We start from the raw sequence: 144,179 nt of genomic DNA, 5'->3' as shown, positions 1-144,179 counted from the left end.
CCTGCCATTGTAACAGCAGTAACCGATCTAACAACTGCGCCAGACACTTGTATATAAGCGTTGCCGACCGCAGCGCCGTAATATGCTTGTTTACATGTCTGTATTTCAACACGCATGCCTACGACATTTTCTTTGGCGATTCAGTGCCTATATATAACCTGGTACACACGTCTCTTACTGTTAGGCAACCATCACTGTTGGGGTAACAACCTACTAACTAACGTACTCGTAATTAAGGAGATATTACGTAATAAACAATGAGATGCGTGAAAAAATGCTGTGTCATGCACGAAGTTTTCGTACATTTCTGATTTCACTCCTACAGCGGAGGGTTTTTAGAAGAAAAATTTAGTAACAAAGTGGATTTTTGTACAGACCTTCCTTATAACTTTCTTAACAACATGCTAAAAGCCCACCTATCGGGCTGAAGCTGCGTCCGTCGTGAGAGAAAATGGTGGAAAAAATCACATTTTTCCCTTTTTATGGAAATGGGCTACATTTATGAACAAAATATATCAGTACAAAATTGAAGAACACAAAATGTACTGTTTTAATACTACTAACGGTTCAGCTTCAAAACGATTTTTCTGACCGTTGGGTTGCGGGAATTTCATTCTTGATTATGAGTCAGTGTAACTGTTATAGAAAGAGCATGAAATGACACATAATGGAGGGTTAATTAACATTTATTGATTAAGTGTTAATTGTTCCTATACTATATAACACAGTATGCATCAAGAGTTGTAACATTCAAACCGGCGTTATAGAATGCGTACAGTGTGAATGATCAGTTTTTGAAGAGCTGCCCTGAACTGTTCAAGGAAGAGGCTTTGAAAATTTGACCATCACTATAAGTAGCACACATTCCAAGAATTGCTGCCGTGTCTAAAAGACGTGTGGCATCATACTTAAATAGTGATAACCAAAGAGATACTGATAACCCAAGAAGAGATGTAAATGATCGCGATCTTGTGGCTGAATTGATTTGATGTCCTACAGTATATCGATACATTTTTTGTGTTGGGCTCTTCTTTTTTTTTTTTTTACTATGGCATTTTCTAAACACGTACTCAAAGACTGTGTAATCACAATTTGTGCATCTTTTTTCAAAAATTCGTCTACCTGGGGATATTCAGCTGTTTTGTAGAAGCTAGATCTAACATTCTCTAGTATGAATGCAACCACTGCATAACAGTCGGAAGTATTGCGTTTGTGTCACTTATCTTTCTTTCTGCAGACCAAGAATGTATTAAGATTTTACAGCCCCTGTTTCTAAAACAAGCAGTAGAGTGTTTTTTATGTGCATTTTTCTCTGTGATCTCTTCACCTTATTTCTACCTAAGTAGAGTTATCGCAATCTTCTCATTTCGAACATAACCACTAGCCTGCTCAGTCAAATTGACATTCATCGCTGTTTTCAATCATACTGAAGACTGCATCCATCAATTCACGTGTTTCAACATCAGCAGGGCGAGTTGGCTGTTTATTTCCACCCATGGATCGCTTAAAAAAATTCAGCAAAACGGTTCTTATAATACACTCCATCTGTAGCTACCAGTTCAGTGATGTTATCAAGACGATTCTTAACACTTTTACCCCACACATCATCATCATCATAGTCGTCCTCATCCTCTTCTTAGCTACTGTAATAATTGAATCTTTATAGTTTATAGTTACAACTTTTGTTAACTTCTGTCGTCGTATACTGGTTTCTTTTTCTCCTCTTGAAATGTTTCCTTGCTTATTTCTGCCAGGCAAAACAAACGATTGCCTCGAATAGCTAATTCTGCGGCAGATCTCAGTTTGCCTTTGGTTGGTTAAATTAACAGCTACGTGTTGGTCGTACCAATAGAAATTTGATGTCTCTTAACATTTCGTGATAGTACTTTCCCTAGTATAATCTTCCCGGTAAGCAACGTTGATTTTCAAACCCAGTGAAATACTAAAAGCTTCACATTTGTCGTAGCCACGTCTCGCAGTAGCACTTATCAATGTAGAAAGACCTTCATCCGAAACTGTACAGAAATTCGTTCAGTACGTAGTAGATCACAAATCAAACACTTCTCGTGATTTTCCATTATAAATATTAATATTAGTATTTTCCGTCGTCTCCGTTCGTTGAGTGGTGGCCGGCACGGTAGCTCAGTGAGATCGGTCTGAGAGCTGGTTGGTCTCTGTAATAAAAAAACTGAGTGGAGGGATCAACAACGAACTTCAACGGATATGATGTGACGTCCGCTATGACCAAATACAACGAACAATAACGCACAAAATGCAATTAAAGAAAAGAAACCTGGTCACCTCGTCTCACTGCCATGCACTGGGTTCGAGTTTTGGTCGGATCGGAGATTTTCTCCACCCGGACAGTGGGTGTTGGATTGTCATCATCATTTCATCATTACTTCGCCCAGTGTGACGTCAACTGAGAATATTTGCAACTCGGCGGCCGAACTTTCTCAGATACGAACTTCCTCAGATTCGAACTCCCAGCCATCAATGCCACAGGATCTTTTCGTTATTATTTTCCGTTTTCACCCATTTTGCGCAGTAAATGGAACAACTAGACAGTCCATTAACAGCTGTCACCATAGTGAAATTTCCACTCTGCAGCTGATATGAAACTTCCAGTCAGATTAAAACTGTATGCCGGACCGAGACTCGAAATCGGGACCTTTGCCTTTCGCGGGCAAGTGCTCTACGATCTGAGCTACCCAAGCACGACTCACGTCCCGTCCTCACAACTCTAATTCCTACCTTCCAAACTTCACATTAGCTCTTCTGCAAACTTTGCAGAACTAGCACTCCTGGAAGAAAGGAAAGTGGTAGAGCACTTGCCCGCGAAAGGCGAAGGTCCCGAGGTCGAGTCTCGGTCCGACACAAAGTTTTAATCTGCCAGGAAGTTTCAGCCGTTATGATGTCTTGGCTCATCACCACACTGCATTCAATCTGTGCAAAGCAGAGCTAGAGGAAAAATTAATAGCGCATGTCTCAACGAGACATTTTATAACAACTAACTTTAAACACACAACCATCGAAAACAAACAGACAACAATCAGTTTAGTTACTTGATGGAGACTATGAAGAGGTTTACAGGATGCAGGGAGGCGCTGTTTGGAAATAAGTTGTCAAATTCAAGGACTGTGTCGTCAAGCAGTTTATGCTACGAAAACAGTACATAGTGCCACTTTTGCAAATAATTTTGAGCTCTTTAATTTTTTATTGATACATTTTTCTCACAAATGCAACCGTTTTCCGTAAAAAATGCCGGAAGTTGATATTCTGCAGCCCTTTTCCAATATGAAAGCTCCAGCCCGATCAGTGGGAACTGTTAGTGTCTTATTTAGCATCGTATAAGGAAGGTCTGTGCAGAAATCCAACCTATCACTAATTTTTTCTCATAAACGTCAAAATCTGGCCTAATTTGGTTTGTCTACATTGCCATAAGGACATTTACAAAGTCGCACTTCAGACACGGGAACCAGATGCGCCCAGCGTATAGAAACTGTTCGGAATACCCTACATTATGCATATTTCTTTGTACGACTCTTTCATAATTTCAAAGATGTTTTCATGAATACATGGAAATGAAATGTTTTCGGGATTAGACTACAAACACAGTTCATTTTTTGTTTTCGTTTCTAACAGAAAAATGGCAAAATGAATACCCAGGCACTGCCAGAGTTGTCGACTAGCTGACAACTCTGGCAGTTATATTTGTATACTACCGCTCATTAATTTCTATACACCCAATAAATGACATCTAGTTCCCTGTAGATAAGATCTAACACCGTGGGTACGGTTGAGGAAGCAAAGGAATAGTACAACAGCCGCCCGGAGTAGCCGCGCGGTTTGAGGCTGCATGTCACGGACTGCACGTTCCCCCCCGCCGGAGGTTCGAGTCCTCATTCGGGCATGGGTGTGTGTGCTGCTTTTAGCATAAGTTAGTTTAAAGTAGTGTGTAAGTCTAGGGACCGATTACCTCAGCAGCCTGGTCCTTTAGAAATTCACTCACATTTGAACATTTTTTTAGTACAACAGTTGTACACATGTCATGATTTTTGTTTGTGGTCATCGAGTTACAATAACATCCAACAAACAATGTTGCGTACTTAAACGTTATGTACCTATCTGATATGTTTGTTTACCTATTTGCCAGAAGATAAAGGTAGCAGTAAGGACATACCTCGACCAGGACGAACTCGTAAAACAACTAATTATGATGATAAATATAACAGAATTACTAGTAAGAGAAATAGATTCAAAACAGCGCCCCAAATTCGTGCAGAATTGGTAGAAATGAACACGACAACAATATCTATTGCAACAGTAAAATGGAGATTGAGTGAAGCCGGCTTGAAAGGATAAGGCCTTGCCGCAGCGGTAATATCAGTTCCCGTCAGATCACCGAAGTTAAGCGCTGTCGGGCTGGGCTAGCACTTGGATGGGTGACCACCCGGTCTGCCCAGCGCTGTTGGCAAGCGGAGTGCACTCAGCCCTTGTGAGGCAAACTGAGGAGCTACTTGATTGAGAGGTAGCCGCTGCGGTCTCGGAAACTGACCTACGGCCGGGAGTACGGTGTGCTGACCACATGCCCCTCCATATTCGCACCCAGTGACGCCTATGGGCTGAGGATGACACGGCGGCCTGTCGGTACCTTTGGGCCTTCATGGCCTGTGCGGGAGGAGTTTAGTTTAGTTTTAGGCTTGAAAGGATGTGTCACAGCAAGAAAACTCCTTCTAAGGGCCATAAATAAACAGAAGAGAGTTGAATGGGCTAGAAAACATCGTAATTATACATCGACAGAGTGGACGATGGGTCTGGAACATCGCGACCGCTACGGAGCAGGTTCTAATCCTGCCTCGGGCGTGGATGTGTGTGATGTCCTTAGGTTTAAGTAGTTCTAAGTTCTAGGGAACTGATGACCTCATAAGTTAAGTCCCATAGTGCTCAGAGCCATTTGAACCTTAGTTTAGTTAGGTTTAAGTAGTTCTAAGTTCTAGGGGACTGATGACCTCAGATGTTAAGTCCCATAGTGCTCAGAGTCATTTGAACCATTTTTTTAGTGGACGAAGGTGTTATTCACCGATGAATCGCAGTTCGAGGTTTTTGGAACCAGAAGGAAAATACTTGTTCGCCGATTTGTAGGGGAAAGGGAGCCCAGCAGTGTGTTATACCTACAGTTAAACATAGTGGGGGTTCTATTATGGTTTGGGAATGTTTTGCAGGAGATAGAGTTGGCGACATTGTGCAAATAGAAGGATGTATGGATCAGAAGCAATACTACCGCATAATTCAGCGTCATGCAATACGAAATGGATTGTGCTTAATAGGGAAAGGGTTCACCTTACAACAGGATAAGGACCCAAAACATCGGTCGGCATACTATACAAACTACGAGGGCAGTTCAATAAGTAATGCAACACATTTTTTTTCTCGGCCAATTTTGGTTGAAAAAACCGGAAATTTCTTGTGGAATATTTTCAAACATTCCCGCTTCGTCTCGTATAGTTTCATTGACTTCCGACAGGTGGCAGCGCTGTATGGAGCTGTTAAAATGGCGTCTGTAACGGATGTGCGTTGCAAACAACGGGCAGTGATCGAGTTTCTTTTGGCGGAAAACCAGGGCATCTCAGATATTCATAGGCGCTTGCAGAATGTCTACGGTGATCTGGCAGTGGACAAAAGCACGGTGAGTCGTTGGGCAAAGCGTGTGTCATCATCGCCGCAAGGTCAAGCAAGACTGTCTGATCTCCCGCGTGCGGGCCGGCCGTGCACAGCTGTGACTCCTGCAATGGCGGAGCGTGCGAACACACTCGTTCGAGATGATCGACGGATCACCATCAAACAACTCAGTGCTCAACTTGACATCTCTGTTGGTAGTGCTGTCACAATTGTTCACCAGCTGGAATATTCAAAGGTTTGTTCCCGCTGGGTCCCTCGTTGTCTAACCGAACACCATAAAGAGCAAAGGAGAACCATCTGTGCGGAATTGCTTGCTCATCATGTGGCTGAGGGTGACAATTTCTTGTAAAAGATTGTTACAGGCGATGAAACATGGGTTCATCACTTCGAACCTGAAACAAAACGGCAATCAATGGAGTTGGCTCCGACATCGACCAGTGGAATGGTACCGTGCAGGCATACAGGCCCTCATTTCAAGGTGGCGTAAGGCCGTAGCATTGAATGGAGATTACGTTGAAAAATAGTGTTGTGTAGCTAAAAGATTGGGGAATAACCTGGTGTATTTCAATGCTGAATAAAACAACCCCTGTTTCAGAAAAAAATGTGTTGCATTACTTATTGAACTGCCCTCGTACATTGCATCAAAGGAAAAACAGAAAGTACTGCATGATATGGTATGGCCAGCCGAAAGCCCCGATTGTAATCCCACTAAAATGGTCTGAGATGAAGTGGACAGGCGTATCAGGAAAGTTAGTATATCCAGCAAGGAACAACTCTGGAACATTCTTAAGGATGTGTGGAATCCTATATATTCACGATATCTACAAAAACTCAATGACCGCATGCCTCGAGTTTGCGAGGCAGTCATTAAATCCAAAGGAGGATACTCTGCTGAAAGTAAAAAAAAATTGAATGCGATTGTATTATATACATGAAAGTTAATATAATTATGTCTTGTGAGAAATAACGTTAATTTGTGTTGTAAATCTGAACTTCCAGGGTGTGTTGCGGTAAGCCATTTTTCTAGTAGAAACGAAAACAAAAAATGAACTGCGTTTATACTGCAAACGAAGTTTTATATATATATATATATATATATATATATATATATATATATATATATATGTGTGTGTGTGTGTGTGTGTGTGGTGTTGTTTGCTCTTAAGGCCGTTTCTCGCCTCGCAACCTCGTATCCGAGCCTATCGAGCCTTGCATAAATCTTCTATCAAATTTCTTCGTTGTGTATCCTCCTCTGGATGGTTTTTTCATTCTGCACAGGGTCTTCTTCCTTTTCTTTTGTATGGAGGTTGACAGCAAAGTAGTTTTTCGCCCATAGTTCATCCCCCAATGTCATCCCGCGCCAATACCATTGTAAACACCGTTTTCCCACCTCTTCGGTGATGCATGTGGAAGTTCTCATTCGCTCCCTGATTTCATAACTCTGGATCTTCTCTCGCCTTGAAACTCTACATCTCTTTCTCAAAAAATCCATTTTCACCAGGGTTCATCACAAAAAAAAGCTTTGTATTATTGATTCATACAACCTTTTTTATTTCACCAAAGGATGGAATTGCGCTTGTTGGTTCCTTGTTAGCCTTCTGTTGTCCTTTGTCTTATTTCTTGTTTACTAGAACCCTGATATGTGATTACAACGTCTAGAAATTAGTATTTTTGACATGCCTCAACAGTATTTCCATTTATAATAACTTCATTATGTTTACTTTCTATAGTGACATATTTTGTTTTAAAAAAGTTTTTACTAGTCTGGCCTTACTGTATGTTTCTATGATTTTCTTCATCAAGTACTCTATATCATAGCCATCTGCAGTCAGCATAATTGCATCATCAGCGAATAGAAAAATCGGTAGATAATCTCCATTTGTGTCTATCCTCATTCCTCCGCACTTTTCTAACCATTTATAAGAATCTTATCGCCATCTTTCCTATACTCAGATATAGTATTCTCTTTACGTCTGTTTGTCGAGAGTCTGCTCGTGTCTGTGAAGCAGCGTGACCAAGCTACGACTTTGTTTGCCTTCTGTGACGTCTAAATTCTGACTCGCGAATCCAAGCAACAATATTAACTCTTTGAGCACTATGTTAAAGTATGACGCACCCCTTGAGTGACCTTGACTTCGTATTTACCCGCATGAATGTTAATTCCTGAAGCGTGTGGTAGACAGACAATTGGGTCGCTGTTTTTAACAACAAAGTATTCGCTGCACTGCTTTGCTTACTTGAATTGTCATTTCTATAATTTATGTTTTCCACTAAATATAGTGACTGCATTTATCTCTGTAACAGGAACGGTGACAAAACTCACACTGAGAAGTTCTACTTTTAGCCACTTATGGTCGCCACATTCTGAAGGAGCAAAATTTGAAAGTTAAACCTGTTCATTCAACTTGGAATTGTCATTTAAGTTCTGCTTTTAGCCACTTACGGTCGCCACGTTCTGAAGGAGCAAAATTTGAAAGTTAAACCTGTTCATTCAACTTGGAATTGTCATGTAAGTTATGTTTTAATGAAGTTAAAACTTGATGTTGCAGAACTGGACTGAAACTTGCCGTTCATTTTAAGAATTTTCAAAGAAAAAAAAAAACATTTAAAGTTAATATTGCAGGAACTGACTTTATGCAAATAAATTTTACTCAAGTGCTGCAATGGAGCGACCCAGCAAAAATACTCTGTCTCCATAAATTGAGCATGACATTGCAATGCATTACTGCAGTTACGCCCAGCATTGATAAAGTTTAATGTAGGATTTAAGTAATGAAATGGCTGCTTGAAATTAATCAGTCACAGCCATTAGATATGTAACTATTCTCTTCAAATACACACTTGATCACAGTACGTGTTGTATTAAGTCCGACTCTCTTTTTACAAGAACATCAAATAAACAGTCTGTAGATTGTTTGTTATGATCAGTGCAGTTGAGGATATGGTGCCAAAACCACTTATGCAAATTCTTCCCGCCTCTGGTTAAAATTATATAATAATGGCGTCGTAATGACAATCATTGGTATTACGCCTGCTCGAAGCAAAGTGGTGTAATGGTTGAAACAAAATAATTTAGCCTGCCACTAATTACCAGAGAGAACTTCTTAACCCGGAAGTATTAATAGACGTATTCTTCTGACAATTTGTTCGTACATTTGCACAAATAGTAATGTCTTTCAGAACACGCCAAAACACGAACCCTGACAATCGCTTCTGACTGGCTACTCCTCACTGCTCAGTCTACATCTACATCTACATCTACATCCATACTCCGCAAGCCACCTGACGGTGTGTGGCGGAGGGTACCTTGAATACCTCTATCGGTTCTCCTATTCCAGTCTCGTTTTGTTCGTGGAAAGAAAGATTGTCGGTATGCTTCTGAGTGGGCTCTAATCTCTCTGATTTTATCCTCATGGTCTCTTCGCGAGATATACGAAGGAGGGAGCAATATACTGCTTGACTCTTCGGTGAAGGTATGTTCTCGAAACTTTAACAAAAGCCCGTACCGAGCTACTGAGCGTCTCTCCTGCAGAGTCTTCCACTGGAGTTTATCTATCATCTCCGTAACGCTTTCGCGATTACTAAATGATCCTGTAACGAAGCGCGCTGCTCTCCGTTGGATCTTCTCTATCTCTTCTATCAACCCTATCTGTTACGGATCCCACACTGCTGAGCAGTATTCAAGCAGTGGGCCAACAAGCGTACTGTAACCTCCTTCCTTTGTTTTCGGATTGCATTTCCTTCGGATTCTTCCAATGAATGTCAGTCTGGCATCTGCTTTACCGACGATCAACTTTATATGATCATTCCATTTTAAATCACTCCTAATGCGTACTCCCAGATAATTTATGGAATTAACTGCTTCCAGTTGCTGACCTCCTATTTTGTAGCTAAATGATAAGGGATCTATCTTTCTATGTATTCGCAGCACATTACACTTGTCTACATTGAGATTCAATTGCCATTCCCTGCACCATGCGTCAATTCGCTGCAGATCCTTCTGCATTTCAGTACAATTTTCCATTGTTACAACCTCTCGAAACACCACAGCATCATCTACAAAAACCCTCAGTGAACTTCCGATGTCATCCACAAGGTCATTTATGTATATTGTGAATAGCAAAGGTCCTATGTCACTCCCCTGCGGCACACCTGAAATCACCCTTACTTCGGGAGACTTCTCGATAGAGAATAACATGCTGCGTTCTGTTATCTAGGAACTCTTCAATCCAATCACACAATTGGTCTGAAAGTCCATATGCTCTTACGTTGTTCGTTAAACGACTGTGTCCGGTAAACCTTTTCCCGTGTAAAAGTTCTCCAAAACGGAACACGACGAGGCCGCCTGTTACCACTATCTCAACATAGTGCGCTGGGCCTGCCTTCTGCGCCTTTCCTCTTGTAGAAAAGGCGCTCACCAAACGAAATCGACAAGGGCAAACGCTTGGCTTCCTCTGGCCTTTTTTCATGATAATATACCTTTCGTAAAAATAAATGACATCAAGTTAAGAAAGAGCTCAGACTGTAAATAAATGATTTGTTTAATATTCTTAGTTGTAGAAGAATGAAATAACTGTGACATCCCATTCTAATTAAATTTTCATAAAAATTACTAAGTAGGCATGTCAGAGCTCAACAACACACTATCTACATTGGTTGGACGTATTACTTGGGTGATGTCTTTTCCTTTTTTAATTCTTGTTTCTAATCCCTTGTACACTTTTTTAACTGCAGCAACATACATCTTATTTATTCTGCTCTTGTCAAGATCTCAATATAGATTTTTGTAACATCTCTTATGCTTTTTGTAAGTGTTATGACAATTTTATTTGTATGTCTTCCCTGGCTCTGCTTTTTGCAGTTGTCTCTTTTATAGTAGACATATTAGCTACTCAGTGTCGGCCTGCTGTAAAGCAAGCATATTATGATATCAATCTCCAGACATTCTTTTATAATTCAACCATACTGCCTTCTCACTCTTGAGGTACTGCTAATACCCATATAACTATTGCAATTTTGTTTTTATCCTTTCTTATGGAATGGTATCAGGTACACTTTCTTCCGTTCTTCTGGGAGGTCTTCTTGTTTAATCAAAAACTTGTTAAAGATAAGCTGAATTATTTTTAGGGTGTCTAATGCTGCATTTTTTATCAGCTCAATAACAGATTTTTCTGAACCTGTAGATTTTCCATTTTTCATTTATAGAATAAAAAACTGCTTCAGTTGCTAGCACTTCTCTTAATTTATTCCACGACCGGCTTCAAAGCTTTAGCTTCATCTTCAGGTGCCACCAAATAAATATGAAAACATAAATGTGTGTCGGGAGGGACAGTCAATCATTGGGATCACATTCACGTCAAACAAACGCGTGGGAGGTTCGTAGGACCAGTAACCATAGCGCCCACCTGGACAGCACGACACAGAACTTTATTTTTTATTGATTTTTTGTAATTATTTCACAAAACCATCTAGTACTATCTCCTCCTTAATCGTATATGATTGTATCTGTAGGAACTATCCTTGATCTTCTGTCATATTATTTTCATAGTATTTTACTCGTTCTTCCATCTTTGTCAACGGTGTATTTATGTTGTTCTTCTTCTCCTTTCTTATGTTCTTTACTGTTTGCCAGGCCATTTTTGATGTGGCTCCCCCTACATATGTCTCTACTTCATCACATTTATTTTCTCAGAATTCGTTTTCCACTTTTATTGTGCTTTTTTTAGTCTCTTCTGGCTCTGTAATAGCACTTGCTAGATGCTTCCAAAGAGATATACCTAAGATAAAAAAAAGAAGCGATGCGCTGCAGCACATACGCTGTTAGATGAGGGATATGTGACTGTCATTTATTTTATTTTATTTTATTTTATTTATTTATTTTTATTTTTATTTTATTTTTTTTATTTTTTTATTTTTTGAGGTCAGCAGAAAGAGAGGAGTCTGTGATGTGTTTCGAGGAAGAGAGGACGCAAACATTTTTATCGCTCTTCCTATTGTAACAGTTTTATTAATAAGATTGGATTTGGGGTTAACATAAAGAACGTGAAGTGAATTACAGTGCCTATCTATTTATTTGACCAATAGTTCATCTCACCGCATAGAAATATGAGTTTCTTTCATTAGGCGACATGGTCAACAATTACCAACTTCTACGGCGGCTGTATTCGAGACGACCATCGCAGCAGAAAGAAGAGGTAAAGTTTCCCACTGAGAAGAAAATACAACCAAGAACATTTACTATTACATTTCCTAGAAAGTTTATTTCAGATACGTTTGGTGGTGTCTGTTCGGCAGCCGGCCGTAAAAGAATTTTATTAGCTTCCATTTACGACTTCACAGTTAAAAGGCAGAAAACATTTCCAATTGAAAAACTCTTAATTTATTATCCAGCCAGTAGCAAAAAACAGAGTAGAGTAGAATGCAACTCTAACATACAATTTCCAATCAGCTCGATCTTTCGTAATTAACAATTTTTCATGTGCCCTATCTTTATTTTACTATTGTTTTTCCGTATTCTGATACCATCAGTTTTTGTGGTACCTGTATTTAAAGATCAGGCATAATGCTTCGTAGGCGGCAGCAGGTAATACATTTTCAGCTGTACGTAGATAACTCCTGCTGAACCTTCCTTTATCTTTCTTGTTTTCAATGTGACGCCGTTCGTCAGCAGTCCATGCTTCCCAGTCACGGCACAGCCCCAAATGCAGTCATTTGTGTTGTGGAGTTAGCAGCAGCTATGCATGGGAGGGTAATTCTCCAAACCAATGCTGATAGTCTCCGATCAATGATGCGGAACAACACAGTATGTTGCAGGGAGTCCATTACTCGTCCTTGGATGGCAGGTGCACATACGACATGGTAACGGTGTGCTTGGTGCACAGTACTGCGATCATCCCATGTGATGGTCAGTCGTGCTCGACCAGAACCTTGACGATCAGTATTCCTGTCCTCACTATCCCGTGCAGTCTAACAGCGGGCTATTGTACCATCCAAATGCCTCTTAAAACTGGATATTGCACAATTCGACCAGTCGGACAAATGGGGACCCACAATGAGGCAACTTTCAAACTATCTCATGTGCTGAAAACGCTGTCTCATACGAATACGTGTCATCTCTGTTTCCTTCAGAGTGATCATTCAACACCATAACCTTAAAACATGCTACAGGTCGCATACAAGAAAATTCTAAATAACTTATAACTAAAAAAGCAAAAAAAAAAAATATAGTGAGAAATTGTTCAAAAACCATTATTCTTTGACCACTAAAACAATTACTGCTGCATTATAGTTATAATGGCGGGAATTCCATTACCACACAAACCCTACGCAACATGCATCAAATACACCAATCACACCCAACAGATACACAGCTGGTCACACACAATACCTGCTGATAGCCCCTAGACCCATGTTTAACAATTACTGCAGATGTTTACTTTATCCAGTTGTGCTGTACTGCCTCGTGTGTGAGGAAGCTGTGGAGCAATGAGAATGTCTTTATTAACACAAACTGCAGTGACCAGCGAGTGCAGCTCTTGCGCCACCACCGTCACAAAGCGTTGTCACAGTCTCAAGTGCTAGCATGTTCTCCCATTGCCTCTGACAAGGCAACTGCTCCTAGTACACACCGAGCCACCCACCCCCATGCTGTCTCACTTGACACTGAGGCGTGCTGTACTTCATCACCCAGCCACAGATGTCACTGGTCACCACCCAGCCACATATCCAGCACAACCGGCACTGCGGTCGAATCACCACAGACAACTGCCAGTCCTGTCAAGACGTCTGAGACTATAAGAGATACAAAATTTTATTGGGAAGTGTGTACATGAATTTTATTAAAGTACAGATATGTCACGTCATCCCCCTCATTACTAATTCCGAGTACGTCCTCTGCATATAGCCTTTCTAAATGCACCTATAAAGCAATGCAATATTACTAGCCGACTGTGACATACGAGTGAAAACATCACGAAATAATACACGAGAAACGCACGTCAAGTGCTGGATTTCCCGGAATGCATCAAGCAGATGATAAATAATTCTAGTTTAGAACAGTCCAGACGGTTATTCCCAGGTATTTTACCGGCTTCTGGTGGATTATTGCCCACAGCATAGCAATGCTGCAACAGCTTTCTAAACATACTGTTATTTGTTTGTGTCTTTAGAACAGTAAGGGTTCTGCCACAGGAGTGTAGGTAGCACCTAGCACACATCGAAAACATCATGAACCAAATATCCATATCAGACCATTTTATCAATAGTGTCAATATGTGTTCCGAATTTAAGAGTCATAATCGGAAGTGACGTTATGATCATATGACCACGTATACCCACTACCTCGGGTCTTCAGAGTATATAACAAGTACTGAAAACTGCAACTGTCAATATTACTTGGTAGTGGAGATCTATGCACTTTAAGTGTTTCGAGCTAGTGTAGGGTAACATTCTCAGTGGTTCGTATCACTATGCAACGCCGCCATCCTGTTAAGTAAAAAGCTGCCTCGACCATCAATATGTCACAGGCTATGTAGACTGATATCACAACAAGAAAATTAAACCGCTAAAACTACACTGAGTCCTCGGGTAAGGACATGACTGATTTGCACCCCACCCCCAGCTGTTAGTTGTTCTATTCACATAAAAGCAAAGGAACCCTGTAGCTGGTGTAAAACAGATGGGACTATATGGTTGAAAATATTGATCCACAGCTTAACACTGCAATGAAGTGAAAAAATCTTGGGATAGCGATATGCACATATAGAGATAGTGATGGTATCACATACACAAGGTAAAAAAAAGACAATGCATTTTAGGAGCAGTCATTTGCACTCAGGTGATTCATGCGAAAAGATTTCCGACGTGAGTATGGCCGCACGACGGAAATTAAGACTTTGAATGTAGAATGGTAGATGGAGCTAGACACATTGGACCTTTTCGGAAGTCGTTAGGGAATTCAATATCCCGAGATTCACAGTGTCAAGACCAGATTTCAGGGATTACCTCTCACCATGGGCAACGCACTGTTCGATGGCCTTCACTTAACAACCGAAAGCAGTGGCGTTTCAGTAGAGTTGTCAGTGCTAACAGACAAGCAACACTGAGGGAATAACCGCAGAAATCAATGCAGGATGTACGACGAACGTATTCATTAGGATGGTGCTGCGAAATTTGACTGGAAAACTGTGGCCTGGTCAGATGACTCACGATTTCAGATAGTAAGAGCTGATGGAAGGGGTCAAGTGTGGCGCAAACACCACGAAGCCACGGACGCAAGTTGTCAACCAGACACTGTGGAAAATGGTGGTGGTTCCATAACGGTACAGGCTGTGTCTGTATGGTATGGACTGAGTCCTCCCGTCGAATTGAATCGATCGTTGGCAGGAAATGTGTATGTTGAGCTACTTGGATATCATTTATAGTCATTCATGTACTTCATGTTCCTAAACAATGATGCGCCATGTCTCTGGGCAACAATTGTTTGTGATTGATTTGAAGAACATTCTCCGAAATTAGAGCGAATGTTTGGGCCACCCACATTTGTGGGACATAATTAGGAGGTCATTTCGTGCACAAAAACCTGCACCGGCAGTTATGGTTCACTATAGAGGTAGCATGGCTCAGTATTTCTGCAGGGGTCTTGCAAAGATTTGTTAAGTCCATGCCACGTCGAGTTGCTGCACGATGCTAGGCAAAAGGAGGTCCGACTCGATCACGATGTTGGGGGATATCCGGTGACTTTTGTCACCTCAGCGTACAGCACACTGTAGAAAACTATCTCATCCAGCTATTACAAATGATTGAAGCGATGTCATAAATTTACTGTAGCTCCATTCCTTGACATATGGTCACGACACACTACAGATACGTAGAAAAACTCATAAAGTTTTGTTCGGCTGAAGCCGCACTTCAGGTTTCTACCGCCAGAGCGCTCGAGAGCGCAGTGAGACAAAATGGCGACAGGAGCCGAGAAAGCGTATGTCGTGCTTGAAATGCACTCTCATCAGTCAGTCATAACAGTGCAACGACACTTCAGGACGAAGTTCAACAAGATCCACCAACTGCTAACTCCATTCGGCGATGGTATGCACAGTTTAAAGCTTCCCCTGTAAGGGGAAATCAACGGGTCGGCCTGCAGTGAGCTAAGAAACGGTTGAACGCGTGCAGGCAAGTTTCACGCATAGCCCGCGGAAGTCGACTAAAAAGCAAGCAGGGAGCTAAACGTACCACAGCCAACGGTTTGGAAAATCTTACAGAAAAGGCTAAAGCAGAAGCCTTACCGTTTGCAATTGCTACAAGCCCTGTCACCCGATGACAAAGTCAAACGCTTTGAATTTTCGGCGCGGTTGCAACAGCTCATGGAAGAGGATGCTTTCAGTGCGAAACTTGTTTTCAGTGATGAAGCAACATTTTTTCTTAATGGTGAAGTGTTTAAACCTCCTCTACCAAGAAACGTGCCAGAACTGCGAGCTCGCATCAACAATGCTTTCGAACTCATTGATGGGGACATGCTGCGCCGAGTGTGGGAGGAACTTGATTATCGGCTTGATGTCTGCCGAATCACTAAAGGGGCACATATCGAACATTTGTGAATGCCTAAAAAAACTTTTTGAGTTTTTGTATGTGTGTGCAAAGCATTGTGAAAATACACTCCTGGAAATTGAAATAAGAACACAGTGAATTCATTGTCCCAGGAAGGGGAAACTTTATTGACACATTCCTGGGGTCAGATACATCACATGATCACACTGACAGAACCACAGGCACATAGACACAGGCAACAGAGCATGCACAATGTCGGCACTAGTACAGTGTATATCCACCTTTCGCAGCAATGCAGGCTGCTATTCTCCCATGGAGACGATCGTAGAGATGCTGGATGTAGTCCTGTGGAACGGCTTGCCATGCCATTTCCACCTGGCGCCTCAGTTGGACCAGCGTTCGTGCTGGACGTGCAGACCGCGTGAGACGACGCTTCATCCAGTCCCAAACATGCTCAATGGGGGACAGATCCGGAGATCTTGCTGGCCAGGGTAGTTGACTTACACATTCTAGAGCACGTTGGGTGGCACGGGATACATGCGGACGTGCATTGTCCTGTTGGAACAGCAAGTTCCCTTGCCGGTCTAGGAATGGTAGAACGATGGGTTCGATGACGGTTTGGATGTACCATGCACTATTCAGTGTCCCCTCGACGATCACCAGTGGTGTACGGCCAGTGTAGGAGATCGCTCCCCACACCATGATGCCGGGTGTTGGCCCTGTGTGCCTCGGTCGTATGCAGTCCTGATTGTGGCGCTCACCTGCACGGCGCCAAACACGCATACGACCATCATTGGCACCAAGGCAGAAGCGACTCTCATCGCTGAAGACGACACGTCTCTATTCGTCCCTCCATTCACGCCTGTCGCGACACCACTGGAGGCGGGCTGCACGATGTTGGGGCGTGAGCGGAAGACGGCCTAACGGTGTGCGGGACCGTAGCCCAGCTTCATGGAGACGGTTGCGAATGGTCCTCGCCGATACCCCAGGAGCAACAGTGTCCCTAATTTGCTGGGAAGTGGCGGTGCGGTCCCCTACGGCACTGCGTAGGATCCTACGGTCTTGGCGTGCATCCGTGCGTCGCTGCGGTCCGGTCCCAGGTCGACGGGCACGTGCACCTTCCGCCGACCATTGGCGACAACATCGATGTACTGTGGAGACCTCACGCCCCACGTGTTGAGCAATTCGGCGGTACGTCCACCCGGCCTCCCGCATGCCCACTATACGCCCTCGCTCGAAGTCCGTCAACTGCACATACGGTTCACGTCCACGCTGTCGCGGCATGCTACCAGTGTTAAAGACTGCGATGGAGCTCCGTATGCCACGGCAAACTGGCTGACACTGACGGCGGCGGTGCACAAATGCTGCGCAGCTAGCGCCATTCGGCGGCCAACACCGCGGTTCCTGGTGTGTCCGCTGTGCCGTGCGTGTGATCATTGCTTGTACAGCCCTCTCGCAGTGTCCGGAGCAAGTATGGTGGGTCTGACACACCGGTGTCAATGTGTTCTTTTTTCCATTTCCAGGAGTGTATCTCAAATAATAAAGTTATTGTAGAGCTGTGAAATCACTTCAATCATTTGTAATAACCCTGTATATCAAACAGTTGAATTTGACTCTCAGAACTGACGTTGCAATTCTGGCTGACACCGGTGTATGTGAGAATGTGTGTGTGTGTGTGTAGTAAAGTGACTTTGGAAGTAGTTGATAAATGTGAAGGTAGCCATAACAGTAGGACACCGCAGGGAATAAAGTGACATTTCTTAATCTAGTCATAATTACTGTTGGAGTTTCCACAATGTTTGCTGAAAATAATTAAAACGATAGACAACATCAGCGTCTGCGAGCTACCTATTCCAACATCTAAGCATATGGTCCAGAAACCAATCTACAGGGTGTAACATAGATTTCCCTGGGGGGGGGGGGAGGTAAAATAGATAGAAATATTTAATTTAATAAAAAATGTTCTTTGCATGAATATGGGTTTGTCTCTGGGAAGACGCATTGTAAATGCGAGGGCATGATGTGATTTAACACACATCATTATGTATATACCTATAATCTTTTTTAGGATACTCAGGCACTATTATTTCAGATTTCTATCAGGTGTATCAGGTCCTGGTGGTTATAGAGCGTCCTCATTCTCCGAAGGCTTTTTGACCATAAAATAGTATAGGAACTGGCAAGTAAAAGGTGATAAAGAATATTCGACTTCACTTCCTGAAAACAGGTCTGCACGTTCGACTTGTGAACAATAAAATAAGTAAATGACACGATGTGATGAGCAATCAGTCGCTTTGACTTCAAACAATGAGAGCACAATACTCTGAGACAACCATCTGTAAGAGACAAATTTATTAACCAATTCAGTATTGTGGTATTAAAGAATTATCTGCAATGACTGGTAGACACTTGATATTCAGGAATGAAAGCATTATTATTTCATAAAAGTACAAAACGTAGGATTCAGTAACATTACCTTTATTTACATAGACGACAAGAACAGAAGTAAGTCACAAGAAGAGGAAGTCTCCGCTTCCTTAAAAAATAATTTGTTTCTTTTAGAGTGCTGAATGTGGCTATTCCATAGACCGGTTCTAACTTTCGTATGCATAGTCACTGAATTTTATTTAACACATGTCAATTAAACTTTTACATTATACAGGAGGATTAGAAAAATTCTGAAGAACTTTTAAGGGCGTTGCATGGGACGTTGTGTTGAGAGATAATTGTTACGAAAACAATTCGATACGTTGCACCGTTTTCGAGTTATTTAGTATTGAAGTCAGGTCGCTTCGCACACAAATTCAGCCAGCCTACCAGGGACAGTGTTGCTGTTGTGTTCTACATTTGGTTTGCTAATCTAAATTTAACTTTTCTGAAAAATATACTCACGGATCCACAGATGTCTACACATTACCCCCGTTTTAACGCGTGCAAGTGCTTGGAATTGTGCGCGTGATGACAATTATTTCTCAGCACAAGCTGCCCTGCAAACGTCTTTAAAAGCTTTCCAGACTTCCTGATCACTTTGTATGCTACATGTAATACAATAGCAGAGCGGTTCTAGACGCTACAGTCTGGCACCGCGCGACCGCTACGGTCGCAGGTTCGAATCCTGCCTCGGCCATGGATGTGTGTGATGTCCTTAGGTTAGTTAGGTTTAAGTAGTTCTAAGTTCTATGGGACTGATGACCTCAGCAGTTAAGTCCCATAGTGTTCAGAGCCTTTTGAACCATTTGTAATACAATAGGTTTTAATAGAATTTAAGATCTTCAGTATTTCGGTACGTTCGTGGAGGATTCATTATAACACTACTAGTAATGTCCTCCCCTATTCCAGACAAGCAGAAATCGGGGACGAAATGATTGTCTATATGCATCTGTTCTTATCCTAAACTCTCTACATTTAGAAGAACCAATTTATTTTAGTGCAGGCTTTTCATCGTTAAGGTTGCATAATGGTATGACTGTGGTAGCAATCACAATTGTGTATATTACGACAAGCAAGCAACATGTGTTTTGAAAGTGTATACTTTTTGGTGCCTGAGCAATACTCGAGCTTGCTTGTTTAGCGAAAAGAAGAAATGTGTAACACCTGCATACCACCTTACAACGCGTGGCGGTGTAGAGTACTACCATCACCTAACCTCTCTCTCAGTTCCATTTTCGTTGAAAGTAACTTGTAAACATTGCTTGCGCATCTGCAATGGCACCATCATTTACCGCTAGCAGGTTTATATTCCTTAAGATAGTTACATATTTGATGACCAGTAAATGTACCATTAACAGTAATTACAGGTTTCTTTTCTTTTATTCTGAAACAAATGTAATCTACATGACTTCTGGATCACTTTGTTGACACATCCTGTCTCCATCCACCTGCCACGAGTGGTCCACACGAAGGTGGATGCAGTCACCAGTAGATATGGTCGAACCTATTAAACCAGCACTCCACTACCAGCCCCCATGTCGCTGCCAGAAGCAGTTTATAATATATTGTGATAGCGTTTAGGATTCTGTAAAAGAAGAATAAGGGCATATGGAGACATTATTTTTATATGTTCTCAAGTTCAAATTATAGCTAAATGCTATTTCATACTCTGGTCAGTGTGACTTTGCTCTATGGCTCCAGTGATAGACATGTAGATGGTGCATTAAAATCCATTCATCATTCTTATAAGTATAAAGCGATCTAATGCTTGCACCAGCATTAAGTTCTTAAGCTAAGCTTTAGCTAACTACATCGCTGGCCATTAGAACTGAAATACGAGGAAGGATAGCAATTGCGCGTGTACAGTAAATAGGAAGAATGCATGATTTTATTTGTAGGTGAGTCAAGAATCTGTTGCCGTTATGGCGATGTCAAGAGGCTTGGCAGATAGGAGACCGCCATCACAAAAACCAGCAATAAAGAAGATTCAACAACAGCGATGAAACCAAATGACTCAGTTTTTATCCAAAGTGCTTACAAGTACACCAGATGTGACAGAAATGCTGTACTTCACGTCCACGCTTGCATCTTCATTTGGTGGACTCTTAGCGTCAAAAGGGAATGCAAATTGCTTTTCAGTTTGTGCCAAAATCAGTGCTTTTTACATTGAACTAGGTTACCCAGTTGTTTGTACCTAACTAAAGCAGTCAGGATCTGCATAGTCGCTTTTCCAAGGCCTTAGTTTTTAGGACAGCAGAAGTAGCAGGTCTGTCTCGTACTTGGTGGGAAATTGAAAAATTCATGTGCTGTACAGTGGAGACCACGTAACACTTCGCATTATACTTTCACTTATTACTTCACAAATTGTAACAAAATCCCAATGAATTTGCAACAAGTTGCCCCCAAACTGTAAAAAATTGCAGCACACTTTAACAATTATCCTCATGGTTAAACAAAAATTGTAACAATTTGCCCCATATTTCAGCGAAAATTGTAGTGTCCAAAAGAACAGACACCACGTATATAATTAAGGCGAAGCTGGCAAATAACCACTAGAGTGCAGATACACACCATTCTCGAACAGTTATGGGAACTGGCGAAACGCCGTGAGTAATAAGGATAATGGACAGGGGCTCTACGCCAGTAATGTGTGGATATGTTGAAAATTTGGGTCTGGCTGGAGATGTGGTAGGGTCTACGCATTTGTGATAACCACTTTGTCCAGATAGCTTAGAGGTCAGAGTATATGTCTAGTGAGCATGAGACCCAGTTCCAGCCTGGCATAAATTTTCAACTTCCCTATTGGTGTAAATCAAGGCTCACTATCATCTAAACGTCATTAATTCCTTTGTGTTTTGAACTTTGTCTTCTATCCATTTCAGTTTACTGACTCCCTGCCTCCCCCCCCCCCCCCCCCGTACTTCTAGCTTTCCTACAATGTTCAAGCTTTGGACATCTGCACTTTGACTTGTAGAATGTTACCCTTTTTTGGTTATGCAATCTTTTTCTCATGGTCACCTCCATCTTGGCAGTCCCTCCTGGAGAACCGAATGGGAGACTAATCTTGAATCTTTTGACAATGGAGGGAACATCACGATTCTTTTTTCAATTACAGGCCACATATTCTGTGGGTACACATAGTGTGTCTTTAATGCAGGGGTTTCCATTGCTTCCTGCATCCTCATGCCGTTGATCACTGCTGTTTCTTCCGCCTTTTTGGGACAGTTTCCCACTCCAAGGGCAAGAGTGCCCTGAACACTGCGTCAATTCCTCCTCACTTTTTAGCAAAGCCATTAGCAGAACTAGGGTGACATCTTATGCCAGAAGTCTTCAGCTGCCATGGTTGTATTCAGTAATAACGATGTGCAATTATTGTAGTTCAGTGAATAAGGTAACTGAAAAAGTTTTACGAAAAGTCAGAGTAGCCTCATTACTGTCCACCCCAGGCTGGCTAAACTACAGTGACTGCGCATTTTTGTAAGGAGTTTTTTTTAAAGAATATGCATGTAATACATTGAGAAAAAAAATATTTTATTTGTTCCATTCTACAACCATCACAGCACGGATTTAAACAATTATATGAGAAACATTGCCAAGTGATGATAAGGACTGAAATGGAAAAAAGTAATTACATTGTTATATAACAATAATAACTTATTTTTCACAGTTAACAACTTCCAAAATGCATATTAACACAGAGTATAAAAATAGTATGGAAACAAACATGACGCCTTCCACCACACAAAATCAGTTTAAGTAGTATAGGAAATTGCTGTTATAAATTATGCAGTTCCCACTTCATTCATCTTCACAAGTATTACTGGCTATCGATGACAATAACAATATACTCAGGTATTTCATTTGTCAAAACTATTAGGCAATGCTGAATTTATTATGACAAAAATGGTCTTACTGAAACAGGTTTCCAACATGCATCACATGGAGAAAGAGGAGGGGCATATTTAATGCAACCAGCAACATATCTACATTGAAGGAATTGCGCTTACATCTCTTTCTGGGTGGAAATCTCACAGAGGTGAACACTGTCCATAGACCTCACAGTCATATGCTGTTTTGATGGTGCTTTCAGCATAACAAGCCAGATTTCAGAGTATTTGAGAGTTTAGTATTAGTTGCATCCTTTGTAGTAATTGTTGGGTCTTTGGTCTGACAAATATAATCAACAATACTTTCACACCCCCCCCAAGCAAACACTTGGAAACCACACAACATGCTCAACGCCTAGATTGTGCGTTTCTTCTCAAACCATGAACACTCCGCCATAGTAGAAACACAAAGTTTACTATCCATTACCGGTATAAAAGCATCTAGTTTCACTTAGTTTTTGTAGATATTCCTTAATAGCTAACAACCACGACTGAAGATGCTAGCCTAACCTCACATATTTACTTAAGGTAAGCTAATCTAATGCCTTGCACACCGTGTGTTGAACTGTATAACGACGCTGATTCAGGAGATGTATGCAGGTGTTTTTCCATTCTGTACAGGCTACAAGTAGCGTATAAAAGCAGTTCGATGTGTACCGTTCGACTTACCACAGTCCTATATTCACAGGTACTCCTCACCAACATGCCAGACATACACTATGGCAGAGACTTCCTTTCAAAGCTTCTTATATTAAGATCGAAGACGGCGACACTTCCAATCACAGGACCATGACACATCTTCTGGACATGCGTTCTACATCTATTTGCATATGCAAACTAATTGTAGACGCCTAACCAAATTGCGCTATTTTGTGTAAGCGTCGTTAATGCTGGTGGTCCAACTCTGAACAATATTCCAAAATTAATGTGGGTAGATCCATCTCTGAACCCTACCTGAAAATATCCCATGTCCTTTGGGTACCTACAACAACGTAACACATACACAAAATAGCGCAGTTGGATTAGGTGCCTACAATTGGATTGCATCTACAAGGAAATTTAGACAGCATGACCAGAAGTGACATCATTACTAGACCATAATGTAGCCATCTTCGATCTTTACAGTTTATAAGAAGCTTCAAAAGCTAATGAATGTCTTGGGTATTGGAGAAATACATATGTGAAAATGAGTCTGTGATGAGTCTAACATTATGCTTTGAACTGTGTTTTGTACGATACTTACACTCTGCAACATGTCTCCATTCATCTCCCAAATCAGTGTCATTATGCAGTTCAACATATAATGTGTGAGACATTGGGCTAGCTCATCCTAAATATTGAACATATGAGGGGAGGCTAGCATCCTTCAATGGCTGGTTGATAGCTGTTACACAATGTCCAGACAATTTAAGTGAAGTGGATTCTTTCATAATGGTAACGGAGAGAACACCATGTGTTTCCTTTACGGTGGAGGTTTCAAAGCTTGGGAAGAATAGCACAATACATGGGTTGAACATGTTGCGTGGATTTCGAAGTGTTTGTCTGTGATTCTTGCAATGTGCAAGGATTTTATAGCTGATATTTGTCAGAGAAAAGACGCCATAACTACTGCAAGAATGTAACTTATATTAAACTTCCAACAGATCTTCAGAAATCTCGAAAGCAGTGTGAGAAGACCATGTTACTGTGAGAGCTATGGACAATGTATGCCTGTGAAAAATTTGCTTACAAGCGGATATGGAAGTGCTGTTCCTTAAATGCAGACGTATTGCTGCTTGCGTTAAATGTGTGCCTCCTCTTCCTCTAGCACTGTGTGTTGGGAACCTGTTTCAGCTACAGTAAGACTGTCTTTGACGTAATAAACTTAGTATCGCCTATTAGTTTGACCTACAAAATATTTAATTCAATTATTATTGTCATTCATAGCGAGTAATATTTGTGTACATCAATAAAATGAGAACTACATGGCTTGTAACAGCAATTTGCAGTAATACTGAAATTTCTTGTGTGTGATGGAGGATGTCACGCCTGTTTCCATACTATTTTTTTTACTGTGTGTTAATATGCATTTTAGACTTTGTTAACTGCAAAAAATAAGTTATTATTGTTAAATAACAATGTATGTATTTTTATCGCATCAGTGCTTATCGTCACTTACGAGTTATTTTCAAATAACTGTTTCAGACCATGCTGTAATGGTTGTAGAATTGTACAAATAAAATACTTTTTTTCTCAATGTGTTATGTGTGTTTTTCTTTAGAAAACTCCTTACAAAAGTACAAAATCACTGTATCTTATCCAGTTTGGCTAGGATAGAAATGTGGTTACTCCATTTTCTTGTATAAACTTCTTCAGTTACCTTACTCGCTGAGCTACAATAAGTGCACATTGAGTACAACCATTCTCAATCTTTAAGACAAAACACTTTCATGAATCTTTCATGCTTAGTAATAATAACAATAATAATAGTAATGTTGAGTTATATCTCATATATAGAGGTACTGCACGGAAATACACATGTTATAAGTCAAAAAATTATTAACTTAATTACTCTGATTATAAGTGCATTATTAATACATCGTTTTAGTTGTTCCTTCACCACAACTGTTTGCCATATGGTAGTATTTGGCAAATGACTGTGTTTTTTACAGGTTAAATTCTGGGTGTATGTGATGACATTCAGTTGCAGCTATTCAGTAATTCATCTCAACACCCTTGCAAACTTTAGATCTTATTATACATTCCACTAAGTTATTGTATTATTGAATGCCTTTTTATGTTATCAGTTAATTGGCATATTTTCTCTATAGCTGAATCCACAGCATCATATACATATACTGTAAGTTGGACACACTTCTATTTTTTTAAAAATACACTATATGTAGCCTGACATCCCAGTTCTTTCAGTGCTGTATCACAGAACGTCACTACTATTGAAGCAGTAACGACTGTTGCTTGTGGTGCTGGTGTTGATGTCTCTGCTGGAGAACACATTCAAATCCACTTCATGTGAGTAATATTCTGTGGTGAGTTCACTTTCGATGGACGACAGGTTTGCACTCACGTGCCTCCACTCTGTTCAATCTTCCTGAACATTTATACATTGATTTACACTCTTTTATTCAGTTACTACTACAAACTTGTCATCTGGTGCTATTCCAGCATTAATGCTTCTCATATTATGCAAATTGAAGGGGGGGAGGGGAAGGAAAGGGAAGGAACTAATGAAATTAGCTGCATCGTGACTTTATGTGGAATCAGCAACGACGAACGAAAATGCATGCTTGACTGGGACTCGAACCATGGATCTCCTGCTTACTAGACAGCCACGTTAACCACTGCAAGACCCAAGCACAGTGTTTATCACGAAAGTGCGGAGTATGTCGCCATGCTGCCAAGCTGACCCACACTCCCACCCAGTGTTACCATCTGCAGTCCTCGACCATGTGCTCCAAGCTTGCTAATTTTAGATTTTCATTGGAGGTCAAACGTAAATGTTCATTTGTACTGAAGGCTGTGGACTCATTGCCTCAAGGAGAATCAGTAATACGAATGTGTGGTGCCTGTTCTTTCAGTCACATCCAAATGAACAGACAGCACGCATTCATACAATTAATTTGTTTTGAGCTGTCATCAGGCAAATACAGTGTACTTGTGAATAACAACATTGCTTTGATGGCTAGGTGAACCGGTGGGTTTAGATATACAAAGCCACTCCCTACTCCAATATCTGTCTACCAGTCATGATAGCCCACATCAGTCTGGAGTAGGTTCGGGGAGAGGGAGCTACTGAGTTGAAACTGCAGGAGGGTTAAGTTGGAGTGTGCTCAAGCCTGTCAGTCAAGGCAGATGTGATCGGGCGTGCAAGTTTCAACCCAGTCGGTCCAGGGTGGTCATAGGGGGTGGATTAGCGGTGGGGGGCCACTAATTTGAATCTCCTGCGTGCAAGCCCTGTTGAGGGAAAAAAGCAGGTCATATATGCTCATTGTTGCATATTTCTGATGTTCCTGTGCAGCCCTCCACACACATTCTGTGGTAATCTAGTGACACTGTCAATGTTGTAGTTACACATAGTGATAATACTCAGTTTTGAGGTGTGTCTTCATACAGCTATAAAACGTTTTTGTTTACTAAGATGAACTTTACAATAATTTCACTGTAACATATGGTACCCTGTACTAAAACTGAAACAGTGTGCGTGTTGTTTCACTTTCGGGGCGTTTTGTAGCATTTGAGCGGGTAATTTTTAACGTGCAGTTCATTGTCACAAGTTGTGCTGTAGTATGGGGAAAAGTTTTTTTCAGTTTGGGGGCAACTTGTTACAAATTCAATGGGATTTTGTTACAATGTGTTAAGTAATAAGTGAATGTATGAGGCGAAGTGTTACGTGGTCTCCACTGTGCTACACATGATTTTTTCAATTCCCACCAAGTATGAGACAGACCTGCTACTTCTGCTGTCCTACAAACTAAGGCCTTGGAAAAGCGACTATGCAGATCGTGACTGCTTTACTTAGGTACAAACAACTGGGTAACCTAGTTCAAGGTAAAAAGCACTGATTTTGGCACAAAAGTTTAGCTTAAGAATGTAATACTGGTCCAAGCATTAGATCGCTTTATAATTATAAGAATGATGAATGGAGTTTAATGCACCATCTACATATCACTGGAGCCATAGTGCAAAGTCACACTGACCAGAGTATGAAATAGCATTTAGCTACAATTTGAACTTGAGAACATATAAATATAATGTCTCCATATACCCTTATTCTTCCTTTACAGAATCCTAAACGCTATCACAATATATTATAAACTGCTTCTGGCAGCGACATGGGGGCTGACAGTGGAGTGCTGGTTTAAGAGGTTCGACCATATCTACTGGTGACTGCATCCACCTTCGCATGGACCACTCACAAAGTGATCCAGAAGTTATGTGGATTACGTTTATGGCAAAATTAAAGAAAAGAAACCTGTAATTACTGTTAAGAGTACATTTATCGGTTTTCAAATATGTAGCTATCTTAAGGAATATAAACTACTAGTGGAAAATGAGGGTGCCATTGCAGATGTGCAATCAAAGTTTACAAGTAACTTCCCACGGAAATGGAACTGAGAGAGAGGTTAAATGAAGGTAGTACTATACACTGCCACGCGTTGTAAGGTAGTATGCACGTGTTACACATTTCTTCTTTTCGCTAAACAAGCAAGCTCTAGTATTGCTTAAATGTCAGAAAGTATACAGTTTCAAAATACATGTTACCTGCTTGTCGTAATATACATAAGTATGATTATAAATCTCTGATTGCTACCATAGTCACATTGTTACAAACCTAAACGATGGAATGTCTGCACCACTATAAAGCGGTTTTGCTAAATGTAAAGTGTTTAGGGCAAGTACAGATGCACGTAGATAATCATTTCTTGCTCGGTCTTTATATGTGCGGGATACCTTCACCATGCAGTGTACAGTGGTTTGAGGAGCACGTGCTTAGTACACAGTTCACAGACGTTTGTTTTGTCTATAGTTTTAACTATTTTCGCGTAAACTATGTGTAAACTTATCTACATCTACATCTACATGGTCACTCTGCAATTCACACTAAAGTGCCTGGCAGAGGGTCCATCAAACCATTTTCATACTACTACTCTACCATTCCACTCTCGGATGGCGCATGGGAAAAAGGAACACCTAAATCTTTCCGTTCGAGCTCTGATTTCTCTTATTTTATTATGATGATAATTTCTCCCTACGTAGGTGGGTGACAACAAAATATTTACGCATTCGGAAGAGAAAGTTGGTGATTGAAATTTCGTAAATAGTTCTCGCTGCAAAGAAAACCGCCTTGGTTTCAGTGACTGCCACCCCAACTCGCGTATCATACCAGTGACACTCTCACCTCAATTGCGCGATAACACGAAACGAGCTGCCCTTCTTTGCACTTTTTCGATGTCCTCCGCCAATCCTACCTGGTAAGGATCCCATACCGCGCAGCAATATTCCAGCAGAGGACGGACAAGTGTAATGTAGGCTGTCTCTTTAGTAGGTTTGTCGCATCTTCTAAGTGTTCTGCCAACAAAGCGCAGTCTTTGTTTCGCCTTCCCCACAATATTATCTATGTGGTCTTTGCAATTTAAGTTGCTCGTAATTGTAATTCCTAGGTATTTAGTCGAATTGACAACCTTAGATTTGTGCGATTTACTTTATACCCAAAATTTATCGGATTTCTTTTAGGACCCATGTGTATGACCTCGCACTTTTCTTTGTTTAGTGCCAATTGCCACTTTTCGCACCATACAGAAATTCTCTCTACATCATTTTGTAATTAAAATTGATGGTCTGATGATTTTACTAGACGTTAAATTACAGTATCATCTGCAAACAATCTAAGGGGGCTGTTCAGATTATCACCTAGATCATTTATGTAAATCAGGAACAGCAGAGGGCCTATGACACTACCTTGCGGAACGCCAGATATCACTTCTGTTCTACTCGATGATTTACCGTCTATCACTACGAACTGTGACCTCTCTCAGAGGAAATCACGAATCCAGTCACACAACTGACACGATACTCCATAAGCACGCAATTTGATTAATACTCGCTTGTGGGGAACGGTATCAAAAGCCTTCTGGAAATCTAGGAATATGGAATCGATCTGAGATCCCATGTCGACAGCACTCATTACTTCATAGGAATAAAGGAATGTTGCACAAGAACGATATTTTCTGAATCCGTGTTGGTTATGTATCAATAAGTCATTTTCTTCAAGGTGATTCATATGTTTGAGTACAATGTATGCTCCAAAATCCTACTGCAAATTGAGGTCAGTGATATGGGTCTGTAGTTCAATGGGTTACTCCTATTTCCTTTTTTGAATATTGGTGTGACCTGTGCTACTTTCCAGTCTTTACGAACAGACCTTTCGTCAAGTGAGCGGTTGTATATGATTTCTAAGAAAGGCGCTATTGTGTCTGCATACTCTGTGAGGAACCTGACTGGTATACCATCTGGACCGGAAGACTTGCCTTTCTAAAGTGATTTGAGTTGTTTCGCAACACCTAAGATATCTGCTTTTATGTCACTCATGCTAACAGCTGATCTGGTTTCGAATTCTGGAATTTTTACTTCGTCTTCTTTCGTGAAGGAATTACGGAAAACTGTATTTAGTAACTCCGCTTTAGTGGCACCATCATCGGTAACATTTCCATCGCTATCGCGCAGTGACGGTATTTACTGTTTTTTTTTTTTTTGCCACTGGTGTACTTTACATACGATCAGAATCTCTTTAGGTTTTCTTCCATATCTTGAGACAATATTTCACTGTGGAAACTATTAAAAGCGTCTCACATTGACGTCCGCACTAAATTTCGAGCTTCCGTGAAACTTAGACAGTCTTGGGGATTTTGCGTTCTTCTGAATTTGGCATACTTTCTTCGTTGCTTCTGCAACAATGTTCTGACATGTTTTGTGTACCATGGTGGATCAGTCCCGTCTCTTATTAACGTATACGGTATGACTATATCTATTGCTGTCGATACTGTATCTTTGAATTTGAGCCATATCTGGTCTATACTTATATAATTAGCTTGGAAGGAATGGAGACTCTCTCTTAGGAAGGCATGCATCAAGCGAATTTTTATCTGCTGTTTTAAATAGATATATTTTGCGTTTATTTTCAGTGGTTTTGGTTGATATGGTTTTGGGCCTCGCTACAATGACCTTGTGTTCACTAATCCCTGTATCCGTCATGACGCTCTCTATTACATCAGGATTATTTGTGGCTAAGAGGTCAAGTGTGTTTTCGCAACCATTTACAATTCGTGTGGGCTCATGAACTAATTGTTCAAAGTAATTCTCAGAGAAAGCATTTAGTACAATTTCGGAAGATGTTTTCCATCTACCACTGGCTTTGAACATCTATTTCCGCCAACAAATCGAGGGTAGATTGAAGTTACCACCAATTATAACTGTATGAGTTGGGTACTTATTTGTAATGAGATTCAAGTTTTCTTTGAAGCGTTCAGCTTGTAACAACAACAACTGTACATATTATAAATTTTTTCTTTCTGAATTTCGAGAGATTAATGTAAGCAATGTTTTGAATTTCTTTTTCTTTTCGTGTTATGTTAAAGAAACTGTAAGCAACTTTTGAAATGAATATTATTATTTATGTTAGATTTCAAGTAATGTGGTAATCAAAGGGAAGTTTACTTAATGTTGAAACTCTTGTAAGATGTGAAAATTGTATTTTATACGCTTGGTCCATACGTAGGAAAGGTATTAATATATGTGTAGTAGAAAACCTGTGGTGAATTCCCTACCTGTAGGGGAGCGGGAAAAGGTGGAGGCAGGCGAGTGCGGGAAAACGCACACTGGCGCGGTTCGGCACAACGGGCTCAGTATTACAGTCGGAGTTGGGCATCGGTCAGAGGAACACGTACCGTATCGAGGAGGCTATCCAGGAAAAGTGGATTCCATTGAGCCTCGGATGTGCCGATTCCGACGACTACATGGCATGGCTATATTCTTAGGCACAAAATTGGAAAGATTACGACGCTAAGAAGAAGGAAAGTGCCGATGCAGTGAGAGCCTTAGCCGTGCTTGCATGTGTGCTGTGCTTCTCGCTATCTCGCTGCCCGCCATCCGCCGCACCGACGTGCACAGGTCAAACATTTATTTCATCTTTAGAATTGTATCTGTGTGGACCAGTGTCGAAACTGTTTCTAACTGTTCAATAATAACGTGACTTTTACCAGAATTGCCTCAGCCATTACTTATCCTGATCACTGACCTAGACAGGGCCCTTACCACATATTGTGCAACCCGAGTATCCCGAACTGAAAGTTTAAAGTTAGTGTTAACGAGAATTATCAGCAGACAAATCGATGCTATAAAGAAGTTTAAAGTTCTGTGTGTTATTGCAAATGTTGATAAAGAACAAAAGTATGACTAAATTGGAAGAGAGTTTTTTTGAATTGAGTTAGCGATGTTATTTAATTACTTTGAGACAGAAATAATGACAGTTAAATAATTCAGAAGTAAGACAAAAGAGTAGTTATCCATAGATTGATAATTTTGAGTGTTAATTTACCTTCAGGACTTAATAGTTTCAGTATAACGACCATTAAAGTTTCAGAGCCCCCCCCTTTTTTCTTGTCTGTTCTTTCAAATCTTGAAGGGTACTGATCAGATTTGAACAGCAAAGTTAAGTTCTATATTAAACCTAAGTGTATTAGTGTTTTTCCAATTTTAATAGTGACATTGTATGTGTGCTTTCAAAATTGCTAATTCTAGGGTAATCTATGCCCGATTTCAGTCTGATCAGTATACAAAATGCAGTTAGTAGTAATCATTGCTGTGTGGTGTTGTGTAATTTTAGCTCGTCCAAATTAGTACAAAAGAAGAAAACCTTAGTTCAGTAGATTCTTTCTGGTTCCAAACTTTGCCATAAAACGCAACATTACTACGTGTTATTATGCTTGTACATGCACCCACTTGTACAAGGAAAAACTCACTCAATGCCTAATTAGGCTGGCGACCGAATTATTAATCATTGGTAGTATCTACTGTGTGTACTTCTTGTCCATGCGAACGAGTAATTGTACTTTACATTTGCTTGACGCATCACTGTAGTTACTGACTGGATATAAGTCCGAATTGCTTCCAATTAGGTACACGCGGTCAACTTATGTACTAAAATCCTTGTTTATAAGGTGAAGCCCGTGAACTTATTACAGTACAGGCTTTAAAGAGCTAACGTACGCCCGAGCGGGCAGTAGCGTTACAAGTTATTGTATCATCTGAGTCGGGGGGGGGGTCAGTAGAAGGAGCCAATTATTATTTTGGTACGGCTGTTGAGTATAACCTCAACCCATTGTAACTCGCAGGGACTATCTGTTTCAACTTCACTACAAGATAAACCACTAGCAACAGACACACCACCTCATACTTTTTTTAATCTATCCTTTCTGAAGATCGTTTGCGCCTCTGTAAAAATTTCGGCAGAATTTATCTCCGGCTTTAGCCAGCTTTCTGTTCCTATAACGATTTCAGCTTCAGTGCTTTCTATCAGCGCTTGAAGCTCTGGCACTTTTCCAACACAGCTATGACAATTTACAACTACAATACCGATTGTTGCTTTGTCGATTCTCGTCGTTTCTTTGCCCTGTATCCTTTGAGACTGGAGCCCTTTTTGATCTTTCCCAAGACTGTCTAATCTAAAAAACCGCCCAGTCCACGCCACACAGCCCCTGCTACCCGTATCGCCACCTCCTGTGTGCAGTGGACACCTGACATATTTAGCGGAACCCAAAACCCCAACACCCTAGTCATTGATTTCTACTCCACAATTCCTTATCTTTTTTTTGAGATCATGTCTACTAGTTTTGTTTTCCTGCCACCTCAACGTGTTCTACTACTAGTGTGCCATCTTCAGAGGATACAATATTTATTCTGAAACTGATGTTAGTCTTAAGTAATGATACTGCACTATTTGTTTTTTCTTTCTTTATTTTTCACATGATCCATATTTGCATTAATATTTGGTATAGTAGGAAAATCTCGTAGTTATAATTTAAAAGACTATCATTCCTGCATACCGTTTAGAACCTAAAATGCTTCTTTTATCAAAGGTATTCTCAAATATTCCGATTCTCTTCACATAAACCAAGCTGTAAATCGTAACTGTCGTCTTTTCAGCAATGCCATGTGGCGAGGCGATGGTACTGTAACTTAAGTTTTCTGCTTTATGTCTGTCATTTAAGGATCATAAATCTGGAAAGATGCATAGCATCTCACATATACCAAAAATTGTACTGACGGTAGGCTAAAGAAAGATGTCTTATTCCTTTACTTTGTGCCTGAATATCTTGCGATTTTCTGTTTCTTGCTTGATATCTGTCAGTAGCCAGATAAAGGCTTTTGTACCATTTTTAGCCCTGGATAGGGACGCACATTCTATATAGAAATTAATTTTATTTCTACTGTTACCAGTTCCACAGTTCATCTTAAATTCATTCTTTTTGTTAATAACCACATTTTCCACTAGGGGCTATATGCACTGGCACTTAAGTTTAACAATCCCTTCGTCCCTAACAGATCTATCCAAGACGTTCATTTCTGTGCAATGACCACTTTGTGTCTCTGTGCTGAATTGCCCCAGAAAATTGTCCCATATAACATTAATGAATGCAAGTACGCAAAATAAGCCAACAGTCTGACGCTTTCATAACCAAAATCAGTAATTATACGTACACATAACATTGCTGATGTTAGGCGTTGAGTTGAATAACGTGCGATTTCCAATCCAGGTTCTATCCAATATAAATACTAAGGAATCTTGAACATAAGTTTTACATATTTCCGTTCTCTTATATTAAATTGTCCTTCTTGATGATATATCCAGATTTGTACAGGATTTAATTAATTGTTTTTGTCTAGACTACGTTTGCTTCGAACCAGTCAACAATCTCTCTGAGTACTTTATTCACTACACTTTTATTAGGGTTCATTACCCTCACCAAAGAGCACTATTTATGCTTAGTCGTAGTAACATGGAAGGGGTTTTATATCAAGAGCTACTGCATTCGTAGTATTGAACCCTGTAAATTGTCCCCCCTCGTAGCTAAATTTGGTTTTAGCTGTGACGTCTTTAGGATGAATTTTTGACATCAAATGTGATATATCACAAAATTATCAATTACAGTGGATGTGTTTATGCGATGAACTCTTAGATTTCTCAATGTAATGAAAGCAACAAAGCTTAAGAACTATCTGCGCGGCTCTTCACAGACCATATGAATCATCTCTAACGATACGTGCGTGTACTGTCCACATTGCAGAACTTCTGGTGGGTTACTTGCTCGGCCTCGCTGGTTGTCATGCTTTCGGTAGTACCTGCAGAGCACTGTTAGTACTTACCTCGCGTGCTAGCGGAGCATTAGGACACAAGACCTACAGGAGGTGACCCCCAACATGCTAAACACAGAAACCAACCGTCAAGGAATTAGTAAAAGACTGGTTCATAATAGTTTGCTACCTTCTCATGTCAAAGAATTCGTTACGTCCACTTGAATGGTTCATGTAAACATATAGCTATAATATTTGGCTCATATCCTGAAGTTGCACTTCCCATGCAACCAGTCGTAGTACAAAATTAAAGCTCGAGTTACAGATACCATCGATGAGATAGTCAACGTGATCTTAAGCCATTTAGAACAATAATAAACAAAAATCTGCTTTTGCATCGCCGCACTCGGATTTGAACTCTACTCTTACCGAATGTGAACTCAGTGAAATCGCAGAACATTCTTCTTGTATGCTGTTGAACGGATATGATATGGAGATGAATACCGGGCTCCTTTCCTAACTTCGATAACCACTGATGTTTGGAAATTGTAATTAATGGAAAAAGAGTCGAAATCACGACTCGTCCGACCACACTATACGCCTGCTGCCAGTTACTTTTCTGTTTCTGTGTTGTTTGTCCCCACTGAAAACGTGAAGTTGTACGTGTCGCTGTGATCAATAGTCTTTTGTGAAGCATATGACTCCAAATTACCATTGTATGCAATAACTGTACCATTAACTCCTTTCTGCGTAATTGTTGTGGTGTAGAATTAATTTAGTTATTTCGTATAAGTTAGTGCAGATTACTAAGCGTGGTTTGAAATACGAGCGCAGGCGTCGGTCGCAACCTACAGCAATAATAACGTAACGAAGCAGTTTAAACTTTGAATATTGTTTTTGGTACGCCACCTACATTTTGAGCGAGAGTAAATGCGCCTTAAATATATATAGAGTGACGTGATCTCAATACGCAGGCAAAAAGTTATTTATTATTAAAGGGAATGTTACGCTCACTTTCAACAAATGACAACGTAACGTAACCTGCAACTAACCCAGCGATAATATAAAGCATGAAATGATTTCTTTTCCCTACAAATTAATCTAATGTTAAACAGAAGGAAAGAATGGTACGAAACCTGCTTATTATCGAAATAATTGCAAAGAATTTCTTTCGCTTTATCTCTTTAAGAATTAAGTTAACTTTTAATCCTTTGAATTAACTGAAAATATTTTAAACCAGAGCTGAAGCCGCACCTAAGCCTTGCGGTGTTAAATCTCTGAATAAGTTTCGTAATAAAAAATATGAACTAACTTTAATACTGATAACTGACTGTAAAAGTTCATAAAAGCACTTAGGATTATTTTCCTTTGCGAGTGAAGCTCGCAAACATTGAAATATTCTTGAGTACACGCAATGGCTGATTCAGCGCCACCGAAACAACCGATGCCAGATTTGCAATCGATAATATTATTATCTTTAAATAAATTTCACGTGGGTGGAGAGGTATTTTTGAAAGGAAACATAAGATACTTTCAATTAACAATATATTGTAACTTTAAAGCTCATACAGCGAGTTATACATACATAGACCCGCCGGAGAGAAAGAACAAACAGGGGAGAGCAACATGGCTCTTGTGTATATATTACACTTGAGGTTCCATGCTTTCATGGAACGTATGGAAACATCGTATTCTTTATCTCTGAGACTAATGGAAAATATTTACAATATTTGTCACAAAATATTATCAGAGTCGACAAAATGACTTATATAATAAAGGCCTTATTTTCTCGGTTTACATAACATTCATATCAGTTGAATAAATCGGGTCACACATTAGATAGGCTTCCACGTGACGCCACATAACCTACGCAGTGGCCTCTTGGAAACTGTTTGAGATGGACTTGCAATAATTTCTGTCGAGTTTGAAAACGATTGTCATTGACAGTACGTTGTACTCGTCTCTGTCCCTGCCAACTAGAATCTTTTTACGACTACTGTGCATACGCCATGTTACACGGCTTGCGGTGGTACACTATTCCGTGTAGACACAGTCCACGTTGATAAACAAACAAATCGGACAACTTCATTCACTGTGCGGCCAAACACGACGTGTTAAAATGGACCGATTACAAATTGCGGAAAGCGTCGATATCGTGTTGATGTATGGCTATTGTGATGAAATTGCCGAATGAGCGTGTGCTTTGTATGCTGTTCGGTATCCTGGAAGACATCATCCAAGTGTCCGGACCGTTCGCCGGATGGTTACGTTATTTAAGGAAACAGGAAGTGTTCAGCCACATGTGAAACGTCAACCACGACCTGCAGCAAATGATGAGGCCCAAGCAGATGTTTTAGCTGCTGTCGCGGCTAATCAGCACATCAGTAGCAAACAAATTGCGCGAGAATCGGGAATCTCAAAAACGTCGGTGTTGAGAATGCTATATCAACATCGATTGCACCCGTACCATATTTCTATGCACCAGGAATTGCATGGCGACGACTTTGAACGTCGTGTACAGTTCTGCCACTGGGCACAAGAGAAAACACGGGACGATGACAGATTTTGTGCACGCGTTCTGTTTAGCGACGAAGCGTCATTCACCAACAGCGGTAACGTAAACCGGCATAATATACACTATTGGGCAACGGAAAATCCACGATGGCTGCGACAAGCGGAACATCAGCGACCTTGGCGGGTTAATGTATGGTGCGGCATTATGGGAGGAAGGATAATTGGCCCCCATTTTATCGATGGTAATCTAAATGGTGCAATGTATGCTGATTTCCTACGTAATGTTCTACCAATGTTACTACAAGATGTTTCACTGCATAACAGAATGGCGATGTACATCCAACATGATGGATGTCCGGCACATAGCTCGCGTGCGGTTGAAGCTATATTGAGTTGCACATTTCATGACAGGTGGATTGGTCATCGAAGCACCATACCATGGCCCGCACGTTCACCGGATCTGACGTCCACGGATTTCTTTCTGTGGGGAAAGTTGAAGGATATTTGCTATCGTGATCCACCGACAACGCCTGACAACATGCGTCAGCGCATTGTCAACGCATGTGCGAACATTACGGAGGGCGAACTACTCGCTGTTGAGAGGAATGTCGTTACACGTATTGCCAAATGCATTGAGGTTGATGGACATAATTTTGAGCATTTATTGCATTAATGTGGTATTTACAGGTAATCACTCTGTAACAGCATGCGTTCTCAGAAATGATAAGTTCACAAAGGTACATGTATCACATTGGAACAACCGAAATACAATGTTCAAACGTACCTACTTTCTGTATTCTAATTTTAAAAACCTACCTGTTACCAACTATTCGTCTAAAATTGTGAGCCATATGTTTGTGACTATTACAGCGCCATCTATCACAAAAAGAAAACAGTGGTCCAACTAAAACATTCATATTTCTTTACGTACTACACGAATATGTAATAAAAATGGGGGTTCCTATTTTAAAAAACGCAGTTGATATCCGTTTGACCTATGGTAGTGCCATCTAGCGGGCTAACCATAGCGCCATCTGGTTTCCCCCTTCAAGCTAGACAAGTTTCGTTCCTCGTAGTTTTTTCGTTTGACGCTTATTTCGTGAGATATTTGGCCTGGTCGCGATCAATGGACCACCCTATATATGTAGAGAGAGAGAGAGAGAGAGAGAATTTAATGTGTATATACACATTTCTTCTCTCTCTACATATATAAACTGATGTCTCCTGCTCGCTTCTTTTTGTACGCACGGGCTAGTCTGAGGAATATGATCTTGGAGTTTCTGGGACCAATATCTTGCCATATGGATAACGGACAAAAATCGTCCAGATTCTAAATTCTCAAGACGGATGAACTATACGTGTATATACATAATGAAGTTTGTATTGAGCCTCAGAGCTCAAGTTCTACTCGCACTTCCCCAATTTTTGTGGATGGCAGCGCACGACGGCATCGAAGTGCACAGGTGGAGGAACTCTGGGAACGAGATGATATTGGGCGAATTGAGTGACCTGCGCGTTCCACCGACTTAAATCCCATCGATCACGTGCGTGATACAATTGTGAGACGTAGTGCAGCACATCCACATGCACCAATGACCATTCGGGTCAGCTGCGCTGGTGGAGGAATTGAACGTATGCTGAAAGAACTCTTACCAGCCTTGTGGCCAGCATGGCAGCACGTTGCAGAGCACGCACTGCCCTCTGTGGTCATCACACATACTATTAAGAAGCAAGCCCCGCCGTTTGGAATGTCCAGGGGTCATCATAAACCACAATGACTGAAGTGTAACCTAACACCAAAGATAAGTATTATGTCCATATGCTAGAGTAAAAGATTGTATTCTAGAGCTATACGTCGAGTGCCGAAGATATGATTTTGGAGCACCTGAAATTTAGCCATGTTATACGGCCACAGAATAGTTCTGAAAGGTTCTCTATTCAGTTGCCCACCGAACGCAACTGAGATGATGGCCAGGGGACGCACAATCAGCCTTTCTATGTATTATAGAAATTATGAAGTAATATATTTTAAGGTTGAGAAATCATCTGGTTGTCAGTGGTCGTATGTTACAGGTGCACTACATTCTAGGGCCTGCTGCTCAGGTGTCTGATTGTGTGTGAAGTGTACACAAGTGTGTGTATTTTCTTTCTTTTAATCTTTGGCGACCTTTCATCTAAAACAGATATGTTGGCTATAGGAGACTCCGAAACATTAGTGAAAACCCCAAAGAAATGCCCAAATGCCCAATCCCCCCCCCCCCCCCCCCCGCCCCACGCACAAGCATATACAAAGGTCGTGGCTATAGCCCTAATCATCAGCTGCTGCAGCCTTCGCAACGAAGTTCCAGAGTTTGAAGCAGTTCTGAAAAGCAATGCACTCACATAATGCTAGGTACAGAAAGCTGACTAAAACCCGAAATCGACAGCAGCGAAATTTCGGTCTACAGATAAATGTATACCAAAAGGATAGATTGAGATTGGAACTGAAACTGCATGCAAGAATGTTTGACAAGACTTAGTATCATGCGTGGGCGTAAAATTGCAATTGTTCTGTCGACCACCAGACTCACTCCCAGATGTAAGCGAAAGCTTTGGAGGAAACAGTATGACTGTACATAGCTTACCAAACATACTGTCGTGATTGAAGCTAACTTCAGTCATCCAGTAATCAACTAGTATCATTACAGTTTTATGAGATTTGAGGGCGACGAGACATCCTGCGAAAAACAGTTAAATGTCTTCTCTGGAAAACTAACTAGTACGGATAGTTCGGAAGTCCACTAATGATGGAAATATATTAGACCTAGTGGCAACAAATAGATCTGACCTCTTTGAGGATGTCCATGTTAAAACTGCTATTAACGACCTGGAAACTCTGGCAGCAATGGCAAGTAAAAAAGGCAGTAAGACAGATTTCCCTCTGGATATGAAAATGGAGAAGAACTGCGGCTCCCATTTAGAACAATATAAAGTTGACCACCCACTGGTAGAATAGTTTGTAATGTGAGAGACCTTCCATGCTACACAGGTGCCGTTCTAAAGAAACAACGAACACAGCATAACGAGAGTAAAACAAAGTGTGGTAGTGTAAACAGAGAAATCAAGAATGAAACGCATTTGGCTTTCAAGACGGTAACGAGTGAAGCCAACAGTGACCGCCGCAGTAGAATCTTATTGAAATATCTCTTACTAAATCAGATAAATCCTGGTCATATGTAAAGGCTCTCAGTAGCACCAAAGTCAGTGTCCAGACACTCACGGAGAGGCAAGAACCGAAACTGAGAGTAGCAAAGCTTAAGCAGCAACGGTTAACACCGTTTTCAAGTGTTAGTTTACTACAGAACATACAGAAGTTTACTTCTCGCACCACTGCAGAGTTGAGTAATATAGATACTTGTGTCACTGGCGTTGGAAGCAGTTTAAACTCACTAAAATTAAACGAGTCTCCGCGCTCAAATTCATTCTTTGTCAGACTTGACACAGAACTTGCAGCTGAGTTACCTCCCATTTTAACCATAATTTGTCATACATCCATTGATCAAAAAAACTGTGCCCAGTGATAGGAAGAGAGCTCAAGTCAGACCCATCTACAAGAAGGGTAGCTGAAGTGATCCACCAAACTACCGCCCTAATTCATTGACGTCCATCTGGAATCTTGGAAAACAATATGAGCTCAATCATAATGAGGTATCTCGAACAGGACGACTACCTTGATTCTAAGCAGCATGTATTCCGAAAACTTTGATCATGCGAAACCAGACTAGCGCTATTCTCATGTGACTTCCATCATATGGATGCAGTATTTCTTGGTTTCCGAACAGCATTTGATTAGTCACGAAACGCCTGTATCATTATGCACAGTCCAGTCACATTAATGTTACCATCGACTATATTCGACGTTAATGTTCAACAATCACTCACAGAGGGCGGGTGGCAGCACTAGTAATGGACGGCATTTAAAGCGCGTCCGTGGGACGCGGAAAACAGTGCAGTCGTGGCCGTAGTGCGAAAACAGAGCGATTGATCTGACATCCAAAACGGCGTGGTCATTGGTTTTCGCACGGGATTAGCCGAACGGTCTGGGACGCTGCTGTCATGGACTGAGCGGCTGATCCGGCCGGAGGTTCGAGTCCTCCCTGGGGCATGGATGTGTGTGTTTGTCCTTAGGATAATTTAGATTAAGTAGTGTGTAAGCTTAGGGACTGATGACCTTAGCAGTTACGTCCCATAAGATTTCACACACATTTGAACATTTTGAACATTGGCTTTCGGGCTAAGCGTGGAAGCATTTCGGGCTAAGGGCAGAAGCATTTTCGAAACGGCTAAGCTTGGAGACTGTTCGCGTGCTGCTGTGGTTAAAGTATGCCGTAAATGGCAAAATGGTGCTATCCAAAATTCGTGCCAAGGCAACTGTGGTGTACCACAGTGCGTGGATGATACAGGTGCACAACAACTGCGAAGATGTGTATGGGCGAATAGACGTGTAACTGTTGAGCAACTAGTCGCCCAGATAGACCAAGGGGCTACCAACAGTATCTCCTTGATGCTTGTTCAGCGAACATCGCTGGACAGTCGTATGGACCTTGTGATGGTACTTGAATTACGTAACCATTACGGCACCTCACCTCAACCTCTCGATACCAGCAATATTCTACTGTGTTTCTGTAAAATAGTTAACATATTTCTGTGACAACATTCAGATTTGATTTCATTAATGTAGAGGTACTTTGATACATCGATATGTTTATATTGCAATGATATTATTCTTATGTGTATTCTTTCTTTTGTCACTATGATCTTTGACGTACTTGTAACTCTGATTTGTGGGCGCGTAAGCGCATATTAGAGAGTCAAGTCTTGGTCGTCATGTTGAAAAGACGCAAATTGTAGTCAGTTTATGAAATGTGAACTTTAACAGTGAGGAAAAAATATTTTCAAGTATGTTTTATATTGTGAAGTGATGGTGCAACAAACTAATAAAAAGGAAGTGTAACTTAAATTCGGAGTGCTGATTACTTTTTTACATCACCATTGTGCTAACTTGCAAAAGTTTAATCTTCAAGAATGGTTTATGAAACACATCTATAAAACTTTTGAATATCGCAGAATAACAACTAGGCCTCTTTCCATCTGAGCTTGGAATCATCACCACCTAGATTTTCGACGATTGAGCCATCAGTTAACAACGACACCAGCGTGGGAAACACGAAAAGATGAGTGCCTAGTTTATGCATTATTTCAAGAAATGACTTTATTAACTGTGCTCTAATGACACCTGCCACATAATATAACTTTGTTGTTGCCCGAAAATGCAATATTTAGCAGCGTGAGCAACACTACAATCATAATTAATTTTTGACCTTTGTTGTTGTAGGGTTGTTAGAACCTCCGCAGCAAGCCCCTGGTTCATTCACCCATGCTGACAGCTGTTTATCGCAGTGCACACGCCAATACCGGAAATGGACGTCTACTGAGTGACGACAGGTGGCCTTTTCAGATGAATCACGTTTTACGCCCATCGGCGCGAAACGTCTGAAAGCAAACAACCGTCGGAACGGTGCAGGCTGGAGAGTAAATGTTATGGTCTGGGGAATGTTTTCGTGGAACATCTTGGGTGATCAAGTCTTTCTGACAGGCACAAAGGATCAGCACAAGTACGCATATATCCTTGTGGGCCATGTCCACCCCATTTGAAGTGTGCTTTTCCGCGGCACGAAGGCATCTATAAGGAGAACAATGCAACGTATCACACAAATCGCACAGTACGCGCGTGCTTCGAAGAGTACCAGGACGCGTTTACCGTACTCCCCTGGCCACCAAACTCGCCGGATTAAAATCCAATGAGGAATCTGTGGGACCACCTCGATCAGACTGTTTGTGCCGTGGATTCTCAGCCGCGAAACCTAGTGCAACTGCAACGACATTGGAGTCGGCGTGGGTCTACATCCCTGTTGGTACCTCCCAGAACCTCATTGACTGTCTTCCTGCACGTCTTGTAGCGGCCCGTGCTGCAAAAGACGGTTATTCAGGCTTTTCATAGGTTGTAATATTAATGTGGCGGGATAGTGTATGAAGTACGAATCGAAATATGTGAGTCGGTTAATGAATTCTTGTTAGCAAAGATGCAGAATGTTATTTTGGATGGAGATTCAAAGAGAGTTGTAGAATTTAACTTCAGGACCGCTCCAGGGCAGTGTGTTGGGACGCCCTTTCTCGTGTTCTATTTTAAATCCTTGGCAGACAATATTAATAGTAAACTCAGACTTTTTGCAGATGATGCAGCTGTGCGTAATGAATTACTGTCTAAAGAATGCTCACAAATATCCATTGGGCTCTTGATAAGATTTTAAAGTGGTGTGAAGATAAGTACGTTGTTTCACATGTTCAAAAATATAAATTTTTGACTTGGTCATGTCTGCTCAAAACTTTGACTATTGCCTTCTCGCAATGTAACTTAACGGTTGTTAAAATTTCATGCTAATGAAGACATCCTTAGAGGTGTCGAATTCTAGATCAGTATATTAAAAATTGTTTGCAATCGGTTGGCTGTATCATTTCTCCATTGAAACTTTTATACGGTTGCTGAAAGACAGCCATGTCCAAAACTGTAACAATAGATGACCTGTATATATCCGTTCCAAGCCGAGTAGGAGCTGTTTTGAATGCCAACAGTTTTCCTACATCTGTGTTAAAGCATTCGTATACAATTGTGCCAACTGTTAATCTGGATGGTAAATTGGCTGGAAAGTTATTTATTGTACTGAGAGAAGTTGGAGATGCTTTGCCCCATAAGACTCTATCTCGTGTGCGTAATCTTGCGAGGCCCGTAGGAAATATTTATGTCACAAAATCAAGAGTGGAAAAATGGGTGTAGGAGAACTACAACTACGGTATGAGCACTGCTTTTGGCCAATAGGTGGACAAAATAACTTGCTTTTGCATGATTCCTGGTCTGCAAATAAAAATCATACTCATTTAGAACTAGTTATCCCTCCTGAAAAATGTGTGACATTGCAACTCATACCACCCTGAACCAATGGACACATTCACTCTCTGAATGTTTGTTTTTTTCCATGCTGTAGCTGTCACTGTCAAATGTAGATGTTATCGTGCAGTGGAGGAGTGTAGGACATGGATGGGAACTGTCAGGATGCGCCATATTAAAACTCGGCTGTGATCTTCAGGTGTTTTATTATTCCCAGCTACAGCGCTGCGTTCCTCTCTGTCTATGTCACAAGGTCCTGCAATGCCGAGGACGCCACTTTGCTGTCTGCAAAACAGCTTGGCATGGAACGGCTGTCTCAGCAACCCATTCAATGTAGTACAGTGTGCCAAGCATGTACAGCCATGGAGTTTTGATGACGTCAGGATGCACCGGCAGCCGACTCAGCAGCCTTCGCCCCTGTTGCCCCAGTGCCGCTCGCTGGGAGCCGCAGGCCAGCCTGCTGCGTGCTTCTTTGCTGTCATGGTTAAGATTGCAGGCGACACAAGCACCTGCGATCCGACAGCCAAATCTGCGGCCCTGCGGGATGCGTCCAGCATGTGTTGGGAGCCAACAAGGCTGCCTGCGGTAGCGAGCCATCGAGTGTGCCGCCGCTGGCTGGTTACAGACCCCCTTTGGCCTCAGAGGGTCGAACCAGCTAACTGCCGTGGACTGGAACGCTGGCGCCCCATCCGCTGCTGCGTGAAGCCGGTGGTGTGACATGCCCTGCCATCCAGGAGTGCTGCCACATTTGAATCCCCCTCGTTAGAAAACCGGCACCTCTTTATACGTGGCAGTGTACCTCTGTTTTGCTAATGCGCCGCACCTAGGTTGCGCCAGTGGGTCCCTTCTGCCTGTAACTTGAGCCATGCAAACTGCTGCGTTTACTCTTTTCAGTAGTTCGACGGCCCTGTGGCCTCCATACTACTTCGCAACCACTGGTCAGCTAACTTACTGTCAACAAGGCCGCGCCTGGCTGTAACTTGTGCGCTCAGAAATACTGCACCAAATTTAATTTTCCTATGTTAAACGGTGGTGCAGCTACATTATTCCCCCCTTTGGAAAGACCTGGCCCACGGGGCGACCTCTAACTACTCTTAAACTTGGTTGGTTTGCACGTACTTATGACATATTTACTACTACTATTAGAAAACTTATATGTTGTCTAGTCCTCTTAAAACACATGACATGAGACCAAATTGAAAAATCCCTTACTGGATGACCATTCCACTTAATGCTCAATCAACCCCTTACCGACCCGTCTTACGCCCTTGGTATCCAATCCACTAGGATATGGACTACCGTCGGTTTCCTCTTGGAGCTGGCTCTCCGCCTGATAAGAATGAAAACAACACATAAAAAACTTAAGGTTGCGATGGCACTTGGCACAGAGGTTCTCAAACCGATCGTTACTCCCCTATACTGAGCGCCATGCTGCACAAGCTGTTTGGCTGATATGCGCCCCTCTTGCTCCGAAATAAATTGGTTTACGGATCTCAGCAGACCTGACTCCAGAGTTTCATTTAACAAGGTCAGAATCTGCGTTGGTAAAAACTCTAAAGTTGCTTCTGGCAGTACAGCTGTGGCTGTGTAACATTCAATTGTGTGACTCCTGAAACTGATGCTGGCAGATGGAAGGTTGGTCCTATTATGTTAGACGCAGTTCCATTGATTAAAATTCCGTTCCCCTCGAGCTCTATACATTTCGCTTCTGCAAATACTTCCTGCTCAAAACGCTACTACTATCAAATTTTCGTAGGTGGAGAAAATCCAGTGCATCCTGACCCATTGCAATCTCAATTTTGGCTCCACGATGTGCCTTGGACAGTCTATTTCTTTCCTCCTGGCTAAAAATAACTGCACTGTGCTCATGTCTAGATTGGTGCTTGTCACCCTGGCTGGACATACCTTTACTTTCCATCTAAAACAGCTCTGTAATTCATCCCTTGTGATCTTGGCTTACTGGCTGTTAAGTGCTAAGATCAACAATACCTTCTCAGTTTTTACTTCTACAAACTTGCTCAACGCTTTCCTTTTCAGTGACCTGAGGACAGGGATCACCAAAACCCTTCTTCCCTCTTCAAAAAGACTGCTGCCCCAGCAAGCTAACAATACTCGAAAACACGTACAACATCTGAAATACAATGCCTAATTAATCTACGCACACCCTATGATACATAACAAGAAAACAAAAAACTACAAATACTCTACTACTTTCTGGATCGCAAAGCATACGGTACATCATGCTGTACTCTATCTTCCTGGTTTTCCCTGTACTTAACACCTCTCTCAACTCTTTCTTCCTCTTCCCTTCCTGTGACATGCGTGGAATCACATCCAGACAACACTTAAATGGCCGCAACCACACAATGACTACTATCAGTGTTGTAGTTGGCACCTGTAGCTTAACACTAACGGGGGATGTGGTTTCAACTACTTGTTATGGCCCTTGATATCTCGTGACGAACTTCTTCATTGTCCCTTTTGGCGTATAGAGGCTGGATAGCATTACCCATTGCCCTACTCTATACTGCGGTGAACTTCCTTTCCACTTCACTGCATCTTCCTGCCTTTCCAAAGCCTTGGTATTCGCCTTTTGTACCCATTTCCAAACATCCAGAATTGCGAATTGACATACCGATTCACAGGTCCTTCCTTTCTGTAGCTTCACTAAATCAAACGGTGACGGCATTTTTTTCCTGTTCACTACCTCAAAGACAAACCGGTATTGGTATGGATTTTTGCATTGTATGAGCGTTCAATATGCTTCAAATACTCGTCCCACTGACGGTGATGAGAATCCACATAAAAACTCAGCATCTTCCCGATTGTTCTGTGTACCTGTTCTGCCCTTCCATTCGGCTGTGGATGCAACGTGCTTGTTCTCAGCTTCTTTACATTCAACAATTTACACAGTTCCTTCATTAAATCCGACATGAAGTTGGTCCCGTGGTCAGTAATTATTGTCTCCGGTACACCAAACTTCAAAATCCAGTTGTTTATTAATGCTTGCGCGACCATTGCTGCCTGTTGATTTGATGTAGCCACCATTTCCACATACCTCTAAAAGCGGTCTATTATTGTCAGAACGAATCTGTTCCCCGATGGTGTTCGACTGAAAGGTCCTAAGAAATCAGTTCCCAACATAGAAAATGGACATGTCGCTTCCGGCAATCGTTGTAGCTGTATCTGTTCCCGACTCAAATCTGCTCTCTGTGCACATGGTATACAATTCTTGACATACTGATCCACATCGACTTTCCTACCTCTCCACCAATACTTCTCCGCCACTCTCCTATTCGTCGCTCTACACCCTCCATGACCAGATAACATGTGCTTCCTTTAGAACCTCATCCCTTAACTTCGCTGGCACCACTACCCTTGGCCCTAATTTCATTTCCCTGCACAGAAAACCATTGTACATATTAAATTGTGCCTGTATCCGATACAATTTAAATCGTTGTCAGTGTCCTGTTGCCACACTGCTAGGTCATAACCTATGACTTCTACTTTTGCCACCGTTCTACTTAGTGCATCAGCATTACCGTGCTTCTTCCCAGGCTTGTGCACCACCTCGTAGTCGAATTCACAAAGCCTCACAGCCCACCTAGCGAGTCTCATGGACGGATCCTTCAACCCCAACAACCACTTCAACACAGAATGATCTGTCTCTACCCGAAGTCTTCTCCCATATAAATAACATTTAAAATATGTGGTTCCATAGATTACGCTAAGCATCTCCCTCTCTGTTGTTGAGTAATTCCTCTCTGCTGCATTCAACTGCCTAGACACATAAGCTACAGGATGTTCTTTCCCATCAATTTCCTGACTAAGAACACACCCTAATGTTTGTTTCGGTGCGTTGCATGCTAGAATAAATTCCTTTTCAAAATCTGGAAACACAAGAACCGGACTTGATGTTAACACTTCTTTCAGTTTTTCAAACGCTTTCTGACACTCTTCTGTCCACTCAAAGTTCACACCCTTCTGTAAGAACCGCGTCAATGGCTATGCTAAATCTGCAAAACCCTTCACGAACTTTCGATAGAAATTGCAAATTCTGACGAATGATTGCACTTTCTTAACTTTTTTCGGCCCCCGAAAATCCCTTACAGCCTGTACCAACCCCGGATCTGTTCGCACTCAGTCCTTGCGGATGATATGACCTAAATAATTCACTTTTTCCAACGCAAAATGACACTTCTCCAGGCTCAACTTCAAACGAGCTGCCCTTAACCTCATAAAGATTTCCCTTAACCGCTGTCTATGCTGCTCCATACTACCTGAAAATACTATAATGCCATCCAAATAGACAAGACATTGCCGTGGTTTCAAACCCCTCAAGACACTGTCTAGCAACCTCTGAACGTTGCCGGAGCGATTTTCAAACCGAATGGCATTCTGATGTACTGGTAATGGCCTCCAGGAATAGAGAAGCAGTTTTTGTATGATCCTCTGGAGCCACCTCTAACGGATGATAACCACTTGTCAAATCCATCGTAGAAAAATACTGGCACTGTCCTAAGTGATTCAAAGTCTCCAATATGTTTGGAATGGGGTATTTGTCCATTACTGTCTTATTATTGAGGTATCGGTAGTCACAACAGAACCTGTATTTCTTAGTTCCAGCCATAGATTTTTTAGACACAACGACAATGCCCATTCCCCAGCAAATATTACTATGCTCTATAATACCATCTGCAAGCTGCTGATCAATGAAATCCTCCACAATCGGCTGCAAAAACCTCGGTATTCTGTATGGTTTACGGTAAACAGGTACTTCGTTCCCTGTTGGTATCCCTTGTTGAACTAATGGAGTTGCGGGTAACGGCCCTAGCGGAAAAACCAAATCCTTAAATTACCACAACAGTTCTGCCATACGCTCTTTTTCTCCTCCTTTCAAATGCTTAACTTTGTCACGCAATGCAGTCCTATCGGCAGTTAGTGGTTGATCGCTATGCCTACCTCTCGAACACCAGTCTTTGTCATCTGGTACATCCAAATTCGCTACAAAAATCCTTTTTCCAAATTCACGTCTACAGCGTTAAAATTATCCACGTTCATGAGGACTACTAGCCTGCCGCTTCCCTCTTGTACGCATATAATACTACGTTTCACAAAACAACCTAATGGGTCCAAAACTTCATTATCCTTCAATGGTTCAATAACACATACCGTACCCATTAATGGATTTGACTCCACACTTACCCAAAGCGACTTCCTGGTGCCACTAGACACACACTCATGCGAATTAAGCCATAATGCTAACGTACGCAGTTCAGTTGGTTTGTTCATTACGTTGAACGCCCCTCGCGACAGCTTCCCCTAGCGGAAATAACATTCCACCAAGTTCCACAGTTCGTTGTCCAAGGTCAATTTTGGCATGATGTTGATGCAAGAACTCTACTCCTAGGATCATGTCGTAGCTCTCGCTTACCCATGGTACTACTTCCAAGCATGCATCAAATCGGACTTTCCCTGTGCGAAAGTCAACGGTCACTGACCGCAAAGGTATGACCTCCTTATCCCCGACTCCACACAACCTATAACGTCGTGGGTCTAACTTCCTTCATCCCATTAAACTCTTAGTAGCTACTGACACTTGCGCCCCTGTGTCCAACAAAATCTTAAACTTTTTAGTTCCGATGGATCCTACCACTGAACATTCCACGTCTGCATACGTATTTGTAGCATTGAAATTAAACGGAACTCCCTTAGGTGGGTCTTGGGCCCCCTCTGCCGTTTAACGATTGTCCACCTCCACTAACTCCACTTGTCCATCCTCTACGCTGCTGATTTCCACCCCTTCCTCTATTCCTTGGTGACTGGGTACACTGTCTCTGTACATGTCCTGTACGAACACACTCATAACGTTTTATACCCACTGTAAACTTTGTCTATCACATACTCCTGTTGCCCCATCTATTTCCTCACATTGGATTGCCAGATGAATGGCCGAATAAAAATCTTTCAGAGTCCCTTCACGCACTTTCTGCCCCATATGCTCCGGTAACCCACTCAAAAATACATCAAGTGCCATTTGCTCAGCCTCCTGCAACAGAACACCATTCACTTCATCACTCTGGCCCAACTCGTAAGTATACTCCTTAATTTCTCTTATTCTGTCCGCAAATTTCTCTACCGTCTCCCGCTGTCTATTCATCATTGTACTCAACCTCTTCCTAAAGTACTGAGCGCTTTTCTGTTTCTTATACCTCTGTATAAACCCCCTCCTTCAACTGCTTAAACTGTCCTGCCTTCATTAAGGCCTGAGAACACCTTACATATGTCTTCGCTTCACCCGTTAATCTAATCTTGGCGACATGTAACAGCTGTTCATCCAACCAACCATTCATCACAGCTGAAGTTTTCAAGTCCTCCACAAACGAACGCACATCCTCAGATGCCTTGCCAGAAAACAGAATAATCAAACTCGTGGCAGCTGGATCAGTCTCCTGCTGCGGCACCCTAGGCAACAACGACTGATCAGATGCGGTTTCCTGCGCACTCCTAGATGTTAATTCACTTCCCAACTGCGTATTTTCCACTGTTAATTGTGCTACCTTTTCCAACAAAATCCGTACCACTTCTGGTTCCGACACACCTTGCGTCCTTGACTCTGCCAATATGTTGCTTTCGTTCCCAATTAGTCCCATTTCAATCAATAAAATCCCACAGAAACAAAACATTTAACTACGAAAAATAATCTGACTTCCTACAGCTCAGAATCTCATATTTTTTGCTTTGATGTAATAGGAGGAGATAAGTAAAACATCATACTCAACCCGATACAAAAGTAATTAAATGCCACAACAAAAAATCTTACTGCCCCAAACACACTAACAGTTTGACAACGCAAAGAAAGAACTTGAATGCACCTCGTACCTAGGTTGCGCCAGTGGGTCCCTTCTACCTGTAACTTGGGCCATGCAAACTGCTGCGTTCACTATTTTCAGCAGTTCGATGGCCTGTGGCCTCCATTCTACTCCACAACCGCTGCTCAGCGTAACTTACTGTCAACAGGCCCGCACCTGGTTGTAACTTGTGCACTCAGAAATACTGCACTGAATCTAACCTTCCTATCTTAAATGGTGGTGCCGCTTGAGTGCCTATAAAAGAAATTATCGTACTATCTGCAGCTACGCCTTAAAGCATAGCCAGTTTCACAATAAGCTCCACAACAGATTCTTTCACATTCGGTTGCATGCCATCACATTTCATCAGATCTCATCACCCCGTTACACTAATATGATTCTATATGAATACCTTAAGAGGGTATATCTAGCTGAATGTCCTGCACTGCTTGTAATTCCGAAGAAGTTCGCCTTCGATCTTGGTGGTGCGATCGTTTGTGATGACTGAAGAGCGCCATATTTTATTCGGTAATCATGGTGCAAGTTAGTGATTTGTTTTGAATATTTCTTGAATGTGGACGATGTCCGTTTTGTGAATTGTAATGCACACATCCCATAGAACGTTGACCTGCTCCACCTGGGCTCTCATTTCATGTAACTCTCACTGATGCACTTGGTGAGTCATTAGCAGCTAGTATATTTTTTTTTTGACATAACTGCTAACACAACACTTCCAAATGAGCCTTACTAAAGATTGACTTGCGACCTCGCATTCAAGGCGTTCCTTGTCAGTAACGGCTGCGTTAGTTTTGAGGTAAAAGTAAGTAAAGACTAACCAAGTAACTGTTCTGTATGCATTTGAAAACAATTCGGTGTTTTAATTTGTCCTCTTTTTCATTTTTTTCTCCTCATTTGCTCAATTTTTTTCGCTGTTTGATTCGAAATTAATTTTTGCCGCTCTTTGCCGCCCCTAAAATTTAGCCGCCCTATTGGTGGAAATGGCCCTGCACCTTGACGACCTTGCTATGTAGATTATAATTACGCATGACATGTGATTTTAGTATAACGAGTCGAGCACCACGTATCCACATCTGTCATAGACGCACTTGAAAGTGGACCGTACCCGAAAGTGGTAGTGCTGAATAATGCACGGTTTTAAAATACATCTCGGTGGAACGACGTCTTTCCACATTTTGAGAGATCTTGTTCCATAAGTAGTAGCTCGCGCGCGTCCGAGACTGCGTCCGTTCTGGTTTTCTCCTAGCTGACGATCTTCGACTCTCCCGCAAAATGGCGGCGTTTTATTGAGCCCCGAATGGAAGAAGCAAAAATAACCTGTCGCGTGACTCGCCTCCGAAACCATTCACTCGCTAAACAGCCTGCGGCGAATAACGGATGAATGTTACGACTCATTGGCGGTTACATGAATCAGCACCGAATATCGTGGCGGTAGTTTCCCGCGCTCTTAACTCGGCTGCAGAGCCACTCTAGCAAATACGAGGGTGCCGTTTACAGAAACACAAACCAGCCCGTGTCGTTTAGCTGGAGTATTCTGTTGTCCCGCACGTGTTCCCACGTTCCAGTCACGAACTCAGTTTCTGATCTGCATAAGCCAAGTGGCGGGTGGCGAGATATCGGATGTGGAGGTCTCGTCGTTCAAAAGAGACGAAAATCATGTTGCACGAAACTGCAGACCCAAGTAAAAGGCTGACTAGCATCACTCCAGCTGGTGGGATGCCATGAGTCATATCGTTCATTAAGTCCCTCTGCAAATATTTTGTGCTACTGAACGGCTGCCCAACCTATAACGCGACGGTGTCAAGATAGAACTCATATTGTAATCTGTCTTTAAAATAAACAATAATAATAATAATAAATAGTTAATTTTTAGTCAGCTTGCTCCATTCGTTGGAGGTGATGATACCATCGTTTTTGCAGACAATTTCTGTCTTTTTTCTACTTTGTAGTAAACTTATATAAATTTTATTGAAGGATGGTTTGTAGCACCCCCCCGCTTTCCCCTGACGTTCTGCCACTTCATATGCTGCCATCTATGAGGTTTCGCTTATTATTCTTCTGCCTGAAAATGATAACATCTTGTACTACACTACTGGTCATTAAAATTGCTACACCACGAAGATGGTGTGCTGCAAGAGCGAAATTTAACCGACAGGAAGAATATGCTGTGATATGCAAATGATTAGCTTTTCAGAGCATTCACACAAGGTTGGCGCCGGTGGCGACACCTACAATGTGCTGACATGAGGAAAGTTTCCAACCGATTTCTCATACACAAACAGCAGTTGACCGGCGTTGCCAGGTGAAACGTTGTTGTGATGCCTCGTGTAAGGAGGAGAAATGCGTACCATCACGTTTCCGACTTTGATAAAGGTCGGATTGTAGCCTATCGTGATTGCGGTTTATCGTATCGCGCCATTGCTGCTCGCGTAGGTCGATATCCAATGACTGTTAGCAGAATATGGAATTGGTGGGTTCAGGAGGGTACTACGGAACGCCGTGCTGGATCCCAACGGCCTCGTATCACTAGCAATCGAGATGACAGGCATATTATCCGCATGGCTGTAACGGATTGTGTAGCCATGTCTCGATCCCTGAGTCAACAGATAGGGACGTTCGCAAGACAACAACCATCTGCACGAACAGTTCGACGACGTTTGCAGCAGCATGGACTATCAGCTCGGAGACCATGGCTGCGGTTACCCTTGACGCTGCATCACAAACAGGAGCGCCTGCGATGGTGTACTCAACGACGAACCTGGGTGCACGAACGGCAAAGCGTCATTTTTTCGGTTGAATCCAGGATCTGTTTACACCATCATGATGGTCGCATCCGTGTTTGGCGACATCGCAGTGAACGCACATTGGAAGCGTGTATTCGTCATCGCCATACTGCCGTATCACCCGGCGTGATGGTATGGAATGCTATTGGTTACACGTCTCTGTCACCTCTTGTTCACACTGACGGCACTTTGAACAGTGGACGTTACATTTCAGATGTGTTACGACTCGTGGCTCTACCCTCCATTAGATCCCTGGGGAACCCTACATTTCAGCAGGATAATGCACGACCGCATGTTGCAGGTCCTATACGGGCCTTTATGGATACGGAAAATGTTCGGTTGCTGCCCTGGCCAGCACATTCTCCAGATCGCTCACCAACTGAAAACGTCTGGTCAATGGTGGCCGAGCAACTGGCTCATCACAATACGCCAGTCACTACTCATGATGAACTGTGGTATCGTGTTGAAGCTGCAGGGGCAGCTGTACCTGTTCACGCCATCCAAGCTCTGTTTGACTCAACGCCCAGGCGTATCAAGGCCGTTATTACAGCCAGAGGTGGTTGTTCTGGGTGCTGATTTCTCAGGATCTATGCACCCAAGTTGCGTGAAAATGTAATCACATGTCGGTTCTAGTATAACATATTTGTCCAATGAATACCCGTTTATCATCTGCATTTCTTCTTGGTGTAGTAATTTTAATGGCCAGTAGTGTAGTACCACAGAGCAGGAATATACACTGCACAACACAATTAAGGAACACTTTTTCAAAAATCCTAAACCGTCGGCCATTACAACGAAGGAATTGGAAATTTGTCTCAAATATAGCCTTCCTCTTTCATGGTGTAAAAGCGTGGCCCCCTGTGACGTCATCTAGAGATCGACGATATTTCAAACAATAAAGAGAAGTCACATGCGAAAGGAAAAAAACCTCATTTCATGTGATGTGTAAGTTGGGTTAATGATGTCACATTTACATCAAATTTCGTCACAATTGTGCCCATGGAAGATCGTAACAGCCCTTCTTACCCACATTTCAGCAATTCTTTTGAGACCTCTGCACTGAAGGTCAGAACCGCGACACCCTGCGTTGGAACTACACAGTTTTCTTGTGGGTGGCCCAGGAAGACATGTCAGACAACCGCCGTTGATAGTCGCGACGAAAAGGTCTCAGGCAGTGGCAAAAGAACTTCTTTCCTTGAGGCATTGATTCCCCACACATTCGCGGTCGAAAGCTGCTGTTCACTGTGTGATGAGCAACAAGAAGACCTTCTTGACAACGCTTAACACTGCTGACTTTCCCAAACGTTTTAACCCTTCTCTGAGGACATCTGGAATTGCAGGTGTGTCAAGAGGTTGTCTGCCTGCAGGCGCCTAGGACAACTTGGGAGGTTGTCTCAGTAGAGGTACATTTTTAAAATTCTCATTAATGGTGGGCGGTTGTCACCGAGGGTGTTGCCGAGGTAGGTGTGTTAGAGGCACCTTTTGTCCGTTTTATTCACGCATGTGAAAGTCGCCTTCCCCACTCCGCGATCACGCCGCAGGAGAACGTGGAACAGGAGGGCTGAAAATATCTGAGCACCCTTTTCTGTATCAGATCGCGTTCAATTTCTGTCGAACTGTTTTGAATGGTCCCTAGTCGTTCCAGCGTGTACACAAGAGCAAAATGGCGGTCGCGTTGCAGTCCAAAGGGGTACGATTTCCAGAATGAGATTTTCACTCTGCAGCGGAGTGTGCGCTGATATGAAACTTCCTGGCAGATTAAAACTGTGTGCCGGACCGAGACTCGAACTCGGGACTTTGCCTTTCGCGGTCAAGTGCTCTACCAAGGTAGGAGACGAGGTACTGGCAGAAGTAAAGCTGTGAGGGCGGGGCGTGAGTCGCGCTTGGGTAGCTCAGTTGGCGCCGGCACGGTAGCTCAGCGTGTTCGGCCATAGGGTTAGCAGACCTCTGTAATAAAAAAACTGAGTAAATGGATCAACAACGAACTTAAACGGATGTCTTACGACGTTCGCACCGAGCAGATGGAATGAACGAAAGCGAACAAAATGAGATAAAAAAAAAGTTGGTAGAGCACTTGCCCGCGAAAGGCAAAGTCCCGACTTCGAGTCTCGGTCCGGCACACAGTTTTAATCTGCCAGGAAGGGTACGATCTCGTTCAGTGGGGATGCAATCCCACAACGTCCTTATAGAAGGTTGAAACGTTCGGGAACGTAAGCAGTATCAGATGTTGTCAACAACGTCATCCTATCATTTTCGACCGCGAAATGTGTGGGAACAAACGCCCCAAGAGAAGGGAAGGTTTTATTACCCTTTATGCCACACCCTGACGTCTTTTCGCGTCGATTCTGAGCGGCAGTGTGTCGGACATCTTTTCCTCGGCCATCCATAAGAAAACCGCGTGTTTTGTACCCTGAGAGTAGCGATTTTGACCTCCAACGCAGATACGCCAAAAGAAGGTGTGAAATGTGGGTGAGCGGTGTGATGACCTTTCCACCGTGTGACACGCCCGCGGTGGTACTGGGCAGATTTGTGGTCAAATTTGGTGCCAATGTGGATCGTGAACCCACCTTACACATCACTTAATCTTCTGAGGTCTGGCCTTTTTTTCGCATGTATCGACACCTTGCTGTTTGGAGCACCTTCGAGCCAGAGGGTGGTGTCGTAGGGCGCCAGACTTTTGAACCATTACAGAGGTAGGTTAGCTCTAGCCACCTGTGAGACATAAATTTCGAACTTATGCATCACAATAGCAGGCAAATACGAGGTTTTAAAAAATTCATGCTTTGATTGTGTTGCACAGTGTACATGTCGAGTGAGCACAGCATACTGTGCATGTTGCCAACATCGGTCCGAAATAGTCGTGCGATGATGGTATGACTCTCTTGTATACATTTGGCGCTACGAATGAGACTCTCATATTACATGTATTCGCCCTGTTTTTACACATTTCTTTATTTGTAACGGTAAGGTAAATAATTGTTGCTTGCTGGTGGTAACAGAAATGCGTCAAAGGAGGAAAATGTACTTTTCTTACATAAGTACTACAAAGACTTAAGCATACGAGATGCAACAATAAAGTAATGAGACTAATGTGGAAAAAAATGTTGCTTACCGTTTTAGTCAATTTTAGTGTTGTCTCCTTCGAAGTAGCTTCCTTCTGATGGCATACACTTTTTCCAGCGCTTCTGCCATTGATGGTAACATTTCTGGAACTCATCTTCTGTAATATCCTCCAAGATCCTCGTCACAGCTTTTTGGACATCATGTGTTGTTTGAAAATGGTGTCCCTTGACCGCCGTTTTGACTCTTAGAAATAGAAAAAGTCGCACGGAGCGACATATGGTGAATAAGTTGACTGTGGTAGTATTGAAATTTGTTTTGAGGTTAAAAATTGCTGTACTGACAGAGCAGTATGAGATGGCGCATTGTCGTGATGCAGAATCCAATTATCAGCAATGTTGGCACGGACACGAAGAACTCTTTTACGAAGTCTTTGTAAAATTTCTTTGTAGTAATATTGGTTAACTGTTTGTCTAGGAGGCACCCACTGTTTATGAACAATTTCCTTGGAATCATAGAAGCACACAAGCATGCATTTCACTTTTGACTTTGAGATGCGAGCTTTTTTTGGTCTGAGTGATCCCTTTGAGCACCATTGCGAACTTTGGCGTTTTGTCTCTCGATCGTACTGAAAAAACCAACTTCCATGATTCTGGATTGATTTTCGTTTGCTCTAACAGATCGGCTGCCACATTTTCCCGTGTTTCTCGCTGTTGTGGTGTAAGATTTTTGGGGACTATTTTTGCACAAATCTTTCTCATACCAAGATCTTCAGTTATTATTAGTCGAACCGTTTCTCAATTGTTGTTCAGTTCTTCTGCAATCATTTTCACGGCTCATCTTCGATCAGATCGTACGAGTTCACCCACCCTGGGCAAGTTGACATCCGTCCGTGAGGTTGATGGTCGTCCACTGCTGTCTTCATCTTCAACATTCGTTCTGCCTTCACTAAACATTTTATGCCAACGAAAAACTTGAGTTCTTGATATAACCTCCTCTCCAAAATCCTTCTGAAGCTTACCGTAAGTTGTCGTCGCGTTTTCACCCAATTTAACGCAAAAAGAAATGGCATACCGTTACGCAATATTATGCGGTTCCATTTCCGTGACGAGAGGCACAAACACGTGTTAACTTATTACAGAACCACTCACGACTGAGCAGTTGCATCAATGTGCCGCTTGGACTAGAAGCAGCTTATAGACCAAGGTCAAAGATATTGTGCCTACGCAAGCCTGCAGGGTTGATACATCTTGCAAGGAAAATCAGTCTCATTACTTTATTGTCGCACCTTGTACTTGTCATGCTAATAAGAGGTCGAGTGACTAGGGCCTCCCGTCAGGTAGACCGTTCACCGGGTGCAAGTCTTTCGATTTGACGCCACTTCGGCGACTTGCGCGTCGATGGGGATAAAATAGTGATGATTAGGACAACACAACACCCAGTCCCTGAGCAGAGAAAATCTCCGACCCAGCAGGGAATCGAACCCAGGCCTTTAGGGTTGACGTTCTGTCGCGATGACCACTTTTTTTATTTTTAATCTAATTTTGTTCGCTTTTGTTCGTTGCATCTGCTCGGGGCGGTCGTTGTAAGACACCCGTTTAATTTCGTCGTTCATCGATTAACTCAGTTTTTTTTATTACAGAGGGCAGCTAACCCTCTGACCGAGCACGCTGAGCTACCGTGGCGGCGACCACTCAGCTACCGGGGACGGACCTAGTAAGAGGTGCATTGTACAGTATATTCATTAACAACAAAACAGAGTGTAATGAAGAAATAAAATTGTGGCGTTAATTTATGTGGACATATGGCCGTGTACACTGCCTGACAAAAAACGTAGACCACCAGAAGAAATGATAAGATGTGAATGTAACTTCGTACACATACACGCCTTAGGCAGTATATTAATTATCAGACCTGCAGTTCAGTATGTCAGGTAGAAGCGCATTAGTGTTGAGTGGGTTTAGTGTTGTTACAAGGCCTGGTTGGGCGTGCAAGGTGCGTGATCAGCGTCAGATGTCGAGTGATCACTGTGAAGGACACAGAGATGCCGCAAACGCGTGTGAGACAGTGTTATAAGTATCTGACTGTGTTTAAAAGTGGCCTCATTGTGTGTCTCCAAATAACTCATTGGTCGAATCGTGCGGTATCCAGATGTATGGGGAATTCGGATGTGACAGTGGTCCGATGTTGGCGTGCATGGGAATTTGAGGGCAGGCGTACCCGTCGTCAATGTTCTGGTAGATTATATCTGGCCACAACAAGTAATGCTCACCCTCCCTTTTGCGCCTCAAGCAGATCGTAACCCCTTCACATATGCGCCTGCAGTCCGTGAACAGGTAATGGAGTCTCTGCACTATTTTGTGTCATACCACACCGTTAGTTGGGGAGTAGCGGCAGCCGGACTAAGGAATTACCGTCTCATGCGTTGGATGCTGTTAACAACACAACAGAAACGGTTAGGTCTGGAGTGGTGTCGTGACCGACAAACACGGACTGCCAACAAATATCGTTGCATTGTGTTGAGCGGTGATTACGGTTCTGCTCCAGTCGCGGATAACCATTATCGGTGAATATTGCGATGATGTGGAGGAGGTCCCATCCTTGTAATGTTTTGGAGACGCACAGTGGTGTGAATCCTGTCATCATGGTGTGAGGAGCGTCTGGTACAGGTCACAGCTAGTAGTGACTGAGGGCCTTTGATGACACAACGATACCTCAAGGACATCCTGTGTCCTCATGAGTTACCTATCTTGCGACAGTATATGGTGCACTTTTTCAACAGGAAAACGGTCTAGCATGCATTTACATGAAATGTTGAGGAACTTCCGCGGTTAGCAACATCTCCATATCTGGCCCCGATAGAACATGTGGTGGACCAGCCTGAACATTAACTCCTTCCCAGTGCAGCATCCAGGATAACAAGGACTAGTGAAACGTCCCCTTAGAAAAATTATAGAAGACTGTGCTTAAACTGACATACAATATTTTTAGCGCAACGCAATCTGACTTTCAAAAATCCCTACAAAAGAATGGCCCTGACTAACATTAACCTATACCTTTCACAAATCACTTACCTCACAAAAATCTCCGTTACTCGAACTACTGCAATACGGCGAGCGCCACTACTGCCAGCTAAATAAAAGATTCAAACTACGGAAGGCACTAACTACTAATAGGCATAGTTAGCAAATGAAAGATTTTAATAGAGAACAAACAATGTATTTACCTTAATAATCATAATATATATGCCATCCAGTCTTACAAATTTCAAACCTCCGCCATTTCTCTCCTCACATCCACCACTGCTGGCGGCTCACCTCCAACTGCGCAACGCTACGTGCTGTTCACATCCAGCTGCCCAACACTACAATGGCAGACAACAATGCAAACTAGCCACAGACTGCACACAGCACAGCCAGTGATTGTCGTACAGAGCGCTACGTAACGTTGCCAATAAGAAAACATAAACAGCCTACTTACATAGCCCCCATGCTCCCCACAAAAAATTTTACAAATTGTTTTGGGCAGTGGCCAATAATGATTTGATAAAATTTTTCATAATTACAATAACAAAGATATCAAATGCACACACTTATTGATACAATGTTGGTCAAAAGCTAAAATTTTCTCACAGTCCATAAAGACAGTCCTGATCATTCATCATAATAGTAATTACAGTTTTTTTTCACAAAGTCTCATTAGTAAAAGAAATTGCACACAGACGTAGTGGATTTCCATGCAGTCTTGAAGAAGTAGTGTTGTCCTTCCAACGGAAAGACAGTGCGTCATGTTTATTTTTACTTGAACTCATTTCGCCTTAAACAGTTCGGAACTACTTTCCCTATTGCAGACGCGTTTACACCCATGCTCTCGTCTTACCTTTCACTTTATACGCTGTGCTTATGGCTTCTCTGGAAGTAGTCAGGTTCAGATTTCATATAATTTTTTATTTAATATCTATAGTGGTCACTCGGTGCGGCCACGGCGTTTAGCCTATCCACGTTTTCCGCCAACGGCTGGCATGCATCACGCCTCCGAGCTTCCGTTTTCTTGCCCAATGTTCTGCAGTCGTGGAATTTCTCGTATGCACAATGTTCGCCAATCACCGAGACTTAAAGGTGCCACCATCTGTTGCCGACAACGCTATTCCTCTGAACTCGGGCTAGCAAGGCTGGCACGACCTCGCAGCTGTCAAAACGTCCGCGCTAGCCCAGCTGCGCACGTTTCTTGGTCACACAAGACGCGCGCTCATCAGTGCATTTGCTTTTTCTCTTAAATTTGTGGTCATTCTTATAAGGATGTATCCTCATAACAGCAGTCCATCTTTTTAGGGTTCCGTCGGTAAAAAACGGAACCCATTAGGTCTTCGAAAACAGCCACAAGACGCACTTTGTATTTTTTATTACGGTTTCGCTCATCAAATGAACAAGAGCATCATCAGAATATACACTGCAAAAGATAAAAACTGAGACATTATAGAAAACTGACACTGACATTTCGTAAAGTACATATTCTGTTTCCAGTGTGCTGACTTACGTTTAAAGTTGGTTGACAGCATTAAGAATTGCCTTTAAAGTTGGCTGACAGCTCTAAAGGTTAATTTGGCTGTACTATAGTACTTAAACTTACGTTTAAAGTACGTTTAAAGGACAGCAGTAAAGGATGACATTGACATTGATAGAGCCGAATATGAAATTGACTATACAACTTTATTTGTAACGTCCTTGGTATAATCTATCCAAAAATAATTTTCAATTACAGAAAACGAAAGTCTCATTAACCGCCTCTTTTTTGGACGTGTGTGTAGACATCTCAGATCATCTGTCCATATGTGCTTATCTTTAAAAAACGAGTAGATCCGTAAAAACTGAAATATCTTTCAAAATGCATTATAAAAATACATATTTAAAAATGTCTATACAAAAATGCATTCAAAACTAAAAACATTTCTGTTAGAATGATACGGCAGGTATTATATTTTGGTTGCTTATCTACAGCACTTCATCAAATAATTGGAAAAACCCATGTGGATTAAATTCGTTTTCTCCATTTAATCAATTTTGCGTTTTTTCGTTTTTCTACAAAATTTCCAATTCTTCCAAAAAATTTAACAATGTACTGTTTTGTATCCCACCTACCGTATATTTAGTTGTTCTCAAATGTTCACCCAATGCTGTACGATTTCAGTTTAAATTTGCGACTTTCCTTGTAAAATGTTTAACCGCTCTTCCAGTCTGACCAATGTATGTACTCTGACAATTTTGGTACTTCATTTTATATACTCCTGAATTACTATATTTGTCCTTATGAACATTCTCCTTGTGTGTTAGCTTGTGTCTAAGGGAGTTGCTAGTTCGGAATGCCACTCTCACTTTCTGTCTTGGGAAACATCTCGCAGTACAGTCTGTTGTAGAACCTTTGTATGTGAGAGGAGCGTAGATTTCTTCTACTTGTTTGCCTATACTAAAGTTTTTCTTTAGTTTAATGTTCTTCTCTATAGTGCGGTCCAGTTTCATTACGTCACGTTCTTGGTAGTTGTTCCTTAATGCTAACTTTTTGATTGTCTAAAATTCTGAGGCCCTGTCTTCATCTGTAAGTGGTAACTGTAACATGCTGTATAAAACTGAATAGAAATATGCTTTCTTTTGCTGAATTGTATGATATGAGTAATTTTCAATGATTGTACCTGAATATGTAGGATTCCTGTAAATTTTAAAAATATGTCTTCCATTCGATATACTAAATGACAAATCGAGAAAACTGATGCTTTTATCAGTTTCATGTTCAATATGATTTTTAATTTTTGAACGCATTTGATTGAGTTCGTGTGTTACATAATTTACATATTTCTTGGTTCCTTTAAAGAGAACTCCAGTCTCGTCGACATACCAGTGTTAATAACTGTATTTTCTGCTTTCTATCGGGGAATTTTTCAAAAAATCTAATTTCCAAGCCATTACAAAAACTTCTGATAAATTGCTTGATAAGCTATTACCCATCGTTAAACCAACTCCCATGCGATACATTTTTCCATGAAAGGTAAAAGACTAAATTTCGAAAATTCTAACAGCTCTACAATCTCACCTACTGTCATAGTTTTATGCTGTAATAAATTACGTTTAATTAGGCTATTTCTAATGTTTCATTGATATGTATGTTCGTAAACATATTAGTAACATCCCAAGGTGCAAAAATCGCATCATGATCAGACAGACCATTCTTAACAGGAGAAGTTATTATTTGATTAAATTTATCGTGTTTAATAAAACGTAATCTATCAGTATGCTACTTTCCTGAACTACCGAAGTAGGAAAATCAATAAATGACATCAAGTTGAAAGAACTAAGTAACATTTGAAGGTTAAGCTTTCTAAGAAACTCTTTCAGAAAATCTACTCTGAAATCCCCACAAACAATAATTTTCTTCCCTCTGTCTGACAGATAGTACAATAAAGACCCCAAGTTTTTCAAAAATAAGTGAAAATTTCTCAATGTGGACCTATACACAGCTACTGTTATAGCAGTACCATTATTTACTTCAGTCTCACATGCACATGCTTCTATATGATGCTCTCCACGGTTTTTTTAGTTTCTAAATTTTCCACACTATGATAAATTTTAACAAATATGGGAACTCCTCCTCTCTCCACAGTGTCTCTACTTGCATGTGCTGAAAGCTTATATCAACCTACATTTACCTTTTCCATATCTGTGGCTACATGATATTCAGTCACGCATAGTACATCTCTTCTATCCTCAATTTTTAAATCTTCTAAACAAACAAGAAGCTCATCTTCTTTGTATTTTAATCCCCCAATAGCCTGATGCAATTTACTAACATTATTTTTCACTCTGCTTTTATGAGAATATTGTGACATATTAACATTATTTTTCACTGTACTCCTGCAAAAATCTTATGATAAATTAATTTCTCTAGTACCCGCCTGTCTGAGCTTGCCATTAAGCTTCAGTTCATTCAATGTTGAATCATTGGATACTGATATCAGTCTAAAAAAGTGATACTCCCATGAGTTTCACTGCCCACCCTATCATCCCAGCCAATTTACCTTTCCCTTTCCTACTGAGATGCAGACTGTGCCTTGTGAAGCCCCACCTACTATTAGCATCAACAGGAACCAAACCTATGCTTTACAAAGTACCCACCTGACGCAACTGATCTAGCTCCATACTGACCCTCCCGACAAAGCTGTTCACTTGGGACTGATCATACTGCATGAAAACAGGAATCAAACCAACATTTGTATGGTTTGTTGCAGAAGCTATATAAGGATCCTTGCTGTTTCTTGCGTATATCAATGACCTTCCATCAGTAATAAGACCAGATGCCAAGTCTGTTTTGTTTGCAGATGATACAAACATTGCAATAGATAGTAAATCAAGTATAATCTTAGAAAGCTCAGCTAATGAAATTTTCATGTACATTAATAAATGGTTCCTAGTCAATTCTCTGTCACTAAACCTTGAAAAAACACGCTGTACTCAATTCAGAACTTGTAATAGTTTTCCTTCCAGTATATGCCTAAAATATGACGACAAGCAGATAGAAGAAGTTTACAGTGCTAAATTCCTGGGATTACAGCTCAATAACAAATTTAGCTGGGAGGATCATACTACAGAACTGCTAAAGAACCTAAACAAATCACTATTTGCTATGCGAATGGTGTAAGACATAGGGGATACAAAAATTCCTTAATGCCATATGGTATCGTTTTCTGGGATAGCTCATCAAGCAAAGCTAAAGTTCTCTGAGCCCAAAAATCTGCAGCACGAATTATTGGTGCTGTGAGTTCAAAAACATTCTGTAAGTGGCTGTTTAAGGAACTAAGAACACTAACTATTGCTTCCCAATATATTTATTCCTTACTGAAATTTTCTTTAAAAATATATCTTCTTTTCAAACGAACAGCTCAGTTCATGGAATATACACTGAAAATAAGAGTAAATTTCACGAAGATTTAAAGTCACATACTTTGGTTCAGAAAGTTGTCCACTATTCAGCAATACAAATTTTCAGTAACACACCAGCGGCCATAAAAAGCTTAACTAATAATTAAATTCCGTTTGAGAACAATCTAATGGGTTTATTCGTGGCCAACTGCTTCTACCCCATTGATGAATTTCTTGGCAGAACAAATTGATGTGTGCATGTTATTAATAATATTACATAATGTGAAAATTCGTACAATAATGGGACCATTGTAAATAAGGGCTGTAAAAAGTTTTTATTCAATGAAGTGTGCCTACAACGGCCTAAGAATTATCGAATCCTCCTAAGTGTGTTGAACATTTGATATCTGATGGCAAGTTTTACAGCATTTAAATATAAATATGCTTAAGTAGTCTAAGGGGACAGTCCGGTTTTCTCCGCCGTGCAGTGCGGACGTGTTGTTGCTTCCGCCTGCGGAGCGTGCGTGCTCGCTGTTGTTTACATTTCAGCGGCCGTCACTTACGTGTCGCTTACGTGCACTAGAATCATGGCCAACCGTTTTCGAAAATCAACTTTACGATTCAACTTCTGCAACGACTACGCACGACCAAAGGCCTTGGAAGTGGAACGCTTCCTACGCGACGTTGCTAAGATCCCAGCTTCTGACATCTTGGGCATCCATTTGTCTATATTAAGCAGTACTGTATACGTCAAAGTCGTCAATGACGCGGTATGTGAAAGAATACTTCGTGACACCAACCATGGATTACGCTTTTGCCACGCCGACGGCAATGTCGGAGCGGTCACTGTCGACCATGCCGGCTTAGGAATGCGCACCATACGAGTTTTCGAACTCCCGTTCGAGCTTCCAGCGGAAGACGTTATCGCGGCTTTCCGCCCCTATGGCACTGTACATGGCCACACTGCCGAACGCTGGGCGCAATTCCAAACGTACCCTGTTCTTAACGGTGTACGGCAGATCACCATCGACCTCCATCGCCACGTGCCATCTTACCTGCAAATTAGCGGGTGCTGCGGGGTTGTCATATACGACGGCCAACCCAAGACCTGTTCCAGGTGCGGCAAAGAAGGCCACCTCAGATCTGAGTGTCTTCAGCGACGAATCACCCAATTGCCAGCCGCTACCGTGGCACCTCCGGCTCCGACAACGGTTTTACCGATCACCTACGCATCGGCGCTCTCTTCTCCTCCCACCGGCCGCCGCCCATAGGACCATGCACCGGTGACCCATCCAGCTGCTACGGATACCGCTGGGGCCGACGCGTCGCGCTCAAAGCCTGACGCTACTCCGGCGCCACTACCAACAGCGACGACTTCCGACACCCAACCGCCTGAACATATGGGCGCCCCTTCATTTGACGTTCCCGCGACGGCCTTCCTCTCAGAGCGACGCGACTCCCTTCCGTCTTCCGACACGGAGGGACGAACCCGCAAACAACGTTCACCTAAGAGGCGCAAGAGGAGGCGCCGTACGGTCTCGTAACGAGACGGATCACCTCCCCCTGATGCTCCAGAGGCCGTCCGACCCGACGAGGCCTCGGAGAACCTACACGACGATACGAATGACGACAACATGACGCCGACTGTGGATACGTCGATGCCTACTCTACTGGCTCCCTCAGGTGCTCCTGAACCAATGGACTCCACAGATGCGACTGCCGCCGAGACGTCCTCCGCCCCTACGACCGAAGTGGAACGTACGACCATCACAACGACAACGCCTTCAATGGTGTGGAGTGAGGACGTCGATGAGGACCCGGACCACACGCTGGGGACAGAGTTACTCCAGACGGAAGCATCGTTACGCCGCTGATAATGCCGTCAGGTGGCGTACGGCACGACTCACCGTTGCCTCGTCCCTCTTCATCCTCCGCCGGTGGAGTTCCCCTCCACGGCGGGGTACGGCTCCAAACCTACCGAATAGCGACGATCAACACTAACACCATTAGCTCACCCGTGAAACTTCAACTGCTGCGAGAGATGATATGGGCGTCGGACGTCGATATCGCCGTCACCGTCATGGGGACGCGTATCGTCAACATTTACGCTCCGTCAGGCTCCACCCGCAGACGCGACAGGGCATTCTTCTATTCAGAAGAAATCGCTCCTTTGTTTCTTGGACACTGCGACCATTACTTGCTTGGGGGTGATTTTAACTGTGTCTTGCACCCTAAAGATCAAGTGCCCCACTACAACACCTGTCAAGAACTGCGTCTTATCGTCCGAGATCTGTTGCTCCGCGACACTTGGGAAGTTCGGCACGGCGACGCGCCTGGACATACTTACCAGACGAGTCACTCCGCGAGCCGCCTTGATAGAATTTACGTCTCTCGGGAACTCACACCTGCAGTCCAAGGTGCAGAACTTTGGCCCTTGGCCTTTTCGGACCACTGTGCCTACATCTGCAACATTCTCTTCCCCAAGCAAGTGGTCTGGCGTAGTCGTGCACCGTGGAAGCTAAACACCTCCCATCTTCATGATCCCGAATGTCTTCAACGTGTCACCGAGACATGGGCCACCTGTGAACGTCGCTTACCTAAATACTGCACGACCGTGACCTGATGGCTGGAATGTGCCAAACCTGCCATTCGACGTACTTTGATTCAGTATGGAAAGGAAGTTGCTATGTGGCGCCGGCACACTACCGACTATTTCTACGCCGTTCTCCGCGACCTGGACGCCCAACCGCCCACCCCCGACACCCAGAGGGAACGCAGCAGGATTAAGGCGCAAATTGTAACTTTGACACGCCGTAGACCGCAGGGGGCTATGGTGCGAACCCGACGTCAAGATTCGGCGGAACAAGAACATCCGACCATGCATCATATCGCCTCCGATAGGAAACATCGACGACAACAATTCATTACCGAGATCACCACCTGTCGCGGCCAGCACGTCACTTGCCAGGCCGAAATTGTCAGTGCCTTTGTCGACCACTACCGCACAATGTACCAGGAGGAGACTACCAACAACCACACTGAGGAGTCTGTGTTACCACACGTAACTCGCACCCTCACCAGCGACGAAGCGGACGAGCTGATGGAGCCCATTACGCGTGACGAAATCCACGATGCAACCAAAAAAGGTGCTCTGAATAAGTCACCTGGTGTCGACGGATTGCCGATAGAATTTTATCGCGCTTTCTTCACACTAATGGCGTCACGGTGGACAACGATGTTTCATGAACTGCTGTCTATGGGGAACGCCGTACCGCCGTCCTTCGTCACGGGAATTATTATACCCATCCACAAACCGACACCAGGTGTAACGACAGCACATTACCGTCCCCTGACTCTGCTTAACGCAGACTGTAAAATTTTTACACGCCTACTGGCAACGCGATGCCGCAAGATCCTGCCTAGCATTCTATCCCCGGAACAGACAACTCCGGGCGGCTCAGTTAATATACAAACGGCCACAGGAGAATGTCGCGATTTAATTGCACTGGCAGCGGCGTGCAGACTCCGCGCCGCAGTGGTTGCCACTGATTTTGACAGCGCATTCGACAAAGTGCGGCATCTTTTTCTGTTCTCAGTGATGAACCGCATGGGTTTTCCACCAGCCTTTATCGACGTGATCCGGCGCCTGTACGGCACCGCCGAATCGCTGATTCAGGTTAATGGCCGTGTGGCGGTACCAGTGGCGATCAGGCGTTCCGTACGGCAAGGCTGCCCACTTTCGACCCTACTGTATGCCATAAGCCTGGAGCCACTCATCGGGAGTCTGAAGAACCACCTTTCTGGTCTCACTTTGCGACAGCACAGTTTTCGATGTCGTGCGTATGCGGACGACCTCCTCCTCTTGATCCGCTCACGGAGTGAAACACACACGGTACTTGATTTGATATCAACGTACGGCACTGCAGCGGGCAGTAACATGAATGTGGCTAAATCCGCGGCGATGCCCATTGGACGCGGCCTCTCACACGACGACTTAGCACCTCTCCCGTGTGTACAACAACAACGATATCTTGGTATCATTTTCACCTCCACCGTGCGCCGCTCCGCTGCCATCAATTTTCGGCGTGCACTCCAAACTATCCGCACGACGGTGCGACAAAATCTTCTCCGACGACTCGATTCTTTACAACGTGTCCAATACCTCAATCAACATGTGGCGGCCAGAATGGTCCACATCGCACAGGTCCTCCCGCTGCCATCAACTATTGGACGCAGCCTCCAGGCTGCCCTCGGATACTTCCTTACGGCCGGTACGATCTTTAAGGTCCACTACGACACACTCACCCTTCCCCCGCGAGCGGGGGGCCTCGGCCTTGTCAATGTGCGACTCCGCGCGGCGTCCTTGTACATGTCCACCATGCACAAACAGTGGCACGGGGGCACCTCCCTTACGCGCAGCTTGCTGGAAATTCTTGTGCCCGCGACCATAACACCACCAGTACCAGTCGGACACATCAAGCACCATCTGACGCACATTTCTGATTTCATCGTCGACTTCAGTTATGCTCACACACACTTACCGACCACGCATTCTCCTCGACCTAAAGATTTTTACACCCCACTCCTTCGTTCCATATCCAGCAACAATATCGAACTGAGACATCTGTCCACGCGGTGGCCAATGGTTTGGCGTCACATCCACCAGCCTTTTCTTCCCTCCAACGTCCGGGCAACATAGTACCAAGTCGCAAATGAAAAATTCGCCACAAATCATCGCCTTCACGCCATCGGACTAAAGGACTCTCCACTTTGTTTCATTTGCCACCTCGTGGATGACGATGTCCATCAACTGACTTGTGCTGCCACCAGTGACGTCTGGAAACTTTCCCGACAGTTCGTTGCCTGTTACCTCCGCGTTCCGCCGGACTCGATTGACCCACGGACTTTTATCCATCCTGAGAATACTTATTTCCCCGCCTCCAAAAATCATGCGATTGTATGGGTCAAGGGATGGACGATCACCTACATGTATAATGATGGCGACAAATCACGCCTTGATTTCTGGCAGTACTTACAAACCGCCCACAGTGAAGTCGAACAGCGACCGCGCTACCGCGCCTTCTTCGCCAATTACCTACATGCGATCTTTACTTCACCCCCGCTCAGTTGGATGGTGCCACACGCCGACAGCACTCCCGCCCCCCTGCTGACATCTGAGACTCCCCGCGCTACTTTCTACATTGTAACCCACAGTGGAGTAGGCGCATGGACACGCGCCTCCTTTCTTTAATGCACTACCCCAGAAAACACTGGTCTTTCCCTCACTCCACTGTATATTGCTTCACACCTCTTAGATTACATCAGAATTATTATTCTTTTTTTTCCCTACACCTTGTTCATAAAAAAAAATTGCTCGCCTTGTACGAGTATATTGTCTTGTGTTATTTTCGCCGGAAGGATGGCATTTCTGTTGTATTTAAGTTTGTACCAATAAAGATCTTTTTTTCATTTACCCTTTTCCTGGTGAAAAAAAGGGGGTAGCGTCTTAAAAAAAGGGGTAGCGTCTAATAAAAAAAAGGGGTAGCGTCTTTGATTCATAATCAAAACGTCTTCGGTCCCGGGTTCGATCCGCGCCACTGCCTAAATTTTGATAAATAATCAGCATTGGCGGCCGAAGACTTCCGGCATAAGAAGTCAGCCTCATTCTGCCAACGGCCTTGTCAAAGAGGACGGAGGAGCGGATAGAGGTTCAGGGCACTCTCTTGTCCTAGGGGTGGGAAATTGCCCCTAAAGGCGGAAGAATCAGCAATGATCAACGACATGAGGATGCAGAAGGCAATGGAAACCACTGCATTAAAGACACGTAACGTGCATCCACAGGACATGTGGCCTGTAATTGAAGAAGTGTCATGATGATCTCTCCATTGGCAAAAGATTCCGGAATAGTCCCCCATTCGGATCTCCGGGAGGGGACTGCCAAGGGGGAGGTTACCATGAGAAAAAGATTGAATAACGAACAAAAGGATAACGTTCTACGAGTCGGGGCGTGGAATGTCAGAAGCTTGAACGTGGTAGGGAAACTAGAAAATCTGAAAAGGGAAATGCAAAGGCTCAATCTAGATATTGTAGGGGGTCAGTGAAGTGAAGTGGAAGGAAGACAAGGATTTCTGGTCAGATGAGTATCGGGTCATATCAACAGCAGCAGAAAATGGTATAACAGGTGTAGGATTCGTTATGAATAGGAAGGTAGGGCAGAGGGTGTGTTACTGTGAACAGTTCAGTGACAGGGTTGTTCTAATCAGAATCGACAGCAGACCAACACCGACAACGATAGTTCAGGTATACATGCCGACGTCGCAAGCTGAAAATGAACAGATAGAGAAAGTGTATGAGGATATTGAAAGGATAATGCACTATGTAAAGGGGGACGAAAATCTAATAGTAATGGGCGACTGGAATGCAGTTGTAGGGGAAGGAGTAGAAGAAAAGGTTACAGGAGAATATGGGCTTGGGACGAGGAATGTAAGAGGAGAAAGACTAATTGAGTTCTGTAACAAGTTCCAGCTAGTAATGCGAATACCCTGTTCAATAATCACAAGAGGAGGAGGTATACTTGGAAAAGGCCGGGAGATACGGGAAGATTTCAATTAGATTACATCATGGTCCGACAGAGATTCCGAAATCAGATACTGGATTGTAAGGCGTACCCAGGAGCAGATATAGACAGATCACAATATAGTAGTGATGAAGAGTAGGCTGAAGTTCAAGACATTAGTCAGGAAGAATCAATACGCAAAGAAGTGGGATACGGAAGTACTAAGGAATGACGAGATACGTTTGAAGTTCTCTAACGCTATAGATACAGCAATAAGGAATAGCGCAGTAGGCAGTACAGTTGAAGAGGAATGGACATCTCTAAAAAGGGCCATCACAGAAGTTGGGAAGGAAAACATAGGTACAAAGAAGGTAGCTGCGAAGAAACCATGGGTAACAGAAGAAATACTTCAGTTGATTGATGAAAGGAGGAAGTACAAACATGTTCCAGGAAAATCAGGAATACAGAAATACAAGTCGCTGAGGAATGAAATAAATAGGAAGTGCAGGGAAGCTAAGACGAAATGGCTGCAGGAAAAATGTGAAGACATCGAAAAAGATATGATTGTCGGAAGGACAGACTCAGCATACAGGAAAGTCAAAACAACCTTTGGTGACATTAAAAGCAACGGTGGTAACATTAAGAGTGCAACGGGAATTCCACTGTTAAATGCAGAGGAGAGAGCAGATAGGAGGAAAGAATACATTGAAAGCCTCTATGAGGGTGAAGATTAGTCTGATGTGATAGAAGAAGAAACAGGAGTCGATTTAGAAGAGATAGGGGATCCAGTATTAGAATCGGAATTTAAAAGAGCTTTGGAGGACTTACGGTCAAATAAGGCAGAAGGGATAGATAACATTCCATCAGAATTTCTAAAATCATTGGGGGAAGTGGCAACAAAACGACTATTCACGTTGGTGTGTAGAATATATGAGTCTGGCGACATACCATCTGACTTTCGGAAAAGCATCATCCACACAATTCCGAAGACGACAAGAGCTGACAAGTGCGAGAATTATCGCACAATCAGCTTAACAGCTCATGCATCGAAGCTGCTTACAAGAATAATATCCAGAAGAATGGAAAAGAAAATTGAGAATGCGCTAGGTGACGATCAGTTTGGCTTTAGGAAAAGTAAAGGGACGAGAGAGGCAATTCTGACGTTACGGCTAATAATGGAAGCAAGGCTAAAGAAAAATCAAGACACTTTCATAGGATTTGTCGACCTGGAAAAAGCGTTCGACAATATAAAATGGTGCAAGCTGTTCGAGATTCTGAAAAAAGTAGGGGTAAGCTATCGGGAGAGACGGGTCATATACAATATGTGCAACAACCAAGAGGGAATAATAAGAGTGCACGATCAAGAACGAAGTGCTCGTATTAATAAGGGTGTAAGACAAGGCTGTAGCCTTTCGCCCCTACTCTTCAATCTGTACATCGAGGAAGCAATGATGGAAATAAAAGAAAGGTTCAGGAGTGGAATTAAAATACAAGGTGAAAGGATATCAATGATACGATTCGCTGATGACATTGCTATCCTGAGTGAAAGTGAAGAAGAATTAAATGATCTGCTGAACGAAAAGAAACGGTCTAATGAGTACACAGTATGGTTTGAGGGTAAATCGGAGAAAGACGAAGGTAATGAGAAGTAGTAGAAAAGAGAACAGCGAGAAACTTAACATCAGGATTGATAGTCACGAAGTCAATGAAGTTAAGGAATTCTGCTACCTAGGCAGTAAAATAACCAATGACGGACGGAGCAAGGTGGACATCAAAAGCAGACTCGCTATGGCAAAAAAGGCATTCCTGGCCAAGAGAAGTCTACTAATATCAAATACCGGCCTTAATTTGAGGAAGAAATTTCTGAGGATGTACGTCTGGAGTACAGCATTGTATGATAGTGAAACATGGACTGTGGGAAAACCGGAACAGAAGAGAATCGAAGCATTGTAGATGTGGTGCTATAGACGAATGTTGAAAATTTGGTGGACTGATAAGGTAAGGAATGAGGAGGTTCTACGCAGAATCGGAGAGGAAAGGAATATGTGGAAAACACTGATAAAGAGAAGGGACAGGATGATAGGACATCTGCTAAGACGTGAGGGAATGACTTCCATGGTACTAGAGGGAGCTGTAGAGGGCAAAAACTGTAGAGGAAGACAGAGATTGGAATACGTCAAGCAAATAATTGAGGACGTCGGTTGCAAGTGCTACTCTGAGATGAAGAGGTTAGCACAGGAAAGGAATTCGTGGCGGGCCGCATCAAACCAGTCAGTAGACTGATGACCAAAAAAGAAAAAAAATGCTTAAGACTTTTTTTTGCCGATTCCACATGCACAAGGGCAGTTTCATTTGGAATCTGTGGAAGGTACATGAGCATATCTGTCCTTATTTTGTAAATATTTATTGCATATTCTTGTTTTCTGACATGTTCCACACCCCAGAGGATCTGCTCACTATGGACCAACTGGAATGAAGAGCATATCCAATCTAATCTCTACCACAAATTGTAGACAAACAGTAACATCCCAAAATCACGTGACCTTCTTGGTTTGATGTTGAGGACGTACACGTTCAAAATGGTTCAAATGGCTCTGAGCACTATGGGACTTAACTTCTGAGGTCATCAGTCCCCTAAAACTTAGAACTACTTAAACCTAACTAACCTAAGGACATCACACACATCCATGCCCGAGGCAGGATTCGAACCTGCGACCGTAGCGGTCGCGCGGTTCCATACTGTAGCGCCTAGAACCGCTCGGCCACTCCGGCTGGCAACGTACACCTTAGACTATGTTCACACCATAGATATACATACGCCTAATGTGTTCCAGAGAGGGTACACCCACTTGAAGAAGGAGGCAAAGATCTTTGACAATGACTCCAGGATCAGCACCAGACAGGTGATCCACCAGCATGGAGTAAGCCAGGTGACTGTGCGGAACATCCTCAGCAGCTGCCACTATCCATATCGATTACAATGTGAGGAGGCCTTATTGGCTCTGGAATACACTCCGTGGCAACAGTTCTGACACTGGTTTGTCGCACAGGCCACCACAGTGCTCAGCTCAGATATCTGTCATACATCCTATTCAAAGACGAGGCAAGCATTACAATGGGTGCTGTCATCAACATTCACAATATCCACCTGTGGGCTACAAAGAATCACCGTGGTGTGGTGGCAGTAAACTCTCTCACTGGTTCAGTCTCAGTCTGTGGGTGCGGATTAACAGCGACAGCTTCGTGGGACCAGTCATCTTTCCACACCTCACAGGCGAGGCATATCTGCACTTCCTGCAGGTGACCCTGGCCCTGTTCCCCTCCTCCTTCCTCCCCCTCGTTCCTCCCCCCCCCTCCCCACTTACTGCCTGACATGCCTTTGGTTGGCTGGTTTGGGGGATTAAAGGGACCACCATGCCTTTGGTGGTATGAAGGCTAATGTAGCTACTACACGACGGTGCTCCACCTCATTGACCTCTGCAGTGCTGAGCTGAAACACTATCACAAACAGAACATTCTCACTTGCCTCGTGTTTTCTCATGTGTGCTTTTGTCATTGAAACCTTCACCATAAAAAATCTTCTCTCTCAGCCTTCAAGTGTACCACCCTTGTAATGCATTTCCAGACATGTGTCCACGTGACCTTTTATGTTCCTTACCCTCTTAAGGTTTGTTTCCCGTAGTTTGTCCTCATTTAGGAAAATCAGCCTTTATTATCAGTTTTACTTTATGACAGCGAAACATGGGACATGCAACTATTCGAAACTTAGGGCTCCTCTGTGAGTGATGGAGATGTGCATGATGGGAACTACCAGGTGAGAGGAGACAGCAAACAAATGAGTCAGGGATCAGAGTGGAGTAGAAGACGTAATTATGACCATAGTGGAATCGAGTGGAGTTGAGTGGGACATGTAGCTGGCTAAATGGAGGGTGGACAAATGAAGACCTTTTGGGCATTCCAGAAGATAATAAAAGATTGAGATGATGACCAAACGCTAACTGCAGAAATAACTTTATAAAATATTTGGGAGCAACATGACTGCACGTCACTGAAAATTGTAATGCATTCGTAAGTGTTTACCCAGCAGTACATGTGATATGGCTGACGATTATCACAATTATGATGGTGATGATGATCCACTAATTGTTTGTCTAACACTATGGAGATGATAGAGATTATTTTAAAAAATGGATTACAGTCACGACTCCACACAAAGGTTGCATTTATTCCTTCCACTGCTCATAATATTTCTGCGTATCGTTTATCGTCAGGCTGACTGAAAGACGTTTTCCTACCTTGAGTCTTTTGTTCATTATCTGTACACCAACCTCCAATCTCTGCTTTTAGAATCAAGAAGAAGAAATAAACTAGGCAAAGGTACATCCCAACATAAAGCACATATTTGCACGTGAAAATTGCAGTAATAATGAAGACATGGGAACACCTTGAAAGACCAGGCCTGTAATACATTCTAAAACCAACAGCCATGCCTCAGTGGTAACACCGGTTCCCGTCAAATCACTGAAGTTAAGCACTTTCGGGCTGGGCTAGCATTTGGATGGGTCATCATCCGGTCTACCGAGCGCTGTTGGTAAGCGGAGTGCACTCAGCCCATATGAGGCAAACTGAGAGCTGCCTGATTGAGAAATAGCGGCTCTTGTCACGTAAACTGAGAAAACGGCCGGGGGAGCGGTGTGCTGAGCACATGCCCCTCCTAATCCGCATCCATTGAAGCTTGTGGTCTGAGGATGACACGGCGGCCGGTCGGAACCGTTGGTCCCTCATGGCCTGTTCGGGGGGGTTTTGGTAATACATTCTAGCTGTCAGAGACCAAGAATAGCGTTACGGCACTTGACAGGGGAAGTTTTTTTAATTCACTGGAACAAGTCGGAACCGGAGATTTGAAATGATACGCGTGTATTAAATCGCAAAATAACTATAATTTGCCGCTGCGGCGGCACCAGTGACGTGACAATGGGTGACTAACGTGATGTGATGGGGAGGGGCTTGGTGTGAGGTACTGTGTGTGTGTGTGTGTGTGTGTGTGTGTGTGTGTGTGTGTACAAAATACCTAAGCTAGGTTGATTCGTTTCGAAGTTGAGAGGGGTGGTTGTATGGTTGAAGAGGTGCGTTCCGGCACCTAAAATTCTAGAAATTAAGCGCTGTCTGAGACAATAAGTGGGGGCGAGGTACTGGGTAACGGCTGCATTGCCGCTGCGTGTAAGCACTTGTTGTGTGCCTCCCTACGTACAATCCAAAGGGGGACGAAGGCCCGCTGCGGTCTTCACTGGGAAGTTGCGGCGTGCCGGTGTAAATATAGAAACAGCGAATAGTTTACATGAAGAGAGGAGCGGGCAACTCGCTGGCCCAGATAGCTGCACGGCCGCAAGTCACGCAATGCCGGCCACAGTTAATTGCACCGCAGCGGGCATCGATTGCAATCGCGGGGTTCCCCTCACTGGGTCATTAACACTGTGGCGGTAGCCGTCTATAAATAGCCCCGCTTGTGCTATACCGATCGTAGAATGTAACCTACTTTCGCCTCAGCAAGGGGCAACAGCTGTTTCTGCCCGAGAGTTGTTGTGTCAGGAGTGATGAAGTGATATTGTTTTCGACCTGTCTGTGAGGGAAACTTGAATTACTGACGGCGATACAGTGGTTTCAGCCGATCTGTTCCACGTTTCTGGTATCTCATCTGCCCTCAGCAGTTTTGTGGTAAGGGGTCCAAACGTGATGAAACCCTCAGTATTAGGAAGTCTTACTTTTGAATTTAGATGTTCTCCTGTAGTACCTTGCCATTTCCACGTTACGAGAAGGCTACCGAAATCACTGGGGCACGCAGTTAACACACTATGTACCAGAGTGTACGCTGTTTTGAAACTTCCCTGCAGACTAAATCTTCCTGTTGGACCGGGACTCGAACACGAAACTTTTCCTTTTGCTGGCAGCACTCGCTCGCCGAATTAGGCATCCTACAATACCGTATCGAAGTAGCGGCAAGAACTCCATTGCTGAACACGAGCGAGTTGTGAAGATGACAGCTGTCTGAACGATGCGAATTGTTGCCACATAATGCTCGTTAGTGTTGGGTGTGCCTGGTCGCTAATAGTCATTTCTCTATGAAGCTACACTTGGACGAAACGACATTGTACGAGTGACCGTGAGATAACAGACGTAGGTCGAGCGAAAGACTTACTTCCCTAGGCAGAAGCCAGGAACAGTAAAGTACAATACTGGCCATTAAAATTGCTACACCAAGAAGAAATGCAGATGATAAACGGGTATTCATTGGACAAATATATTATACTAGAACTGACATGCGATTACATTTTCACACAATTTGGGTGCATAGATCCTGAGAAATCATTACCCAGAACAACCACCTCTGGCCGTAATAACGGCCTTGATACGCCTGGGCATTGAGTCAAACAGAGCTTGGATGGCGTGTACAGGTACAGCTGCCTATGCAGCTTCAACACGATACCACAGTTCATCAAGAATAGTGACGCGTATTGTGACGAGCCAGTTGCTCGGCCACCATTGACCAGACGTTTTCAATTGGTGAGAGATCTGGAGAATGTGCTGACCATGGCAGCAGTCGAACATTTACTGTATCCAGAAAGGCCCGTACAGGACCTGCAACCTGCGGTCGTGCATTGTCCTGCTGAAATGTAGGGTTTCGCAGGGATCGAATGAAGGGTAGAACCATGGGTCGTAACACATCTGAAATGTAACGTCCACTGTTCAAAGTGCCGCCAATGCGAACAATAGGTGACCGAGACGTGTAACCAATGGCACCCCATACCATCACGCCGGGTGACACGCTAGTATGGCGATGACGAATACAAGCTTCCAATGTGCGTTCACCGCGATGTCGCCAAACACGGATGCGACCATCATGATGCTTTAAACAGAACCTGGATTCATCCGAAAAAATAACGTTTTGCAATTCGCGCACCCAGGTTCGTCGCTGAGTACACCATCGCAGGTGCTCCTGTCAGTGATGCAGCGTCAAGGGTAACCGCAGCCATGGTCTCCGAGCTGATAGTCCATGCTGCTGCAAACGTCGTCGAACTGTTCGTGCAAATGGTTGTTGTCTTTCAAACGTCCCCATCTGTTGACTCAGGGATCGAGACGTGGCTGCACGATCCGTTACAGCCATGCGGATAAGATGCCTTTCATCTCGACTGCTAGTGATACGAGGCCGTTGGGATCCAGCACGGCATTCCGTATTACCCTCCTGAACGCGCCGATTCCGTATTCTGCTAACAGTCATTGGATATCGACCAACGCGAGCAGCAGTGTCGCGATACAATAAACCGCAATCGCGATAAGCTACAATCCGACCTTTATCAAAGTCGGAAACGTGATGGTACGCATTTCTCCTCCTTATACGAGGCATCACAACAACGTTTCACCAGGCAACGCCTGTCAACTGCTGTTTGTGTATGAAAAATCGGTTGGAAACTTTCCTCATGTCAGCACGCTTTAGGTGTCGCCACCGGCGCCAAACTTGTGTGAATGCTCTGAAAAGCTAATCATTTGCATATTACAGCATCTTCTTGCTGTCGGTTAAATTTCGCGTCTGTAGCACGTCATCTTCGTGGTGCAGCAATTGTAATGGTCAGTAGTTTAGAAAAACTCTCGTATCTGTTCCTGACCTTTCAGTCAGTTTTTGAGCCCCCTCTGTTTATGAGCTCTATGCTCGAGCCTACCTCGCCACCAATTCGGTAAGGTTCTGAAGCTTTCTGGGCATGACCCATAACCTGTCCTCAAAGCATTACTTTCGCCATTACCTCGAGCGAACTTCCTGGTGTGCTAAGCAAGTAAGTTACACAGTAGAGCGTTAAAGTAGCACATAGACTTACAGTTACTTTACATATATCATGTGATGCTATTATTGGTCATAGTGCGTTATTACCCAATCCTATGCTCATCCTTACATGCAGCCTCTGCAGTACAATTCAATAAAGAAGGCCTGTACTGCTCCCACAATAAGCCTGTTACGCAGGGCAGGCTACACATAAGCGAACTGAAAATCATTTATTTGCCCCTGATGCACTGGCTGCTGTGTAATGCCGGTCGATAAAGCAGTTTGATAATACTCTAACAAAAAATGCCTGTCATGCAGGGCAGCCTGTATGCTGCAGCAGGGAATACCATTTCTTGCCCCTGACATGCAGACTGTCCTGCAAAGCAAGTAGATTTGCCAGACCAATGCTGTTCCCACACAACAAGTCAGTCATGCAAGGCAGCCTCTATGCCAGGGCTGGGAAAACACATACACTCCTGGAAATTGAAATAAGAACACCGTGAATTCATTGTCCCAGGAAGGGGAAACTTTATTGACACATTCCTGGGGTCAGATACATCACATGATCACACTGACAGAACCACAGGCACATAGACACAGGCAACAGAGCATGCACAATGTCGGCACTAGTACAGTGTATATCCACCTTTCGCAGCAATGCAGGCTGCTATTCTCCCATGGAGACGATCATAGAGATGCTGGATGTAGTCCTGTGGAATGGCTTGCCATGCCATTTCCACCTGGCGCCTCAGTTGGACCAGCGTTCGTGCTGGACGTGCAGACCGCGTGAGACGACGCTTCATCCAGTCCCAAACATGCTCAATGGGGAACAGATCCGGAGATCTTGCTGGCCAGGGTAGTTGACTTACACCTTCTAGAGCACGTTGGGTGGCACGGGATACATGCGGACGTGCATTGTCCTGTTGGATCAGCAAGTTCCCTTGCCGGTCTAGGAATGGTAGAACGATGGGTTCGATGACGGTTTGGATGTACCGTGCACTATTCAGTGTCCCCTCGACGATCACCAGTGGTGTACGGCCAGTGTAGGAGATCGCTCCCCACACCATGATGCCGGGTGTTGGCCCTGTGTGCCTCGGTCGTATGCAGTCCTGATTGTGGCGCTCACCTGCACGGCGCCAAACACGCATACGACCATCATTGGCACCAAGGCAGAAGCGACTCTCATCGCTGAAGACGACACGTCTCCATTCGTCCCTCCATTCACGCCTGTCGCGACACCACTGGAGGCGGGCTGCACGATGTTGGGGTGTGAGCGGAAGACGGCCTATCGGTGTGCGGGACCGTTGCCCAGCTTCATGGAGACGGTTGCGAATGGTCCTCGCCGATACCCCAGGAGCAACAGTGTCCCTAATTTGCTGGGAAGTGGCGGTGCGGTCCCCTACGGCACTGCATAGGATCCTACGGTCTTGGCGTGCATCCGTGCGTCGCTGCGGTCCGGTCCCAGGTCGACGGGCACGTGCACCTTCCGCCGACCACTGGCGACAACATCGATGTACTGTGGAGACCTCACGCCCCACGTGTTGAGCAATTCGGCGGTACGTCCACCCGGCCTCCCGCATGCCCACTATACGCCCTCGCTCAAAGTCCGTCAACTGCACATACGGTTCACGTCCACGCTGTCGCGGCATGCTACCGGTGTTAAAGACTGCGATGGATCTCCGTATGCCACGGCAAACTGGCTGATACTGACGGCGGCGGTGCACAAATGCTGCGCAGCTAGCGCCATTCGACGGCCAACACCGCGGTTCCTGGTGTGTCCGCTGTGCCGTGCGTGTGATCATTGCTTGTACAGCCCTCTCGCAGTGTCCGGAGCAAGTATGGTGGGTCTGACACACCGGCGTCAATGTGTTCTTTTTTCCATTTCCAGGATTGTATTTGCCCATATCTCCACTCGTATCAGAGATTAGAGGTCTGCTGTTTCTGGGCCAAATCTTGTTGAAATCGATGCAGGCGTTTTGAAGAGACCCTGGACTGAAACATATACACCCTGTTTTATATAAAAACAACAGATAAGTGACCCACACCAGCTTTACGCAGACAACACTAAATATCTACAGCCAGCAGTAATTTTGCTTACAGGACACAGCACAGAGTTATGATTAAAATTCAGAGACCAGTGTTGTTGTTGTTGTTGTTGTTGTTGTGGTCTTCAGTCCTGAGACTGGTTTGATGCAGCTCTCCATGCTACTTTATCCTGTGCAAGCTTCTTGATCTCCCAGTACTTACTGCAACGTACATCCTTCTGAATCTGCTTAGTGTATTCATCTCTTGGTCTCCCTCTACGATTTTTACCCTCCACGCTGCCCTCCAATGCTAAATTTGTGATCCCTTGGTGCCTCAGAACATGTCCTACCAACCGGTCCCTTCTTCTTGTCAAGTTGTGCCACAAACTCCTCTTCTCCCCAATTCTATGCAGTACCTCTCATTAGTTATGTGATCTACCTATCCAACCTTCAGCATTCTTCTGTAGCATCACATTTCTATTCTCTTCTTGTCCAAACTATTTATCGTCCATGTTTCACTTCCATACATGGCTACACTCCATACAAATACTTTCAGAAACGACTTCCTGACACTTAAATCTATACTCGATATTAACAAATTTCTCTTCTTCAGAAACGCATTCCTTGCCATTGCCAGTCTACATTTTATATCCTCTCTACCTCGACCATCATCAGTTATTTTGCTCTCCAAATAGCAAAACTCCTTTACTACTTTAAGTGTCTCATATCCTAATCTAATTCCCGCAGTATCACCCGATTTAATTCGACTACATTCCATTATCCTCGTTTTGCTTTTGTTGATGTTCATCTTATATCCTCGTTTCAAGACACTGTCAATTCCGTTCAACTGCTCTTCCAAGTCCTTTGCTGTCTCTGATAGAATTCCAATGTCATCGGCAAACCTCAAAGTTTTTATTTCTTCTCCATGGATTTTAATACCTACTCCGAATTTTTCTTTTATTTCCTTTGCTGCTTGCTCAATATACAGATTGAATAACATCAGGGATAGGCTACAACCCTGTCTCACTCCCTTCCCAACCACTGCTTCCCTTTCATGCCCCTCGACTCTTATAACTACCATCTGGTTTCTGTACAAATTGTAAATAGCCTTTCGCTCCCTGTATTTTACCCCTGCCACCTTTAGAATTTGAAAGAGAGTATTCCAATCAACATTGTCAAAAGCTTTCTCTAAGTCTACAAATGCTAGAAACGTAGGTTTGCCTTTCCTTAATCTTTCTTCTAAGATAAGTCGTAAGGTCAGTATTGCCTCACGTGTTCCCACATTTCTACGGAATCCAAACTGATCTTCCCCGAGGTCGGCTTCTACCAGTTTTTCCATTCGTCTGTAAAGAATTAGCGCTAGTATTTTGCAGCTGTGACTTATTAAACTGATAGTTCGGTAATTTTCACATCTGTCATGCTTTCTTTGGGATTGGAATTATTATATTCTTCTTGAAGTCTGAGGGTATTTCGACTGTCTCATACATGAACTGACTAAACCAGAGGTTGTACAGAGTTTCAGGGAGAGCATAAGGGAACAATTGAAAGGAATGGGGGAAAGAAATACAGTAGAAGAAGAATGGGTAGCTCTGATTAATGAAATAGTGAAGGCAGCAGAGGATCAAGTAGGTAAATAGACGAGGGCTGGTAGAAATCCTTGGGTAACAGAAGAAATATTGAATTTAATTGATGAAAGGAGAAAATATAAAAATGCAGTAAATGAATCAGGCAAAAAGGAATACAAACGCCTCAAAAATGAGATCGACAGGAAGCGCAAAATGGCTAAGCAGGGATGGCTAGAGGACCAATGTAAGGATGTAGAGGCTTATCTAACTAGGGGTAAGGTAGATACTGCTTACAGGAAAATTAAAGAGACCTTTGGAGAAAAGAGAGCCACTTGTATGCATATCAAGAGCTCAGATGGAAACCCAATTCTAAGCAAAGAAGGGAAAGAAGAGAGGTGGAAGGAGTATATAGAGAGTCTATACAAGGAAGCGCAAAATGGCTAAGCAGGGATGGCTAGAGGACCAATGTAAGGATGTAGAGGCTTATCTAACTAGGGGTAAGGTAGATACTGCTTACAGGAAAATTAAAGAGACCTTTGGAGAAAAGAGAGCCACTTGTATGCATATCAAGAGCTCAGATGGAAACCCAATTCTAAGCAAAGAAGGGAAAGAAGAGAGGTGGAAGGAGTATATAGAGAGTCTATACAAGGGCGATGTACTTGAGGACAATATTATGGAAATGGAAGAGGATGTAGATGAAGATGAAATTGGAGATACGATACTGTGTGAAGAGTTTGACAGAGCACTGAAAGACCTGAGTCGAAACAAGGCCCCAGGAGTAGACAACATTCCATTGGAACTACTGACGGCCTTTGGAGAGCCAGTCCTGACAAAACTCTACCATCTGGTGAGCAAGATGTATGAGACCAGTGTTAGGTAACTGAATATCTTAACTTCCATCTAACTCAAACCATTTGAGCAGCACACGCCAGGAAAATTATCAGGAGGCACAAATATTATTTGTTTCATATTTAATAGGCGTTTGGAGTGACACCTCGGGGCAATGATGATTAACCGCAAGCTACTGTGTCGCCCAGTCCACACGACTGCAGTACCAGTTCGGCGTGAGCTATGGTTTTTTAATTTTTATTTTATTTGCTACGTTATTTTAGTCTGTTATATATATAAAACAACAGACCGAATGTTGCACGTGAATTGGCATGAATGTAGCACATAATATTTCAACATAATTTTAAATGTGTTAGTAATTTACGTGTAATAGCTATTGTTATTTGCTGGTGCCCCAACTGCGGCAACAGTAAGGCACAGTCTGGCTAACAGCAACAGAGTTCAGCATGAGCTACAGTACTTACCAGAGCTGCCCAACTGCAGTGCCATTCCAGCGTAAACCACATTTTCTGTGTGAACTTTTCCCACATTTCCCTTCACATCCCTTACACATTAACTCTATACCAAACAACTCGTTATTATCAGTTTAATATTTGATACATCCTGCACTGAAGGTCGCATAGGAAGCTGATGACATGTAGTGCTAGCCTCCCAATAGTGGTAGCTTCTGCTGGCTTGGCAATTACTCAAGCGGCAAATACAGTATATATGGATGATTCCAAGGAGTTCTGCCATTCACCTATGGATGGCAATGGCACCATTTTCACAGTGGCAGGAGACTTTAACTCATCATACTTCAACCAATTTGCGCGAAATATGTATAAATTATATAGTACAAAGCTTCCTTGTGAATCATTGTATCTATTAGGGAAAACCACATCAAAATCCCATAAACACAGAAACCATGGTACAGAGCTTTAATTTCTACATGTATAGGTAGCAGATTGTCAAGTTGAATATGAGGTCCATGTGGCAACAGCAAAAATGAAAAAGGTCAAGAAAAATTACTTGTTAAAAAGGTTCATATCAGAACATTTAAAAGTGCAAATACAACAGGAGATGGCCATAGCTAAGCCTAAAAACAGGGTGTACAAATCACGCACTCTATCAGTCTGGCCGGCCGCGGTAGTCTAGCGGTTCTAGGCGCTCAGTCCGGAACCGCGCGACTGCTACGGTCGCAGGTTCGAATCCTGCCTCGGGCGTGGATGTGTGTGATGTCCTTAGGTTAGTCAGGTTTAAGTAGTTCTAAGTTCTAGGGGACTGATGACCACAGATGTTAAGTCCCATAGTGCTCAGAGCCATTTGAGCCTATCAGTCTGAAGAAATAAATACCAATAAATAAAAATATAAAGTATGCAAAAGTGGCGTGAGGTGCTAACACATATTCCAAATAAATCGTGTCACTTGAACAAGAGAGTCCTCAACCCCAGGATGTTTCCACGTAGAAGGGATTTCTTCATCTTTACGTTCTGTGGCCCTTATCATTCGGATGTTAACATTCTTGTAATACATGGCTGTCTGATTGAACAAATATTAGAAAAGCTGATTCAATGAGAATCGTGTAGCAATCTGGCTGATTGGAAACAACAGAACGATGAAAGTTGATCAGCTATGTGCCTGATACTGTCCTGTACATAGCACTCTGTGCCTTTGTTTGGTGGACGATGAGGATCCCCAACGAACACTGGCAATGTGCCACCTTAGACACAGAGCTCATGGTGTAAGATAATCGCTTTACCACTAAGAAGTACTCTTGCATCAAACATCATAGTACTCGTACATCAACAGTTTTGTTATCACAAGCTTAGAAACGCAGAAGTTTATCGAGCTTTCATTCATGATTTATGTTCTGTATTAGAGTTGATGGACGCAGGAAAGAGAAAACAGTGCAGTTGTATGCTTCTGCGAAGATTAGTGACTAGGAGAGGATTAACTGCAGAAGCGAAGCTATGGTGAAGCGTCATGAGTCGTGCCTGGGTAGCTCAATCAGTAAGAGCCTTGCCTACGAAAAGCGTCATTCTGGTTTCGTGTACCAGTGTGGTACAGTTTTAATCTCTCAACGAGTTTCAATATCATATTTTGCTAACATTGAGGGGCTATGTGAAACAGCTGGTGTCCTCGTACCTGGTGCATTTGTTTCCAAGTGACAAAGCCGTTGAGCATTTCGAGATCTACAAGGTGTACATAAACGATACTTACAGCTTTAGACTTTAATAACGTGAACACTATACTAGGTACTAACGACAGATTTTCAGCAAGTGACAAGGTAACTCATAAAGATTTTATTTTTATTTTTCAACTGCCGGAGATTTGCCGACAAACGTGGACGCCGCAAGAGAACCTTTGGTATGTAGCCTGGTTCATAGTGCTGACCTGATCGAGCGAGCGATGTGCGCACAGCGCGAGCATCGATGACCAACTGCGGCTAGCCAAGGCCGTCTTACTGCACGAAATTGCTTTCGCTGCGCGAGTCCACGTGCGGGCACTACGCTGTGGTCGACTTCCTGAAATCGTGCGTAAGCACACAGCTGGTAATAGTACGAAAATGAGGAACGCCAAACTCTCGTATATGCTTTCGTACTTTTTTCTGTTTGCAGGACCTGTCGAAATGATGAAACATGCAGTATCCGCAAGCTGACTGGTGGTATGATGTGAGTTCTCGAAATTATGCATATGCAGGATGCTTGATTTTGTACCACGAAAAAGTACCATTACGCATTCGCACTTTTTCCTTTGTAGAGCGTGTCGAGAAGATGAAATATGTGGTACGAGCAAGCTGATGTTGCAACATCAGCACGAGCAGGATAGGACATGCATGCCTGTGCGCCCGTACGAAGTCCCAATTTTACACAGTCCAATCTAGCTACTGTCATGAATGATGATGATGATGATGAAATGATGAGGACAACACAAACAACCAGTCCCCGGGCAGAGAAAATCCTCAACGTGACTGAGAATCGAAGCTGGGAGGACCCCGTGATCCACAGGCAGCAACGCTACCCACTAGACCACGAGCTGCAGACAGATCTTGACGATGAAGCTACGGTTTTCCTAACGCGCGATTTGCAAGAGGGCGAATGTAAGTATATCTATTTTATATTCTTTGTCATATTTATTCTCTGTCGTTTGCAAACATTGCTTATGTCCTCCCATTTTTTTCTATATCTGCTACTGACATCGAATTGCTGCAGGCCATGACGTCATTGTTTAGCCAGAGTTCAGGAGATGTCACTCATCACTAAGGAGCGGAAATGTCTGTATTACTACTTATTCTACCAACAATAATTTACCCTTGCGTAAAATGCTGGTGATGTGCCTTTTTTAGTTTTTTCCCTTTTAGCCGCACTTGACGACAAAATAGCCAGTGATGTGAGCGTTTTATTGAATGAAATAATATATGTATGCCAACGGCCTTGCCGCAGTGGTTCCCGTCCAATCACCGAAGTTAAGCACTTGGTTAGCACTTGGGTGGGTCACCGAGTATGCTGAGCGCTATTGGCAAGTGTGGTGTGCTCAGCCCATGTGGTGCCAATTAAGGAGCTACTTGACTGAGAAGTAGCTGCTCTGGTCACGAAAACCGACAACGGCCAGGAGAGTGGTGTGGTAACCACACCTTCATATCTGCTCCAGTAACGCGTATCGGCTGAGGATGACACGGCAGCCGGTCGGAACCATTGGGCCTCCCAAGGTGTATTCGGTCGGAGTTTCAATACACTGAATTGCCAAAGAAGCTTGGAATAGGCATGTGTATTCAAATACAGAGATATGTAAACAGACAGAATACGGCGCTGCGATCGGCAACGCCTATATAAGACAAGTGCCGACGCAGTTGTTAGATCGGTTACTGCTGCTACAGTGGCAGGCTATCAAGATTTAAGTAAGTTTGAACGTGGTGTTATAGTCGGCGAATAACCTATGGAACACAGCATCTCCGAGACAGCGATGACGTGGGTGAGTACGACCATTTCATGAGTGTATCGTGAATATCACGAATCCGGTAATACATCAAATCTCCGACATCGCTGCGGCCGGCAAAAGATCCTGCAAGAAAGCGACCGACGACGAATGAAGAGAATCGTTCAACGTGACAGAAGTGCAACCCTTCCGCAAATTGCAGCAGATTTCAATGCTGGGCCATCAACAAGTGTCAGCGTGCGAACCATTCAACGAAACATCATCGATATAGGCTTCCGGACCCGATGGCCCAGTCGTGTAAGCTTGATGACTGCACGACACAAAGATTTACATCTCGCCTGGGCCTATCAACACCGAAATTGAACTCTTGATGACTGGAAAGTTGTTCTCTGGTTTGACGAGTCTCGTTTCAAATTGTATCGAGTGGATGGAGGTGTACGGGTATGGAGACAATCTCATGAATCCATGGACACTGCATGTCAGCAGGCAACTGTTCAAGCTGGTGGAGTCTCTGTAATGGTGTGGGCGTGCGTAGTTGGAGTAATATTGGACCCCTGATGCGTCTAGATTGACTCTGACAGGTGACACGTACGTAAGCATCCTGTCTGATCACCTGCATCCATTTATGTCCATTGAGCATTTAGACGAACTTGGGCAATTCCAGCAGGACAATACGACACACCACACGTCTAGGATTGCTACAGAGTGACTCCAGGAACACTCTTCTGAGTTTAGACACATCCGCTGGCCACCAAGCTCCCCAGACATGAACATTATTCAGCATATCTGGGATGCCTTGCAACGTCCTGTTCAGAAGAGATCTCCACCCCCTCGTACTCTTACAGATTTATGGACTGCCGTGCAGGATTCATGGGGTCAATTCCCTCCAGCACTACTTCAGACATTAGTCGAGTCCATGCCACGTCGTGTTGCGGCACTTCTGCGTGGTCGGGTGGCCCTACACGATATTAGGCAGGTGTACCAGTTTCTTTGGCTCTTCAACGTCTATCAGAATATGTCTAATACACTGTAAGACATGAGACACAACGCACCACGCACAAATTATCCGAGTCGGACAGAAATCGGTAGATGCGATGTTCATGTATAGCCAAACAAATGATTACAATTTCAGAAAAATTGTATGAATTATTCAATCGTACGAACTTCACAAATTGAGCAAGTCTATAACACATCAGTCCACCTCCGGCGCTTATGTAACCACTTATTCGGCTTGGAATTCATTGATGTTGGACGTCCTGCTGAGGGACTTCGTGACAAATTCTGTCCAGCTGGTGCTTTATATCGTCAAAATCCCGAGCTGGTAGGAGGGCCCTGCCCGTAATGCTCCAAACGATCTCAATTGGTGACAGATCCGTCGACGTTGTTGGCCAAGGTAGGATCTGCCAAGCACGGAGAAGAACAGTAGAGACCTTTGCCATGTGTTGGCAGACATTATATTGCTGAAATGTAAGCCCAGGTTGGCCTGCCATTAAGGGCAACAAAATGGGGCGTAGAATATCATTGACATACCGCAGTGCTGTAAGGGTGCCACGGCTGACAACCAAAGGGCACGTGCTATGAAATGAAATGGCACCCTAGACCATTACTCACGGTTGTTGGGCTTTATAGCGGACGACAGTCAGTTTGGTAACCCACCGCTGTCCGAGGCATCTCCAGAACGTCTTCGTTGGTCATTTGGACTCATTTCGAAGCAGGAATCATCACTGAAGACATTTTTACTCCAGCCAGTGATATTCCAGGCCAAATAAATTGGTGCGATATCGCTCAGGAGGACATCCAGCAAGTTTTTCAATCAGTGCCAGCCGAATAAATATTTGCCTAAAGGCTAGAGGCGGACCAGTGCGTTACTGACTTGCTCAATTTGTCAAGCTCTTTCTGCTGAATAAATCATCCAATTTTTCTGAAGATGTAATCATTTGCTTGTCTGTACATCATGTCTACCGATTTCCCTCCATTTCGGATGATTCCTCCATGATGCGTCCTTTTTTTTTCTCAGAGTGTAATATCCTGAATGATAGAAACGAGATGTGGTTTAAATCATTTTTGTGAACCACAAATTAAGTATCAGAAATTGTTATTATTGTTGGATTTGCGTATGATGATCTGTTGCATGTATGTCTGTGTGATACATATCAATCTCACTTCTTTCTTCGTAGAAGTATGAGAGCCATCAGAGGTGAACTAGCAACGTCACTGATGTCAATGTACTAATCACCCCAGCCTCGAACCTCGAATTGGCGTCTGCACGCACCACAGCCCAGGTCATCATCGTTGCTGTGCCCACTGCTTGCGACCACATGGACACAGCCCAGCCTCATTATATGCCCATCATCATCAATATTATGATTATCATATCATCATCATCATCACCATCATCACCCCAGCTTGGACCATCGAACTGGCAGCTTTAAGAGCACTGGGGCCAGCGCTTTTGACTCTGCTTAGAGACGGTGAGCTGAGTATAAGTATCTGAAATTGCAAATTACTATTATTGATGGATGCGTATACTTATTCCATATATATATAAGTTTTATCAGTCCCACTTTTTCATTTGCAAAAGTACTGGAGCCATCTGGCACTGGACAAACTACACCACAATGTACTCGTCACCTCAGCATCGACCCTTGAATTAGTGTTCACAAGCACCACAACCCAGGACATTATGCTCATCATTTGCAACCCTATCACCACAGTCTGGGCTGATGATTTGCCCATCATAATTATCACCCCAGTGTGGATCCTCAAATATTGGAAAGGAAGCACCCCAAAATTGTCAACACAGCTGTATCCTGGCATCATGAAGTGCAATGCAGTTCTTTATGGTGAGCTGTTGCATCCATCCCCCCGTCCCCCGCCCCTCTGCCTCCCCAAAGAAGGCAGTAGTACCATCTATACAAGTGTTCTTTTACCGAGAGTGTCAAACTGAAGCTTTTTTCCAATATGCAAGAAAGATAGTCTGTTAAGTCGCTCAGCCATGTACTCCAACCTGATTTGTAGTCACATGTTTGTGATCCATTTAATAAGAGCGTCCAGTTCCATCCCTCTTCCTCCAGGTACTGCGGCTGACAAGACATGTAATGGTGTACAGAACCTAGATGAGAAGGGTGAATTATGCTTTGCACGTCACTTCTGGCTTGAGACTGAAATTATTGAGATCATGCACATCATATAGATACACACATAACATCTAATGTCTGTGGGCATTATAGTTTCGAAAGTATCTCATTCCCCATCACAATCCCAGACCTACCGAAATACGAGAGGCAGAAACCTAATTACTCTGTTCACGTTTATGCTCTGCATGTAGATAAAAAATAAGGAGGCCAAGAGATGTGAAGCACAAAGTAGTGGGATCTCTCCACTTTTCCAGAGTAGCTGGTCAACGCTCAAACATGTAGATCTGTTGCTGTTCTCCAAAGGTGAGAAGCATCACTACATGTGTATCAATAACATCTCCTGCCTACTTCCTTCCCAAATGTCGAATCATCAAGGCATGAGGAACTTTCGCCACAGATGCCTCAACTCATTTACTACAAGTGAGTATTTAGAAAGAAATCTAACTGATTGCTCGAGCCGAAACTGGTATGTGTGGAAATGCCCACTGAGGATGAAAAATTCTTACAGTTTAAGCATACCCACCACCAGCAACGCAGTTGCGTTATGTGCTGAGTTTGAGTGCTTAATAGTTCCTGTGACGCATTGTGAAGGTGATCTCATAGCCTCTCATACCACTTTTACAGAACGACAGGCACCATATGCAGCATTGTATGGTCCTATGATGCCATCTGCAGCAAATTCGAGTCATACGTTGGGGATAATCTTGTGTGATGATTGCTCTCTGAGTTCAAAAAATTTATGTTGAGTGTTGATGTTATTCATAGCAAAAAAATTCCGTTGACTATCTCACAGGAGAATGATGCCTTATTGAAGCATACAGTGGAATTTCATATTTGTGGGTTGCCTTTGGACAGAAAATCGGAAATTTCATGTAGAGACTATTGTCATCTAATGGGGAAGTTCCGTAGTGCAGCTCACAATGCATGCAACTAGAAATACCAACTGCCACTACACATACCCATCTTCTTCCATAATTTGAGCAGATACGGTGCTCACTGTCTTGTTGGGCACATGGGTGATTTCACCTTCGAGATTGATAAGTTCAGTGCAAAACTTCACAATGTAGAAATACATTTAATTTTCCAAGCGAATCACGTAAGAATTTGCTCCACTTTCCGTATTCATTACGATTCATGGGTGCACCTCTTCTGAAACCTGCTGCGACAAAGTATCAGGAGGATATGCATTACACCAGAGCCACACACCCCAACGGAGTGAAGTTTCGGCTTGTGATGAAAAAGCGGGTCTTTCCAGTGAATACCTGGACTCGATGGAGAGACTCCATGGAACCATCAGCAGCCTCATAGGCACTGCCATAACAGATGTGGTGTATAAGTATGTGGCGAATGTTTTGCAGGAGTTCAACATCTCTAATATATAAGAATATGCTAAATTGTAAATCGAGACAGATGGCACTTGCTTACAGATGTATTGACAAATCCCAGTGCTTATGCCTGGGAACATATACTCTGGATACTGACTTCTGCTACACCTCCCCACGTGTCAACATCGAACTGTTGACCAATGTTGACATATTTTTTCTTCTCGAATACAGGATTCGCGGGGGACTTTGAGAGGTTCCATGCCCTCTTTTGCATGTCTCCTCTCATTTTTATCAGTTTTATTAATGTTCTATGTCGTTGCACGGTAGTAACAGACCGAATAAGGTTACTGTAATGAGAGTATTTGTACTGAGAGCTCAAAAAAATACTTGGTTCCTAAACATGAGTCAATCGAAATACATGGTCCTAACACGAGTTCCCATCGCCGAAACAGAAATGGAGGGCGAGATTGAAGCCAGGACCTTGCGGATTCGGCTCGGGGAAAATCCGCACAAATACTCGGACATAGCCGTTTACATACGTTGAAATGTAAGGAGCGGGAGAACGTAGTTTTCGTATAGAAAAAAAAAAGTGTTGGCTGTGCGTGAAACAAAAGGGAAACATTTGTAAAATAGACTGGGTTAGAAAAAATCTTTCTGTTGTGTAGATATTAGACATTAAGTGTGGTAATTTGTTTTTATTTCATATTCTGTAACATGTACTTGTGTAACTTGTAGGGGCTACAAAGCGACATATGATCTTGCGCGATATTGGTTAACTCACTTTTCCGGACTGGCCGTTACATGGGGGAGCCACCACTCTTCCGAGTCATTGGTAACACAGACTCCATCTTGATGTGTGTTTTGTCTTTACACCATGCCAATTACTGTGTCTTTGTTGAGGAAGAGCTACTGGATGCATATCGACAGTGTTCTGGACACGCCTTACAGCGTTGCACCATTTGTGTGTTTGCGCGGTATTTGTCACTGGTGTCATGGGCACACAACTGCAGTGTTACACCTATTTCCCGTGAGGCTTTTTTTTCGTTGGCGTGTTGGGCACGCCACAGCGCGTTGCACCATACTCTTAGGGTTTGGAGGCGGATATATAAAGGTGGCCATTGTGCCCGCCCATGCCGCTGGTGCTCGGCGTAGCCTTTCTGGAGTGTGGCGAGTTTCTCGTACGATGGTACGCCACGTCTCTGAACGTGTGCGGTCGTAGGGGTTTATCATATGAGCGGTGTAATGCAGAAGGTATGGAATTCATCAAGAAGTCCGGTAATTGGTGTCTTGGTATGAGATATAGCACACAAGAGAAGTCTAAAAGTATGATATTTATAAGAACTTGTTTACAGAGGTAGAGTCTTTGCATTGTAACTTCCGAAGTCTGCCGGCTTTTTTTTTTTTTGTGTAAATTTTCCACCGTAAGTTTCAGTACATCTAGTTCCATCTCAGATGAGTAGCGACCTACTCAGCGTATTGACCACGTCAGAGGCAGCAACATCCATCGGGTTGCCTCAGCGGGGCGGGACGGGGGATTATGTATGGTAAACGGGTGTAGCCGATAAGTTACATATAGTATTTTTATTAATTTCCATTCCTAAGGCCATTGCATCTAATTTTATCTCGTGTAATACGTTTTCATTGTGTATTTGTGTGCGGCCACCATGTTTTGAGCAGTTTCAGGGATCCATCGAGGCATCTGGGATCAGAGACAGCGGGGGACGTGCAATGGCGCCTGTAGATAGCGTAGTTCGGGAAGTTAGAGAGTCGCCAGTAGTTGTGAGAATGCTCCAGTGACGGGTAGGCTATAGTTGGGATTACATATAGTAGTTTAGGGTTATGGGTAGCGTACTTCAGCTTTTCTTTATGTTAATGATTCTATAATTACACATACCCTGGTATTAACAATGCGCCCATAGGTTAAGTCACTATTCTTCACACGGTTCTAGGCGCTATAGTATGGATCCGCGCGCCCGCTACGGTCGCAGGTTCGAATCCTGCCTCGGGCATGGATGTGTGTGATGTCCTTAGTTTAGTTAGGTTTAAATAGTTCTAAGTTCTAGGGGACTGATGACCTTGGAAGTTAAGTCCCATAGTGCTCAGAGCCATTTGAACCATTTGAACTATTCTTCACAATAAGTATTATAAATTCTCTCAGCAGAGTATAAGAATTTTGTATTCTATTATTGTAACAGGTCTATTCATGTAAATATTCATTTCCATTAATTTTTTTTATTGAATGTACAAAATACTACCTAAGACAATTGTATGAAATTCTAAATGCTGTATTTGCAAAAAGTTTTGGGGAGGCACGCTTTATAGAAGGATTTAGGTATTGTGCACGTACTGGGAACGAGTAACTGCTGGACGAGAATTGACGCTACAAGGTGGTCTGTGTGGATTAAATGGGCCCGAGCGGCAGGGGAACGCCTGAGGGAGGCGGCTGTGTCAGGACACATGCCCCCTACCTGCTCAGCGCAGTGAAAGTAAGGCGGCGGCTCACATGGCGGACAGCTCTGGGGCGGACACAACCCATTCCCACCGGGACAGGCGACCCCGTTGGCGGCTGGTCAAGGAGACAGCACGGCGCCGCTCAGCGGTGACGCAGAAATGGGGATTCCACTGCAGAAAAGGTGTCGGACGACGAGGGCGTGCTCTAACAATGGCGGCGCGAAGCTTAGGAGAGACCTCTTGAGCCGCATTTATGACGGACACCGTTTACTGTTCCTGCATGAGTTCGCATAACTCACTATAGTAGGCCCGGACTGCATGCCCAAAGCAGTTCCGTGCTGGGTATTGCTGGACTGCAGTTTGTCGCGATTGTCTCCTCTCCTACAGAGAGCAGTTCCGAGCAATCGGCCACGCTGATCGATCTGCTATACTTGTTTCAACATCCATCAGATGACTCTACAAGTGTTGGAGTCACTCTAAGAGTAGTATCCTGTACTGTAATTTTTTGGTCTAGATAAGAACAAGTGTTACTGTCTTCGGACAGGCAACTACCTGTCCAATAGACTCAGAGCCTGTACATGTGCTTGCCATCGTACCTTACTTTACTGCACATCAACAATAGGCTGTCGTACCACCCCACGAGCTTCTTCTCGATGGACAATGCCACTACAGAGAGTGAAGGATGACTGGAGCTACTTCCGGATGCTGCGCCTGGTTCCAAGAAACATTAGATTGGTGTCCCACACCACTAGTCGCACTGCTCCCAGCAGGTGCCCCCTTCTCCAACCATCTCGCTCCACAGACGAGTGCGGTAATGTCCGTGTGTTGAGTGATGTTAGTGTGTGAAGGATGTTATGGTCAACTGCCTTTTTTTTCTCAGACAACTGCGTGAACACAGTAATATTCGTGCCTTTAGTGATAATATTGGTTTTTTTGCCCCCCCCCCCCACCCACCCCAAACTTTATTTAAGTCACTAGAAACTGGAAATACACTCCTGGAAATTGAAATAAGAACACCGTGAATTCATTGTCCCAGGAAGGGGAAACTTTATTGACACATTCCTGGGGTCAGATACATCACATGATCACACTGACAGAACCACAGGCACATAGACACAGGCAACAGAGCATGCACAATGTCGGCACTAGTACAGTGTATATCCACCTTTCGCAGCAATGCAGGCTGCTATTCTCCCATAGAGACGATCGTAGAGATGCTGGATGTAGTCCTGTGGAACGGCTTGCCATGCCATTTCCATCTGGCGCCTCAGTTGGACCAGCGTTCGTGCTGGACGTGCAGACCGCGTGAGACGACGCTTCATCCAGTCCCAAACATGCTCAATGGGGGACAGATCCGGAGATCTTGCTGGCCAGGGTAGTTGACTTACACCTTCTAGAGCACGTTGGGTGGCACGGGATACATGCGGACGTGCATTGTCCTGTTGGAACAGCAAGTTCCCTTGCCGGTCTAGGAATGGTAGAACGATGGGTTCGATGACGGTTTGGATGTACCGTGCACTATTCAGTGTCCCCTCGACGATCACCAGTGGTGTACGGCCAGTGTAGGAGATCGCTCCCCACACCATGATGCCGGGTGTTGGCCCTGTGTGCCTCGGTCGTATGCAGTCCTGATTGTGGCGCTCACCTGCACGGCGCCAAACACGCATACGACCATCATTGGCACCAAGGCAGAAGCGACTCTCATCGCTGAAGACGACACGTCTCCATTCGTCCCTCCATTCACGCCTGTCGCGACACCACTGGAGGCGGGCTGCACGATGTTGGGGCGTGAGCGGAAGACGGCCTAACGGTGTGCGGGACCGTAGCCCAGCTTCATGGAGACGGTTGCGAATGGTCCTCGCCGATACCCCAGGAGCAACAGTGTCCCTAATTTGCTGGGAAGTGGCGGTGCGGTCCCCTACGGCACTGCGTAGGATCCTACGGTCTTGGCGTGCATCCGTGCGTCGCTGCGGTCCGGTCCCAGGTCGACGGGCACGTGCACCTTCCGCCGACCACTGGCGACAACATCGATGTACTGTGGAGACCTCACGCCCCACGTGTTGAGCAATTCGGCGGTACGTCCACCCGGCCTCCCGCATGCCCACTATACGCCCTCGCTCAAAGTCCGTCAACTGCACATACGGTTCACGTCCACGCTGTCGCGGCATGCTACCAGTGTTAAAGACTGCGATGGAGCTCCGTATGCCACGGCAAACTGGCTGACACTGACGGCGGCGGTGCACAAATGCTGCGCAGCTAACGCCATTCGACGGCCAACACCGCGGTTCCTGGTGTGTCCGCTGTGCCGTGCGTGTGATCATTGCTTGTACAGCCCTCTCGCAGTGTCCGGAGCAAGTATGGTGGGTCTGACACACCGGTGTCAATGTGTTCTTTTTTCCATTTCCAGGAGTGTACAATTTTAACCGCATGTACGAGGTGCATTCAAGTTCTAAGGCCTCCGAATTTTTTTCTAATTAACTACTCACTCGAAATCGATGAAACTGGCGTTACTTCTCGACGTAATCGCCCTGCAGACGTACACATTTTTCACAACGCTGACGCCTTGATTCCATGACAGCGGCGAAGACTTCTTTAGGAGTCTGTTTTGACCACTGGAAAATCGCTGAGGCAATAGCAGCACAGCTGGTGAATGTGTGGCCACGGAGAGTGTCTTTCATTGTTGGAAAAAGCCAAAAGTCACTAGGAGCCAGGTCAGGTGAGTAGGGAGCATGAGGAATCACTTCAAAGTTGTTATCACGAAGAAACTGCTGCGTAACGTTAGCTCGATGTGCGGGTGCGTTGTCTTGGTGAAACAGCACACGTGCAGCCCTTCCCGGACGTTTTTGTTGCAGTGCAGGAAGGAATTTGTTCTTCAAAACATTTTCGTAGGATGCACCTGTTACCGTAGTGCCCTTTGGAACGCAATGAGTAAGGATTATGCCCTCGCTGTCCCAGAACATGGACACCATCATTTTTTCAGCACTGGCGGTTACCCGAAATTTTTTTGGTGGCGGTGAATCTGTGTGCTTCAATTGAGCTGACTGGCGCTTTGTTTCTGGATTGAAAAATGGCATCCACGTCTCATCCATTGTGACAACCGACGGAAAGAAAGTCCCATTCACGCTGTCGTTGCGCGTCAACATTGCTCGGCAACATGCGACACGGGCAGCCGTGTGGTCGTCCGTCAGCATTCGTGGCACCCACCTGGATGACACTTTTCGCATTTTCAGGTCGTCATGCAGGATTGTGTGCACAGAACCCACAGAAATGCCAACTCTGGAGGCGATCTGTTCAACAGTCATTCGGCGATCCCCCAAAACAATTCTCTCCACTTTCTCGATCATGTCGTCAGACCGTCTTGTGCGAGCCTGACGTTGTTTCGGTTTGTTGTCACACGATGTTCTGCCTTCATTAAACTGTCGCACCCACGAACGCACTTTCGACACATCCATAACTCCATCACCACATGTCTCCTTCAACTGTCGATGAATTTCAATTGGTTTCACATCACGCAAATTCAGAAAACGAATGATTGCACGCTGTTCAAGTAAGGAAAACGTCGCTATTTTAAGTATTTAAAACAGTTCTCATTCTCGCCACTGGCGGTAAAATTCCATCTGCCGTACGGTGCTGCCATCTCTGGGACGTATTGACAATGAAGGCGTCCTCATTTTAAAACAATGCGCATGTTTCTATCTCTTTCCAGTCCGGAGAAAAAAAAATTGGAGGCCTTAGAACTTGAATGCACCTCATATATTGTTTTATATCTTTCAGTCTTATTTTTTTATATATACATGTTCATGTTAAAGATATCCTGGTTCCCTATCATCATGTCAGTTTGGAACAATTTTTTTTTGGTGATGCACACTATGTTACATAATCTTCGATCACACAGGTATACTTACAAAATTTCTTTCTTTTTTGTGTGCACTATATCTCTCTATCTCACTTATGTTGATGCCTGTCAATTGTCACTATGTGAACAAATTTTTCATGTATGTGTCAATAGTTACAAAATGTTATACAGAATAATACGCTACAGTTACACGAGAGTATTTTTGTTTGTGTATGTGAGCGGAATATCGGCGGTTAAAATTCTGGTTAATGGTGAATGAACCGTCAGTCAATCAATCACAGTGAAAAATTATCATCATTGCTGTTCAGGGAAATGGCATGAGTGTGGTTAAATGTTTCAACCATGAAGCATAGAAATATTGTCTCTTTGGCTTCATGCAGAAGTATGTGTGTGTTTGTGTTGGGTACCAGTAGCTAATTCTTAAATGTTACCCTAATGAGAAGTTTGCAGGCCCATTAGGTCAACATTTTACTGCAGCTTCGAACTTGGCCTCCTGGCATGTGCTCAACATTTGTATGATTATGCGAGTATGTCCTTGTACGACAGTGGGCTCCCTGAGGATGAATCTGTGTTGCGTGTGACTTATTCGTCAATGTGAGTAAGATGTTGGCAAAATCATAACAAAAATTCCACCTTTCGTTTTATCATCAAATTCCAATGTAATCTGCCAATTTGTTGTGACATTTTGGAAACTGTTTCGACTGATTCTTTTTGAGTAACTGACACACTACCTTTGTCAAGTGAGTCGACCGCTACCAAAAATTATCTAAAGTGACTGGGGTGGGGGGGGGGGGGGGGTAATGAGAGGTTCCATGCCCTCTTTTGCATGTCTCCTCTCATTTTCATCAATTTTATTAGTGTTCTATGTCATTGCACGGTAGTAACAGACCGAATAAGGTTATTGTAACGAGAGTATTTGTACTGAGAGCTCAAAAATACTTTTCACTTTATTCCTATACAAGTTGGGTTAGTTCCATCGGTGGCCTGGTGGAGGCGAGCATCAGAGGACGCGGCACACTGCGTTTCCGGTTGGGATTTGCACTTCCCTGAATTCTGAGGGGTTCGTACAATAGGCTTAAGCGCCTGGCGGAACGACTGACGTCGGTCGAGTTTCGCCCATTGTGTGCAGGGCGAAACGACCTGCGAGACGCCTGAGTGTTGCCGCAGCTTATGTGTTTACCGTTCCGGCGCATCTGGAATGAAGATTCCAGGCACCGACTGACTGCATTGTCCTACTGATTCTGAGAATATTTGTGGACTGTGCCCTGCTGAGTGCGACTGTCTGGCACCGGATGGCCGGTGGTCTAGGCAGGTTGTTTTTGTAGCCGGTCAAACGGCAAGTTCAGTGCCCTCAGCTGAATAGCAGAGGCGTGATTAGTCAAACTGAGGCTAGTTGACGTCATAAAGCCCTGCTCGAAATTGGAGGGAACGGTCCCTATTGGCGCAAATGATGTTATGAGACAGTGTGGGGGAATTTTGGAATCAGAACTGAATGCTGATTCGCGGTTTTTGAGGAGAGTAGGGAGTTGAGCAATGCTGGCTTCGCTCTTGCTTCGCATCACAGGTGGGGATTCGGGATTTGATCTTCGTCGGAGTCGGAGGGTCTTGCGACTTGGTCACTCGTTTTCGGAAAAACTTATAATTCTTGGACAGGCTTCGCGGACAGGGGTTGACACAGAGTTGCTGCGAGGCAGAAGTCGGCGCCCACATCATCAGGACGCTGCCTACCGAAGACGTGCTGCAGATTTCAGTACTGGTACAGTATTTTGTGGCTCTGGCATTGTAGGACCTTATCAATTTTATACTAAATCCCTCAGCAGCATGCGCGTTCGCTTTGCTACAAGTCCACCTTGCTTGTTTCTCCATGTGATTTCTCACTACTAATTGCGATACTGCTATATAGTCAGGAGATTAATATTTGATTCATTAGGACCTCCAGTCATTATCGTCAATCTATTGCATCACAGAGAGTAGGAGCCCCTTGTTCTCGAGCCAACTCTTATTCTCATAATATTTCAGTACAGACTATCCTTTAACCTATTGTGTGTGTCGACAACCATGTGCATTTATGTTCTGATATATAGTAAATCCCATTGTAATATTTAATCCGCATATCATTTCGTAGATATAGGCAGAATCCCATTTCCTGTTGTTTATTATGATAAATTTCTCTTTTTGTGAGTAGATTACAATTTTTATTAAATTACTGTGAGTGTGCACTCTTTATTTTACCAACTCGCAGTCTCCACCATTATTTCCTTCTGTTGCCATTGTGCTCATAATTAATTAGCTGGTAGATAATGGTTCATGGTGTAGGTTCCTGTAGTCATGTCCTAGTTCATGAACCACGGGCAACGTATGAGTGGCCAAATAAGTGGTCCCGACAGTCGGGATACCAGTTACTTTGGAATAAGGCTGGGCATCTCGGACATATTTTGAGTCGTGGTCACCTTTGTGCTCATACGGCAAAGACTATTAAATCCACCGGTTGGTCCCTCAACCGTTAGGGGTAAAACCCAATGGGACTCGGGACAAGTAAGGCTAGCAACCTGCTTCCCTGGTACTTTAAATATGATGCTGGCAACTATCAGAGCAAAATGCCTCGGACCTTTGGAGGTGACGGAGTCCCACCTCTGACAAACCAGGGACTCCTAAGATACGACTTGGCTAACAAATAGTAATGAGATGGGGAGCTATTAATATCAGTGGGGGCTACTCTGGGAAGAAGGGAGAGCTGGCAGAGGCTGCAAGTAAGATGGGGCTGGACGTTTTAGCTGTTAGTGACATTCGGGTAAGGGGTGAGAAAGAAGAGGAAGTGGGAGAATACAAGGTCTACCTGTCAGGAGTCAAAGCAGGAATAGCACAATGGGGTGTAGGGCTTTACATTGTTTTCTACAAGAACTGGCTAGCAACCACAGTTTAGTGATTAAACAGCCGCCTTTAGTGAATTAGCAGTCTAGTTAAAGGTTGATTAACTCTCTTCAGTAAATTGATTCCTTAGGATGGATAGGATGTGTGACTGCTGTGTACGGACGCAGGAGGAGCTGGCCACTGTTCGCGAACAGCTGAGCTTGTTGATGGCCGCGGTCAGCCGTCTTCAGGATGCTGCCTCGGAGTGTAGCGGCAGTGGGGAGTCTGGTGCGTCGCAAGGTACACCCCAGGTGTTACATGCTTTACCCACTGTCCCTGCTGTCGAGACATCTTCGCGGGTACTGGACGCGGTTGGGTCACCCTCTCCCCAAGGGGAGTGGCGGGTTCAGCGGCGTTTGCAGCGCACGAGGCGGAGGGTCAATGTGGAGGCTGGCCGTGTGGCATCGCCCGCTCTGCCTGTGAGTGAACATGTGGCTGCTCCTTCAGCAAGGTCCGAGCAGGCACACGGGGGGAGGGGTTTATTAGGTATTGGGAGCTCCAACGTTAGGCGGGTGATGGAGCCCCTTAGGGAAATAGCGGGAAGGTCGGGGAAGAAGGCCAGTGTTCACTCTGTCTGCTTGCCGGGGGGTCTCATCCGAGATGTGGAGGAGGACCTACCGGCGGCGATAGAGAGCACTGGGTGCACCCGACTGCAAATTGTTGCTCATGTCGGCACCAATGACTCCTGCCGTCTGGGTTCAGAGGTCATCCTCAGTTCGCAAAGGCGGTTGGCGGAATTGGTGAAGGCGGGAAGCCTCGCTCGCGGGGTGAAATCAGAGCTAACTATTTGTAGTATCGTTCCCAGAACGGATCGCGGTCCTCTGGTTTGGAGCCGAGCGGAAGGCTTAAACCAGAGGCTCAGACGATTCTGCGGAGATCTGGGGTGCAAATTTCTCGACCTCCGCTATCGGGTGGAGAAATGTAGGGTCCCCCTGAATAGGTCAGGCTACAAGGGTAGCGGAGTACGTGTGGAGTGCACATGGGGGTTTTTTAGGTTAGAGAATCCCCTCCCTAGGCCCGACAAGACGCCTCCTGAGATGCGGCAAGGTAGGAGTAGGCAAAATGCAACAGGGAATAACAATATTAATGTGCTAATAGTAAACTGTAGGAGCGTCTACAGAAAGGTCCCAGAACTGCTCTCATTAATAAACGGTCACAACGCCCATATAGTACTAGGGACAGAAAGCTGGCTGAAACCAGACGTAAACAGTAATGAAATCCTAAACTCAGATTGGAATGTATACCGCAGAGACAGGCTGGACAGTGAAGGGGGAGGCGTGTTTATAGCGATAAGAAGTGCAATAGTATCGAAGGAAATTGACGGAGATCCGAAATGTGAAATGATTTGGGTGAAGGTCACGGTTAAAGCAGGCTCAGACATAGTAATTGGATGTCTCTATAGGCCCCTTGGCTCAGCAGCTGTTGTGGTTGAGCACCTGAAGGATAATTTGGAAAATATTTCGAGTAGATTTCCCCACCATGTTATAGTTCTGGGTGGAGATTTTAATTTGCCGGATATAGACTGGGAGACTCAGACGTTCATAACGGGTGGCAGGGACAAAGAATCCAGTGAATTTTTTTTAAGTGCTTTATCTGAAAACTACCTTGAGCAGTTAAACAGAGAACCGACTCGTGGCGATAACATATTAGACCTTCTGGTGACAAACAGACCCGAACTATTTGAAAAAGTTAACGCAGAATAGGGAATCAGCGATCATAAAGCGGTTACGGCATCGATGATTTCAGCCGTAAATAGGAATATTAAAAAGAGTAGGAAGATTTTTCTGTTTAGAAAAAGTGACAAAAAGCAGATTTCAGAGTACCTGTTGGCTCAACACAAAAGTTTTGTCTCAAGTACAGATAGTGTTGAGGATCAGTGGACAAAGTTCAAAACCGTCGTACATAATGCGTTAGATGAGTATGTGCCAAGCAAGATCGTAAGACATGGAAAAGAGCCACCGTGGTACAACAACCGAGTTAGAAAACTGCTGCGGAAGCAAAGGGAACTTCACAGCAAACATAAACATATCCAAAGCCTTGCAGACAAACAAAAATTACGCGAAGCGAAATGTAGTGTGAGGAGGGCTATGCGAGAGGCGTTCAATGAATTCGAAAGTAACGTTCTATGTACTGACTTGGCAGAAAATCCTAAGAAATTCTGGTCTTATGTCAAAGCGGTAGGTGGATCAAAACAAAATGTCCAGACACTCTGTGACCAAACTGGTACTAAAACAGAGGATGACAGACTAAAGGCCGAAATACTAAATGTCTTTTTCCAAAGTTGTTTCACAGAGGTAGATTGCACTGTAGTTCCTTCTCTGGATTGTCGCACAGATGGCAAAATGGTAGATATCGAAATAGACGACAGAGGGATAGAGAAACAATTAAAATCGCTCAAAAGAGGAAAGGCCTCTGGACCTGATGGGATACCAGTTAAATTTTACACAGAGTACGCGAAGGAACTTGCCCCCCTTCTTGCAGCGGTGTACCGTAGGTCTGTAGAAGAGCGTAGCGTTCCAAAGGATTGGAAAAGGGCACAGGTCATCCCCGTTTTCAAGAAGGGACGTCGAACAGATGTGTAGAACTATAGACCTATATCTCTAACGTCGATCAGTTGTAGAATTTTGGAACGCGTATTGTGTTCGAGTATAATGACTTTTCTGGAGACTAGAAATCTACTCTGTAGGAAACAGCATGGGTTTCGAAAAAGACGGTCATGTGAAACCCAGCTCGCGCTATTCGTCCACGAGACTCAGAGGGCCATAGACACGGGTTCACAGGTAGATGCCGTGTTTCTTGACTTCCGCAAGGCGTTCGATACAGTTCCCCACAGTCGTTTAATGAACAAAGTAAGAGCATATGGACTATCAGACCAATTGTGTGATTGGATTGAGGAGTTCCTAGATAGCAGGACGCAGCATGTCATTCTCAATGGAGAGAAGTCCTCCGAAGTAAGAGTGATTTCAGGTGTGCCGCAGGGGAGTGTCATAGGACCGTTGCTATTCACAATATACTTAAACGACCTGGTTGATGACATCGGAAGTTCACTGAGGCTTTTTGCAGATGATGCTGTGGTGTATCGAGAGGTTGTAACAATGGAAAATTGTACTGAAATGCAGGAGGATCTGCAGCGAATTGACGCATGGTGCAGAGAATGGCAATTGAATCTCAATGTAGACAAGTGTAATGTGCTGCGAATACACAGAAAGATAGATCCTTTATCATTTAGCTACAAAATAGCAGGTCAGCAACTGGAAGCAGTTAATACCATAAATTATCTGGGAGTACGCATTAGGAGTGATTTAAAATGGAATGATCATATAATGTTGATCGTCGGTAAAGCAGATGCCAGACTGAGATTCATTGGAAGAATCCTAAGGAAATGCAATCCGAAAACAAAGGAAGTAGGTTACAGTACGCTTGTTCGCCCACTGCTTGAATACTGCTCAGCAGTGTGGGATCCGTACCAGATAGGGTTGATAGAAGATATAGAGAAGATCCAATGGAGAGCAGCGCGCTTCGTTACAGGATCATTTAGTAATCGCGAAAGCGTTACGGGGATGATAGATAAACTCCAGTGGAAGACTCTGCAGGAGAGACGCTCAGTAGCTCGGTACGGGCTTTTGTCAAAGTTTCGAGAACATACCTTCACCGAAGAGTCAAGCAGTATATTGCTCCCTCCTACGTACATCTCGCGAAGAGACCATGGGGATAAAATCAGAGAGATTAGAGCCCACACAGAGGCATACCGACAATCCTTCTTTCCACGAACAATACGAGACTGGAATAGAAGGGAGAACCGATAGAAGTACTCAAGGTACCCTCCGCCACACACCGTCAGGTGGCTTGCGGAGTATGGATGTAGATGTAGATGTAGGAAAGAAATGGAACCCAGCGTAGTTGAAATAAGGTATGTAAACGAACGACTGATGTGGATAGATTTGACAGTGTCTGGCAAGAAAATTAGGATTGTGTCAGTATATTCGCATTGTGAAGGGACAGATAAGATGGATAGTTTTTATGAGGCACTCAGTGATGTAGTTGTTAGAGTAAAGGACAAGGACAGTGTTCTGCTCATGGGTGATTTTAATGCCAGGATTGGAAATCGAACAGAAGAGTATGAAAAGGTTATGGGTAAATTTGAAGAGGATATGGAGGCCAACAGGAACGGGAAACAACTCTTGGATTTCTGTGCCAGTTTGGGCTTAGTAATCACAAACTCCTTTTTTAAACATAAGAACATTCACCGGTATACTTGGGAAGGCAGGGGAGCAAGATCTGTCGTTGACTATATAATAACAGATCAGGAATTCGGGAAGGCTGTGAGGGACACACGTGTATTCAGGGGATTCTTTGATGACACTGTTCATTATTTAACCTGCAGTGAAATTGGGATTGTGAGGCCGAAAGTGCAGGAGGTCAGGTCCATATGTAGGAGGATAAGAGTGGAGAAACTTCAGGATAAGGAAATCAGGCACAAGTACATAACAGCGATCTCAGAAAGGTACCAGTTAGTTGAATGTTGTCAATTACAGTCATTGGAAAAGGAATGCACAAGGTACAGGGACACTGTACTAGAAGTGGCTAAAGAATGTCTTGGAACAGTAGTGTGTAAAAGTAGGATGGAGCTTGGTGGAATGACACAGTCAAGGCAGCCTGTAAAAGGAAAAAGAAGGCGCATCAAAAATGGCTACATACTAGAACTCAGGTAGACAGAGAAAGTTATGTTGAAGAAAGAAACAAAGCCAAACAGGTAATTGCAGCATCCAAGAAGATATCTTGGGAAGACTTTGGAGACAGGTTGGAGACTATGGGTCAAGCTGCTGGAAAACCATTCTGGAGTGTAATTAGCAGTCTTCGAAAGGTAGGTAAGAAGGAAATGACAAGTATTTTGGACAGGTCAGAAAAACTGCTGGTGAATCCTGTGGATACCTTGGGCAGATGGAGGGAATATTTTGAAGAGTTACTCAATGTAGGTGAAAATACGATCGGTAATGTTTCAGATTTCGAGATAGAATGGGATAGGAATGATGATGGAAATAGGATCACATTCGAGGAAGTGGAGAAAATGGTCAATAGATTGCAGTGAAATAAAGCAGCTGGGGTGGATGAAATTAAGTCGGAACTCATCAAATACAGTGGAATGTCAGGTCTTAAATGGCTACACAGGATAATTGAAATGGCTTGGAAGTCGGGACAGGTTCCATCAGACTGGACAAAAGCAGTAATCACACCAATCTTTAAACATGGAAACAGAAAAGATTGTAACAACTACAGAGGTATCTCTTTAATCAGCGTTGTGGGTAAAATCTTCTCAGGTATTGTTGAAAGGAAAGTGCGAGTATTAGTTGAGGACCAGTTGGATGAAAATCAGTGTGGGTTTAGGCCTCTTAGAGGTTGTCAGGACCAGATCTTTAGCTTACGGCAAATAATGGAGAAGTGTTATGAGTGGAACAGAGAATTGTATCTGCGCTTTATAGATCTAGAAAAGGCATATTACCGGGTTCCTAGGAGGAAGTTATTGTCTGTTCTACGAAATTATGGAATAGGAGGCAAACTTTTGCAAGCAATTAAAGGTCTTTACATGGATAGTCAGGCAGCAGTTAGAGTTGACGGTAAACTGAGTTCATGGTTCAGAGTAGTTTCAGGGGTAAGACAAGGCTGCAACCTGTCTCCACTGTTCATATTATTTATGGATCATATGTTGAAAACAATAGACTGGCTGGGTGAGATTAAGATATGTGAACACAAAATAAGCAGTCTTGCATATGCGGATGACTTAGTTGTGATGGCAGATTCGATTGAAAGTTTGCAAAGTAATATTTCAGAGCTAGATCAGAAATGTAAGGACTATGGTATGAAGATTAGCATCTCCAAAACGAAAGTAATGTCAGTGGGAAGGAAATATAAACGGATTGAGTGCCAAATAGGAGGAACAAAGTTAGAACAGGTGGACGGTTTCAAGTACTTACGATGCATAGTCTCACAGGATGGCAACATAGTGAAAGAACTGGAAGCGAGGTGTAGCAAAGCTAATGCAGTGAGCGCTCAGCTACGATCTACTCTCTTCTGCAAGAAGGAAGTCAGTACCAAGACTAAGTTATCTGTGCACCGTTCAATCTTTCGACCAACTTTGTTGTATGGGAGCGAAAGCTAGGTGGATTCAGGTTATCAATAAGGTTCAGGTTACGGATATGAAAGTAGCTAGGATGATTGCAGATACTAGTAGATGGGAACAATGGTAGGAGGGTGTCCACAATGAGGAAATCAAAGAAAAACTGGGAATGAACTCTATAGATGTAGCAGTCAGGGCGAACAGGCTTAGATGGTGGGGTCATGTTACACGCATGGGAGAAGCAAGGTTACCCAAGAGACTCATGGGTTCAGCAGTAGAGGGTAGGAAGAGTCGGGGCAGACCAAGGAGAAGGTACCTGGATTCGGTTAAGAATGATTTTGAAGTAATAGGTTTAACATCAGAAGAGGCACCAATGTTAGCACTGAATAGGGTATCATGGAGGAATTTTATAAGGAGGGCTATGCTCCAGACTGAACGCTGAAAGACACAATCAGTCTTAAATGATGATAATGATGATGATGATGTAAATAAATAGGGGGTCGAGTGCAAGTCTCATTCTCATGCAAAATTCGTCTGAATTAAAGAGCACCTCGCAGCACCTCGCAGTAGTGCAGGAGGGAATTCACACCACGAATCCTGCAGGGTTGTCCATAAATCCGTAAGAGTACGAGTGGGTGGAGATCTCTTCCAAACAGCACGTTGCAAGGCATCCCCGATATGCTGAATAATGTTCATGGCTGGGAAGCTAGGTGGCCAGCGGAAGTGTCTAAACTCAGAAGAGTGTTCCTGGAGCCACTCTGTAGCAATTCTGCACGTCTCGTGCGTAGCATCTTCCTACTAGAACTGCCCAAGTCTGCCGGAATGCACAATGGATATCAGTGGATGCAGGTGATCAGACAGGATGGATACGTATGTACAACCTGTCACTGACGTATCTAGACGTATCAGGGGTCCCATATCACTCCAACTGCACGCGCCCTGCGCCATTACAGAGCCTCCACCAGCTTGAACAGTACCCTGCTGACATGCAAGATATGTGGATTCATGAGTTGTCTCCACACCCGCGCACGTCCATACGCTCGATACAATTTGAAACGATACTCGTCGGCAATATGCTCCAGTCATCAACAGTCCAATGTTGGTGTTGACGGGCCCAGGCGAGGCGTAAAGCTTTGTGTCTTGCAGTCATCAAGGTATACGAGTGTGCCTTCGGCTCCGAAACCTCATATCGATGATGTTTCGTTGAATGGTTCACACGCTGACACTTGTTGATGGCCCAGCACTGAAATCTGCAGCAATTTGCCGAAGAGTTGCACTTCTGCCACGTTGAACGAATCTCTTCAATCGTCGTTTGTCCCGCTCTTGCAGGATCTTTTTCCGGCTACAGCGATGTCGGAAATTTGGGTGTTTTACCGGATTTGTGATATTCACGGTACAGTCGTGAAATGGTCGTATTGGAAAATCCGCATTTCATCGCTACGTCGGAGATGCTGTGTCCTATCGCTCGAGCGCGGACTATAACACTACATTCAAACTCACTTAAATCTTAATAACCTGCCGTTGTAGCAGTACTAAACGATCTAACAACTGCGCCAGACACTTGTTGTCTCATACAGGCGTGCCGGCCGCAGTGCCGTATTCTGCCTGTTTACAAATCTCTGTATTTGAATACGCATGCCTTTAGCAGTTTCTTTGGCGCTTCAGTGTAGTTTTCTTGTTTGAATTATTTGTATGAAACGTAAGATTAAGCGTGTGTTCCTCGCAGGACGTGGCAACTTTGTTGTGCGCCTTCAAGTGCTCCTGCCGAATTGTCAATCCTAAAGTAATTTTGGACAGACTATTGTCTTCAGGAATAAGAGTCTCAGAGGCCGCACTATACCATTATTAGCCCATCTCTCAGTAGCACTTGCATCTATACAGTACGAATACACTTTTGATCTGAGCTCCATAAACTCCATAATTTGTGACCTATTTACCTCGTCTTTCATCAGGCCGATTTCCTTCTTCTTCTGAGGTGTTATATCATAAGGATTATCAGCCACACGTACAGACGTGTCGACTTCTTTGGTATTGTCTTAGTTGCTTTACATGGGTCGCAGCCCTTCACCTGGCATATGAAACTGTATGTACCTTAATAAAGTAACTTGGAATCAGCGAAGTCTGGCTCCTCAAACTTATAGTGGAATCGTTATTTGTGGAGTTTGGAGGAGTCCAGAATACATATATCTCTACAGACAAGCTCCGTGAACTTCACTGGAACCTTAGCCATCTCCTCAGTGATTAAGCCACCGTTGAAAATTGTGCCCCACATAAAATTTGGCCTGGTGATGTAAACTCTTGCACCATTATTTCCATCCCAACGGTAAACCGAATGAATTTCGTGTTGGTTTCTAACAATTTATGTGGTTTTGTCGAAAATAGAATTATTTATTAATTTATAAAAATCTTTTTCAAAATTACACATCACATGATCCCTCTTCCAGTATTTATATCAATGTACTTCTTCAATCAGGGACGCTAACTGAAGAAGATGCTGTGAGCGATTCTAATAATGCCAAACTTAGACATTGTTGGAGGATCCTATAATGTGGGATGTATCCATGCTTATTCCCCAGCGCTGGCATCAGCTTTCCGATGGAACCATCTTGCAGGAGCAGATGCTCTGGACACAGTGGAAAGTCGCTGTGTGCGTCATGTAAATGGATGGGATATGCCAGATCTGTCTCTAAGACCTATCTCTCACCAGAATCAGCACCCACATCTTGGGTAAGCTGCGCGGGATAGCCGCGCAGTCGGGGGCGCCTTGTGACGGTTCGCGCGACTTCCTCCGTCGGAGGTCCGAATCCTCTATCGGACATGGATGTATGTGTTATCCTTAGCGTAGTTAGTTTAAATTAGATTAAGTAGTGTGTAAGCCTAGGGACCGATGACCTCAGCAGTTTGGTCCCACAGGAATTTACAACCACATCTTGGGTATATTTTTCCGTCCCGGTAATTTTCTCTTCAGGCAGCCATCAGAACCACCAGACGGCAGAGATCGTTGATTGTATGGCGTGGCCATGGAGACTTTTACATCCAAGTAAAAGATGTCATTCAAATCATAGATGGTCTGTACTCTCCCTCAACCATTCACGGGTTATTCGCCTTGACATACCTGTGCACACGCTGGTAAAGTACCCCGTAAATCCTGCTTTCGAAAAAAAGTAACATACCAACACGGCAAATAGTTAGATTCGGATATATGAAATAGAACACAGGTTCCAGAGTGTATGTGTACATGCATACACTGCGGAATTTCTCAAAAATGTCTGCGAGCTGGAGTACATCAGTGTCCATATACAATTGAACATACTCCCCTAAATCAAGAGATGTTGAACTCCTGCCAAACATTCACCATATGCTCATACTCTGCAAGCATTGTGGCTGTGTCTGTAAGTTTACCGATGAATATGGTTATGGTAGACAACGTAGTTTTGTGGGGTATTTCCACTGAATCCAGGTATTCGTAGGAAAGACCCACTTCTTTGTCACAAGCCAAAACTTTGCATCATCAAGGTATACAGCTCTGGTGATATGCATATCCTCCTGATTCATTGGGTAAGTTTTTGAAGAGGTGCCTGCATGAAGCACAATCAATCTAGGAATTGGAGTGATATTTGTTGTGTGGTTTTCTGCTTTGTCAGGTGTGACACTGATCTTATCATTCTTCAGGCCATTATTACCCATGTGCTCAAGGAGAAAGTGAACAACACACCCGCTCAAATTACGGAAGAAGACGCGTGTGTGTGACGGCAGTTGATACTTCAAGTTGCATGCATTGTGAGCTGCACCGTGGAACTTCCACATTTGATGACAATGATTTCTACATGGAATTTCTGTATCTCTATCCAACAGCAGCCCACAAATATGAAAGTTAATTGCCTGCTCATATAATTCATTATTCTTCTGCAACTTGGTCATGGGAATATTACTATAAAGAGCATCAACTTCCAGCACAAGTATTTTAAGCTCAGACAGCAACCATATCGCAAGATTATCCTTGATGTATGCTTCGAATTTACTGAGGGTAGAATCATACAAGCATACAGCTTGCTATGCAGCTGCATATGGCATGGGTCGTCCAGTGAAGGTTGTATTAGAGGCAGCAGGTTTACCTTCACACTGTGCCACAGGAATTAGTAACCGATCAAAGTCAGACAGCGTTCCTTGTGGTGGGCATTCTTAAAATTTAAGAATTTTTTATCCTCTGTGAGCATTTCCACGCATACCAGTTCCTGACTCACGCAGTCAGTTAAGATGTCTTTCTAAAAACTCTCTTGTAGTGAAAGATTTGAGGCATCTACAGCAAAAATGTCTTGTACCATTTTGTTTTGGTAATTGGGAGGAACGTAGGCAGCAGGTGCTTTTGAACCTGAGGTACTATTACTTCTCGCCCTCATCGAACAGCAACAAATCTACGCATCTGAGACGCTAAAAAGTAGAGGGACCCAACTACTTAACGCTTTTTTTCTTTCTGCACAGTGTGCTCTTCACCATCTCCTGGCTTGCTTTTTTTTATGTCCCTGCTAAGCATATACGTAAACTGAATAATTTTTGTTCTACCTCTCAAATTTTTGTAGATCCTTGATTCTGATAAGGAATGAGATGCCCTCAAAGTTGCAGTGCTCACAGATATGATATGTTACGTAAATATCCTTACGATATGGATATTCTGAATAATTTCTATCACAAGCCACAAAGGATCACGCAGATCAATCTTCATCAACCTCTTTTAGATTTTAGACATTAATAGGTACTTTCTCAACAGCAATATCATTCGAAAGGGAGATGAAACTTGGACTCCCATTAACTGGGTCATAAACATGTGAGTAAACATCGAAGTGGAGTACATGGCTGAGTGCCTTACCTGACACTCATTCCTACATATCGGAAAAATGGGATATTATGACTCTCTTGGCAAAGGTATCACACCAGTTAATAACTGATCCACTCCACGATATCACTCCATTTTTCATCCAATTTTTGACAATACGTTTCTCCTCAGCAATACTGTCTTCTTTAAGAGGAGTGGGTGTGAGTGGTGGGTGTCAGGTCACAATACAGAACGGCCTTACAACTAATGGTGGAATCTGTGGGCCGTGGACAAGTTCAGGAAGCTCCCTTTCCAAGACTACTTGGTAAACATTAAGATAAGTAGCAGGATATTGATATTCCACATTAGTGTTATCAATGCAAGATTGCAAGATCAGTAGTCCAATATAGCTGCGTGATTTACCTGGCATTCACTAACAGGGTGACTGCAACTGTTAGGCCCAGGATGATAGCAGAATGGGCCAGGATTAGGCGATGACCACCCATGGCGATGTGACGTAGATGGATCTCCCTCGCGAACAGTTGGAAGTTGCTGGACGTGTAGACAGGTCCACTCACGATATGTGGAATGAACCTGTTCGCGAGGTGTATAACAGCAATGATAGAACACACGCACCGTCGATGGCTGCATCAACGACGGGTCTGGCAGTAGTGTTGTTGGCATTGATACTGCTCACAACAGTCCAGCACACAGAAGTAAAAGTACAGCAATCCCGTCCCTGGGCATCGTTCATAAAGGTGGCACTTCCAGGTCATCAAGCAATTCTGAAAAATGCGCATCACAACAGCCGAAAATAGCTTGTGAATTTATGCCCACAAACATACACAAAAACACACACACAGGTATATATAGACGGATACTTACTAAAAGGTTTGCATCGCCCGACAGTGTTAAAAGCACACATGCCCCCACAATCATCCCATTTAGTTCATCTGAGGTCCTCATTGAGGGTGTTATAGGTTGAGGCAATAGAGGCGGTACCTCGTATTTGTTAAGCAGTTCTGAATTATGTGACAGCTAATGAGCAGCGAAAAGTTATGCAAGTCTGAAATAAAAAAGGAGTTACTTCCATAGAAACTCTGCATAATCACCACATCACCAGCGTCAGGTACCTGGCTAGGAGGAATCCATCTGCCAAAATAATAGCACATATCCTGCTGCTGTGCCTGGTTTGCTATAACAAAAAAGGAAGCTTTATAAGCAAACAAATGCATGAAACATCAGCAGCATTTGCCACACATATATAAAACACACACAGATGCACATATGTACTACATACTGTCTTCATCAGTGATACATACTGGTATAATGTGCTTAACATCTCAATACGCAGACATATATTCACATATCATCCCTCTGTTTCTGTGAACAGTGATGATGGATCATAAGCAACGGCTTCTGAAACAGCGAAATAAAAAAAAAAAAAAAAACAGAGGTTAAGTGAGGAGAAATACAGACACACATTTATAAAGATATGTTACACACCAGGATCAACCAAGCCTAAAAAGTGCATAACAGTCAATAAGTATCGAAAAAATTAGACACACACATACACACAAATCTGCTACTTACACACAACATCCCATCCTGCATTACTTCCGCACATAATGCATTGCCAAGAAGGGGTGATGGTGGGCTTTTATCATTACCACCAACCCCCTCCTCAAAGTGGGAGCACTTATTTGCTTCATTGCCAGTGCCATGTACTGATTAATGTTTTATAACTGATGCCTAGATGATGGTCAGACTGAAATGGACGGGCGCCATTCAGTGCTCATTATTTATAGTCAGCGGTCAGGAACTGCCTGCGTCTGTACATGTGTACAGAGAGAAATTATTTCTGCAGAAATCATCAGGTGAGCTGCCTCATCCAGCAGACGATACATTCCCATAGAAATGATTTTACTGCATGTGTGCATTGTATTTCTATAGAATTCGCTGTTTGCAGCTGCACTTTCCTGCGAAGTTTTAAATATATTCCTTTACTGATGGTGATGACCTCCATTGTCCTATTACGTTTTTTAGCCTCCTGTAGTCGGTCTTCTACATTTTGTACATCCCTTACTGCTGGAGTTACTGGGACAGTTTCTCATACTAACGAACCAATGGCTGACAACCCAGCAAAGCAGGGATTAGAAACAGAATGATTCCACCAGATGTATTAGGTATTGGCAGAACCCTAGACATTTTCACACGTCCTTTTGTTCCTCCTTTCTGCCTCAAGGCATATTTTGGCACTGCCGCCGCCGATTGGATGGAATTTTTAATGTGCACCCGTAATTTTTTCCTTCTTCTTTAGTATACGATGAGCTGCGTTCATAACTTGCCTGAAATTCATTTCAGCATCCAGTTTAAGTTTGGCATGCATTGATTTATTAACTGTGAATGCATCAATACATTGTCCTATCCCAATGCTCTTTCTTCGACGTATCTGCTTGGTTTTACCAGCTAATATTCAAGCAGCAACGGCATTTGCGATATCGTACTCCTTGCATGCGTTGTCTAGTATATTATTTTCCTTATCACCATGAACTAGACTCTTTTTCAGCTTTCTTCCAGATCCACAAAAGCTGTAAACGGGGATATGAAGTTCAGCTGGTAGGTTATTGAGAATACCACCCCCACCTCTGCTGCTGATGCATTTCGTAGAACTGCTGCATAGTTCGAGGTTTCTGTGTGCTATTATACAGCGGATTGTAAGCATCCACCCAACTGTAGTGCTTTGACAGGAATCCGAGCCGTTTCACTAATGCCTTGCTCCTGCAACGTCTTATGACCCACGCTTTGAGGAACGCGTCTGCTGCATCAGATCTTTTCTGTTATTCCTCTGTGTATAACCTCCCTGAAATTTCTTCACTGTCGCTGTCCTTTAAGATGTAAGTTTTCGGGTTTGTACACTGCACTTTGGAAACTGTAAATATTTCCGTTGACCAGTACGGCAGGTAAGACTTCTCAAACGCAATTTTTGTATTTTGAAATCCACACCAAATCACCTTCATTGAACTTCTGCTTTCTTTGACCCATCATATTAGTACGATTGTATACTGCATTTAGAAATCCTTTATCACAGACAACAATATATCTCATCTCAATTATATGATGAGTAGCCAATTACGCTTGACAATATTTTGTGGTAGAATATCTAGCCATTAGTATGATCCTTGAAGATTGTATTGCATCCACACCCGGGTTGTGGTCATACAGTCCAAGCGTTCAACGATGCTAGCTTTCAGATGGTAGAAGGTCGAGTAGTGCTTTATTCCATATCGTTCCAGAAGAAGAAGGAACTAACAGGCTCTCAACGCCGAGGTTATCAGCGGTCGTTCCATTACCGCTTTGAAATACCTGTCGTAAAATTCGCTTCCATGATCGGTTTCTAGGCTCTCAGGACACCGATCCATCCCAATCTGTAGCAGCTGTTGAAATACCTGCACAACTTTCTCCTCCATCTTTAACTTCACAGCAGAAATGAATATACAGAAGGTACTGTATCTACAACCACTAAAATGCGATTTACATGATTGCGAGTATTCTTGCACAACTGTGAGCTCAATCTGCCATAAATCGCCCAGTCCACGTATTATGACATGTCTGCGCAATAATGTTTTGCATGCTGCCCTGTGGAGCTCATGAACAATCGTCTCCATAATTATTCCATGATACATCTTTCTCAAAGCTCTGAAATGTTTGACACGATTTCGTTTCTTGTGACCTGTGTCCCACGTGGCAGCTAATACTGTGAGTAGTCTTAGTCTTTCTACGATTTTTTTCGGGACCAGAAGTAGCTTGTTCAGTTTTTTTATGCTCAACTTCAATGCCTTTGCTTGCACCATGTGTAGGTTTAATTATAGTCTTACATTTATTATTGTTTGAGCCTTTTATTCGTCCTTTTGGGGTATTGCTTCTGGTATGTGCGTTAGTAATACATTATATTTCACCATACACTTTTACCTCTTTCTGGAGATACTTTTTTGATGTCTGAAGTATTTAAGAATATTAAATTCAACAAACCAGGTGTACTTTCAGTTTCATTACTCCCAGCTTACATTGCACTTTCGGTTAAATGTATAGCGTAATCATCTAACATGTATACAGTTTGCTCGTGCTGACCGCGTATGTTCTGTCTAATTACCCATCACTGTGAAGGTAAATGGAATCAGTAGTAGCACTTCCTTCTTCCTCTTCATCTTCTCCTCCTCCTCCTCCTCCTTTTCTGTCTCAATCCATAGAATTTGAGAGCCTTTTCAGCTTTCAATTACTGATTTAAACGTTTCTGAGAGAGCATGATCTCGTTGCAACTGGCCAAATTTTAACAAGCGCAATTTCTGTCAATTAGCTTTCCGCGCTTCAATAACTCTATGCTTTGTCATCGACATGGCGTTGTATACTAAACCGCTTTTGACACAGCATACGGGTTATATATCTGAGATTACTGGTGGTGATGAGATACTACTTTCGCAGCTATTGTCTGGATAAAACAAAGCAATAAATATCGAATAGTTTATTGTTGACTTCTTCAATTTGTTCGTTGATATACAGTTCACATTGCCAGATTCCACCATTCGACCTCTCCGCCATCTTCCCATGTATAGCCACTGCCTTGATAAGACTATCGAGTTCCATTTTGTGTTGATTGCTTACATGTTTGATCTGTGCTTCACACCCTCAGAATGAGCAGAGTGCATTTGCGCAAACTTGTCCATAGTCCACCCTATACTGCTACAGTTAGCTATTGGTGCACTGCCTTTTAAGCAGGAACTCCTGGTAGTTTTATCTGTATTTACCATCATTCAGCTTTCTCGTTTTATCTACCAGAAAGCCATATTGCATGCGACTCCAGCACTCACCACATATGTTAACAAATTCATTGAATGTCATGTCGCCTCTACATGTGCTTGGTAAATGTATTTTAGATTCATACTGTCCTGTTTGAAGTCAATAATAAGGCTCTTTGGCATCTTAGAATACTTCTGTCTCAAATAAAAGACATTGGTTTTCATATGAGGAGCAAAACAAAAATATTTGCGCATCTGATCCTAGTTTTCCACTACAATGGCGTCAGATATTAATACACTTTGTGGTTTTGCTTTCTCAGGTGGTGGAATATTGCTGCGTTCGCTAGATGTATGGCTTCCTGTAGTAGCTATTTGCTAATGGAAATAGAGGTTTTGAAAATATATACAGGGTGTTACAAAAAGGTACGGCCAAACATTCAGGAAACATTCCTCACACGCAAATAAAGAAAAGGTGTTATGTGGACATGTGTTCGGAGGCGCTTAATTTCCATGTTAGAGCTCATTTTAGTTTCGTCAGTATGTACTGTACTTCCTCGATTCACCGCCAGTTGGCCCAATTGAAGGAAGGTAATGTTGACTTCGGTGCTTGTGTTGACATGCGACTCATTGCTCTACTGTACTAGCATCAAGCACATCAGTACGTAGCATCAACAGGTTAGTGTTCATCACGAACGTGGTTTTGCAGTCAGTGCAATGTTTACAAATGCGGAGTTGGCAGATGCCCATTTGATGTATGGATTAGCACGGGGCAATAGCCGTGGCGCGGTACGTTTGTATCGAGACAGATTTCCAGAACGAAGGTGTCCCGACAGGAAGACGTTCGAAGCAATTGATCGGCGTCTTAGGGAGCACGGAACATTCCAGCCTATGACTCGCGACTGGAGAAGACCTAGAACGACGAGGACACCTGCAATGGACGAGGCAATTCTTCGTGCAGTTGACGATAACCCTAATGTCAGCGTCAGAGAAGTTGCTGCTGTACAAGGTGACGTTGACACGTCAATGTATGGAGAGTGCTACGGGAGAACCAGTTGTTTCCGTACCATGTACAGCGTGTACAGGCACTATCAGCAGCTGATTGGCCTCCACGGGTACACTTCTGCGAATGGTTCATCCAACAATGTGTCAATCCTCATTTCAGTGCAAATGTTCTCTTTACGGATGAGGCTTCATTCCAACGTGATGAAATTGTAAATTTTCACAATCAACATGTGTGGGCTGACGAGAATCCGCACGCAATTGTGCAATCACGTCATCAACACAGATTTTCTGTGAACGTTTGGGCAGGCATTGTTGGTGATGTCTCGATTGGGCCCCATGTTCTTCCACCTACGCTCAATGGTGCACGTTATCACGATTTCATACGGCATACTCTACCCGTGTTGATAGAACATGTGTCTTTACAAGTACGACACAACATGTGGTTCATGCACGATGGAGCTCCTGCACATTTCAGTCGAAGTGTTCGTACGCTTCTCAACAACAGATTCGGTGACCGACAGATTGGTAGAGGCGGACCAATTCCATGGCCTCCACGCTCTCCTGACCTCAACCCTCTTGACTTTCATTTATGGGCGCATTTGAAAGCTCTTGTCTACGCAACCCCGGTACCAAATGTAGAGACTCTTCGTGCTCGTACTGTGGACGGCTGTGGTACAATACGCCATTCTCCAGGGCTGCATCAGCGCATCAGGGATTCCATGCGACGGAGGGTGGATGCATGTATCGTCGCTAACGGAGGACATTTTGAACATTTCCTGTAACAAAGTGTTTGAAGTCATGCTGGTACGTTCTGTTGCTATGTGTTTCCATTCCATGATTAATGTGATTTGAAGAGAAGTAATACAATGAGCTCTAACATGGAAATTCAGCGTTTCCGGACACATGTCCACATAACATATTTTCTTTCTTTGTGTGTGAGGAATGTTTCCTGAAAGTTTGGCCGTACTTTTTTGTAACACCCTGTATACTTGTTCAAAGTGAATCCCTCAGGTGTTAAAGGTGACAGAACAAGATTAGTCTTTCACACAGATGGCCCAACAATCAAAGTATGTATATTAGCAGGGAGTAGTGAACCACTCCTCTACCTTTCCAGGGTTTCAGTATCATCGCAGGACCAGTCAGTTACAATAAGATCGTTGTGGTAAGTGTGCTTCGTCCAATCGGCGACGTTGGCAACTGCGCGGTTAAAGCAGCATACAGGAGAAAAATAAATAACACATGCATAGCTCTTATACATTTTCTTATTTATAAATTCTCACCTTTGCGCAACAGAAAAAATCGCATCACCAGGAAGCAGTTGTGCGACGTAAAGAAAAGTTTGTAGGATGTTTCTACATCTGAAAGATGATGTCTATTCGCTCCAGTCTCGTAAGAGTGGCAGTAGTAGAGCAGCTATGAGAATGCAAATCAGATTTCCTTTAAAAACATGTTGTAACCGTCGTGAGTGTTAGTTACCTTTGAGACTGGACGTAGTGAGCTGATCTTAGTCGAGAATGGCTTTAGGGTGACAAAGACGCCACTGTCAACACTACAATAAGTTTGAACGAGGTCGTGTATTGGAGCTACGAGAAGCTGGACGTGCCTTCTACGGCACTGTAGAAAGACTTGGCAGGAGTGTAGCCACTGTACATGATTGCTGGCAGTGGTTGTCACGAGAAGGAGACTAAGCTCTGGACAGCCACTTGGCATTACTGAGATGGAAAACAATCGTGTTCGGCGTTGCTCTGGCACATCATACCATATCTGCAGCACCAATTTCAGCTGAAGTTGACACCACTGTGACACAACCTTCTGTTACAGATCGATTACTCAAGGATAGCTTGGAGACAGACATTCATTTCACCGACATCAAACTACCACCACTCGTGACTTCAGTGGTAAGCAGCTCATTCGAGGGCAGAGTGGAGGTCTGTTGTATTTTCTGATGAATGCTGGTTCTGCCTCAGTGGCAATGATGGCCGTGTGTTGGTTAGGAGGAGGTCAGTTGAGGGCCTACAAACAACCAGTTTGCATAACGGACACAATGGACCTACACCTGGAGTCATGATCTGGGGTCCAATAACGTATCACAGTAAGCACACTCTTATGGTTACCCAATACACCCCAAATGCAAATTTGTACGTCATCCTGATCATTCTGTGCTGAAATTCATGGACAGCATTCCTGGAGGTGTTTTCTAACAAGATAATACTGGCCCACATATCACCCAAAATGCTCTACAGGGTGTCTACATGTAGCCTTGGCCTGCTCGATCACCAACGGATGACAACTCCAGCGTCATTCACAAGCAGCATTAACCATCTTCATATTCACAAACCAAGTGCAATAAACAGTAACGAAATCCTAAACTCAGATTGGAATGTATACCGCAGAGACAGGCTGAACAGTGAAGGGGGAGGCGTGTTTATAGCGGTAAGAAGTGCAATAGTATCGAAGGAAATTGACGGAGATCCGAAATGTGAAATGATTTGGGTGAAGGTCACGGTTAAAGCAGGCTCAGACATGGTAATTGGATGTCTCTATAGGCCCCCTGGCTCAGCAGCTGTTGTGGCTGAGCACCTGAAGGATAATTTGGAAAATATTTCGAGTAGATTTCCCCACCATGTTATAGTTCTGGGTGGAGATTTTAATTTGCCGGATATAGACTGGGAGACTCAGACGTTCATAACGGGTGGCAGGGACAAAGAATCCAGTGAAATTTTTTTAAGTGCTTTATCTGAAAACTACCTTGAGCAGTTAAACAGAGAACCGACTCGTGGCGATAACATATTAGACCTTCTGGTGACAAACAGACCCGAACTATTTGAAGAAGTTAACGCAGAACAGGGAATCAGTGATCATAAAGCGGTTACGGCATCGATGATTTCAGCCGTAAACAGGAATATTAAAAAGGGTAGGAAGATTTTTCTGTTTAGAAAAAGTGACAAAAAGCAGATTTCAGAGTACCTGTTGGCTCAACACAAAAGTCTTGTCTCAAGTACTGATAGTGTTGAGGATCAGTGGACAAAGTTCAAAACCATTGTACAATATGCGTTAGATGAGTATGTGCCAAGCAAGATTGTAAGAGATGGAAAAGAGCCACCGTGGTTCAACAACCGAGTTAGAAAACTGCTGCGGAAGCAAAGGGAACTTCACAGCAAACATAAACATAGCCAAAGCCTTGCAGACAAACAAAAATTACGCGAAGCGAAATGTAGTGTGAAAAGAGCTATGCGAGAGGCGTTCAATGAATTCGAAAGTAACGTTCTATGTACTGACTTGGCAGAAAATCCTAAGAAATTTTGGTCTTATGTCAAAGCGGTAGGTGGATCAAAACAAAATGTCCAGACACTTTGTGACCAAAATGGTACTGAAACAGAGGATGACAGACTAAAGGCCGAAATACTAAATGTCTTTTTCCAAAGTTGTTTCACAGAGGAAGATTGCACTGTAGTTCATTCTCTAGATCGTCGCGCAGATGACAAAATGGTAGATATCGAAATAGACGACAGAGGGATAGAGAAACAATTAAAATCGCTCAAAAGAGGAAAGGCCTCTGGACCTGATGGGATACCAGTTCAATTTTACACAGAGTACGCGAAGGAACTTGCCCCCCTTCTTGCAGCGGTGTACCGTAGGTCTCTAGAAGAGCGTAGCGTTCCAAAGGATTGGAAAAGGGCACAGGTCATCCCCGTTTTCAAGAAGGGACGTCGAACAGATGTGCAGAACTATAGACCTATATCTCTAACGTCGATCAGTTGTAGAATTTTGGAACACGTATTGTGTTCGAGTATAATGACTTTTCTGGAGACTAGAAATCTACTCTGTAGGAATCAGCATGGGTTTCGAAAAAGACGGTCATGTGAAACCCAGCTCGCGCTATTCGTCCACGAGACTCAGAGGGCCATAGACACGGGTTCACAGGTAGATGCCGTGTTTCTTGACTTCCGCAAGGCGTTCGATACAGTTCCCCACAGTCGTTTATTGAACAAAGTAAGAGCATATGGACTATCAGACCAATTGTGTGATTGGATTGAGGAGTTCCTAGATAGCAGGACGCAGCATGTTATTCTCAATGGAGAGAAGTCTTCCGAAGTAAGAGTAATTTCAGGTGTGCCGCAGGGGAGTGTCATAGGACCGTTGCTGTTCACAATATACATAAATGACCTGGTGGATGACATCGGAAGTTCACTGAGGCTTTTTGCAGATGATGCTGTGGTGTATCGAGAGGTTGTAACAATGGAAAATTGTACTGAAATGCAGGAGGATCTGCAGCGAATTGACGCATGGTGCAGGGAATGGCAACTGAATCTCAATGTAGACAAGTGTAATGTGCTGCGGATACACAGAAAGATAGATCCTTTATCATTTACCTACAAAATAGCAGGTCAGCAACTGGAAGCAGTTAATACCATAAATTATCTGGGAGTACGCATTAGGAGTGATTTAAAATGGAATGATCATATAATGTTGATCGTCGGTAAAGCAGATGCCAGACTGAGATTCATTGGAAGAATCCTAAGGAAATGCAATCCGAAAACAAAGGAAGTAGGTTACAGTACGCTTGTTCGCCCACTGCTTGAATACTGCTCAGCAGTGTGGGATCCGTACCAGATAGGGTTGATACAAGACATAGAGAAGATCCAACGGAGAGCAGCGCGCTTCGTTACAGGATCATTTAGTAATCGCGAAAGCGTTACGGAGATGATGGGTAAACTCCAGTGGAAGACTCTGCAGGAGAGACGCTCAGTAGCTCGGTACGGGCTTTTGTCAAAGTTTCGAGAACATACCTTCACCGAAGAGTCAAGCAGTATATTGCTCCCTCCTACGTATATATCGCGAAGAGACCATGAGGATAAAATCAGAGAGATTAGAGCCCACACAGAGGCATACCGACAATCCTTCTTTCCACGAACAATACGAGACTGGAATAGAAGGGAGAACCGATAGAGGTACTGAAGGTACCCTCCGCCACACACCGTCAGGTGGCTTGCGGAGTATGGATGTAGATGTAGATGTAGATGAACTAATTCTCACAAACTGACATCCAGCTCCTGTACGACATAATGCATGCACGTTTGCATGCTTGCATTCAACATGCTGTCAGTTATACCAGTTTTAATGTACATGCAGTTCTTAGTTCATGCTTAAATTAACTTCTGATCTTATAATGTTAAAGACTTAAATATTTTATTTGGACAAATGTATTCCCAAAATTTCGTTACTCTACATTAATTATTTTTTGACGTTGGGACTTTTTTCCATCGGAAACTACCAATGTACGATCGTAGTTCTGTGCCTAAATCTGGCTAATATACACTACTGGCCATTAAAATTGCTACACCAGGAAGATGACGTGCTACAGACGCGAAATTTAACCGACAGGAAGAAGATCCTGTGATATGCAAATGATTAGCTTTTCAGAACATTCACACAAGGTTAGCGCCGGTGGCGACACCTACAATGTGCTGACATGAGGAAAGTTTCCAACCGATTTCTCATACACAATCAGCAGTTGACCGGCTTTGCCTGGTGAAACGTTGTTGTCATGCCTCGTGTAAGGAGGAGAAATGCGTACCATCACGTTTCCGACTTTGATAAAGGTCGGATTGTAGCCTATCGCGATTGCGGTTTATCGTATCGCGACACTGCTGCTCGCGTGGATCGAGAACCAATAACTGTAAGCAGAATATGGAATCGGTGGGTTCAGGAGGGTAATACGGAACGCCGTGCTGGATCCCAACGGCCTCGTATCACTAGCAGTCGAGATGACAGGCATCTTATCCGCAAGGCTGTAACGGATCATGCAGCCACGTCTCGATCTCTGAGTCAACAGATTGGGACGTTGCAAGACAACAACCACCTGCACGAACAGTTCGACGACGTTTGCAGCAGCATGGACTATCAGCTCGGAGACCATGGCTGCGGTTACCCTTGACGCTGCATCACAGAGAGGAGCGCCTACGATGGTGTACTCAACGACAAACCTGGGTGCACGAATGGCAAAACGTCATTTTTTCGGATGAATCAAAGTTCTGTTTACAGCATCATGATGGTCGCATCCGTGTTTGGCGACATCGCGGTGAACGCATTGGAAGCGTGTATTTGTCATCGCCATACTGGCGCATCACCCGGCGTGATGGTATGGGGTGCCATTGGTTACACGTCTCGGACACCTCTTGTTCGCATTGACGGCACTTCGAACAGTGAACGTTACATTTCAGATGAGTTACGAGCCGTGGCTCTATCCTTCATTCGATCCCTGCGAAACCTACATTTCAGCAGGATAATGCATGACCGTATGTTGCAGGTCCTGTACGGGCCTTTCTGGATACAGAAGGCCAGCACATTCTCCAGATCTCTCACCAATTGAAAACGTCTGGTCAATGGTGGCCGAGCAGCTGGCTCGTCACAATACGCGTCACTACTCTCGATGAGCTGTGGTGTTGTGTTGAAGCTGCATGGGCAGCTGCACCTGTACACGCCATCCAAGCTCTGTTTGACTCAATGCCCAGGCGTATCAAGGCCGTTATTGCGGCCAGAGGTGGTTGTTCTGGGTACTGATTTCTCAGGATCTATGCACTCAAATTGTGTGAAAATGTAATCACATGTCAGTTGTAGTATAATATATTTGTACAATGAATACCCGTTTATCATCTGCATTTCTTCTTGGTGTAGCAATTTTAATGGCCAGTAGTGTATCTCTTCTTGTATCGATGTGCAGCATGAATCACAGATCTGAACGATTGTTTCTTCTGATGGTCGGTAAGTTTTACGTGGCATCAACATTTTTCTCTACAGTTTCTCATAGAATAATTGGTACACATATGGATGCCAACTTAGATGATTTTCTTGGGCATACTGGATTGCACGAATGGAATACAGTAGATTCTTAAATGTTTGCTCCTGTAAACGTGTGCACGGCTGTCGTTAAATATTTTAATTGTTTGCAAGAAGTCTCCTTCTTTGATGATGTATTCACCTAGTATCACCGAGTATGAGTGCACATTTCCATGGGACAAAGCAGCAATCTGCATTGAATCACTACATAGATGAACCCACTCATCCAGAGATGATGTTACTTTAACATCACTAAATGGTGAGTTTTTGAATACCACAACAGGGCAAAATTCACAGTCCAAATTCACACACACAATGACGCATTTAGTTCCACATTTGTTTAAACAGTAGGGAATTTTATGTAGTATTAATTCCACATCAAGTGACTGCTGCTGCAATCACTGCACCTCGTCTGCAAGAGGAAAGAAGAACAAATTTTTTGATATGCATGTAGTATATACCATCAACTACATTTTTCTATTCATCATCATCAACAACACTAATACTTACAAGCCGACAATCTCGCTATTACATGCCTCAACATGTTTACAGTTTGACAGCTCTCACATGTCTGAGTGAACTATTTATCGACAGCTGTTAAAAGTGGCAGTGTATGCATTGTTTTAACATCATACCATCTTCAGAAGGTTGTTTTCTTTAAATCTAAATCAGTGGAATAGTATTCGCCATTGACTTGTGTCATAACTTCTAATGCATCTGCCCATACTCGGAATAATATATTCTGGTTACATGGAACTCAAATGACAATGCTAACACAGTTGCTCTATTAATACAACATATACAACTAATACAACACCGGCAGTGGCCGTAGTAGTAAATTGTTTATATTAAGCAATGCAATTCAGGGGAAAATGTTTAGACAGCACCTCATGGAAATTAATCAGATCACTCCTGTGCTATGCAGTTGGGCGGGGTGTAGGGCCGCGACGGTGGAGGAGGCAAGTGGTGTGTGGGTTGAGCGCATAGGGTACAGGAGGGTGTGGGAGGGTGGGGGTATGGGTGATACGGTGTGGAGGTTACCTTCACAGGGCAGTGACATGATGATGCCATGGCCTTGGTGCAATTTTCTGGATGCAATGATGACAGAATTCCAGGAATGTTGATAATTAAGGCAGTGATTTGAGCCAGACTGCCTACCGCCCTCCTACTCAGGTATACACGACGTATTCTAGGCGCTCAGTCCGGAACCGCGCGACTGCTACGGTCGCAGGTTCGAATCCTGCCTCGGGCATGGATGTGTGTGATGTCCTTAGGTTAGTTAGGTTTAATTAGTTCTAAGTTCTAGGGGACTGATGACCACAGATGTTAAGTCCCATAGTGCTCAGAGCCATTTGAACCATTTATACACGACGTAGGTATAGGGTGGGCTCATTTGCTTCAGCTAAAAGAGCGTTAGTTATTGTAGTCTATATTGCTACCAGGCATACTCTAAGCTATGTGTCCAGAGCTGGCCCGAAACAATGAAAAGCGTAATACATGTATGGACGTATTCTGCCCAGGGTGACACCATTTTGTTTCTGGTAAGAAGGTTGACATCACTCTGGTTCGTTGAGTCGCTGGGCAGATATGGTGTTTCCTCCCTTTGGCGGAAATGCAGAGATTTCGCGATCCCAGGAGTGGACGGAGACTTTTCTTGAGCCAAAGAAATAGTGTCGTTGACTGTTAAGTGCAGGCGACAACAGGCGTCGGCAGTGGAGGCAGCTATTGTCCTATCGATTGGAATACAGACTTGGTGCTTTGGGACGTGTGGTTCACTGGTGTTAAACGTGGAGAGAAGGTTGTGAACTCTGACTCAGAGACCTGAATCCAATGGTGGTTTGCTTATGATTGAAAGATGAATTGTCTGTAAGGTGCTGTAAACTGTTGCTTTTGCTGTTTCTGTCCTTGCTTAGGCGCAGTAACTGAACGCTTTTCTTCAATGGACCACATAATGTGTTGTAAGATATATTGCCCATTAGTAATCAGTTTACATACCGCACTGAATGAAATTTTCGTTATATGTGAATAAGTGAAACCTGTAGAATCAGTTTTTTTATTAACTTAAGGTCTTTCATGAAAGCCGCGCGAAGTGGCCGCGCGGTTTGAGGCGCCATGTCACGGATTGCGCGGCCTCTTCCGCCGGAGGTTCGAGTCCTCCCTCGGCCATGGGTGTGTGTATTGTACTTAGCATAAGTCAGTTTAAGTATTGTGTAAGTTTAGGGACCGATGACCTCAGCAGTTTGGTCCCTTAGGAATTCACACACATTTGAACATTCTTTCATGGAAGTGTAGCCAGCGACCAGTCGCCACTGATTTGCTATGTTTCTCTGTCTTGCCTCCAATTCTGAAATGTTTCAGGTGACTCATTGGGTAACAGCTAATTTTGATGTCAGTTATATACACACATGGTGGTTGACTGTTTACATAACATTATGATATGAACACACTGCAAGGACCCAGGTAGATGCGTGATAGCACTCAGATTTTGAGCTCCATTATCTAAAATCCAAAGAAAGCACGATCCATGTTCATTACAAAAAGGAAACTTTTAATTGTTTAATTTATAAAATTGTGAAGTTCTGCAAAGCTTGGATTTACTGCCATTAAGCTGTATATTTAAAAATGCTTTGGTGAGCATGGTGTTTAGATGGTTATTAGTCTCCTTAAATTCTTAAGAGATGGAGTCATTCTGCTTTTCAGTTGTTTTTTTTTTTACTGTTGTTTATCCAGTCTTGTCTCAGTATGCTTGAGCTCAAGTGAAAGACGTTCGTTGTGATTCTCAGTGGAACGTTATTAAGTGATCTGTTATGTATTCGGTCTAAGTGGTGGTTTATTAAAGATACAAAATTTGTTATTGATTACTCAGTTCAATCACTCGATACCATCTTTCCCAGTATTACCACGGCACCAAAACCCGACACAGGTTTAGTACAATGTCTGGATCCGCTACCCAGCTCACACCATGAACGTTCCCACTTTGCGACAGTTTCTGTGTTATGTCTCTTCCACCGATATAGAGCCCACGATGTTTCACTACTGTCTTGTCTGGTAGTCCATAAGGCCCAAGCTTCTGTGTCTCCGTAGGAGGAAATTTGTGTCTGGTGAAGAGTTGAACTGAAGGTTTGCTAGATGATATATTGAAACTATTCTCCACCATATACATGTGTTGTTTAGACATAGTTTTATCCATCTTCTATAGATCACCAGGAAGAGAGTCACTCGCTAAATATACACTTAATGGCTCTAAGCACTATGGGACTTAACTTCTGTGGTCATCAGTCCCCTAGAACGGAGAACTACTTAAACCTAACTAACCTAAGGACATCACACACACCCATGCCCGAGGCAGGATTCGAACCTGCGACCGCAGCGCTCGCGCAGTTCCAGACTGTAGCGCCTAGAACCACTCGGTCACCCTGGCCGGCGAATATACACTGCCACAAGAAAAGTAGACCAGAAAAGATGACGTCGAATTTGATCCGATGCCAGCTGGGGGATTTTAGATGTACCGAGAATGGTTTCAACGTCGGCTGCCAACATATAGCGCAGTGGCATAGCTACCAGAGCGCTGTCTGTGTCTACCCTGTAATAGGGAATCCTCACAGCCAGAAAGCTCGGTGTGCTGCAGACATGTGAAGCAAACGGGCAACCACGCCACAGAGACGCACCTGTGCTTACTGCAGCCAACTGAGTGAGTCTGAAAGGGGACACATTGTGACCTTCCGAATGGCAGGACGGTCCTTTCGGAGAACTGCCACAGAAGCTGGATGTGGTACGTCAGTTGTGCAACGATGCTGGTATCGGTGGTCACGTGAACATTCTCACGAAGTTCTGGACGCCCACGCAGCACGGACTCCCGCCAGAATCGTCGTATTGTAAGAGTAGCAATGACAGAACGTACAGCTACCACAGCACATATAATAGGGCGTGTGAGCCTAGAAGTGTCAGCACTAATTATTGCGAATCTGTTATTAGCAATGGGACTATGCGCACGCACACCTCTAGCCCGTCTTCCTCTCAGGCCGCAGTATCGACGTGCACGGCTCCACTGGTGCCGTCAGGGTATCATTTGGAAGATGGAATGACACGCCGTGGTATTCAGCGACGAAAACAGATTCTGCCTGTACGCAAGTGATGGTCGGTTGCGCGTACGACGTAGACCGCGTGAGCGCTGCTAGTAGAGTGCATTCATCCAAGACATGCCCCAATCCAGGTCTTATGGTCTGGGATATGATAAGCTACATCTCTCGTTCACCTTTGGTGTTTCTGGAGGGGACGCAAACCAGCGCTCGGTAAGCACAGAATGTTGCTAGACTCGTTCTTTTGCCATTCTTGCAACACAAAGCTGATGTGTTGTTCCAACAGAATAATGCTCACCCACACACTGCCCGTGAAACTCAACACACTCTGTAAGGCCGGTATTACACTATCAAATTTCTTTGTCAAAGATTTGATCAAAGATGTGATCAAATATTCCGTCAAATATGTTTGACAAAGATCTTTGACGTAGCGCTAGAAGGGGTGTTACACTGTCATCATATTTTTCGTCAAAGTTCAAGATGGCTGACAACAGCAACTTGTTATTAACCGCAGCAGTTGCATGTACCACAGTTGCACTGTGTGCACATGCGGAAGAGAAGCGGGGAAAAAAAGGAAACATACCTGGGTGAAGCCGTGGGTCTTATGACGACACGATAAAAGCATTCAACAAAACTTGTTACGTGAGCTTATAGTGGAGGATGTCAAGTTGTACATCAATTACTTAAGAATGGATGAGCATACATTTCTGTATGTGCTCAATGAAGTGTATCCTCATATCACAAAGCACAATATTCACTTAAGAACTGCTACATCTGCAGAAGACAGGCTTAGTGTAACACTCCGATTCCTTGCTACAGGAGAGGGTTAGGTTAGGTTAGGTTAGGTCAGGTCTCTAATCTTCGTAATCTATTTTTGTATTCAGCGTGCCTCACGTTGTAAAGAGCCTCATCAGCTTCATACATCTCTATTAATTTTGTAGTTGTCGGCAAACACCAGTTGTATTTACCGGCAATGTTTATAAAAACACTACAGACGACAGAATGCAGCGATGCTAGCGCTCCATGTGGTAACATGTCACACTGCGGTGAACAGAAGACAAGCGACTTCTTTGATCAAATCTATAGCGAGGCCCTAGATTTGATCAAATATTGGACGACATTTCACAATGTTCCCTATTACACCATCAAATATCTTTGACAAAGATATTGGACAAAGATATTTGACAAAGAAATTTGATAGTGTAATACCGGCCTAAGACGTGCAGCAACTCGCCTGGCCAGCACAATCTCCGCTCTTATCTCCAATCCAGCTCCTGTGGGATATGATGGGATGAGGAGTGACTCGTGCGATTGGTCCATCAACAACTCATACAGAACTACGTGAACAAATCGAGCAGGCGTAGCATAACGTACCTCAGGACAGTATTCACCATCTTTACGATCGACTGGACGTCATAGTCGACGCCTGCATTGCCGCCTGTGGAGTCTACACCACGTACTGATATGGGTGTTTCAGCATGGGTCGATACCCAGGTACCTCAGAACCACTTCTGTGATTGATATGTAAATGTAATAATTCATGTACTCCATATGCACTATGCAACACTAAAACTTGAATGAACTGGAAGCATCTAAAAAGGAGAACTAATTTTTTTCCGGCAGTGTATAAACAGGTCATCAGCGTACTGGAAAACTGTTACATTTTGAGGCAAACTATCGTGTAGGTTCAACGTACGTTTATTGAAAAGCAGGGAAGAGTTAACTGGTGTCTGATGTAGCACTATGCTTGTTATCCTCGGCTCCGTATAGCCATTTCCACTTCTTACTATCAGTGATCGATGGGAAAGTAAGTGGATAAGTTCGCTCACGAGCCTATTAGGAATATTTGTGATTTTCGAGATGAGTTGTCTCTTAGTTGTCTTCTTTTATGAGAGGTAGGTTAAGCCGATACGAGTTAAATTTGTAAAGTTTATACAATTAGAAATAAAAATGGAGTATACATTTCCACCGCAATTATAATCGCGGACTCTTTTCATGATTTTGTTTTATTCATTATCAATCTTATCTTACTAGCTAAGTTAAAAAGGATCAGTAGACAGGGACGTTAACCGAGGTGAGGCCATGCGTAGAGGGACATGTTCGTTTAAAAACTATTGTATATCTATATTTATAAACATAATAGAACAGGAACAGTCCACTGTCAAAACATAACTCGTGTTTATTTAACTTTTTGCTGGACTTCGAAGAAGCTACTTGTGTAAATTTCACGGGCAACTTGGCAGTCCTTGGAACAAGGTGAATAACTGCTTCATTGCACGAATAGGAAAACTTTTACTGACTAAAATAACAATCTTCTTCGCGGGCTCCCACAAAGCTGAAAGTATATTTCTGATTCGCTTCTAAAGTCCACTTAGATATGCTCGTAAGATTCCGTGCCCAGATAAGATACACGGATCGGCGAGCTTGCTCATAATTTAAGCACAGCCGTTCCAATTAACATGGTACAGTTTATTAGAAGGAGCTTATTCTTAGCAGCGTACGTCGCCTGCAGACCTTCTTGCACGCAGGTCCGGGATTTCATAGTACAGAGGGTCAAGTAATTTCAGAGAAATTGTCACAGTCTCCTACTTGAGCAAGAAGTTTGAATGTTAAATAGGTTACTGACATCATAAGCAAAAGAGAAGTATGGCATTACGTGAAACTTTGGTAGTTCAGCGTGTTCCGTGTGCCTCACAGCAAAGATGCTGCAGTCCTACCAACAGCCATTACCTCAGACGTTGTTGGCTGCAGTGTGAACCATTTCTGTCTCTCAACTTTGGAACGATCGACCGTACAATGATAGGCTAAAGTTCCGACAAAGTTGTACGCGCTACTTACCAGGATGCAAATTTATATTCCCGTCTCAGTCCTTCGTCCACCGACAGTGAAAACAGAATATGCTAATTGTAACAGTACAATACGAACTCGAAGATATTTATCATCAAAGCTTGTGGCCAGACCAATGCAGACTACAGAAGAAGACTGGCACGGAGGAAGAAAGCTTTCTTCTCTGCTGGAATCAAATACTGACATGTAATTTATTTCGTTTTCTGTTTGTTTATTTTTGGCTTTGAGCAGCAAAGACCATACAGCCAGCAGTAGTTATACAAATGCCATGTTAACATCATTGCTATTTCCACAGTACATAGAACAATAAAAAGAGTTCGATATACAAACTTAAGTTCTTAATCTAAAATAAAAACACCATACAGACAGCAGTAGTTACAACAGTGCTAAGTTAACATTAGTGGAATCTTCACAATATTGATATAATTTGAGCGAAATGTTGCCGTGAAGTACAGCACGACCCGAAAGTGACACAGCGACGTAGCACCGTGGCTAAGGCACACTTCTGGAGGGGAGAGAGTTTGAAATCCTCATCAGAGAACCTGGATTTAGTTTTCCCGTCGTTTTCTTAAATCATTTGGGGCAAACAACATGATGGTTGCTTTCAGAACGACAGGGTCGCTTTCCTGCCCTATCACTATTCGATCCAAAATTGTGCTCCGTCTGTAATGACCTTGCCGTCGACAGGACGTTAAACTTTAACCTTCCTTCCTTCCATCCTTCCTTTGTTTTGAGAGGGACGTTCAATAAGTAATGCAACGAATTTTTTTCTCGGCCAATTTCTGTTGAAAAAAGGCAGAATTTGTTGTAGGGCATTGTGGAATACTCCCACCAGCCCCTTTGGTTTCAGGAAGTTCCGATACGTGGCACAGCTATAAGTAGTCTTCAAAATGGCATCGATAACGGAGGTGCGTTCCAAGCAGAGAGCTTTCATTGAGTTTCTTTTGGAGGAAAATCATATCATCACACATATTTGTAGGCGCTTGCGGAATGTCTACGGAGGCCTAGTAGCTGACAAAAGCACGGTGAGTCGTTGGGCGAGGCGTCTGTCATCATCACAACAAGGTCGCACAAACCTATCCCGGCCGGCCGCACACAACTGTGGCTCCTGCAATGTTGGAACGTGCGGAGACTCTCAGAAATGGTTCAAATGGCTCTGAGCACTAAGGGACGTAACATCAGAGGTCATCAGTCCCCTAGAACTACTTAAACCTAACTAACCTAAGGATATCACACACATCCATGCCCGAGGCAGGATTCGAACCTGCGACCGTAGCAGCAGCGCGGTTCCAGACTGAAGCGCCTAGAACCTCTCGGCCACTGCTGCCGGCGCGGACACTCTCGTTCGAGGTGATCGACTGACCGCCTTAAACAGCTCGCTGCTCAACTGGATGTCTGTCCTGGTAGTGCTGACAACCTCGTCCACCAGTTGGGGTATCCAAACGTGTGTACCCGCTGTTTCCTTGCCGCCTAACACAAGACCATAAAGAGGAACGAAGGACCGCCTGTGCGAAATTGCTTGCGCCTTGCGAAGCTAATCGTGACAAATTTTTCTCGAACATAGTCACCGGCAATGAAACATGGGTTCATCACTTCGAACCGGAAACAAAACGGCAATCCACAGAGTAGCGTCACACCACCTCTCTCCTCTGAAGAACAGAGCCTCTCCCCCATGTTCAAAGCTTCACCTCAGCCGCTAAAGTCATGGCGACCCTGCAGACTTTATTCTGTTTCATGTCACCTCTCATGGAACGACGATCAACTCTAAACTGTATTATGCTATCCTCAGGAAATAGAAGAAATGATTTCAACGTGTTCGTCGCCACAAAAAATGCTCACGAAGTTCTCCTTCTCCATGATAACGCAAGGCCTCCTAGAAGTCTGGACACCTGAGAGGAGCTCACAAAATTTCATTTGACTGTTCTTCCTCACACACCCTACCCTACCCTTCCATCTGTTTGGTCCAATGAAGGATGCCATCTGCGGGAAGTACTAAGTGGACGCAGCAGCAAGTTGTTGGTTCCAATGGCGACCTGTAGAGTCGTACCATATGGTCATAGATTCCCTTCCAGTGAGATGGCGCAAGGCCGTCGCATTGAACGGAGATTATGTTGAAAAATAGGGTTTTGTAGCCAAATGAGTGGAGAATATTACATTTTACGGACTACAAGACGCACCTTTTTCTTCGAAAAATTGCCTCCAAAGTTCATGAGCATCTTATTCTCGAAATTAACACTCTAGTGTCATGCGTGACATATATGTCACACTGGGTTTTAAATGCTGAAGAGACTGCAGTTTGCTTCTTCTCTGCTTAATATCTGGGATGGCACATCTGTTAACGCCTCCCTAGCGATCTCTGGTGGTGTTCATATGAATCAGTGTTGCGGACAAATTGCACCGTGGTAGTTTTCGTCATCCAACCGCTGCTGTGAACAGCCGTGTCACGCCGGGTAACGCTGTTGCATTCATTGTCTTCATCGGAATTTTTTAATATCTTATTTTGTGTTGCCATACCACAAACGGCAAATATTATTTGGGAATGGAATAATTATTCTATACTGTGCTGTGCCAGGGGTTGAAATGCATGTTACTAGTATGTTACATTGGGCAACGAGTAATACAATTGTGGATGAATCCCAAATTATTTCATTCATGAAACAATGGAACTCACGATAAAATTAAAGTGATAATGACTATTTTTCGTTTTTGTAGCTATCCATTGAAGATTTACTTTCTATTCTCGACGATCCTGATGTTAGTGACATAGAAGATTTGTACTGATATTATGCTGATGATGATTCTGATGAAAGAATTGCAGTTATGACAAGAGATTTGTTAGGACATCAACAAGTTTAAAATGATACTTAGGTTGTTTACCTGAAGAAATGGAGGAGTCCATATAGGGGGACGACATTATGGCAAAAAGTCTGATCGACTGCAGTGGAAAAAGGGAGGTTTTCTCCAGCCATTGAGCCACTTGTTCTTCTTCCTATATCAGCTCCTACTAGACTAATGAGTCCTCTGGAATATTTCAGAACTCTGTTGACAGATGACATGCTTGGTAGACCAATCAAATCAGTGCAGCGTACAGAATAATGGAACAACAGTCAACACAAGCAAGACGGAACTGTAACAAATGTTAGGCATGTACCGAAGAATGGAACTTGCTCAAATGCCTAGCATTCATGGCTACTGGGAGACCCGCACGGTCCACCAGTTGGTTTGTAACGCTATGACACGAAATAGATTTGAAAAACTGTTGAGCGTCCTCCACTTCCAAAATAATTTATTTGCAACTGATGAAACTAAAACTAATTATAAGCTCTGGAAAATTCGATAAAACATCAAGACTCCGACATCGCTGCGGCCTGAAAAAGATCCTGCAGAAACGGAACCAACGACGATTGAAGAAAATCGTTCAACGTGACAGAAGTGTAACCCTTCCGCAAATTGCTAAAGATTTCAATGCTGGGCCATCAGCAAGTGTCAGCGTGCGAACCATTCAACGAAACATCATCGATGTGGGCTTCCCGAGCCGAAGGCCCACTCGTGTACCCTTGATGATTACATGACACAAAGTTTCACGCCTCACCTGGGTCCATCAACACCGACATTGGACTGTTGATGACAAGAGTCATGTTACTTGGTCGGACGAGTCTCGTTTCAAATTGTATCGAACGGATGGACATGTACGGGTATTGAGACAACCTCATGAATCCACGGACCCTGCATGTCAGCATGGGACCGTCCAAGCTAGTGGAAGCTCTGTAATGGTGTGGAGCATGTACAGTTGGAATGACATGGGACTCCTGATACGTCTAGATACCACTCTGATAAGTGACACGTACACAAATATTCTGTCCTATCACCTGCATCCATTCATGTCCATTGTGCATTCCAACGGACTGGGCCAATTCCAGCAGGATAATGTGACACCCCACAAGTCCAGAATTGCTACATAGTGGCCCCAGGAACACTCTTCTGAGCTTAAACACTCCCGCTGGCCACCAAACTCGCCAGCCATGGACATTATTGAGTATATCTGCGATGCCTCGGAATGCGCTGTTCAGAAGAGATCTCCAGCCCTTCGTACTCTTACAGATTAATGGACAGGCCTGCAGGATGGATGGTGTCAGTTCCCTCCAGCACTGGTTCAAACTTTAGTCGACTCCATGCCACGTCGTGTAGCGGCACTTCTGCGTGCTCGCGGGGGTCCTACACGATATTAGGCAGGTGTACCACTTTCTTTGGTTCTTTAGTGTATGAATTAGGACTTCCTTTGATGAAATATGGTAGTTTAGTAACAATGTAACACTTTCACCTCTTTTGTGTTCTAGGGTTAATGGCTCAAGTTAGACAGTTACGTCACAATCTGTAGCGTAGCCGAAAGCATACTTTATGCAGTAATGTGATAATTTGGCTACGAATTTACGAAATCATGAAAGTAATGTCACGTCAGTAGCTATGATGCGTAATGCGTAATGTCTTCGATGATTGGCTTACTTCCGCCGTTTTGACGAAGACATAGGTTAAAAGATGGGTGATTTCGGAGGATTCGATATTTCCGGGTGTAGAATATAGGCAGGTAAACAACTGAATCGAGCAAGGAATGGAGAGGGCTAAAAGAAGTAACACGATCGTAACGAAAATGATATAGAAGTGTACACAACATTTAGAAGACGAATGATTAACTGGTGGGCCAAGGATGTTCCATGCTGGACGACAGCAGATGAAGGAAGACCGGAAGACGATCTAATGGAATATGTGTTGGTAACGCTAGGGCACATGCAGCACTGACATCGATCATCAGTGTGTTTAGTTGACTGCCGCAATGCGAGGTAATGTCAAATTCAGATGCTTGTCCAGAAGAGCACGACGAATCCTGGACGATGATTATGTTTTTTATGGGACTTAACTGCTAAGGTCATCAGTCCCTAAGCCTACACACTACTTGACCTAAATTATCCTAAGGCCAAACACACAGACTCATGCCCGCGGGAGGACTCGAACCTCCGCCGGGACCAGCCGCACAGTCCATGACTGTAGCGCCTAAGACCGCTCGGTTAAGATGATTATGTCTAACACGTTTAACGTCCTTCATAGCCTATTCGCAAGTGGTTTAGGTCATGTCGTACTTAATTGACCCTTCTTGTAAAAAGCATTTGTTAATGATTTCTGTCTTCGCCTATGCCTGTCTGTGTGGCCGAGCGGTTCTAGGCGCTTCTGTCCGGAACCGCGCTGCCGCTACGGTCGCTTGTTCGAGTCCTGCCTCGGGCATGGATGTGTGTGATGTCCTTAGGTTGGGTAGGTTTAAGTAATTCTAAGTTCTAGGGGACTGATGACCTCAGATGTTAAGTCCCATAGTGCTCAGAGCCATTTTTTTTAATTTATATTAAATAAAAAATTATATACTGTCATGTGAAACTGATACTACGTAAAATAGGTGGAAATTTTAAAAATCGTAACCAACATTTAAAAAGGCATTTAGCCAGTAGAAAGCAAGATGAGCGCGTATTAATGGTTAACCTTAACCAGACGTACGCAAATATCGCAGTACTCACATCCTGCCGGCCGCGTTGGCCGTGCGGTTCTAGGCGCTTCAGTCCGGAACAGCGTGACTGCTATGGTCGCAGGTTCGAATCCTGCCTCGGGTATGGATGTGTGTGATGTGCTTAGGTTAGTTAGGTTTAAGTAGTTGTAAGTTCTAGGGGACTGATAACCTAAGATGTTAAGTCCCATAGTGCTCAGAGCCATTTGAACCAACTCACATCCTGCGACATGTCACTTTAGTGAAAACTAACCGTTATGCAGAGATGGCAGTAGACCTTTTGAGTTGGCCATCATGCCAGTGTGGGCGTGGAAGGTTTCCACCTCTAAAAAAAGAAAAAAAAAGTAGAATTGCAGAGGAGCAGTTAGCTGTGAGTCATTCTGTGGTAGGTGCATCTGTCGTACAGTTCATGACAGTTTAAAAATTAATGAATAAACTAGGAATGTTGCTAAAATAAATGAATAGTATATTTAATTGAAAAGTACAATTCAACTAATTTCGCGTACTTGTACAAATAGAAGAAAGAATCCAGCGAAAAATAAAAGCCGGCCTTTGTGGCCGAGCGGTTCTAGGCGTTTCAGTCCGCAACCGCGCTGCTGCTACGGTCGCAGGTTCGAATCCTGCCTCGGGCATGGATGTGTGTGATGTCCTTAGGTTAGTTAGGTTTAAGTAGTTCTAAGTCTAGGGGACTGATGACCCCAGATGTTAAGTCCCATAGTGCTTAAAACCATTTGAACCATTTTTTTGAAAAAGAAGATATCCGGTATGAACTATAACAATAAAAATGTTCCGGCAGAATTAACAAGAACAGTTTATTTACTCTTCTTATTTTTGCATTCTCAATATTTGGTGCAAAAAAACTGAGAAGATATTGTTAAAATACTGTATACTGAATTTTGCAGTGTAAAGTGAAGTAAAAGTTACATCAGTATGACATTAAACTAAAATACAGTATTCATATTCATTGGTTTTGACAAGTCACAACCAAACTTTCGCCTTGAAAATTACGCCAGATCTTGACTATGTTTCAGGTCAGTCTGTCATCACATTGTACATTCTAGAAAATAAAGTAGAAGCAAGCTGTCTATTGTCAGTGCTCTGTTCTGTCAATGGCTGTACGTCTGTGACGTCACATGTCACATCACGAGGGACACGAGAAAGACGTCACAGCATATACGAGTAATAACGCAGGTCTTCAGCGTGCCAGAACCCATCTCCAGTTGGGAGTGAGTAACTATTTCATACGAGTTTAATAATTCTTAACTGCACTTTTTAATTCAAGCAGTACCCGTAAAAGTCAAGACCTTTAGTGAGTATATTTCAACTGACATGCTGGTTTCCCTGGGTTCTGCATGGAGCCGAGCGTTCGCGAAGTGTGCCACACAGGGCCATTAGTGTGACATCAGGAATTCGTTGTGGTGTCCATATTTCTCGTGGTTGCCGGGATTCAAAAGAGCCGGGATTCAAAACACAAATTCCCAACAGGCGTCTCATCGTTGCTCTCCGTGCAGCTCCCAGTTGTTTAATTATTTCCAAATTAATGGTCCCTTTCTCGGTATTATAAGTCAAAAAGTTACAAACACTTTCCCTTTGAGACACATCCTAAATTTAGTTTTGAAAATATGCTTTGTCCACCAAAGCACTCCCAGCAATTTTTATTTTTTTATTTCCTTTCCTGTTCATCACGTCGTCGTTTCCAACTGCCCTAAATAGAAAATTCAGCAATGGGTGTCATGACTCCTCTGTTAAGTTCTTCCGTCCATTAAGGAAGCGTGCAAATAATATAATGTTAACGACAAGACTACAATGATTCAGATACGTTCGATTACAGATGTACCTTCTACGCTTTGTCCCTTAAATATCTGAAAACTTGTTATAGGACTGTTGAGAACTATTATCGTGTTAATGAATCTGCGAGATAGCTCTTCTTCAAAGTCTGTATGTCGCACTATGCTTATCAAGTCCAAGGAAGCTGCACATATTTTTGAGCATACTCGGCCGTGGTGGCTTGCTCAGAGCCGCTTTTACAACGAAAGCAGGATCATTAGTCGCCTGCCATACGAGGAAGGCAGGTGACGCTCAAGGAGCAAAGTGAAGTGGCTCGCAAGAAGCAAGTTAGCTGGGTCGATGGAGGGCACCCGAGGACTGTCGAGAGAGTTTATGGAGGCCTGTGTTGTGACGTCCAGCTCGGCAGTCGTGCCCCGTGTTGTGCTGGGCTTGGCAGTGCATTCTTGTCGTCATCATCCTTAAGGGGACCACACCCTGCCTATCTAACCCATGTTAATTCAGGCAAGTATTTGACCATTTCTGACAAAAGTATTTGATGCAGGACCTTAATATTTTTACTGTATGTTACATGATGCTAATAGAGTCAACTATACTAAAATCTACTTTATCCATTTCTAAGTTTTTAAGAAATACTTTTTTAAATTTATTAACAAAAAATATTAAGTTTTTTCTGCAGAAAATATTTTTTGGGACCTTCCTAATGGGGGAATATTAATGAATGTAGTACCAGAGGAGTCTCTGAAAATTTCTTTCATTTATCTATGATAGTTTCTGGGGCATATGTACTAAAAATTTTAGTTTGCAGGAAATTGACTTCAAAGAAAAAACTTTTGAAATTTGTTACTTACAGTTAATTAAAACTGCCCTGCTGCATATGATGGCCCCTCTTTGGCCTCTAGCAGGTCTTCTAGCTTCTTTTTCACCTTCCTGGATGTTTGTCTTGCTCTCCAGGCCATATTAGATGCAGACCTGCTATCCTCATTTAATCGCAATGTTGCAGCCCAGTGATAATATTTTCACCACGATTAATTCCCAACTTTTTTAGTACCCAACACTTCCCAATATTACCACAATTTAATGTAATAACAGCATCATGAACTCCTAGTTTCATTGTATGCATGCCTACAAATACAGTTTTAGGAAGGCGATTCCAAATTATGCTGTTGAAACACTCATTTGGGTTCTGTGTCTGCCCATGCAGACATTTCCTTAGAAGGTCAGGATGAGCCAAGTCTCTGAAAATATGTTTAATTGCTGTAATAACAGCAGAAGGAAGAGAATGCTGGTGAGAATAAGATTCTCCAGTTGCCTGAGCCCTGTTGTATTTGCACCACAAATTTTCTCCTGATGGACACAATCCATGACAGGGCTTATCATCAGTAGAGGACTTATGGAAAAATATGGCCCAAACATTTCTCTTCATTGCCTCCAGATTTTATTTATTTCTCCTAATTGCCTGCCCATAGTATGCCCGCAAGTTTTCTATAACAACTACTCGCAATCACACTTGAACAAAACTAACCGCGTGTTTGAAAGCGTGTTGTTTACAAACAGCAGAAACAAAAGAATACCGACCGTTGCATTCCAAGGATTGCCAACACACCTGGGAGTAAAAAAAAATCCTAATGTGCAATGTAGGGGATATAAAGATCTAAAATATATGCAGAGAAGTGGTTGACAGAAAAGTGGGCATGGCACATAAACACATATGGTAGGAAAATGCTCTTTAAATGCTCGAAAAAAAATTTTTCACCAAAATCCTTTTCAGAGTACTTAAATAAAACCTTAAGATATCGAAGTATGATGAAAACCGAAAATCTATTTTTTTCGACCTGAACCACGGTGTGGTTCCCTTAAACTGGGAGCAGTGAATTTGACGCACGTCGCCTTACATGCAAGATTTTATTTTCTTCGGCGTTTCCTCTAGGTGACTCTAGCGGAAATTGAAAGGAATCAAGCTTATTATTTTGGAAGCTGAGGTATTAAATGTCCTTGCACTCTCAACCCAAGCTTTGTGGTCGCCTTGTCCTTATATTTCGCTTCTTGGTGACGTGAGAGAAAGACAGCCTCTCAATTATGATTAGAAACATGCTGCCTTGGCGAAATTGTAGTGATTATATGTATGATATGATGTTCTGAAGACCGCATGTGAATGGCTTCAATTTAATTCTTAGAGCGCTTTGCTTTCATAAAGAATTGAAGTACATTTGAGTATGTTTTAGTGTCGTCCAAGGTGCCCGCTAAGTGTGAGGTGTGTGCTATGTCATCGTGAGGTTGTGCCGACTGGTATCCAGGGCGTGTTATTTGCTTGTCTACTTGCTGACGGGAGAGACGCAAACCGTAAGCTAGTCGCGTTTTTCACTTCTCCCGTCTGCTAAATTTTACTGAAAGCTAATCAGTGGATAATGCACCTCAGGGCACTGAGTTGCCTGTGGTATTCCTTTTAATGAAGTTGACTTAAGGGGCTCCGGAACGCCCTATACTTGCAATGTTAAAATAACGCTTATAAATTACATCTTTCCTCACAAAGTATTTGAGGTAGGAAGTTGAACTTTTTACAGATTATTTATTGGAATATGGGCTACAACTTAACACAGGGATTTTACAAAATTTTAGTTCAGTTATTAAAGATGATTTTTTTTCAATTGTAATGAAAATTCACAACATTTTTTTGCAATTTTTTATTTATATATTCAAAAATATACAGTTTTTTTGGAAAAAGGCGGTGTTAAATTATGCAGAAGGTACTGTGTAACATTTACTGAAAGTTTGAAACAAATATGTTTGGAAGATCCTTAGAAAACATGTAATTAGTATGAGAAAATGAAAGTTTTGGGAATCGAGCGACAAAGATTGGATTAACTTTTTAGTGCATTCCAGGTCCATAGGATGGATTATCTTCATACTCTGCATACTCCTCCTCCAGCTTCCTCTTGTTCCTCCTCCTGTTTACTCTTGCTTGTATTTCTAGACTCTTTACAGCCCTGTTTGCAGCCCGAAGGCGTTCCTTGTCTAAAGCAAGCATCGCTCGTACCATGTTAGAATGTTATTATTTACAGTAATAACACATACCTTTGGCTTTCCAACATTTCTCCTTTTCTTAAATGCCTTCAGAGGATTTCCAATAACTTTACTTTTACTCATTATTATACTTCAACAAAACAGAGACTCAAGAAACAGAATTAATTACAAATATTTTCGAGATAACGACAGAGTAAATAAACATGAAACAATCGACAATCACACCAGCGATATATATTGAACCATCACAGGTTAGCCACAACACATACTTTATCTCACATCACTAAAATGTACCTGATGAACACGGACGTTAATAATAACACCATTTGACAGCAGTTTAACAGCGCCACAGTGGGTCACGCCCATGTAGAACACATTTCAAAAAAAAATTAAAAATAGTTGTAGTCTTCGGAATTGAATAAATTATATATCTATTAAAAGGTAATAGTCTGCAGATTCAGAAAACGCAAAAAAGTAAAAATTGAACTTTTCATGATTTTGAGCCTTTCCGGAACCCCTTAAATATTTTTGCTCTAGTACACTGAAGCGCCAGAGAAGCTGGTATATGCATTCGTACTCAAATACAGAGACATGTAAACAGGCGAAAAACGGCGCTGCGGTCGGTAACGCCTATATAATACAAGCGTCTGGCTCAGTTGTTATATCGGTTACTGCAGCTACAATGGCAGGTTATCAAGATTTCAGTGAGTTTGAACGTGGTGCTATATTCGGCGCACATACGATGGGACACAGCATCTCCGAGGTAGCGATGAAGTGGCGATTTTCCTGTACGACCATTTCACGAGTGTACCGTGAATATCAGGAATCCGGTAAAACGTCAAATCTCCGACATCTCTGTAGCCGGAAAAAGATCCTGCAAGAACGGGACCAATGACGACTGAAGAGAATCGTTCAGCGTGACATAAGAGCAACCCTTCCGCAAATTACTGCAGATTTCAATGCTGGGCCGTCAACAAGTGTCAGCGTGCTAACCATTCAACGAAACATGATCGACATGGCCTTTCGGAGCCGAAGGCCCACTCGTGTACCCTTGATGACTGCACGTCACAATGCTTAACGCCTCTCCTGGGCCCAGCAACACCGACATTGGACTGTTGACGACTGGAAACATGTTGCCTGGTCGGATGAGTCTCGTTTCAAATTCTATCGACCGGATGGACGTCTACGGGAATGGAGACAACCTCATGAATCCATGGACCCTGCACGTCAGTGGGGCACTGTTCAAGCTGGTGGAGGCTCTGTAATGGTGCAGGGCGCGTGCAGTTGGAGTGATATGGCACCCCTGATATGTCTAGATACGACTCTGACAGGTGTGCATTCCGACGGACTTGGGCAATTCCAGCAGGACAATGTGACACCCTACACGTCCAGAGTTGCTACAGAGTGACTCCAGGAACGCTCTTCTGAGTTTAAACACTTCCGCTGGCCACCAAACTCCCCAGACATGAACATTATTGAGCATATCGGGGATGGCTTGCAACGTGCTGTTCAGAACAGGTCTCCACTTCCTCGTACCCTTACGGATTTATGGACAGCCCTCCAGCACTACTTCAGACTGTGCTCGAGTCCACGCCACGCCGTATTGCGGCGCTTCTGCGTTTTCGCGGGGGCCCTACACGATATTAAGCAGGTGTACCAGTTTCTTTTTGCTCTTCAGTGTAGAATCACTTGTATTTATTCATACTTGTGCCATATGGGACGGAAATTATTTAAACGGTCTTGTTACCTTACTGCTTACTACTGAGGTTGAATTGGAGGTGCCCTTGTCTTTCGGTCGATAATTTACGACTTCGTCAGTTTTAAATGTAAATATTAAGCATGAAGGCTTGCGTAATATTATTATACTCAAGTTCAATACATTCTTTTTATCGCTCTGTGTGCGCCTTGTGAAGATCTTGCCTTTTATCTTTACTAATTAAATCTTCTGTGTCTGAGGTGCGCCTGTCATACTTGTTGTTTAAGTTCGACTGGACTCTTCCAGCTGCAAAGAGTTTGCTCATGTCGCTTCGTAGCGTTTGGTCGGTTCCACGATCTTCCTGGTTTCCACGAAGGCAGCATAGACAACAGAAATGCTAGGCAGTGTGTGTGATGGCGGCAAGGAGTTCTTACTACGTACATAGAGCCCGACTCTCTCGCTATGCAGATCCCGAAGACAAGTTAAATTTATTGTCAAAATTATTGTGTACACCTTTGGTTCCGTGGCTTTCAGATTTGATCTAATAGTTGCATTTGCTGTCTTATCAGATTCTGATGTGTCTCTGTTATAATGTATCAGCGAAAAGATTGTTCAAATTGTCGTTTTGTTTAACAGTAAAATTTTCATATTGAATGTTTTTTCAAAATAGTCATCACTTCTGTCTCTATGCTGTTCATTTTTGGAACAAAACCTACGACCAGCTTAG

Source organism: Schistocerca cancellata, chromosome 2, assembly GCF_023864275.1.
Source record: "Schistocerca cancellata isolate TAMUIC-IGC-003103 chromosome 2, iqSchCanc2.1, whole genome shotgun sequence".
Classification (NCBI taxonomy): Eukaryota; Metazoa; Arthropoda; class Insecta; order Orthoptera; family Acrididae; genus Schistocerca; species Schistocerca cancellata.
The sequence above is the reverse complement of the archived record's forward strand: the minus strand, read 5'-3'. Positions refer to the sequence as shown.